General features: G+C 40.4%; 3 protein-coding genes across 3 annotated transcripts; 2 read left to right on the top strand and 1 right to left on the bottom strand.

The window, feature by feature from the left end:
• The first annotated feature begins 2,231 nt into the window (after positions 1-2,231).
• Positions 2,232-27,413, top strand: LOC118086512 (coiled-coil domain-containing protein 73-like). Its single transcript, XM_035118190.2, has 7 exons — positions 2,232-2,363; positions 13,242-13,313; positions 14,341-14,412; positions 14,706-14,741; positions 15,985-16,059; positions 22,104-22,142; positions 27,067-27,413. Exons 1-7 carry the CDS (start codon positions 2,232-2,234, stop codon positions 27,208-27,210), a joined length of 570 nt encoding a protein of 189 aa, XP_034974081.2. The 3' UTR covers positions 27,211-27,413.
• A 5,226-nt stretch (positions 27,414-32,639) lies between these two features.
• Positions 32,640-48,028, top strand: CCDC73 (coiled-coil domain containing 73). The gene is made up of 6 exons (XM_035118131.2): positions 32,640-32,691; positions 34,520-34,618; positions 37,824-37,934; positions 42,316-43,761; positions 45,050-45,183; positions 47,702-48,028. The coding sequence occupies exons 4-6, from the start codon at positions 42,339-42,341 to the stop codon at positions 47,948-47,950; spliced, it is 1,806 nt and encodes a 601-aa protein (XP_034974022.2). The 5' UTR covers positions 32,640-32,691; positions 34,520-34,618; positions 37,824-37,934; positions 42,316-42,338; the 3' UTR covers positions 47,951-48,028.
• A 176-nt stretch (positions 48,029-48,204) lies between these two features.
• EIF3M (eukaryotic translation initiation factor 3 subunit M) lies at positions 48,205-65,324 on the bottom strand. The gene is made up of 11 exons (XM_035118152.2): positions 65,195-65,324; positions 64,423-64,555; positions 62,577-62,715; positions 60,720-60,843; positions 59,841-59,935; positions 57,406-57,489; positions 55,075-55,174; positions 54,174-54,255; positions 49,787-49,930; positions 48,929-48,989; positions 48,205-48,483 (listed from the first exon to the last, which is right to left on the bottom strand). Exons 1-11 carry the CDS (start codon positions 65,234-65,236, stop codon positions 48,363-48,365), a joined length of 1,125 nt encoding a protein of 374 aa, XP_034974043.2. The 5' UTR covers positions 65,237-65,324; the 3' UTR covers positions 48,205-48,362.
• Between the last annotated feature and the right edge of the window lie 52,158 nt (positions 65,325-117,482).

Here is a 117,482-nt window from a genome sequence, read left to right as displayed (position 1 = left end):
CTTTCTTTAGCACCTCAGCCCAGGACTAATTGCAGCCATCAGCAGCCATTAACAGCCATCTACAGGTTTACCACTCCCATCAGCCCATCACCCATTCCCACCCACCCCCACCACCCTCTGTATATATATATATAGGGTCTGACACTTCTGTTTCTAGTGTATCTGAAGAAGTGTGCATGCACACGAAAGCTCATACCAAAATATAAACTTAGTTGGTCTTTAAGGTGCTACTGAAGGAATTTTTTTTATTTTCAGAATTAAGTCATGTATGCATGTGTGAGGATCCTAAACATTTGAAGCATATATGTGTTTCTGTTTGTGCTTTGGGAAGGTGGCCCAATGTTCTGCTATTTTGTCATAAGTGGGATGGTTCTGCTTGGCCCTAGAATTTGGGCCTCAGTTTCAATGCAGAATTTGTTATCTCATAAACACGTTTGTTTAAAGCATGTTTCCTCTTCCTTCCAATAAATATCAGTGATAGCCAATAGCACCACAACAATAATATCAGAGAGAGAGATGAAAGCTGCTGAAATCCAGAGTCAATCAAGTATCTACTAAAACATGTTTAAAAGATTAAATTAAAACACATACATGCTGATCCACATTAGGGGTGTTGTTTTTTGCACATATTATCACTTCTTGCCACCTTGTGATACATGTGACACTCACCCCTCACTTCTGTTGATACCACTACGTCTGGGCTGGATCCAGACACATCAAAGAAACATTTCAGTTCAACGCATTGCAAACTTTGTATGAGAAATCTGGTTAGCGAAAACAGAACTCCACAGCGCCATCTGGTGTCACAGTGTTAGGATACATAAACAACGCATATGAAGTGATTTTTCTTTGCCAATGTAGCTACGTCTCTGATCGTTTATTCTGTGGTTTCTCATGATATGCTGACTGAAAGGTACATGAGGCCACATAAAAGATGCATAGAAAAACCAACTTGGTTTATGGAGCATGCTGCTGCTTGTAATTTGGAGTAAAACTAAAAACACAGTGCCTGAGAGTTGGCTCAGGTAGTTCTTAGCATGGCAAGCCAGGTGGAGTGGGAAAGAAGTTTCATCTTCCATTTGAATTTCTCAGGATTCCACTACAGTTCTCAGGATTCTTTGGTGAAAGTCATGTATTTTAAATGTCACAGACCCAGAAAGCTGTATGTGGACGAACACCGGCTCCTTTGGCCTGAAAAGTGATATGAGCGCTGTACCCCATAGTTGTCTTTGACTGGACTTAACTGTCCAGAGGTCCTTTACCTTTATCATAAGGAAACAGTCCAAAGTTACATGATGGTTTTTTGTTTTTTAAGGAGCTATCATTCTTTTGTCTGGCATGAACTGTGTGCTCAAGAATGTGAATTCTTGTTTGTGACAACTTAAAATACACAGCAAGTCTGTTAATTGCCTTTTGGTAAGGCTATTATTGATGAGAGGTGTGTGTATGTGTTCTGAGCACATTTTTTGATTCCTTCAGTTCTGTTTTTATTTTTGTCTTGCTTTTGTTATACTATAGCTGCTCCAGACAGCAATAATATGGCAGCATTGGGGAAGTATCATGGTAGAAAGTAAAGCAGAATAAATCCACCACTCACAGTTACTGCATCCAGAATATATTGCAGAATGTACCCACAAGAGAACACTAGACTGATTGTTATTATGTCCTGATGTGTAAAACCACAGAATTCAAAGAGGGTGTGCTTTCTTTTTCCCATGACTGTATGTATGGTAGGGTGCCCATGCTACAAATTTGTATTGACTCCTTAAAATTTGTAACATGGGCACCATACTGGGGCATCCCCAAATAGTGCTGAAATACAAGCTTATTTTATGGTATATAAATTAGTGCTCGCAACTGCTCTTGCGAGATATAGTGAGTACAATATGCCAACTGATATACTGATATAGAGTACAACTGATATAGTGAGTACAATATGCCAGAGCCTGTTTAAATAGAAAGAGCCTGACTGATTTGGCGTGTGCAGGTGCCCTATGAGCTCAGCTCTGTCCTTGTGGGAAGTCTACCAGCATTATGAAGGGGTTGGTGGCAGTAAACTGCACATGCAACAGTGTGATTGGATTGTGACCTATATGTTTTAAAGTTTTAGCTAATATTTTAAATTGCAGTATCAATACTTGCCATTTTTCTGATGTAGCAATTTTCTGAATGATATTCTTTTCATTTCAAGTAAAACGCACGGTAAAAAAATTATAGATACAATTTCTAAAATGGATGAAGAATTCAATAAGGAAGCACCTGCCTATACCTTACAAAATTCCGCCGAAGCATTGATTTCTCTTCAGCTATCAGATTTTAAAACAAGTTTTCTGGAGGCAGTAGAAGAATTGCGTATGAGAAGGGTAGGCACATTTACTTATTTACCTATATTTCTATCTAATTCGGAAATGTAAAGCAATTAAAGACATTCTTATTCCTCTAAGCCTTTTAACTTTTTTTTAAAGCTTTTTAATGTTATTTTTATTTTTATATTTATAGTTTTTTATTTAGTCATGTCCAACTTTTCATGACTAAGATTAAGCAGAGATTAAGTCTCTGCTTAATCTAATGGTGATTATTTAACTTGCATTTGAGGTTTTAATTTCTATATGTTACTGCTGTTGATGCTTGTTCCCATCCCCTCTTGTTAACTTGCTGCGTTACTTCTTATTCTTTGTATTTTTCTGGATTTTTAAAATACGTTTTAATGTTTTAATTGTTTAAATATGTTTTAATGAATTATATATGTTTTATATTCTGTTGTACATTATCAAGAGGCTCTTTGTATGAGGCAATGGATCAGTGTAACAAACAAAACATGCAAAATGAAATATACAATAGAATGTATTAAAATTTATCCATGCTTGGTTAGCCTTTGCTGTTGGAAGCCAACCTAAACTGGGTTTTACACAGCTTTTAGAAAATGCTATACAGTATTGGTGGCTAGTAGAAAGGAGTTCCACAGTCATAAGAATGCATTTCTTATGCACAGCCTTGCTATTCAACATGAATGGTATAATCAAAAGGTGGAGAAAGATGGTTTTTTATGGATTTAAGTGTCTTTAACCCTTAGGGCTGGGGTTGAAAGTGTGGTTCCCATTGATGCAACGGCAACCTTGAGGTCATTCGCTGCTTCCCCCAAATCCTCTGAGCCCTCCCATGCACTTTTCCTCCCTTGAAAAGTACACAGAGCTGAAGGAAGAAGTTGGAAGAGTGACGCTATTTCCCACTGCACATTGCAGCTCTGTTTGCTTTCCTTCTGGATTTGACTTTTACTGAGATCCCTTGGAAAACCAGACTTCATGTGCATGCACTTCCTCTCTTTCTGTCACTTACTTTGCATGTCTATGTGTCCATGTATGTGATTGACTGCGGAATGGAAAAGTGATCAGAGGGCGTGGTGCCCACACATTAAACTCAAATGTGCCCATACGCCTAAAATGACTGGCAACTCTTCCCTTGAGGAATTTCACAGGTTAAAAGGAGTGGTGAAAGTGGCAAGAAATGAGGATCCTGGATACAGGCAAAACACCATGGAACATTGGAAAAAGGGCATTTCAGCACCATAATCTCTTAGCTTTGATACTGCTATAACATTGATAGGAGATGCCTGGTAAAACACATATATCACTTTAATCACTGGTCAAAGCCAGCTGAAGCTTTCTGGCAATCCTTAGCTCCAAATACTAGGCATTACAGTAGTCTATGCTTGATGTGAGTGAAGTTTCAGTGTTGGTTTAAAACAGGCATCCCCAAACTTCGGCCCTCCAGTTGTTTTGGACTACAATTCCCATCATCCCTGACCACTGGTCCTGTTAGCTAGGGATCATGGGAGTTGTAGGCCAAAAACATCTGGAGGGCCGTAGTTTGGGAGTGCCTGGTTTAAAAGGTCTGCATCAGTGCCCACCCCCACATCCACTTAAGTTCACTATTAGAGGGAACAAGTTGGACTTGCACAAAATGTTGTGGTGTATCTCCCATCCCAATATAATATTCTTTTCAAGCATAACATCCAGTATTTACAGACACATGTCTCATTTTTAATATTCTGTCACTCCAAATTCTGTGACTATTAATCCTATTAATCATTCTCAGACCACATTGGGCTGGCTTTGGCCTTTTGGGATTTTGAAAAAAGATTAATTCAAACCTTGTGGTTTCTCCTAGCATACTGATACCATCTTCTTGTTTCTCTGTTTGGAGGTATGTAAGAAGGCATTGCCCTGAAAAACATCAGAGGCAGAGTAAAAGAGATAAGTGTAGCTGCTAAAGGAATCAGCTGTCCAGACTGATCACAAGATTCAGGAAATATTTTAAAACTGAGACTGGCCATTCCCTGTGGCATGTCTCACAGTGAACTTGGTGCTGTGTTGTAGTAGCCTCAGCCGCTTTCCAAGTCCCTTCTGGCTGAGGACTTGAATCCTGTTTGCACATGCATGACCTGTGGCAACGGAATAGTGCTCTGGGTATCTTTGTTATAAACTGTACATAACAGTGAATTATTCCTTTGTATTGTTCTGCTCACTCCAGTTTTCTGAGCATTGGAAAACAGAAAAGAGGGAAGAAGAATATGTCCCTTTCTAGAAGAAAACTCTGGCCATTACCTTAGTTATACAAGAACCAGCATTTCACTCTCACCAATGCCAATCCGTTCAATGAAAGGGAATTTGCTAGGCTAAGTTTCAACCAGTTTGAGCCACTCTAGGGATGTTTCTGTATGGGTACTTATTGTGGGATTTGTGCTGCTGATGCATGCAAATTATTTGCAGCATCCTCATGGTAGTATTGGCATCAGAATGCCCCCTATTGAATCCAGATTTCTCTTTTCCAGGAAAAAGCCGATTAAGTTTTTAAACACTATGTTGCCAGTTACCTGCTTATAGTATTAAGCCTCTTCATGGAAGCATCCTAGTACAGTGGTACCTCAGGTTACGAACACAATCCGTTCCGGGACGCAGTCCGTAACCCGAAATGGTCGTAACCCGAAGTGCCATTTTGCGCATGCGCAAAGTGCAATTTCCGCACTTTGCACATGCGCAGAACGCACGCACGGCGAAAATACTTCCGGGTTTGCGGAGTTCATAACCCGAGGTGTTCGTAACCTGAGGTACAACTCTACAGTGGTACCTCGGGTTACAAATGCTTCAGGTTACAAACGCTTCTGGTTACAAACTCCACTAACCCAGAAATAGTACCTCAGGTTATAATAATAATAATAAATTTTTATTTATACCCCGCCCTCCCCAGTCAAAACCGGGCTCAGGGTGGCTAACACCAATAAAATTACAATAAAACATAACAAGCAATTAATTAAAATACAATATTAAAATTTAAAATGCAGCCTCATTTTAAGTAGTCCATAAATCCAAACCATGAGGGAGGAAAAACACAGGGGTCAGACTTAAGTCCAGCCCAAAGGCTAGGCGGAACAGCTCTGTCTTGCAGGCCCTGCGGAAAGATGACAAATCCCGCAGGGCCCTGGTCTCCTGTGAAAGAGCGTTCCACCAAGTTGGGGCCAATACTGAAAAGGCCCTGGCCCTAGTAGAGGCCCATCTAGCCACCTTATGGCTCGGGATCTCCAGTATATTGTTGTTTGTGGACCTTAAGGTCCTCCGCGGGGCATACCAGGAGAGGCGGTCCCGTAGGTTAAGAAATTTGCTTCAGGATGAGAACAGAAATTGTGCTCCGGTGGTGCAGCAGCAGCAGGAGGCCCCATTACCTAAAGTGGTGCTTCAGGTTAAGAACAGTTTCAGGTTAAGAACGGACCTCCAGAACGAATTAAGTTCTTAACCAGAGGTACCACTGTAGTCTCTTTTTACAATCCCAGTCATAAACTGGGAGGGGTGTGTCCTTCAGGCCACCCCCTCATCTAATTACACTTACATAAGCTGTTTTGTGTGCAAGGGCAGCTACTTTGCAGCATGGCCTGAAGAAATATCTCGGGCATTACCAATTCTTAAGTGTACTTATGTATCATGCATGGTTAGAGAAACAACTTATTCATGCATTAGCCATCTCCACTCTTTAAAATTTTGTTTCCTTGTTGCTGCCTATTATCTGTGTCTGGGGACCAGGGACAGAGCCCACTCCTTTTTTCTTAAAACGTGCTATAGCGGGCTTTGAACTTTAGAAATGTTCTTTAGGTACAGGTAACTCACAACTTATGCTCATTTAACTTGTGCACATTTAGCTTTACATGGTTGGCAAAATTAAAAATTAAAAGGGTGCAGAAAAGGGTTGGGCATCTGGGAAAAAAATACTTTTAAATCCTACCCGCTAGTGAACCACATGTGATTTGACTATACTTGATTTTTGTTTTATGTGCTGTCCCTGGAATGTAACCCCAAGTTGAGTTTTGCCTGTACAGTATTAACAAGTTTTGCTTCAACATCTAGTTTATGTAGGCCCATTGCAGGGTGTCCTAAAAAGGACTGTGAAGTAATTTGGAAGTCTGAGAACTGTTTGATTGAGCAGCATGAAAGAAATGGATTTTGCAATTTCGTAGGAGGTGGATTATGAGTTTGAAAAAGATGGTAAAAGTACCTAGTTTGGGTTGCTTGGATGTGAGCCAGCTGTACTCTGTTCCTAAATCTGTTCAGGGTCAAGAATCAGGGGGGCTTGACCAATGTACAGCCTATCTTGTAAAACTACAGCCTGAAGGAAGCACTTTACAAAGGCTTGACACTTTCTAAAGGTTATAACGAGTAAATAAACCATCAAATGACTCCTCTTTTATTGTTATGGTGGTGTTTTTGTAAAAACACTTAAATCCTTGTAGTCCTAAGGCAGCTAATAAAATATAAAGACTTCTAAAGGTTTTGTGTCTCTTGTTATCGTCTTAAAATTAAATACAGTTTCCCTCCTAAACATAAGAAAGTTTTCTTTTTAATGTGTTGCATGGATGTTTCAAGATAGAATGTATAAGTTTTTAAAACTTCCAGTTTAGAATGAAGGGGGAGGGGAGTAACAGTGGTTAACTGGAGACCAGCTAAATTTATTTGTTTAATAAAAAAACAACCTTAAATCTTTTGGGAGCAATCCTAACCCAAAATTTGTGCTCCTGGAGGGGATTAGTATTTAGCAGAGGTATCCCTCCACCTTCTTCCACCTGCCCGGAAACCTATGTCCCCACTGTGGAAGGATGTGTGGATCCAGAATTGCCCTCCACAGTCACTTACGGACTCACTGTTAAGACCATGTCCATGAAAGACAATCTTACTTGGCAATGAGTGATGATAGAGCAAGAAGGAGGAGGAGGAGGAGGAGGAGGAGGAGGAGGAAGACAGACAGACAGACAGACAGACAGACAGACAGACAGACAAAATAAAAAAATTCCTTCAGTAGCACCTTAAAGACCAACTAAGTTTTTATTTTGGTATGAGCTTTCGTGTGCATGCACACTTCTTCAGATTTTACTTCTTATTTTACTTCGATCCAGACCAACACGGCTACCTACCTGTAGACAGACAGACAGAAAGAAAGAAAGAGAGAAAGAAAGAAGAGCTGGTTAGGAGGGATCAGGTTTCCTGGAACACCCTGCTGTAGTTTCTAAAGGTGCAAGCTATTTGAGATATACTGCCGGGGCAGAGCCGGGCTGGCTAAGGATGTTGTGGATCCTAAGCCAGTCCATTCACAAGTAAGGACCTGATCTGCAGGCCAGTGGCGGACAACAGCGAAAATGGAAATAACAAAGCCCTTGGCTTTGAGTGGCATGAGGCAGCAGCATTTTGGAAGGAGCAGTGATTCTGCAACTCTGACTCCTTAGAATAATAGAATTGTAAAATTGGAAGGGACCCCAAGGCTCATCTAGTCCAATCCCCTGCAACGCAGGATTCTCAACAGGATCATAAATGACAGATGGCCATCCAACCTCTGCTTAAAAACCTCCAAGGAAGGAGAGTCCACCACCTCTCCTGGGACTCCGTTCCACTGTCAAACAGCTCTTACAGTAAGAAAGTTCTTCCTGATGTTTAGTCAGAATCTCCTTTCTTATAACTTAAATCTTTTTGTTTGGGTCCCAGCCTCTGGAGCAGGAGAAACCAAACTTGTTCCCTCTTCCATGTGACAGCCCTTTAGATATTTGAAGATGACTATGATATCTTCTATCGTTCTCTTTACCAGGCTAAACATACCCAATTCCCTCAACCATTCTTCATAAGGCTTGGTTTCCAGACCTTTTATCATATACATCACCCTCTTCAGAACATGTTCCAGCTATATTATATTTGTGCAGCTGGCTCTTCCACCCCTAGTGTAGAACCTTATATTTGTCCCTATTGATATTAATTTTGTTAATATTGACCCAGTTCTCTTATTGTATGCCACTAGATACATGAATTGTGTGGGAACAGATCAGTGGAGGTGATAATTTGTTGCTCCTTGTTCTGATGCATATTTAAGCAACTGTCAATGGGCAGTTCACCAGCAAAATAATTTGTATCACAGTGGAAACAAAGTTTCCTTTCATTTCCATTCTTCTCCTTCCTTTCCTACAAACTTAAGTGCTGATCTCCTAAAATGTCATTATTTCTAAACAATTCCTAAGCAATCTTATAACCCAATCCTAATGAACTTCCAAGTAAATTGCTTAGATCCAGAAATGCTAACAAAACATACTATTAGCTATAGTACGTAGGTCCCACTGTCAAATAGAAATGGAAGAGAATTTTGTTTGGTCTGCATTTTTAAGTGAAATGAACTAATTTGCACATCTCAAATTAATAAATGAACCTTCAGATCTGCACTTCAGTGAATTTTACAATACAGTTCTTGGGTCGAATAACACATCAAAGTGTATAAAATACATTAGAGTAAAATACATTTTGAAATGTGTGTATTGAGATAAAATATGTATTTAAACATGCATTGTGTTACAAATACTTATTTAAATATGGATTTAAATAATTGATTTTTGTATGGATTTTTTTAAAAATTACAGATCACTGCAGAATTGGGGCAGAATTGACATGTAGAATTGACATAGAAATAGGAAATTGACTGATTGGCCCATCCCTTCTGTCAAACAGCAGCCTACGGTACTTCTTAAATTTTCCACACTATAGAAAGTGGTTTTCTGCTGGAAGCTGTAGGCAATACCCCTGACTTATGTAGCTCTGTTAACCATTTAGCATCACCCTGTCCATTTGTGGCAATGCCAGAAATAATTCTGCATACCGGTAATATAGAAAAGCATCTATAAACAGGAACACAGTTGTCTTTACTAAGTTCTGAACTTGGCACTACCTGCACCCAGTTGCATGTAGCATTTTCATTTAAAATAATTAAATAAATAACAGCTGATGTCAAGAATAGAAAAGGGGAGGGAGGTAGGGAGGTAGGGAGGTAGGTTTTTTAACCCTTTCCCATCTGGCCATTTTTCTGCTGAAAATTGCCCTTTCCCAGTTGCTTCTCCTGGGGGGGCGGGAAACAGAATACACAAGTATACTTTACTGGCTGTTTTCTACAGGATTTTTACTAATAATGTATCATGTTTCTGCTTTTCATTAATGTGTGCTTTACTCATAAGCACATTTTAACAGCATTTGTAAATAAATTGTTTGAGAGCATACTCCCCCTTCTCTGAAAAGTCATAGGGTATTCAAAATAATTGGCTTTTGTCCCTGATGGGGGAGTACTGTAATAGAAGTTGCATCCGGATTCAGTGTTTATAGATAATTATAAGAAAACTATTTTGTTGTAGTTACAGAATATTACTCACTTAGGGAGTGCAGAAAGGTTTTTTTATGAGCTTTTATATTTTTGTGTTTATCTGCCTTACTTTTACGCCACATGACATTTGTAATACTCTGCAAACAATACTATAATCACAGAAGCAAAGGCTTTGCGGGTTTATGACAGTAGATAAGTATCAAGCAGTCAGAGGATTGGCAGAAACCCCTTTCTGAAACCCTGGAGAACTGTTGCTACGGTAGTCATTGTAGGGAGTCATTGACAGAGCTAGATAGACAGACGGTTTGACTACGTGCAAGATGGCTTTCTGTATTCATAACTTTAGTATTGGTTATAGTATAACACATAATAACAATCTGAACATGTTAAGATTAAAACATTTGGCTGCAACATCAGGTCAGTAACCAACACTCCTGGTTTTCAACCTATATTGAAAGACACTATTGCTATCAATTGTAGTAAACAGGCAAGTTGGAATTGATGGTAGTTGAAGGAGCACAGACCTGACCTCTAGACGAAAGAGAAGGCCTTGCATTGCTGATGATGTTTGTGCTCTTCTGGCTAGCCAGACTCACTGTTTGCAAGGGCTCGTGGACCAGGTTTTGCTTCTGAATTCTCAGGTGGCAACTTTGTCTAGGATTGACTTTTTCAGTTGCATCTACTGTGACCTTCTCTGGAAAATAGGTATCTTGCAGAAAATGATTCATACTTTTGTAGATTGGCTCTAATTGGAATATTCTTTGAATAGCATTTGGGAGCTTCGGGGAATACAAAACGAAGAAGCCTGTCTTCTGACAGAAGTGGGTCAGTGGGAACATAAAGCTTGTCCTGCAAAAATTGTGCAATTAACTATTAGCTTTCAGACGCAATTAGAGGGACTGGTTTTGACCTATAAATCTGTTGAGGCTTTGAAACTCACATATCTCAGGAAGCATTTCAGCCAATATGAACTCTCCCTCCTGTCATATTAATCCTCCTGTATAAAAAACATGTGAGGAAACTTTGTACTAATATATGCAGTGTTAAAAGAAGCCTTTATGGGGGAGTATTTTTTTCTCCTCCCATTTTCTTTTCTCCCTCTCTTTGAAACTTTCATTTTATTTCCACGGTCTTCTTTCTGCCTTCATTTCTCATTTGGGTTTTCCTGCTTAATTTGATTATCTTTGTCTTATGTGTACGGAGGTATTAATGGTGGTTGGATATGTAGGTGTCATTAAAAATCCATTGTTTTTAACTGGGAGGAACCTTTATATGGTGCTTGAAATCAGGAAGGCTATGTTGAAGGAAAGGGAGGGGAGAAATAATATGTTTTAAAAGTATTTGTGTACTAAACTGAATTAAATGTAAATGAAAGAAGATCTTATGCATAGGCTGTGGTTCATCGTTGTGGGCCCAATCTTGAGGAACCTCTTTTCTGAAAGTAGCTATGGCTGCAGGCCTGTAGGTACTTATCAGGAATTATGTCCCATCATATTCAATGAGGTTTACTTCTGAAGTTCTGAGTGCATCTTTATAGGATTCACTGTGAATCATTTTAATAAAGCTTATAATTATTTGTTTTATTGCTTGCTCAGATTACATCTCTCCAATACTGGCTTTTACAGTATTTTGATTGAAGTGTTTGATTGTTGCTCGCTGCTATAAGTCTGTTTTGAGGAAAAGCAACATACTGAATTTCAGATACTTATATACCCTGTTTCTCATATTTTAAGACATACCCATAAAATAAGCCATAGCAGGATTTTAAGCATTCAAGGAATATAAGCCATACCCCGAAAATAAGACATAGTGATAGGCGCAGCAGCAATGCCGGCCGCGGCAGGATGAGGAGGAAAAAAATAAGACATCCCTTGAAAATAAGCCATAGTGTGTTTTTTTGAGGAAAAAATAAATATAAGACGTGTCTTATAATATGAGAAACACGGTACTGGTATATAAATTCCGTTTTTTTGGGGGGGGGATATGTTTGTGGTCCGATGTATGAACTTAATGCAAACCCCTTGCTAGAGAAGAGGATGGAGTTGTGATGGGTAGAGAAGAACTTGCCCTTCCATTTCATTCTCTTTACTAGAGCAGCCATGTTTGCTGTAGATTTGTCTGCCCAGTCCACATATAAGAAGGTGGGACCTGATTTTAGCATCAAGAAAGCACAGTGCTAGAGGGAGCTAAACCCCTTCCTTTTCTTACCCTCCCATCATTCTGTGCACTTTTCCCCAGCTGAATGTCTATATCCGAAGTGAGCTGGACTGTGTAATAAATGGGGAAGAGATAAGGAAGGGGTGGTTTAGCTGTTCTTACCTGTCCACCCTTTCTGATGTCAAAATGAGCAACATATTGATCAAACAACTACCGGTATGAGTGTCCCATCATTTTTAGATTAGGTCTAAGATACTCACCTTAATTTGATCCCCCTTTTCACTGCCCCCTCCCCATTTGAGTCCCCCTTAAATGCATTTTTCCTTGTAGCTATCACTTTGCCCAGGATAATCTCAGAGTTGAGAGTCTTGCCAGTTAAGGAAGATTTACTTCTGTCATGATTGGGTCACCTTCTGGTTTTTTCTTCCTAAGTCAACTTTCTATTTCTTATTACATTTAGGCCCCACCTTTCCTCTAAGGAGCTCAAGGTGGCATATGTGGCTCCCCCCTTCCCATTTTATCCTTACAACAACCCTGTGAGGTAGGTTAGATTGAGAGACAGTGACTGGCCCAAGGTCACTCATTGAGCTTCATGGCTGAGGGGGTGTTTTTACCCAGGTCTCCCAGCTACGAGATGATGTGGGAAGGGATGTAGCTCAGTGGCTGAACACCTGCTTTTTGTGGTGAAGTCTCAGGTTCAAATCCTGATATCTCCAGCTATGGCTGAGAATTTCTCCTATCTAAAACCCTGAATAGCTGATACCAGTAAGTGTGGACAGTACTGAGCTAGGCATGGGTGTAGCCAAAGGGGGGTGGGGGTGGAGGGCAGCTGCCCACCTAAATCAAGTACAGTAATTAAATAGAAATACTTAACAAACAACTTGGTTCTGTGCCCCCCCTCCCATCATAAATTCTGGCTATGCCCATGGAGCTAGGTGAATCAATGGTCTGCTTCATTATAAGGCAATTTCCTGTATTCTTATGTCTGATGAAATTCCTCACAGCCTGAAGTTTGTGCACTGCCTGCCTCCAGTATGATTTTTTCTTTTTTTAGGATGAAGGAGCAGGAAAATATATATTGGTGAAATAATGGTTTGTTATTAATTATAAACAGTTATTGGTGAGATGGTTAGTTTCTGCCACTTAATATTTGTTGTTTCTTAGTCTACTGGCTAAGATCAAGTATAATATTTGTCCTTTGAAGCATTTTTTTTAAAAGGAAGCCATTACACAGTGATGTGTGTTTCTAATGTATACTTAAGACTAGATGGAATTTATTCTTCCTAATGAGTGAGACATATATTTAATTCTATTCAGAGCACAAATGACTATCCTAATCTTATTAACTAAAATTTCTTTGAAAATGTATTTTTTTTAAACAAACAGTGACCTTTTTTGTATGTTTTTGAAACTAGGAGACTGAAAGTCAATATGAGGAACAAATTAGCAAATTTGTTGTTGAAGTACAGGAGCTTGAGTGGCAAAAGGTTAGTGTTCTTCAAATAGTTAAAACTTGATAGCATCTGTTCTTAGAAACTTTACTGTTGGAATTAATATCAGTATTGAAGAATGGTGAGATAGGGTTTCTGATCTAATATACATGTTTCTGTAGTGTTCTGAGGTTTTGTGGAAGCAGTGTCAATAGAATTTATAAAATTTAGTGATTTGTTCTGTCAAAATTAAATGTGAAGAACCATTATATGAGGTACTTTAAGTACATTTGGTTCTAGCCAGTGTTATACTGCACCTTCACTCTTCTCTCTGAGTCCAGTGTCTTCAGTTATGCTTGGCTTTACAGGCAACCAAAACATTTTGTACGGGAATTTGAATGCAAATTTGTCTCCTCAGGCACCATATGCTCCCCTGTTGCACTGCTGTTGTGGATGAGGGTGGCAGTTTTTAAAAAGGCAATTCTAAATATGCTATAAATATTACTATATCATTTGTACATACCTTAAAGTAAATGAGCATTATAATAGCATTTTCATTCAGGTCCAAATTCATAGAGTTATATTTTAATAGAAATGAATTTCTTCTGACTACAATAATATACCTATGCTTTTTCTTCTTGGTTGGAATATTTGTTGCAAGTGTTGTTATTACTGTATATTCCGGTGTATAAGACGACTGGGCGTGTAAGACGACCCCCAACTTTTCCAGTTAAAATATAGAGTTTGGGATATACTCGCCATATAAGAAATATGACCCGGCATAAAAAACGACCCCCGACTTTTGAGAAGATTTTCCTGGGTTAAAAAGTAGTCTTATACGCAGGAATATACAGTATTCTTGTATGCCTTCTTTAATCATTATTTGATTATTTATCTTCATTTTTTTGAAATTTTTATTTATGATTTTCAGGTTTATACATCTCACTAATTTTCACTAATTTGATTATTTATTTTTAACCAAGAAAACTTAAAAATGAATTTTTTTCTTAATTTACTTTAAATATGTTTATATATGCCTTTTTAAATATCTTGTTCTTCTTTAATTTAAATTGTCAAATAATAGATAGCTCTTCAGGATCATAAAGAAGCATTAAACAAACAGCATACAGAAGCCATGGCAGCTTTTAAAAAACAGGTACTCATTGAGTCGATTTCTTCTCAGCAGTAATATACAAGTGGTATTGTCATTCATATTCTCAAGACCAGTTGAGTTGAACTGCTCAAAAACAACAAGTCTCAGCTATAATGAGAGCCTTGTTGTGGGGGATGAGTATGTACATGAAGTTCCTTGAAGTTGGGGAGGTGGATAAGAATGAATTGTATTGTATTGCAGCAAATCAATTTTTAAAAATGTACTAGCTTAAATAAAAGTTACACATGTTGGTTGATCATACTATTTAAATTTGTTTCCTTCTTGTGGCATTCTAGTTCCAATTAAGACTATTTGCTGCAGAAGAAGAAAAGGTAATGATATGACTCATTTGTCAAAAAAAAAAAAAAAGGATAGTCAGTTAGTGGTTGGGATTCAGCGTGCTTAGTGTGGGCTTCTATGTGTTCATGGGGAGTTTTCAGCTTTTCCCTTCCAGCGGCAGACCTTGCAACCACTGAAAAGTTCCCTCCAAAGGCCGAGGACTCTGTAGAACATCTCTGCATGAGAAGTATCAGGTGTTGCCTTGTGATCTAATGCTTTGATCATATTAGGGTTGCCATATGTCCGGGAAATTCCAGACATGTCCTCTTTTGGGGGCCCAACATGCTGATCTGGGTTTTGCTTTTTTCCATTTCAAAGGAAATGTCTGAATTTGTTTGTTTGTTTATGGGGTTTTTTTTGGCTCAGGCTCAGGTGCATGGGTTGTCTGGATGCTGCGATTTGTTTCCCTGCCTCAGGCTATCCTCTTTTTTGCACTTCAAGATATGGCAAGTTGGAAGTAGCCTAAATCTTTGAGCACATCTTTTACATTAGTAAATTGTTATAGCAGATTATTTGAAAAATGCAAAAAGAAAAATGAGTGTGTAAAACTTAACACAGAGTCTCATCAAATTCTCAAGCTGATGGCTGAAAAAGTGGAAACATATTTCATACCCAATCATGAGTGAATGTTCATCCAGTGCTACAAAGTAAACACACTATGGATTAGTATTTTTAACTGAAAAGAGTATAAAAAATGAAAATGTCAGATTTTGCAAAACGTTGTGTTAATACAGTTCCTCGCACCATTGAACAGAACATGTAGATCAAATTGTAACAATTGCATGATAGTGATTAGTTATATGATTCAACAGAGAGGGAGTAAGCAGAGCAACAACGCTGCAGAATAAAGGCAAGGAGCAGTGTATTTTTCAGCAAAAGAGTCATCTAAATAGTCTCTGAATAGAGAATGTAGCATATTTATTTTGAAAAAGTGATGTTGACTTCAACTGAATGATGACAGGATCCATATCTCCTACAAAGTCTTTAGCAGGCTTTTATCACTCTTTATTTGAACCCACTGTGCTTTAGTATAGTGTTTTGTTGAAGTGGATGGAGTTTTATATTGCAGTGTTTTGAAGAACAGAAGTAATTATCCTCAAGACTTTTGCATATAGAATAGATTACGATGTGCAAAGTTATTAATACATCTCAAGAGACCTGTTCTTATGTCCCTTAGCTGAGAAATTTGTCATTTTATATTTCCTTTTTCTAACAAAATATTATGCTTATTTGAAGGGAAAATGTTTACTTGCTATGAAATCAAAAGAAAGAGAAATGGAAGGACTGAAAGAAACATTAAAAATGTTACAGGTACGTTAGCTCCGTACTCATACAGCCTGATTTATTTGGGCCCTGTTCCAGTAGAGTGTCCATGAAGTAGCCAAGACTGTGCATGTTCTGCCAATTAACAATTAGTTGGTGGGGGAGCAGGGACACAATGCAGCCCCCTACTTTCTTTCCCAAACAAGAGGTTGTCTAATCCAGGACTTTTTGCATGGCTCCTACATTGGGCTGGGGAATCTATTCAAGTGATTGTTTTCTGCTGCTCCTCAAAAGAGCTTAAGGCACCATATAAACACAGAAAATAAAATAAATGACTCCCCTTTATTTTTACAACAAAACTATGAGGTAGGTTAGACTCAGTACAGTGGTACCTCGGGTTACAGACACTTCAGGTTACAGACTCTGCTAACCCAGAAATAGTACCTCGGGTTAAGAACTTTGCTTCAGGATGAGAACAGAAATTGTGTGGCAGCGGCGCGGCAGCAACAGGAGGCCCTATTAGCTAAAGTTGGTACCTCAGGTTAAGAACAGTTTCAGGTTAAGAACGGACCTCCAGAATGAATTAAGTTCTTAACCCGAGGTACCACTGTAATTGTCCCAATGTTTTGTGGCTGAGGAGGGGTATAAACTCTGTATTCTAAGTCTAACACTATTCCTACTAGTTATTTTGTCTTATTTTGTATATGCAATTCCTCATCTAGCTAGGGATGCACAGTTTTGGTTCTGTTTGCATCTCAACTGAACTACACATGCAGCAGACTCTCCAGAGTCCTGTGGAGCAAAATGGCCAAGGAGATGGCTATATACCTTTCCCACAATTCCTCAGAAAGCCAATAAAGAAAATCAGGCAAGATAAGGCAGCAGTTCTTCTTAGAGTTCCATACTTGCCTTGTCATCTGTGTTTCTCAGATTTAGTAAAACTATTCATTAGTCCAGAAAAAATGAGGGTTTTTTCTCCCGTTAGGAAATACTCCATGAGAAATCCACTCTTAAATCCACTCTATTTAAAGGAGTGACTTTTCCACAGAGTATAGTTGCTCACTTCTTTAAAGGAGCAGTAATTTTGCCAGCTTTTGAGATCAACGCTCATTTGGATGAGATTTGCAAAACTGTCGCTTGGTCCTCTATCAGCCCATTCAATCATTTTTATAAAATTGATGCAGTTTTACGGTACAGTAAAATGTTCACAAAACTTTCTTGAATGAACAGTTCTTGGAAGTCCCATAGCAATCTGTTGTCCCCCACCAACAAAAACAAGGGAAGAATTGGACTTACCATGAAATTTTTTTCACCTTGCTAAAATGAGAGCAAATTACCCTGCTACAGTTCTGGGATCTTAGAACAGTTATTCCCTTGACACTCATATGGATTCCTGTGGACGTCTTATTTTTCTTCTTCTTTGGGATTGACACAGCTATTCTTTCAGGTTGTTAACAATTGTACTTCTGAAGTTCAGTGTTAGGCTTATTTAGTTCTTCTGATGAAAATTCCAGCCTTGTCTACAGTAGTAGTAGGAGCTTCATCCTAAAGTAAACATTTCATCCCTCACTAGCAAGAACAAAACTTCATCGTAAGACACTTAATTAATTTCCCCTAAACATTAACTCTGAAGTAATTGATTAAATATAATTGGGCTGCTCAAATGAAAATGATTAAGTTAGATTTGTTTGATCTAAGTTGAATAAGTTTTATAAAATTAGACCGGTTTAGAAAGGGAATCAAATAAAATATTAGACCAGACCAGGAAAATTTAATTTATTAAAGTATATTCTGAAATCATACAAAAACCATACTAACTTCCTTTGTGCTATTAAACACTCAGACATATCTAAATTTAAATGTAAATGTAAAGTTAAAGTTAAATGTTAAAGTTAAATAACAATAGGGCATTTTCCCAAACTGTTCTTACTCAAAAGTGCCTTTTCACTATGCAACAGTGGACATTTTGCTTGTCATTAATATTATGCTGATTATACTAGTTTATCATTTACTTTTTATAGATAGCTTGATTATGTTGATGCCATACCTTGTTTTTTAACATAATCTGGTTAATGCTGATATTATTTTAAAAGCAATTCCTTCACATTGCTGACCTTCTGTGCAAAAGGCTGAAAGGATTTGTTATGTCCTGCTCAATTCATGACACAGCACAAGTGATATATCGTGTACTTCATGGTTGGCTGAACATGATACATGGACTGAAAGAGTAATAAATGCTCCCTTGCTTTTCTTAACTAAGATATAGTTGGGGGGGGGGACCATTCAGCAATGGAATCTGATGGAATCTGATTTAAATTCACCACAACAAAGGCATTCAGTAAGTCAGTTTTCAGCCAACTGGTATGTCAGTTGCACTAACAGCAGTTCATGCAAACATTTTAGTCATATATACAACAAGCAGACCTGCACTCTATAACACTGGAATTTGCACGAGATAGCCATTTTCCTTCTTTGAAGAGGCAAATCATAGGTTGAAATCCGATGAAGAAGAGCTGGGTGTCAGGGGCAGGCGTGGCGTGGGATTGTTCCCTCAGGTTCAGCCCTCCGCACCAGACTGCCATTGGCCAATTGGCTGACACGGAGCAGGATTTCAAGCCGGGAGTGCTCACGGTCTGGCAAGGAGAGATGTCCCACAAAGCCACCACACCCCTAAAAGGTGAATGGACTTCTGTTCACCGAGGAACAGCAGTCTCAGGTGCATTTGTTCTTCTGGTGGTACATTGCTCATATGAGTAGATTATTCTACTCATGAGCAATAATTTGTAGATGTGAGCTCATTCAGGTTTGCTCTACTACAGGGACGCAGGTGGCGCTGTGGGCTAAACCACTGAGCCTAGGGCTTGCTGATCAGAAGGTCGGCGGTTCGAATCCCTGTGACGGGGTGAGTTCCCGTTGCTTGGTCCCAGCTCCTGCCAACCTAGCAGTTCGAAAGCACATCAAAATGCAAGTAGATAAATAGGAACCGCTATAGCGGGAAGGTAAACGGCATTTCCATGTGCTGCTCTGGTTTGCCAGAAGCGGCTTTGTCATGCTGGCCACATGACCTGGAAGCTATATGCCGGCTCCCTCGGCCAATAATGCGAGATGAGCGTGCAACCCCAGAGTCGGTCACGACTGGACCTAATGGTCAGGGGTCCCTTTACCTTTACAGCGGGAAGGTAAACGGTGTTTCCGTATGCTACTCTGGTTCTCCAGAAGCGGCGTTGTCATGCTGGCCACATGACCTGGAAGCTGTACGCCGGCTCCCTCGGCCAATAACACGAGATGAGTGCCGCAACCCCAGAGTCGGTCACGACTGGACCTAATGGTCAGGGGTCCCTTTACCTTTACTACCGGTATGCACATTGGCAGCAAAGCACAGGATCAATATTTTTTCACCTTCGTCTGATGCTGGGAGTGGGCCCTAGTCTCTCTACTGGCACAATAGCAGTCATGCCCTAGTATTGTAGAGAAATCTAGAGATTCTTTTAGGTGGGTTGTAGTGAAAATGAGACAAGACCAGCATAAGAAGGAGAGCATTTTGTGCCACATTCTAAGGGGAACCAGGGTGACCTTGCTCCTTGCATGGGTGCAAGGTTGTACTGGCAAAATGGTACAAGAAACAGTATGTGAACAGACCTCTGAAGGTGGTTTCCCTTGCAGTGAATGAGAACTTACTTGTTTCAGCACAAGCCTCTGCTTGTACCACAAGGGTTGATCAGTGCTTAGGACTGGGCTATAATAATCAATCTTGCCTTAATCTTTGAGTTATACAATTGGAAATTTAGAAGCAGCTGGTTCTGCTCTGGCAAGAACTTCAGGGCATAGAAAAGTCATAGGATGATTGAATGCAACATTTATTATATACTGATCCATAAACCTGGCACAGTATTCATGCAGACATACAGGTGAAAAGGAAATACAACAGGGGAGTAGTGTGGCCTTTCAGAGCCATGTTATATTATACATGTAGCAGCAGTGAGAAAAATAATATGGCGTAATACTGGGAGTTGATGCCATGCTCAACATTCATCTCCAGTATTTTTTGCCTCGGTAGAGAAGCTTTCATTGGCACCAGTGAACTTCCCTCTGTAGCAAATAGCAGCTCAGGGCGAAAAGCAGTTTTCACTGGGAATGCAGTTCAGGAGGAAAGAATTAGACCCATTCCATGCATGCCATGATCCTACTCTAGGAAGCTGCATAGAGTTTTAAAAAGGAGCAGCAAATGACCTGTTTATTGAGCATTCGACCTGCTTGTTTTCAGTGAGAGTAGATGATGCTATTATTTAATGAGCATTCATTCTGATCTTTGTGTGGAGAAGTTAGAGAAAGTTGTGTCAAAACAAGTGCTATTCCAGAGCATTCCCCATCACTTTCCTAACTGCAAAAAAGTCTGGTCTTTTGGCAAAGAGGGTTTGTTGCACAAGACCTCCCCACCAATTATAATTGTGCAAATTGAATTACCGTAGTCAGTAAGTGATTGTATCCCATGTGGAACTAGTGTTAGTGTGGAGATGCGCAGAGATCCATCTTCCAGTGGTGCATTTTATCATTTGTGCCCCAGAAGGGTATTATAAACATAATGTGGGGAGAGGCTTTGAGGTGGAATAAATGGAATATGATCACTAGAGCCTCAGTGATAAGAAAGCTAAGCAAGGCATAAAAATAGAAGGAAAATAGTTTTAAGGAGAAAGATTGTAAAGAGAGCTTCTTCTTTTTCTGAACACCTTTATAAACATGCTTGTAAACAGGCACAAAGCTGGACTCTGGGGATGAGTAAAATCAGGCAGGAAAAGGTTACAAAAACAGACATGAATTTCATTGTAGTCCCAGCAGTATTCACTTTTTAAAGATTTGCGCAGGCTCAAAAGAACTATGTTTTCTCCCCTCTTCTCTCTAAATGAAGAAATAGATAAGATGTTTGTAGTCATAACATCCACTCCAGTCAGATATACATAGGCTGTGTATACACTATACTTTTAAAGCACATTTGAATCACATTATTTCCCTCAAAGAATTCTGCGCACTGTAGTTTACCCCTCTCAGAGTTACAATTCCCAGCAGCCCTTAACAAACTACATGGTCCAGAATTCTTTGAGGGGAAGATAGATTTCCAGAATGCTTGAAATATATAGTATTTATGCAGCCAGACTCAAAAGAACTGTGCTTTCCCCACTCTGTCTAAAGGCAAAAATAGATGGTATGTTAGGCATGTGGTTTTCCCTTGTGTAACTGGTGTGTGTGTGTGCTTAAAAAATCAAGCAGCCTTGGAATGGGGTGGGGCGCAGAAAATCCAATCAGGATCAGGACTGTGGTAGAGGGGTGGGTTTGCTTCCATCATAGTCCTGACTAATAATACCCACTACTGCCATTTGAAATGGGGAGAAAAGCTGCAATTGATATCAGTTGGTGCTTTCCTCCCATTGTGAATAGGTGTGCAGGAGGTCCAGTTCTGATTAGTACCATTACAGGGGCAAAGAGTTCAAGCTCCCCACCCACAAAGCAAGGTTCCAATATGGTTCAACCCACTGCCGCCTCCTCCTCCTCCTTTTAACAGCGGTGTAATGCTACATGGCAAACGTTATATCTGGTTTGGCTTTATGCTCATGATGACCATACATGTAGGCAGCATGGTAGGTTGTTAGAGGCTATGGGGCATCCTGTGTGCACACTGCTCACATACACAGCCAGCTTTCCCTCTTAATTTAATATAATTTATTTGTGCTCCAAGCATGAGTAGTCTGCACTAAGGAGAGGCAGAGAGGTGGATGGTAATATGGAGAACGAGTAAAGAGCCCCTTCTAACATACTGGTGTTGCACCCATGCCCATAACCAAGGTGGGAGGGGATCATGCCCTTTGTTCCCCCCACTTCCCTTTTTTAACACCATAAATAAATAACCTGAGTATGTGCAAGCTGGCAGCCTATTAGCAATGTGGGTTTATTTTCAAGGCTTTTCATATACATGCAGTCTTATTATTGGCATTACATTTCTGTTACAAGTTTTACAACTTTTCCACTTCCTTGAAACTAGAAGAATTACAATTAATTGCTAATGCATTTTAAATCATTAATGATTTTCATTATTACAGATTTCAAATTACTCTTTGCAAAAGAAGCTTAACGAAATGGTAAGAGCTACAATAGCTATAAAAATGTCAAAGGCTTGCATCCTAATTTTTTGCTTCTGTTCATGTAAGGATGGTTTCTCTCATGAAATGACCCTTTTCCATGAATGCAACAATCATTCTGTGAGTGGAAAAATTTTCATGTAGCAAAATGTTAGGGTTCTTTGCATTTTATGGTTACATGTTATAGAGGTGTTGGTATATATTCAAATATCCTTCTGAGTATTGCAGAGGTGCTTATCCAAACTTCCCTTAATCCTTGGATTTATTTGTTAACAAAATGGGACTTTATTTTGTGTAGCATTATTTTTCTAACTTTCCTTGCTAGTATAATAACTTAAGTGTTTGCGAGGAAAATTACAGTTAAACTTTATGGTTTGGTTAGACTTACTTCTTATTTTCAGGCTAATATTTGTAATTAAAATGCTATGAAAGACACAGGCAGTGTGTTACTCTTCTTCCAGTATAACATAGAAGAATTTTGTGTGCCAGTTCAGTTTAGTCACTCTGCTGAACCACTTTTGAAATTAAAGAGAGCTGTTGAAACATTGCTAAGCTTGATTGACTAAAAGCTGTGAAAATTCTGCTGCTGCTCAACTGGAAAGAATAAAGATAATATTGTCAGACCATTATAAACTGTGATTTTAATTAAGAAGCTCAAAAACTAGAGTCCGGTTTAGCCTTAAGTACCATGACATTTGTACTGAAAGTCATCGTCAACGCTACAGTGATTTTACACAAAATATGGTGAAATTGAATAATGTGTCCTTTGACCTGGGAGATAAGGCTACAAGTTAAAGATCAAAGGCAACATAAAATGTGTTTTGTTCTATTTCACTTTTAAGTTAGGCTTCTTGTTTAAGAAGTATGTGTAATCTATTTTATCTATACAAATATTAAATTAATGATCATGCAAAATTATTGCAAATAATCTATTCTAGTAAATCATGTCCAGCCTTGTAAATTGTTCCTGTGCTTGCAGAAAAATTGTTTGCACAAAATTTGTTGTACACATGCATATGCACAATTAAGAGGAAAGAGATAAACTATGTGACAAATTATGGCATTTACTCATGCATAGAACTGCACCAGGAGAGGCTTGTTAGCTTTTTACTTAACATGGCAGTCTAGGGTGCCTGCTTTTTGTGGATACTCAAGTTAGTCCACTGTCTGAAACAACAGGCTGGGTGACTATGCAAGAGAGGGTTTACTTACCATTACATACCTCAGCCTCTCCTTTCCAATGGGATAGGCTCCTCTCTTCAGCAGAAGTGCTCAGTTCATGAACAAGTGCCCCAGCCTGCCATTACAAATGACTGGCAACATCTACCTGCAAGCAGACCTCCTCTCCAAACAAATCTCCTCAATGGTAATAAAGAAGCTACCGTTAAAAAAATCATATTCATGTCAGCGTTGGTGTTGAGTTTCATTTCATATCCAGAATTTAGCCTTTGCCACATGGTAAGTTCAGTACATAATATTACAGCTTCTCACATAGCCAAGTGATTGCTTGGTTTCTCTGCTACTTAGGCAGATTGCTTTTTAACTCACAGTGAAGTAGGGGAAATGTTATTAACCTCATCATCAGTTGAAAATAATGTGGAAAACGATCAGACAAGCTGAAATGTGTATTAAACCTGCTGCATAATTTTAGTCAGTCTCATTGTGAGAACTGAGGCTTCACAATAAAGTTAAAAGAGAAAAAGTAGTTTCAGAACTGAAGCCTTTAATTTTGGAAGCACCAAGATGGATGGCATAAATTTTAACGTCCAAATTAAATGAACATAAGTTATTTTGCAATTAAATGTAGACCCTTTGAAAACAGTAAGCTAGAGTACACATAACAGGACATAGCATAACTGAGGACAGCATTTGCAGTTATACTTACTATGACATGAAATCACTGGGCAAGGCATACCCGCTTATTTTAGAGTACAGGAACTTCCAAGCAGAAGAACAGGAGATAAGCAGGGATAGAAGAGAGCCAATGCAATAATAGAACAATAAATGCAAGGAAATAGTTCTGAGGTCATTTTGACCAGAAGAGTGTTTGAATAATTAACCCAGTGACGTTAGAAAGACCCAAACTTAGAAGTCATACTTGACCTTCTGAGGTACTAAAATTTATGAGCTAGAATCTGTTCAGTGGCTTATGTTATGATAAATCAGCATATAATATTTGTCTTGACAACTGAATCCACATATATATTCACTGTTAGTCTCTTAAACTTCTATCTTTAGTTGTATGCCCCCCAAAGGAGTATGTCATTGAAATGGAATATAATTTGTTACTTACTAATTTATTTATTTTTTGAGGGGGAAGTGTCACCCTTCAATACAACAATATAATAACACCATATATATGCTGCCCTGTGCTGCTTTGGAAGGAAGGGCAAAATATAAATGTAATAATAAAGCAGTACAAAACAGCAGAATCAGCAGGTTTTTTTAAAAAAACCTTACACAATTCAACAGATTGGATAAAAACATACCAGTAGTTTATATTAAGTTACATGATATGTTAAAATGCCCTGGCAAGTACAACTTATGGCACCTAAATGTAATGTGTTACTAATGTTGTACACTGCCTTGAGATCAAAGGATGGTATATGTAGCAGGGGGAGAAATAGACAAGAACCACAGATGATGATTGCAGAGTTCTGGCAACTTGTGTGGTAAAAGGGGGTACTAATCCAGCTGTTATAGCTAGAATTGTGCTTTGACGGCTTGGTTACCTAACTTCAGGAGGCCATCAGTCTTGTCTGTTTATACCAGGGGTGGGGGACCTTTTTCTGCCAAGGACTGCATTCTCTAGGGGTAATTTATTGGGGGTCACTCATCACTTCCTAGCTGTGGTTGAAGCTGTGGTTTGTAGTGGGAAAGGTTGGAGCCAGCAGTTGGTAGGACTGAAGCCAAAAGTAGGTGGAGCATCTCACTTTCCTCTTTGTGCCATCCCTTTTCTCTGTCCCTGCTTTTCTTCCTTTATCCTTTCCATATTACATCTGCCATGTTACTCTAGCAGAGTACAAAGCATGCTTCGGTAGAACATGACTGCTAGGCTTTGTCATTGCTCTGTTTGAATGTTACCCAATCCTCTCGGGAAGCTGCACACTGCAGCAGGGGAAGAATGAGAGTGGTGAGCAAGCTGCTTTTGGGATAAACTTACCCGTCATTGCTGATCTTGGTGTTAAAGAACTTGGCTAAACTTCCAAGGAATGCCTTTAGAAGGGGTTGCGGACTCACATATTGTGACCACATCCTGCCCCCCCCCCTAGAGTTTCTTTATGGCAAGAGTGGAGAACATTTTTGGTCCATTGTGAAAAGCTTTATCACACCCTTCTCCTATGCTACTGCACTCTGTGCCTGCATTTCTGTTTTAAAAAACAGCCAGGAGATGGGTGGATCAAACATAGTTTGATCTTTGTTATAGGGGAGCAAGAGAAGTGCCTGCATGCAATTGTTTGGAGTTGTGGAAATAAAAATAATAACAAAATAAATAAATAAATAATAAAAATAATAAAATAATATCTACAGAAAGCTAAAAAAAGATTAAAGCACATGTTGACACATTTTGCCTGGGCTTCAAGACTGAAAGTGCTGGTTCTGACCAGGAAAGCCTCTACTGATTCTCTGTATCACTTGTTGCCTTTTCGATACCATTAGCAATGATATTCCTGACAGTGGGAGTGGGGTGGAAATAGGGGAGACACAGTAATAGTAATAGTAATAATAATAATAATTAATAATAATAATAATAATAATAATAATAATAATAATAATATATTTATACCGCGCCCATCTGGCTGGGTTTCCCCAGACACTCTGGGCGGCTTCCAACCGAATATTAAAAACAGTACAGCATCAAACATTAAAAACTTTTAAAAGTAAAATAGTTACTTATTGCCTTGACATCTGCTGGGAGGGCGTTCCACAGGGCGGGTGCCACTACCAAGAAGGCCCTCTATCTGGTTCCCTGCAACTTGGCTTCTCGCAACGAGGGAACCGCCAGAAGGCCCTCAGTGCTGGATCTCAGTGTCCGGGCTGAATGGTGGGGGTGGAGACGCTCCTTCAGGTATACAGGACTGAGGCCGTTTAGGGCTTTAAAGGTCAGTACCAACACTTTGAATTGTGCTCGGAAATGTACTGAGAGCCAGTGTGGATCTCTCAGGACTGGTGTTATGTGGTCCCGGTGGCCACTCCCAGTCACTAGTCTAGCTGCCGCATTCTGGATTAATTGCAGTTTCCAGGTCACCTTCAAAGGTAGCCCCACGTAGAGTGCATTGCAGTAGTCCAAGCGGGAGATAACCGGAGCATGCACCACTCTGGTGAGACAGTCTGTGGGCAGGTAGGATCTCAGCCTGCATACCAGATGGAGCTGGGAGACAGCCGCCCTGGATACAGAATTAACCTGTGCCTCCATGGACAGCTGTGAGTCCAAAATGACTCCCAGGCTGCGCACCTGGTCCTTCAGGAGCACAGTTACCCCATTCAGGACCAGGGAGTCCTCCACACCTGCCCGCCTCCTGTGCCCCCCAAACAGTACTTCTGTCTTGTCAGGATTCAACCTCAATCCATTAGCCACCATCCATCCTCGAACCGCCACCGGGCATTCACACAGGACCTTCACCGCCTTCACTGGTTCTGATTTAAAAGAAAGATAGAGCTGGGAGTCATCTGCAGTTCTACAGTGGCTTCTGTCTTACCTTATAGGGATCTTTAATAACTGTGCTGGAAGATTATTGCCCTTCCACGTGGGATGTCAGCACAATTTCTATGTATGATTATAAGTAAGCTCCACTGTGTTCAATGGGGCTTACCTCCCAATAAGTGTTTTTATCATTCCTGCATCATCTAATTTATAAAGACATCATTTAATATGAAAAGTTTGTCTTTAACTATTTTCTTTTCTTTCTTTTCTTTAACGCAGGAACAAAAGTTGCAATTACACGTATTAGCAAAGGAGGACCATCAGAAGAGTCTCAACGAGGTTGAAAAATGCCATACAGTTATCACATGTCAGCTGAGAAAAATAAAAGACGTTCACGCGAGATTAGAGCAGAATGGTAAATAAATATGTGATGAACCTAGGAGATGATCCAGCCCTTATGTGTGAAGGCTGAGAAATACAGCAAAACTCATGGGAGCAGGGGAGAATGACAGCTTACCCCTTATTGGTGGTCTTCCACAGGAAGTGACTAGATGGACAGATATGTAGTGGAATAACCTGTAACCAGATATGTAGTGGCACACCCACAGCCAGCAACTGGACACAAATACAAGATCAAGGGAGGCAGGGAGCAGGACATTTAATCAGTTCATATTTGCTCCTCCCCAATTCCTGAGATGTGGCATATTAAGACATCATCATCATTATCAATATTATACTCTATTTACAGCAGAAAACAAAACATAATGTCACTATCAATACAAAAGATTATAAATTCAAGATAAAATTAACCAACCATCCTCGACTAACACCTATGTTGTTCATAAATTGTACCTAATAGTGCATGCTGTAGTACATCTTCCTTCAGGTGGTTCAGTTGGTGGCCACACCAACTCTAGCTTGATGACAGGGTGATAGATGACCCAGACAAGCTGTTTCACAGAGGTAGGAAGGTGCTGCACAAACTGCTCTGCTAAGTGCCACCCCCCCACACACACAGCTGCATCAAAGTTTAACAGGGTAGGGGGGCAGTACTTCAGAAAGCCGCTTTCTATAGCACCTCCCCACTTTAAAACAGGGTGGGAGTTGTGGTTAGCTGTGAGCAGAGAGAGGGGGGTTTGGGTTGACCGAGAGGGTTGGTCAGATGTAACAGAAGAAGGAGTTGTCCTGGTGTAGGGGGAAAGGAGTGTTGGAGACATTTGTAAAGGGTTCGCCCTAACCGGGATGATTGCTATTTAACCAATCAGACAATTAAAGCACTCCTTCCCATCACAAGTACACAGTTACAAAACACTGTCATCATCTGTAAACCACTCAAAATCATTTTTACTCAGAATAGACCAATTAAACATTAATTTAATTTCAGAGGGTCTGCTCTGAGTAAAATATAGCTGAATACCACTCTATCTATCACATATTCTTAAAATTCTATTCTTAAAAATCGATTATCTTTTCAAAACAAAGATGTATGAGATTTTAATATATTTTCAATATTTTAATATAATTTCAGTATATGTGCAAAGTAAATGCTTAAAATTGTTAAATATATTATTATCATATATTAAAATATTCAATATATATTAGCTGGTTCTGTTCAACAAGAAAATAATGTATTTCCTGTACTAACTGCATTGCACTTTTACTGCAGAGGAAATTCATATGATAGTGCAGCAACATTGGTAATCAGCATGTATATTCTGAGCATGAAACTACTGTCTCTTGAAAAGTCCTATGGAAGGTCATGTATTGAACAAGAAATGTCTTCCGGTTTCCAAACTACTGATATTAATCTCTTTTTGCTTAATCACATGTAAAAACTTGCTAGATTTAGGTTTTATTTCAGTACAGTATGCACCAATTTTATGCTGCATAAATATTTTACAAATATATGGCAGGTGGGTGTCAAAAGCTGATTTCAAAAACAAAAAACAAAAAAACCTTCACCTATCTCCAATTTAAGAAGTTAAATATATGAACTATAGGACAAAAGTGGAATATAAAAAGACAAATGGAAATAATATATGAAACTGAGTAATCACATATACAGCTGATTACTCCTATTTCCCAGAGGGATTGTCAACATCTGCCTCTGGACATAATTTCTCCACAAGAAAACAAACACATAGAGATTCTGTAGGTTAAATTTATTCTGTAGAAAATAAAAGTATTTTAATATTAGTTCTTTACTTTTTTAATCTTATGCAAACCTATTCATAAGTTGTGGAAGCAATTCAACTCAATAAGAAATTGAGAGCAGTGAACGCAAGACAAAAGTCTGAAATAGATAACCTAAAAGAGGTAGGTGTATTGTATTTTATTTATTTAATTATATATCTATCCCACCTCTTCTCAGAGTGGTTGGCAAAAAGCTAAAAATGAAGGAAATATGAAAAGGCCACGACTTAGCCAACTAAATGTGTATGAAATATAGAAATAGAAAATTACCATATATCTGCTTAATCCTGCTTAAGAGCAGCCTAAACATGAAAGTTTTACAACACTTTCAGGAGCCATGCAGACTTAGGTTTTAACAGAGCCTAGGGGAGGTGTGTTCTAAAATGGAGGAGTAGTCACCAAAAACATCTCCCTCTGTATCCTTGCTGTTTGAACTTTGTGATTATAATCAAGAACGGATGCTTGTCTTGTCTTAAAAGTCGCAATGGATTTTATGTGAGAGATTAGTCTCTCAGGTCTGTTAGCCTTGAGCCAGCAAGAGATTTGGAAGTCAAAGCCAGCAAGTAGAATTGTGCCTTGAAAGTAACGGGAAGGCTCTGCAATTGTTTTATAGGCCCTTGGCAACATACCCTTGAGAGTAGGTGGGCTACACCAACTAGTATTTGTAAACAGACAGTGTAATGTATTAAGGGTGGATTGATATGACAGTGAATGATTGCATGGGCTTTTCCATGGATCCCATTAGCATCCAGTTTTTATGTATATTTACATACTTGTTCTGATTGTGGGCAGTTCAGGCTGTAGTCATAAGTCTTCAGAAACCAAAGAACCCATACACAAGTTGATGCCTGGAGCTGGTGTGGTGAAAAATTTGTAAAGAAACTGCCCTATTCCCATCTCTCCCGGGGATGCAGCAGTATTTCTGCAATGTCACTCCTTATCCCACTTCAAACTGCTAGGTACATTATATTACTCTACTAGAGTTATGCAACAAAATAGCTCAGACAACAGCTTGAGCAACACCCAACTTTATGCAAACAGACGTCTCCTTTCCTCTCCCATGCATCCACCTGTGCTTCCCGAATCTGCTCCAGAGGGTCCCAGGGTTCTGCCAACTGCTTCTGTTCTGCTGGCGGACGGGCATTGTTGGAACACTCCGTGAACAGATTGCCCTCTGCCAGAACCATAGCAGCTTAGCAACCTCTCTAAGCTCTTTAGAACCCTTCCCCATCATCAACAGGCAAATAGATGCCAATACAAAAAAGAAACAGAATTTCCACAATAATTTGAGTGTTTATTTTTATACCAACGGGTTTTGGGGGATGGGAGGGATGAGAATGAGATCAGTGTTTATGACAATAGTTTAGCATTCTTTTTGCATTTTAATAGGGTGAACAGCTTCTCATTGGCATACGGTCTACGGTGCCTTTTAAAATCCTTTCAAAAATTAGCTGCATTTTATTAATTTCATTAAATTGGTAGCTTGGGTATTTGGATAGCTTGGCATTCATAAAATTCAGCAGTTCAGATAATAACCATTTATACTTTCCACTGTTATATGATTTTGTCCAGAACAGTTAAACTATTGGATTGTGATAAGGGGAAATTCCACCTTTATGAAGAAAAGTTAAACAGACCAAACTTAGTTGCTGCTAGATAAAACTATTGCCATTCTGAATGCTTGGTTCAGTGCTGTGGCATCATGAAGAATTCTTGATATTATCTACAAACAGCATTCATAACCTTTGCTATTTGTCTGAGTAAACGTCAGAGCACTCAAGGAGAGAGAGATACTGAACAGGCTACCCCATACAAAAGAGGGAGGGTGGGGGGAAAGATGCAATATTTATGACTCTAGAGACTATACATTGTAATTTAATAAGATCAAAGCCTGTACTGTTTATTTGCTGTACGAGTTGCTTTAAACAAGCTAGGAAGGGCAGCAGACAAGAATTGTGAAATAAATATAGTTGCAAAATATTAACATTTTAAAGGTAAACACAGGTCAAATATATTAAACTAATGTTTTCTTAACTTTTCTGGGATGAAGCAGTGAGAGTACTTAGAATAATTAGTGATCTTCGTTTCTCCTTCTGTCAGTTGTTTAGAGTAGCAGCTCTTGTGGACCTTCTGGTATCATTACAACACACAGTATTAGCCACAAACTAATGCAATATTCATTTATTTCCAGTTATAAAAAAGGCAATACTGTAGTGAAAAACCATAAAACACCTATTTTTGTGAAAGCAGTGTAAATCTAAAATGTAAAAAACGTATGGGTAACCACACAAGAGACCTGTAACTGTGAAACATCATTTCAAAGATCAGCTATCACTGTCAATTTTATTTATATTTAATGCCATTAATATTCTTGTCTCTGTATTTTGCTTAGAAGGGCATTAGTTGGAGTTGGAAAGATGTTTTGTCTTGCTTAGCATTGCAAAAATAATCTTGGGTGAACTATTTATGGTTGTTTCCTTATTAAGGAGGTAAAGAAAGTTACAGCAGACTTGATAAGGTCCAATGTCACTTGTCAGCACAGAGTGGGAGATGAAAATCTCAATCTTACAGCAAAGGAATGGGAGTTGAAAGAGCTACAGCAAAAATATTCAATGGTATTTGATAATTTTTTGTCAGTTAAGATTTCATGTTATTAATTTATAAAAATAGATCTATACTGATATTTTAATAGGTGTTTTCAGTGTGGTAGCACTGTTTTAAATTCTATAGTACTAGGCAACTATAGTAAATATGCAGTGCAGTGCACTGTTAAGCAGTTTAATTTAATAGTTCCTATACTATATATAGTATAATTCCTATACTATATATAGTATAGTTCCTATACTATATAAAGTATAGTTCCTATACTATATGGGACGAGGGTGGCACTGTGGTCCAAACCACAGAGCCTAGGGCTTGCCGATCAGAAGGTCGGTGGTTCGAATCCCCGCTACGGGGTGAGCTCCTGTTGTTCGGTCCCAGCTCCTGCCCACCTAGCAGTTCGAAAACACATCAGAGTACAAGTAGGTAAATAGGTACTGCTCTGGCGGGAAGGTAAACAGCGTTTCTGTCTGCTGCTCCGGTTCTCCAGAAGCGGCTTAGTCACGCTGGTCACATGATCCTGAAACTGTCTGCAGACAAACGCCAGCTCCCTCAGTCTATAGAGCGAGATGAGCATGCAATCCCAGAGTCGTCCGCGACTGGACCTAATGGTCAGGGGTACCTTTACCTTTACACTATATATAGTATAAAACTGTGTTAAAACCGTGTTTATGGAAGACAATCTTACTCGGCTACGAGTGATCGCCAAAGAATGATGATGATGATGATAATAATAATAATAATAATAATAATAATAATTAATAATAATAAATATAGTATAGTATATGGTGATGCTGGATAATGTTAAAATCCTATTTTTTTCTGTGTAAAATCTGATATAATACCGTTGAATGGTAAACATAGCTATATAATATTGTTAGGGTACAATCCAATTGCACTTTGCATCCTCCCATTACCTCCTACACTAACTGCTCTGTATATAGTAGTTTCCTGTTATCTGACCCCACTTTTCTGCACTCTCTTTCATGGGGTGCTGTGCTTGCAGCACAAACCATAAGGGACCAACAACATGGTTTATTTCATTTATAGGAGAGAGAATTTAATATAAGACTCACTGAAGAAAATGCACAACTTAAAGAAGAAAAGCAGGTAACTTCTATATTAAGAATATATTATATATCAATTACATTTATTAAGAATATGTGCAATTAAAATTACAGCTTTGTATAGTAAACTTTGTAGTTTTCTGAGATATGTATAGTTTTAGGCCTTTTTTATTTGCTGTGTTAATGATGTGGTTGAACAGTTCCTTTTGTACCATAGCCCAGCCAGTATGAAGCTCCAAGATGTTAAATAACTGATGTCAGTCATTAAGCCATGGCAGTCATTAAGCCACGTTGTCAAAGGATGAATCCATATGAAGTTAATATAAGAGTGCTTAGAGCCCTATGGCCTGGGGGGAAATGTACAACCATTGTTGAGAAGGCCTTCCCTGGTTACTCAGATATGCAGTTGAATCAGGACTGACCCACCCGAGACAAGGTGAGGCGACCACTTCAGGTGGCAGGATCCACAGGGACAGCAGATCCTGTCTCCAAAGAATGCATTGCCTGCTGCTGCTGTGCGACAGCTGCAGCACACTCCTTGGAGGTTGTATCTGCCATGTTGGAAGCCGCACCTTGCCACCTCTATGGCGACCTCTAGGTGAATAGGAGGCACAGCTGGTCTCCTCCCACTCTCCCCTTGTTCCTAATGTAGGTCTTCACTCACTCATTCTTTCCTGTTGGTGGTGGTGGTGCCATTTTGTGGCTTGCCTCAGGTACCAAAATGTCTTCGCTGACTCAGTTGAATCCAAACATTTCTATTCAGAATTAAGCCCCATTAAGGGTGAGACATACTCTCTGGCAAGTGTATGCATTTGCAAGATTGCAGCCTTATAGTCAAAGGATGCTCCTTGACCTCATCATCACAACTGAAACTTTAGATTCTAACAGTGGGTTAGGAGCACTTTACTACCAAAATTTCAACTCCCAGATCCCAAAGACGTATGCATGAGATTGTAGCCTTAAATTGTGGATGTTGTGCTTTACCTAATCTGCTAAAGCATTTTAAGAAAACTAAGAAAACATTTTATTGCTATAGAAATGATAAACAAACACTCCACAAACACTTTATAATAGTAAGCCTACTCAAATACAAGTTAATTGATATTTATTTATTTATTTGGAAAAGGTATTCAGTCTGTAAAACATTTGTGTGAGTTGTACTACTGGCATTATAGCTGTTTGATTTCAGTGTTGTATTGAAACCTGAAGACCCAACAAACATATTAATTTGATGTGAAATAATACATCCTGAATTGGTAATGCTGTTTAGGTTTACCAATAGAACTTTACCAACATGACTGTTAAATTACTAGGGGCCAAATTATGAACCTGTAGTTAGTTATCTTTATATAATTTTTCCCTCTTCCCCCAATATTGTGCATGTGGCTTGGAAGCTCAGAATGGTCTAGCACAGGCATCCCCAAACTTCGGCCCTCCAGATGTTTTGGACTATAATTCCCATCTTCCCTGACCACTGGTCCTGTTAGCTAGGGATCATGGGAATTGTAGGCCAAAACATCTGGAGGGCCGCAGTTTGGGGATGCCTGGTCTAGCATCTTCATAATCATAAGAGCAATAAAACACTGAATTTCAGCTGCAGCAGTTTGAGACTTCAAGTTGTATGAAATTAACCACTACTTCATACCCCCCTGACCTTCAAGCCAACATGCCATTTATATTCTTCCAGTCTTTTACCTTTGACATTCAGGATAAGGAGGCCTCTGGTTATGATTGAACCATCTTCCTACACAAGTATAACAATACCAACATTTTAATAAAGAAATTACAAATATATATGCATATCCTGTTGTGCTCAGCTTTACAGAATAATCATGTCATTTAAAAGAGAATGCATTTCTTTTATTAAAAAGGAAATGATTGCATCTCTACAACATATGCAGCAACTGCTCTGCAGACAAACTGAAGCTAATGCCAGAATGTCATTGAATGAACTAGAAGAAGCATGTCAGGTCAGATATTTCTTGATTAGAAACTTGATGGCTATCTGCTAAATAATTTTATAAAAGTTGTTGTTGTTGTTGTTACCCCACCCCCTTCACCCTAAGATCCCAGGACAGGTTACATTTTATAATAAAACATTAATTTTTTTACAATTTTTTTTAGAAAGTATTTTAAACTTGTTAAAAAGATTGTCATATGCTCTTTAGAACTTAAGACTGTCACCCTATCAGGCAGAACCTTGAGGTGTATCCTGTGGCTTTCCATAGAGCTGGATGAGGCAACATGATAATTATACTACATTTCAATTTTAGTAATTTAGGATATGCACTATTCTCTCATGCATATTTCTCCAAAGCACAGTTTTTCGATCATGAAGGGTGTCCTTTCCCCACTGCTATTGACCAAGTGTGCTTATACTCTGCTGAATGCAATGGAATCTGCCTGGCTATTTCTGACAAAATGGGGGCCTCACATATTTCATATACTATATCTCCTAGCATAATATAACCAGGCTTTTTGCTGAGGCAGCATGTATGCCAGGGGTCTGAAAATGTGTAGGTTGCTATTTAGACAGCACCTATTTAGACAAGGTTACCATGTCAGCAGTTTATAAACTTATGAATGGGAGAAAGACAGAAGATAAAGGCAGTTCTCATAGTACTAGAATGCAGGGTCATAGTGAGTTAAAAGGCAGCTAGTTAAGAGCAACAGAACGAGGGTGTTTTTCAACAGAAGACATAGTAGGATTGCATCTAGTGTAAATGCTGCATGAATGAAAAGAGCTTCCATTCATGGAAGGAAAGTTGCACTCATGGAAGGATCCCATCCATATGTATAACTTTCTCTTCTGTTCCTGGAGGTTATTACAGTGGATGCAACCTCTAGTTAACAAGGTGTGATGATGGCCATGGCTGCTATATTGGCTTAAAAAACCCCAATTAGACAAATTAATGGAGGACAGGTCTACAAACAACTGTTAGACAGTTGAAAGTAATTAAATCTCCATGTTTACCAGATGCTTGAGACAAACAGGGATGGCCATCCATTATGCTCTGTTGGTGTGCTTCCAGAAGCCTTTGCCTGACCATAGTGGAGAAAGAATGATGGCTCTTTAATACAGCAGCACACATTGCACATCTTTTCTGGCAGATTTATAATTTGTTCTTATGCTGGTAGACAAAAGCATCTTCCTATAATATAACCTGCTTAGAGTAGTTCTATCAGCAATTTAACTAGCAGTGCATTCAGCAAAACTGCATAATGATGGCATCAGGAACCAGTATCAGACAATGCTCTGCTACCTACGGTATGTAGGTGTTGGTGGAGGGAATCATGCCTCCTCCCACTCAATGCATCAGTTCCCTTTCTGAGGCCAAAGGACATCCACATGTGAATATAATACTTAAATGAAGCATACACATTAAATGCAATGTATATAGGCTTGGATAGCATAGTTTATATGTTTTAGATAAAATCTAGAAATTGACCATGTGATCTGGGCCTGTGTATTTATGCCCTGTTGAAAATATAGCTGTGCAAGGACGCCTTGCAGCCATGTAGGTGGAAGAGCCATATTGTGTTTGCAGGGATGGAAGGAGTACAGGCGGTGACCATTCTAGGTGTGTCCAATTGATGCATGATTGCTGACACGTAGGTCTTTTTCGACCCGTAAAAGGGCGGAATGGGCTTATGCATGCGGGCCCAGGAATGGAACCCCCGCACAAACTGGTTCAAACGGGGGCAAAGAGCTTTAGAATCCTGTGTAACGAACCTTGAGCTCTGGTTCCATTAATTTTTAAAATGATTTTACATTCCACTTTTTAATAAAAATCTGTGAAAGATTTTTTTTTAATATCTCAAGCAGTAAATGGAACCATATAGAGGGATAATTGCATGGAAAGGAGACTTCAGGTCTCTTTTCTCCCTCAAGCATTCTATATATTTTGATTCATTTAAAAAGAAAGCAACAACAGCTAAATTTAAAACTGTGTGTGCAGTATCCCTACCACAGTTAGCGAAGGTTTCTAGCAATCTAGATGGACTCCACTGGCCATGCTGGCTGGAGCTGTTGAGTACAGCACCATCTGGAGGGCCACACATCCCCCACATTCTAGGTAAATTTTACACTTTTTTATTTCATTCTCCAAATAATCACCTTAGTGTGCATAGCCAACAGTGTTTCAGAAATGTTCAGTGCAGTATAGGTTCAGAAGTACTGTCTGTAGAAAAAGGCAATGCAGCAAATAATTAATTTTGAAAGAGAGCTTTTATGGACTCTTCCCAACCCCAGAAATGGTTTTAAAGAATCACAGAAACCGTACATAGTCACCATTTATCTAAATGCACTAACACTGTTTACATTGGCAAATTTGATCACATCATCTTATATGAGGTAGTGGATACACTGGGTTGTATCCCTTTTATTCATTTTTCAAAAATGTGAAGAGGACAAAATTGTATAGTACCTGAGAGATGTATGAGAATTTTTACTACTGATTTATGCAAGATTACTTTAATTTATCAATGTGACAGCAAAGCTGACAATGAGTTAATCCAGAAATGTTAAGACAAGTATGGCAGTTTAAAATCCTTCTTAGTGTACTGCCTTGCACACTGCTGGTGCTACGTAAATGTGAAGTAGCAGTAGGAATAGCATACCAGTATTCTTTTAACAGAGATTTAATTTCATTGAACCAACTTAAAAATGAAATAGGAAAATCAAACAAGAAAAACTACAGACTGGAATTTTTGCAATGGTGTTTCACAGTCCTTAAGTTAATCTTAACTCTATATTATATGGAATGTTAATAAAATTCAGGTTTGATTATTGTAATAAAAATATGTTCTAGGATGTGCTGTAGTGTTTATCTTCGCAAACAAAGCTTTAGAATGTGCTACATTTCATATTTCTTAGCTCTGCACTTTATATTACTTTTTCAGTACATTAAAACTTATGCAGTGAAACTGAATAATGGCAAGTATTTTTATACCCTTTTATAGCCATTTCTTTTTCATAACCTCCCCCTGTTTCCTGTTAGCTAAACTATAAGCACCTTTCTGTTAATTTATGAAAATTATTGTTGTGATAGCACATTATCACTGATCTGTATGGCACTTTCAGCATGTTAGAAGAAAAGGTCCAAGCAACATAAAACACATCAAAATTCATTAATGTGGTATTGATTATTTTTTGGATAATTAATTTTATTGCAGACCCTTGAAAGAGATAATGAGCTGCAAAGGGAGAAGGCAAAAGAAAATGAAGAAAAGTTCTTTAATCTTCAGAATGAATATGAGAAAACACAAGCAACTTGGAAAAATGAAGTAGGGTGTTCCCCCCCCCCCATTTAAATACTACTGAATTAACAAGGTTACCAGGAAGTTAGAAAAACATTTAAAATAATTCCAAAAGTTCAAGAAGCTATTATTAACTAAAACAAGAACAGGCATATTTTAGAAATCCATCTAGTTCATACATTGGAGACATTAGAATAATTGTGTGAGAGCTTTTAGGTATCTCAGTACGAGATACATTTTCCACAACTATGACAGGACCTCAGTGAATTGAAAGATTTATCCATAATTACTTCTTGTATATGTTTAAATTTCTAATCCAGAGGAGCAAATCCAAGTATCAAAACTGATTTCTATACATTTCTAGTATAAGGAAAGAATATTGCCTTAAGTGGAGGGTGCCAATGTTGGTGAGGTTCTTACTGAAGATTTCAGCCTTGCTGTCCTTTTCAATATGGCCTGGCATCTTGATTCAAGACACATCTATGTAGCCCAGGAAAATGTACAAAATGTAAAAGGAAGGCCACCAGTCAAGGACCTTCTCTTTCTTAAACTCAGGGATTCCATTTTAAGAATTTTAGTTCATTTTTTTCTTAGCAGTGTTCCTTTGTGTGTGAAAGCATTGTGATTGTGCTGGCGTACTTGCTTTCCCCAGTCTCACTTTTAATACAGATTCTGGAGCCCCTGAAGTTCAGAGCTGAGTGTAAATACAGTATAGACAAATATACTGTAAGAGGCCTTTACAAAGGACAGCCACCCTGACGGTTGGTTCCATTTCCATCCATTGAATGGTCATCTTGCTCCTTCCGTATTAATTGCTTAATGTTGAAAGAACTGCATTTGGAATAGTTTACAGTTGTTTTCACCTCCCCCCAAGAAGGGTATTGCACAGTTGAAGAAGGTCCAGAAAAGGGCTGGGCAGCTTAAGTGATCAGGGGGGAGGAGCAAAACTCCTAGGAGGAAAGATTGTAGAATTTGGGACTATTTGGACTATTTGGTTTAGAGAAAAGGTAAGCGAGAGGCAACATGATAGAAGTTTATAAAATTACACATGGCATGGAGAAAATGGATAAAAATTTTATTCCTCCCTCATAACACTAGAAATTGTGGACAGCCAATGTAGCAGAATGCTGGAAGAATCATGAGAGAGAAAAGAAAATACTTCTTCAGAGAGCACATAAAAGGAAATTGATCCCACAGGATGCAGGGTTGGCACCCAACTTGGATGGCTTTAAAAGAGGATTAGAAAATCGGAAGGCTTATCTTATGTTCTTTTGTGGAGGGGTGCCAACAGTTGCTGAAGAGGGGAGCAAATTTCATAGAGGTGTAAATGTCTGTGAAATACCCATTTCCCCATTTCAGCTCAATAGTAATAGAAACATGTGCTCTTTTTTTAATTGCAGGCTACCGAGACAGGTTATGAAAATCAAATGCATACAAGCCAAACAGGAAACAAATATACACAAAAATCAAAAGAAGTTTTTAATAATCTTGAACAAGGAGACATTGGATTAAAAACTACTCAGTCTTCGAATTTGGATGAAATAAAAGCAAAACACAGCAATACTGATATAAACACAGGGGAAGAGAAATCAATTAGTGTTGAAGGTACATATGTGTGTGTGTGTGTGTAATTATAAGAAAAACAGTCCAGAAGATGTTGATCTAAAGAAAAACTACACTAACATAATTATTTTTTAGCTATGGTAACTAAAATATAGATATAGGCTAAAATGTATTATCAGAATCTCACATTACTGAAATACCTATTCATTGTCAAATGCTCATATTAAAATTGCAGCCTAATACCCTCACCCTGATAGCCATGAGAGCATTAGCAGCCCAACACTACCCAACAAATAATTGTGGGTGGGGAATAGGATGTCTGCACTGTTTTACTTCCTTCAGCAGGACGGAACAAAGCCAGGCTGATAAAACTATGAGATGCCAAGTAAGGGCAATGAGATTATGGATTTCAAGGGTATGGAATGAGTGAAAAGCAGGGCTAGGAATGCATCTTGCAGTAAAACAAACAGGGCTTCTGGTGTTCTAGACAAAGTTCTGGGCCTTAGTGGTAAATTTTAAAACTGACGAATTACCACTTCTGAGTAGCATCCATTTGAGAGTTCTTAAAGAACTGAAATGTGTAATTTTTTGTCTTCTAATAAAAAGATGTAACTTGTCACTAAAATCACCTTCCATATATGCAATGACTAGTAAATAGTCAATGTAACACCAACTTCTAAAAAGAGATGAAAGATCCAGGCAATTACAGGCTGGTTATTTTAACATCTGTTCCAGGAAAACTGGTGGAACGATTATTAAAGATAGAATTATCAAGAATATAGAACAGTCTTCAGTCTTCCTGAAGCTGAACAAGAATACTTTTGCAAAGATCACTCACAAATAGAATCATAGAATTGTAGAGATGGAAGGGACCCTGAGGATCATCTAGTTCAATCCACTGCAATGCAGGAATATGCAGCTGTCTCCATACAGGGATCAAATCTGTAACCTTGGTGTTTTCAGCACCATGCTCTAACCAACTGAGCTATCTTTTAGATTTCTTTCAGAGTGAAAACAAGCACTCTTTACTTAGATTTTCAAAAGGATTTTGAAAAGTTCCCTCACCAAAAAATCCTGAATAAGCTTAGCAATAATGGAATTAGAGGTGAGGTCCCTTTGCAGATTAGTAACTGGTTATGGAATAGGAATTAGGAGTAAATGAACAGTTCTCCCAATGGAGTCTTCCTGGGATCAGTATTGGGACTTGTGCTGTTTAAGTTTTTCATAAATGAGAAAGAGTTAAGGGTGAGCACTGAAGTAACCAAATTTGTTCATGGTATCAAATTGTTCAGTGTGGTCAAAAAGGATGGCAAGGAGCTGCAAAAGGATGTCTCAGACTGGGTTTGTTGTTGTTGTTTAGTCGTGTCCGACTCTTCGTGACCCCATGGACCATAGCACGCCAGGCACTCCTGTCTTCCACTGCTTCCCGCAGTTTGGTCAAACTCATGTTCGTAGCTTCGAGAACACTGTCCAACCATCTCGTCCTCTGTCGTCCCCTTCTCCTAGTGCCCTCAATCTTTCCCAACATCAGGGTCTTTTCCAGGGAGTCTTCTCTTCTCATGAGGTGGCCAAAGTATTGGAGCCTCAGTTTCACGATCTGTCCTTCCAGTGAGCAATCAGGGCTGATTTCCTTCAGAATGGATAGGTTTGATCTTCTTGCAGTCCATGGGACTCTCAAGAGTCTCCTCCAGCACCATAATTCAAAAGCATCAATTCTTTGGCGATCAGCCTTCTTTATGGTCCAGCTCCCACTTCCATACATCACTACTGGGAAAACCATAGCTTTAACTATATGGACCTTTGTAGGCGAGGTGATGTCTCTGCTTTTTAAGATGCTGTCTAGGTTATTGCTTTTCTCCCAAGAAGCAGGCGTCTTTTAATTTTGTGACTGCTGTCACCATCTGGGTTAATGGGCAGTAAAATAGCAAATGTGATTCAATGTAAGTGTGAAATGATGCTTATTCGGGGGGGGGGGAAATCCTAATATTTACATATATACTAATGGGGTCTGAATTTGAGGCAACTGACCAGGAATGAGACCTTGTGGTCCTAGTGGACTGATGAAGATGTCAACCTATTGTGTGGCTGCTTTGAAAAAGGGATTGAAAATATAAGTGCCAATATCATAATGCCATTATACAAACCTATGGTGCAGCCACACTTGGAATACGGGTCACTTCAGCACAAAAAGGATATTGTAGAGCTGGAAAAAGTACAAAAAGGACAACCAAGATGATCAAGGAGTTGGAGTAACTCTTCTAATGGGGTCTTTTTTAATTTAGAAATTAAATTTCTAACACTAGAACTCTGAGCCATCGAATAAAGCTGAACATTGGAAGATTCGGGACAGATAAAATATAGTACTGTATTTTTCCATGTATTTTGTTTGTGTTTAGTCATGACCCCATGGACCAGAGCACACCAGACACTCCTGTCTTCCACTGCCTCCCGCAGTTTGGTCAGACTCATGTTGGTGGCTTCGAGAACACTGTCCTCCATGTATAAGACTAGGGTTTTTTTACACACAAAAAGGTTTAAAACTGGGGTTTGTCTTATACATGGGCAGTGCTGAGGGGTGTTTTCTTAATTTGGAGTCCCCAAAAATTTGCAGTCTTATACATGGGGGCATCTTATACATAGAAAAATACGGTACTTCTTCACAAAGTGCATAGTTAGGACTTGGCTCCCACAATACGTGATAGCCACCTACTTGGATGGCTTTAAAAGATGATTAAACAAATTCATGGAGGAACTAACTATGATTAAAGTGTCAATACTTATATGAACTATATTTGAAAGCATTCATCCTTCCAATTTTTATCATTAAAATCTTTTCACCCAACAGATTTGGATTGTCTTGAGAATATTATGAATGAAGACAATGCAGTTTGCCATTTCAATAAAAACCAAAAGGAGGCTTCTCCAGGCAAAGTTATCTGCACAGCCCATTTTATTACTCCAGAACTAACTTGTGGGTCAGGAGTTGGGTGTGCAGGAACAGCTGCCGAAGGAAAAGAAGACAGAAAGGAATTTGATAAAATACAGACAAGGATAGAAGTAAACTCAAACAGTTGCTATTCCTTGGTAGAAGAACCCAAGATGCTCTTAGACAGCACTGCAGCTTTGGATCGTTCTACTCCAGATACTGACCATTGGACTAAACTCAATGAGCATCTAGAGAGAAATGTAAGGAATAAATTTATTTATGAGACAGCTGAAAATATTAACAATGCATCCCATGAGGGAGCTTCTTCCACAAATAAGGCACTCACAAAAGAATCCAAAGTTCAAGATATTGCTACTAGTGAGGAAATTATAAATGGCCTCTCGAAGACTGAAATTAGTTCCATCTTGTCACAAAAGGTGGAGAATAATTACACAAACCTGAACAATGTGTGCTTTGATAAATATGATGACATTTGTAAAGAAACACCAAGTCAGAGCTCCAGTTCCACAATCTCCAATATTCTTTTATGTAAAGAGAGTAATACTAATCCTGAAGAAATACATAGTGATAATGCATGTGAAAACAACAAATGCTGTGAACAAAGTAGTACTTGCACCACGCGAGAGAAAATTCCACCTTCACCTGCTTCCTCAAATGACAATTTAGGTGTAAATACTCTGATTACCACTGATGGGAACATGAATCATCTGCCTCTAATTATGAATTTTAATTTAATTGCTGAAAACTCATCTAAATATAGAAATGAAATACCAAGCAGACAATCTGATAAAGATGATTCCATACTGACAGAAGTCACAGAAAAGACACCTGAAAGTACAAACGAGTCTTTGTCTCTTAACCCTGAAAATGTATGTGAATCTCCGATTGAAGGTTTGAAAGTTAATAAATTTGCAGAAGATGAACAAAAGGAATTGCATATATCCAAAACTACAGGTGAACATTCCATTGTGGTTTGTGAGAAACAGGGCATACAAATAAAAAGGGAAGAGCCATCAAGTAGTCCGGACACAAGGGAAATGGTTGTGAAAGGAAGCACAGAAGAATCATGTTCCTTATCCAAAAAGACAAGAGAAGATTTAGTAAACACAAGTGGATGCCCACCCTTTGACTCCCCAAATATGGATAAAAAAGCAGAAAAAACTTCAGCAGACTTAAATTTACCAAGGTTATGTGAAGGTGAAATTCAAACAGTTTGCAATTCAACTTCCAAAAAGGTTCCGTCTTTGAAAGAAAAGCTACTTTCACAAGAAGTTAAAAAACAAAGTTCATGGGAAGTAGAGGAGACTATGAATATGAATGCTGCTGTAAGAGAAGTTACGTTAGGTAAGACATTAAGTGTTTGGTTTGGTTTGGTTTATTATATTTCTATGCCACTTTTCATTTGAATGAATCCCAAAGCAGCTTACAAAAATTAGTAGTACAGTCATACCTCAGGTAACAGCCGCTTCAGGTTGTGTTTTTTCGGGTTGCGCTCCGTGCTGAACCCAGAAGTACTGGTTAAAGTTAAAGAATGCTAATAAATGAGCACAGGGGGCCTGAAACAGCCCATCAACAGTCAGCACTTGGAGAGTAGATTGAGCAGACACACACATCCATCATACCTGTTCATGGGTCTCTCTGTTATTGTGAGATGTACTGTGTTTCTTTACCTGCCCCAAATCTGAGATCACACACAACTAAAAACAAGCATAACCTAATAACAATAACCCTTACAAGCCACACACATATACAGACACCTTGATATGCCTTCTCCTTTCCTTATCTCTTCTCCATGTTTGTTATTTTGAGTTAGAGGAGGCAAGGAGAAGGGATCTAAATAAAGCTGATGTCAGGGAGAATTCGGAGCAAGAGGCGGAGCCGGGGCTCGGGGATGCTGTGGAGCCTTCCAACTGCCCAGAGCCAGAGGAAGCGGGAGGAGATTAGCCACGAGGAGGAAGGGCTCAGGGATGTTGCAGAGCCCTTCCACTGCCCAGAGGCCCGGGAAGGGAGCTCAGACTCTGGAAGGGAGGGGATTTCAAATCAGCAGACAAGGAGGGAAATGAAACATAAGGGTCAAAGATGTCTCATGCGATTGCCCCGCCTACTTTGTTGGCACGGGAATCGAAGAAAGCCACTCCCTGAATCTGACTCAACAGGTTGACGCATATTCCTGAACTGTAGCTGTTTCTTGTACATTTGTAATAAAGACTGCAAATATCAAGCTGGCTGTGCTAGGGTGTTAATACGAAGGAGAGACACCGCCTTTACAGCTAGAGAGGTCTCCTATAGGCTTCCAGAGCTCCATCCATGAGTTGAGCAGTGGGTGTTTTCCCATGTGTAGTCTGAGTCTTACCCATTCTGTTTATGTTAATAGGTTCTTTAAGCACAAAGGCAGTAAACAATGCTTTTGCACAAGTAGCTTTTTGATTTCTAAAATGGTTTGATATTCCTTTTCCAAAAAACAGAGTATTAAAAATTAATTACGTATAATGTTGTGTCAAAACCTATTTTCTGTACTTTAATATAATGGTGGGTTTTTTTTATGGATCAGAGATAAAATGGGATTTAGCACTATATAATTAGTACCTAGAGAATAAGAGGCAGTTGTTACCATTTCCTCTTTGTCAATCAGTTTCAACCCACAGTAATGGAATTGCTGACACTTTGAATACCGGAAGTATCAATCCAGGCCCCAAGAGAAATCCCAGTGACGAATGGAATGCAATAGTAAAGACTTTTTATGATCCCTCTTTTCCCACAGAACACGTAAGTCAATTAAAAATATTGCAGAGCAGACCTTGGTGAGCTAACTCCAGAGATATGTGTAGAACTGTATGCATCTGGATGCTTTAAGACCTTCTTGATCTCCAAAATAATATCAAGAGGGCAAATGTGGCAACATTTTTCACAATTAAAGTTGATGGAAAACAGCAGGAAAAAGTCACAGCATATAAATCAACTGGATCTTAGCCAGTCTGCTTGAATTGAAGACTATGTCTTAACAATAACTTACTAAGCAAAAATTCAAGCATATTATTTTACTTTTGTTTACTTTTCAGCCATTGTTTCAGATACCGAGAATCTGCAAGACTGAAGGCAGTACAATGTACTTCATAACATTTGCTTTAAAAAAGTATTTTTTGGAACACATGCATTCAATATTTTATTTTTGTAGTTTGTAGTTTCCTGTCACCCAATCTAAATCTGTTCTAAGACATGAAAGTATACCTAACATCTTATTTGGTTCCTTAGTCTCTTCTGTACTAACAATACTAAACACAACATGTTCAAATCAGTACCTGACATTTAACAAAGTGGATCTTCACTTTTAGAAACTACAAAATATTTACTATGTTAAACCCCAAACTACACTGAAAGAAAAAACCAAATGTACGTATAGGTTGATCCTGCAAGTTAATCAGTTGTGTACATGACAACAACTTGAAATAAAATAAGTCATGTTAGAGCACTGTACCATCATATGTGGCACACATCTAATAAGGCAAAAAAGGCAATTTGGCAAACAATTGGGTATGCATGAGGAGTGCTCCAGCCTATAAAAACAGGTTTTGTGTAGTGCTGTTTGGGGCTTATTGAGAAGAACGTTCTTTTCCCGCCCTCCTGAGACCAATGTTTGGTTAGGGTCTCAAGCAATCAAATTCACTCATTCTTCCTTTTTTATAACAGACACCTGAAACATTCAGTACCTCAATAATAGGCTTAACTACTAGACTGGGGGCAAGTTGTAAGCCCTCCTCGAACTGAGTTTGTGGCTCTGAAATTCTTCTACTTGGAACAAAACCTGAGTAGGAGAAGAACACCTGATTCCTCCCCCCACCCTGCTTGCTCCTATTCCCCAAAGCCATCCTAGCTACCTTACTTGCCTTACATTGTTAGTAATCACAATTGATAGTGGTGGCTTTATGAGCTTAAAGCTGCAATGAATTTGATTGATGATAGTGGTGGCAGCGGCATAGTGTGAGAGGCCATGACCCCAGGTGCAGAATATTGGGCATGAACCAGGCAACCCCCCCCCCCACATGTAAGCGCCCGCCTGTCAAGTGGGGACTGGATGAGCGTCTAGGGCAGGCATCCCCAAACTTCGGCCCTCCAGATGTTTTGGACTACAGGTCCCATCTTCCCCGACCACTGGTCCTGTTAGCTAGGGATCATGGGAGCTGTAGGCCAAAACATCTGGAGGGCTGCAGTTTGGGGATGCCTGGTCTAGGGCTCCCTCCATGTATTTACCCAGCCCCCGCAGGGCACGTGAGTACCCTCTGTGCTCTGGCTGCACCTGAGCACCAGCAGGGGTGGGGCAGGGTGTGAAAGGTGCTCTTCACCCGCCACGCACCGTCCCTCCCCCCAGTAATATTTGAAGAATTTTAAATTAGAAATTGGCAGGAAGTTTATAGAATCTTCTTTTACAAAACAATCTTCATGTACATGTGGAAAAGGATAGGAATTGTGCTTCCTTTTAAAGTGCAATTAATGCCCATTTGTAAATCATATCTGCAATCTGATAGGGAGGTTTCCCAGCACTTACTTGTCCTTTTGGCACCAAAAAACGTTCTGTAGTTCCAAGCTTTTAAGATACAATTTTAATCTTCTTTGCCTGCTTTTGTAATACGGTGGCACTTTATTTTGTTTAAATTTCATTTTTTTTTCTTTAAAAATGCACTGGGAATATGATTGAAAGGCAGTACAAAAATACCCGTTGTTGATTCTGCTTAGCTGAACAAAGTACTACTGGGTCAGTGCCACCAGAGCTATATGTGGCGCTGTGGGTTAAACCACAGAGCCTAGGGCTTGCTGATCAGAAGATAGGCAGTTCGAATCCCTGCGACGGGGTGAGCTCCCATTGCTCAGTCCTAGCTCCTGCCAACCTAGCAGTTCAAAAGCATGTCAAATTGCAAGTAGATAAATAGGTACCGCTCTGGTGAGAAGGTAAACGGCATTTCCGTGCGCTGCTCTGATTCGCCAGAAGCAGATTAGTCATGCTGGCCACATGACCCGGAAGCTGTATGCCGGCTCCCTCGGCCAATAACGCAAGATGAGCGCCACAACCCCAGAGTCAGTAACGACTGGACCTAATGGTCAGGGGTCTCTTTACCTTTACAAAAATACCCACAGATGCCAATTTGTTATATCTCCAATACGTAAACAGCAGAAATCAGTGAATAAACACCCAATGTTTATGTCTACATAATGTCTAGAAGAGTGTCTAGTGGAGTGTCGATCAGCCATGAGAAAACTAAATCTTTAATGTCATATGTGTGGATTTTAGGTCACAACAGAATGCCCATTAGGACAACAGAAGACTTCTCAACCACTCTCAGAAGTCAGTGCAGCTATTTCAAAGCAGAGCTCACAGAACACTGAAGAAAAAGACTGGGAATCACAAAATGTCTTCATAAAAACACAAATTGACAATATTGAAAGGTTTCTGCATTTAAAAAGTTTTGTCCACCCAAGAAAGAGAAAGTATGAGGAAGATACAGAAAAAACATTTACAGCAGATAAAGCAGAAGCATAATGTAATTGTTTTGATAAAGTCTTTGACTGGTGACATATATGAGCAAATGCCACGTATTAAGAAAACTGCTTTCATTTCTGCAGGTTTGTCTACCTTAGTGTTTTTTTTTTAAAGAATACTTTAGAATAGCTATTTCATTTGAAAGTTACCAATCAAAGGTAAAAAAATACCACATTTATAAAAATCATATGACTATTCTACTTCTTTATGCCAGAATATAAGATCATATTATAAAACAGAACAGGGGAACAAGATTCATTCTTGTTTAAAGTTTATTGTTTTATCAGCTTATAGTTCGTTATTTTGTGTATTCTAGCCAATTAGATATCTTCAATAAAAAGTTCACAAAATTAAGTTGAATGGTTTAATATAGCTGAGTTTCCATCCAATACAAACTAATTACATCAAATAATCAGGTATCCGACAAGCTAAGGAGACTGTTTTTCACTTGATTCAAATTTAGTTTCCAGAAGTTAAGTGTATCATACAGCTGTTGCCATTGCTGTTTTCCAAAGGTTCGATGTGTGCTGTGACTAAAAGAAATGTAAAAGGAATTGCATCAAAGTTCTATTTTCAAAAAAAGCACCATATTTTGGGTACATATGTATTCAGAAAAAAATAAAACATGAGATAAGGTGTGAAAACAAAACTGTTTTACTCTCTATATAACAAGGCTTTATAGACCAGCTAGTCTGGTATTCTGCAGCCTTCGTCAGTACTTAAAAACCTCAGACAAAACTCATTAGTATTCTTACCACTGTTTGGCCATTAAATGAAATGTGCTGGAAAATAGGACTCTTTCATTAAATAAGCTAATCACATTCAGTCTGGGCTTTAATAAAATTATGATAAATAGCAACTATTTAACTACAGGCAACTGATAGGAATATCTTGCGTCTAGTAAAAATATTAAACAGATGTTTAAGTGCTATAATTAGCACTGCACTAAGTTGCTTCACAAAAAGATTTAAGACTCACCTGACCACTACTTTTCTCTGTGTTTGATCAATTTTGCAATGCACCATCTTTGTCTTTACAGCTGCAAAGAACAAATAAATTATGAGGAATTTCTTTTAACATGTGTTGAAACCCTGACTGATAAGAGCTTCAGTAATCCCCTGGAACTGAAGTGAATGCAGGGATGTCCTTTCAACGGGTGTTCAATTTTTGTTGTTCTGCCATGGCATGCAGAAAAAAGTGTTACAGGGAAGTATTTCACAAAGCCTTGCATAGTGCTTTATATGTAAGAGAGTACAATGTGCACTTTCTACAAGGAGGTTCTCACTGGAAATCACATGCAATTTAACAAAGAGCAACAATTAAAAGGTGGATTTCTAATATACTGTATCACAAAACAGTACAAGAAACACTGCATAGTCAACTATTCCATTCATCCATTCAAATTGTGGTTGCAACAATAAAGCAATCCTTTGCCACTTCCAATGCCCTGTTTGCTGTCCACGCCAGGGTGGAATGCTCCCCTTCCCCATGCCAGCTCCATGCTGGCATACCTGAAGAACCCAAGAATTGGGTCTGGATAATCTACAAGGGACCCTACCCCAAAATGACCCAATTCAGGACTTTATACTGACTACTGGATTATAGCATGGGCACCGTTTGGGTCTTCACTGCAGTGAAGCAATTTCCACACCAGTGATGTTGCACTTTACCAAAAGAAGCAAAAATGTGACTGTGACACCCTAACCGCCTGCATCATCATCTACACATAGAGGCTTAGAATGACTCTGCTTCAAATCATTAACTGTTGTAAGGGTTTTCAGTATCAGTAAAGTTCTCATCAGCCTGCATATAATATGATCATATAACCTCACTTACCATCAATAACAAATGCTTCAACATCATCAGCTCCAACCTGAAGTTCCTGCTGCATGGTGTCAAATGATATTTCCTTGTTTTCCACAGCCATTCCCATAAAGGTGAGCAGTCGCATTTTTGCCATGCTCTGTTCATGCAATAAACCTGCATTAGAGATCACACTACAGTGTAAGTTTTTGCTAGGAAATTGTTGATCCACGACAGTCAGTTAGATACTTTTTGGGAAAACTGCATTGCAAAATTCACAGTACAAAAACTGAAGGATTAGTATGTTCAGATCTTTAATTTATTCCAAGAGGTGTGGATAAGGTCAGTTTGCATTAAGAACGGAATACAGGAGGTGAAGATAGAGAATGAGTTTGTTTCTTCTTGCAGAATAGTAGGCCTATTTGTTTAGGATTTAGGGTCATCCTCCATTGTCACCTGGTGCTGGCTTTGGTTCTGTGCTCAGCAGTGGCAGAGTGCTAGAAAGGCTGCATGTTGATATGAAGTAATATTGGGAAAACCAAAATGCTTCCAAGAAATCTTAACTATTGTATGAAAAACAGTTGTTGCTTCTGTGACTGGCTGCTTTTATGTAACTACATCTTATCTTTGAACACTCATCTAACAGATGTTGCACCAATGTCAGGACAGAGTTAGGTGTGATCCTATGCAGCGTGGAAGAGATACTAAGTACCTAACATACTATTCACCCCCCTACACACCCCAGTTAACAATCCCTTTCTATACTAGTACAAGTGAGACATACTGAGGCAACTGTGACCTGTCATCTCCACCACAAGAGGTTCACTTTCCAAGTGTCAACTCTTAATTCTTAGGGTAGTTACAGTACTGATTTCAAAATACATTGTAGGTTTATGGAAGATACATATTAAGTTTCTTGTTAATATTACTCATTCCATATTATAACCAATTTGCATTTTATGCATTTATTTACATGGAACAGGAGGAACACGAGAAAATATGTCATCTTGTTGAAATCTACAAATGCTATTGACTGTTAAGTTCTTGGGATACAAAAGTGTGATGTTACAGCAGTTCTCCCCATCTCCTGAGGCAGATGGGAATTCTAGTCCTAAAACATCTGGAGGGCACCAGGTTGGGGAAGGCTGTAATACAATATGCAGCAATACATGAAATGGCAAACAAAAAATAAGTTTGTGTAAATTTACTTTGTTATTTGTTTTTACAAAATAGTTGAATAACATTTCTGTAAAATAATCTATTTAAAGTTTCAGACATTGGAAAAGTATGGATGAGATAACCTGAACACTCAACAAATATTTATGTTTGGAATTAATAACACTGTTAGACTAATAGAAGTGCAGGGAAGCACATTACTACCAGACATAATGTTGTGTTAATTAGCAGTAATTATGATGAAGGCTATTTATCTGGCACCAATTCAACAAAAATGTGATCATCATAACTCAAGCAAATAGGGAGCTTCAGAAACTATAGCTTACTGGTTTTAATAGAAATCTACAAGCACAAAAAATCAATTAGTGCTCATAAACACTAATTAACAAATGCAAATGAGATGTTAATTACCCTGCTAAAGTAAAAAGGTTGCCCATACTACCAGATTTAAATGTGAACATGTTAGGGCGATTCACAGTTGACACATGATAATACAACTGTTGGCCTAACTTGTCAGCATTAATAAAACAACACATTGTAACAAACTGATGCCACCTGTGAGAGCTTTTGCTGAACAGATGATTTAGATTGGCAAGCCTTGTTATTAATTTTGAAGAAAATAAAATCAGCAGGGGAATAAAATAAGGGAAAACATTAATTTGTAAAAATAAATAAAAAAATATTACAGTATTAAAAGCATACTAGCCATTTAGAGGGCTGGCTTAATCGGTTGGCCCAAGAAGAATTAGATGTGTTCTGTGCTATTCTCCATATCTGAATGCATTTCAAATACCTAAAAAATACATTATTTTCACACACAGACAATGGATGACCAAGTCATACTCAAGAGTAGATCCAATGAAATCAAATAACCTAAGCTACTTAAATCCATTTATTTCAATGGGTTTACTAGAAGTATAACTAATGGTAGATTAGTTGGTTCAATCCATTGCACAAGAATTTGTTATGTTTATACTACACCCAAATGAAACAAGTTGCCTTTGAATGCACTTGATTGGCACAATCTAATCTATGGTAACATCCTAGGAGAGGCTTCATTACTCAATTTTTTTTTTTAATTACCTGATATTTAATGAGCGCTATAGTCATGTGCATGCTTTTATAACATTCAAGCAGTGGCTATATAAGGTAAAAAGCTTTCTTTGTTTTCACTAAGAAAAATAATACATTTTTCTTTCTAAAATTTCAACACTCTTAAATTGAGGAATGTTCTCCTTTGTTTTTAGGATTCTACCTATTCCTAAAAATGTTTGTTTTAAAGCCTATTACACTTTACTTTTCAAATAAAATTAACCTCCATTCTGGTCACTATTTTTTTAAACCCCAATTTTATGGAAACATTTATTCATTACCAGTATATCTAAACCTTAATGTCATAATATAAAAGCTTGCATCATTGAACAATTTTTGCATTGTCACTGACCCTTGTCCTAAAATGCTGCAATACAGAAAAAGTAATTTTCATGCATGCAATAGCTTATGAACCAGTGCTCCTTTGAAACAGTCAATTACCCATCAATGGGGGAGTGCCAAAGTGTTAATTACTACTCCTTTCTTTCCACAGTGTGTAAATAAAGAGGCTGCTGACATTAACATTCCATCACAAAGCTTCATCCTATGAAACATATTAACTGGGACAGAATGTGGTTTGCAAGGTTTAATGCATCTGCAAAAGATTCGGCTTGCATAAGAACACTTGCAAGTACTCAATCTGATTGTACTTCAGCCTCATTAGAGGGAGATTTGGTCCTCAAACAGCACCTCGTCCATGCAGTAGCCTGCATGTTTCTCTGCTGCACATCTGTTGCCAGCTTTGTGGAAATGGGGCTGCCCCCACAATGCTTGATAGGTCATTTATGCAGCACTCTCGCACTATGTCAGGTTTCCCCCTCAACACTCATGTAGCACTGTTGATAACTGCTGCTTGCTCAGTGCACAGGTGGAGTCTGTGACCAATGGAAGAAAAGCAAGGAGACAAGATGGAGGCTAACAACAGGGCTCTTAGTCATTTAGACAATAAACATTGAGAAACCTGCTTTCTCTACCTCCCATCTATGAATAACATAGTGGACATAACTTGGGAGTGCTGTCAGAATTCTCAATTTGGCTATTTTCAGTTTAGAAATGCAGATTCAATAATAATACCTGCTCCCACAGGATTTACTGTTCCTGTGTCTTTCCAAGTGGATGCTTGAAAACCACAGTTCAAACACAAAAGACAGCAAAAGAAAAGCATTCAATTCAGAATGAACAGTCGCTAAACTAAACAATTGTATTCTAATAAGAGTTTTTGATATTACAACCACACACAACTGAAAAGAAAGCCCTATTGTGGTAGAACATAAGCACCTTGGGACCAACTCTCTTGGGGTTGCCTGCAGATCAGTAAAGCAGTGTTTCTCAACCTTTTTTGGGCCACGGCACACTTGTTCCGTGAAAAAAATCACGAGGCACACCACCATTAAAAAGTTAAAAAATTTAACTCTGTGCCGCCATATATTATAATTATGACTGTAAGAAACACTTGCCAAATATTGCTTTCCGGCGGGTCAGTGTTGTGTATTGGCGGCCGCCAGGCACGTGACAATGCAAATCGCCCTTCTCGTCGCCGCACGTCGCGGCACACCAGCCAGCGTCTCGCGGCACACTAGTGTGCCACGGAACAGTGGTTGAGAAACGCTGCAGTAAAGCACCTGCGAGCCTTGGAGTGTGGCATCCATGCCAACTGGTGAAGGCATGAGTGGACAAAATCTCAAACAGCACTGGAGAACCCAAGGATGAACTTTAAATGCTGAGGCCAGGGGTGGCAAACCACAAGTTCAGGAGCCTGATCTGATCCCTGCTCCATGCAGCCAATTTTCCTGGCTCCTTCAGACCCCATACATTTTGGAGCTAGCAGGGGCTGGAGGAACAGGACTGGAGTGGGTGAAGCCCAGTGCCCTGATGGGGATGCAAATTGCTCCCTCCCTAGTCATGAGATCAACGATTTGGTAAGTGGATAGCAGCCATTACTCCCCTCCTCAGCTGATCTGTATGCAGACTCCACATGGCTGTAACTGTGCCCTCAGGGCAAAAAAGGGTACTCAATCTGGAACTAAACGCAGCAGAGCAAGTGGCCAGTCACAGCACCTCCTTCTGAGTAGCTGAGCTAGGTTTATATCATAGCCATATAAGGTGTTGGGTACACCAAATGTGCATTAAAAAAGAAAGGAAAAACACTTACCAAGAGAGTCAATAAAGTCCTTGTTGTTCTGATAAAACCGGACATAGGATGCTAACTTGGCACTAACAAAAATTGTCAAAAGCTACAAAGAAAGAAATTTTCAATTATGAGAACAGGAAAAGATACAAACATGTCTAATTTAACAGACATCTCCCAAACATTTCATTTCGAGAACAGAAGAGAAAATACCGGCTGAATTCAAGCCAAGGGGAAGACAGGAGGTGGCAGCCCCGGCAAGCAGCGCCCGCCACGCTTCAGCTCTGTCCCCCGAAGCTTGGCGGTGCGGGGGCTGCCCCCGCCTGTCTTCCCTGAGCTAAGGGGTAGAGCAGGAGAAAGCGCGTGCCGGCTGCGGCGCTGAGGGGGCCGATCCAGGCTGGCCAGAGGGTGAGCGCCACACACTTTCTCCTGCTCGCCCTGCGCTCGCCCTCGGGCCGGTCCGGGATCGGCCGCCTCAGCGCCGCCACCAAGACGAGCGGGAGAAAGCGTGCAGCGCTCGCCCTCGGGCCAGCCCAGATCGGGCCTCCCAGCGCCCTTGGGCCGGCCCGGGATCGGCCGCTTCAGCGCTGCCGCCGCTTGGCTTCCCCAAGCCAAGCGAGCAAGCTCCGCCATCGCCAGTCCCCCGGAGTGCCCATAGGAACGCATTAGTTAAATTTCAATGCGTTCCTATGGGAAACGGTGCTTCGCAAGACAAACTTTTCGTAAAGCGAATTGACCGGTGGAATGAATTAAATTCGTCTTATGAGGCACCACTGTACCAGCAAACTTGTGTGTTAGACACTATAAACAACACAATGCAAAATAACTTATGTGTGATTAAATCCCACTAAAATGGTCAAGCAATTTTATCTCACATGCAGCATGCCAAGTGTTTAATATTGTAAGTTTAGAAATTAATACTTACATCATGGATAAGTTCTCCTTCCAAAAATTTGACCGGTTTTAAGGTGAGTAGATGATCAAAGAGAAAGGTATTAGGATCCTTTAATGCACGGACAATACACCTATTTAGGAAAGTAAAATGTGTGTAAGGAAGAAAAATGCATTTCTAGTTAATTTAATAGCTTTTTAAAAACCATTCTGCAAAAGCAACCTCCAAATCAAAGTGTATTCCAAAAACACTTGAACAGTAATCAACATTTTACAAATACAATATAAATACATATAAACACATTGGGTTAAGAGATAACAAAGAAAAACAGCATAAAAACTAATCAAGGTTGAGTGTTCTCTTTAAGAAGCCTGGGAAAATAAAAAAAGGATTTGCCTAACACTGAAAATGTTATGGGATGTAAGTGGAAAGAAGTGGTGTGTATCTGTAACACCTATATATAAAAGCAAGCCTGCCCAATTGTCTTCTCCTTCCATGACACAATTAAATATGCATCTATATTTAGGGATGCCTACCAAACTTTTAGGTCTAAGTTTGCAAGAACATTCACTGAAAACAAAGGGCTACTCAGAACAAAATCTTTTCTCTGTGGTAATTGTCACAAAAAGGTGGAGAGTCTGGCTACCTAGCTGTGTGGCTGGCTATGAACCAGCCCCAGACAACAGTTATGTATATTTTATTGTAGTTTGCTTTCTGCTTCACAGATCAAGTAGACTTACAGTAAAGTATTAACTGCTTTTAATGCAAAATGGAGGGAACTGGAAACCAACAAAAAATTGCAGATTGATCTCCTTTCTATACCAAATATTAGTTATTCCACATTCCTACTGTACCCGCTCGAAGACGCTTTCCTCCTGTCTGTTACACTTGCATGAACTACAATTTAACCCTTCCCCCCACTACTTTCCTCCATAATAACATATGACACATTGCTGTTACTACCGTGTTTCTCCGAAAATAAGACACCGTCTTGTATTTATTTTTCCTCAAAAAACCACACTATGGCTTATTTTCAGGGGATGTCTTATTCCCCTCCTCCTGCCACGGTCGGCATTGCTGCTGCGCCTATCACTATGTCTTATTTTCAGGGTATGGCTTATATTCCTTGAATACTTTAAAATCCTGCTATGGCTTATTTTATGGCTACGTCTTATTTTTGGAGAAACAGGGTACCCAGAAGAACTACCAAAGCTGGTATTTCTCCCTACTTCCCTTATATAAAACTTTCCAAACTGCCCCATTCATAACAAACCCAAACCAATGGCAGCTACAACAGGAGTCCAAACTAGAGTATGTTTTCTTTAATATTATGGAACGTCTCCCTGCTTGAAGAAATCTATTCAGTGTATAACTTAAACAAGCAAGCAAGCAAGCAAGCAAACAAACAACCCTAACAGTAGAATGGTTTTGCAAAACAAACAAACAAAGCCTTTAAAAACACATCTACAGTACATGGTTTGCACTTTTCCTTGGGGTCCCAGTAAGTGGCAGAGCCAAGTGTCCTAACTCTGCATCACTGCAAGTGCAGATCAACTACAGAATGATATTGGAAAGGGATTTTACACAGTCTCAGATAATGTTTAAAAATGTCGATGATGCATTCCACTGGCATTTTCTACAAACACTAAGATCCAGACAGAAGTCAAAGAACTGCCGTTTCATACACACAGATTCTGCGTCCTGTGCAGAAGTTGTAAAGGAATTGGGCAGGAAATGAACTTAACTCTGTCTTAGACATGTACTTCAACCGAATTTTTATTCTACTCTAGACAAGAAGGATATTTTTCTACCAACAGGTCTTGGCCACTGCTAAAATACAAAAAAATAACGCTGTAAAAGTAAGAGGGTGAAATTTAGGCATTCTAATGTGGCAGATATTTTGTACAGTTGTACCTTGGATCTCAAACGCCTTGCAACTGGAATGTTTTGGCTCCCGAACGCTGCAAACCCAGTAGTGAGAGTTCCGGTTTGAGAATGTTTTATGGAAGCCAAACATCTGACATGGCTTCTGATTGAGTGCAGGAAGCTTGGTTGCCAAATGTTTTTGGAAGTTGAACTGACTTCCAGAATGGATTCCATTCAACAACCAAGGTACGACAGTATTCAATTAAGAATCCCTCCATATCCCACACATTACCGGTTGTGCTCACGCCACCAGCAAAATGTTTTAGCAAAACCCCTTGCCATTTATCTACAAATCTGAAGTGGCAAGCAAAGTATTTGGAGAGTGGGGAGAGGAATAAGAACTTAGCATGTTTGGGACTGTATTTCTTGTTACTGAAACTTTCACTGACCAGTATTACATGAAACAATCCTAAATGTAGTTTGTAATGTTTACATTACCTGTGAGCATCAACTCTGGCTTGAGAAGCATTGTCCTCTGTGTAACTTCCCAGCAGCTCTACCATTACTTTTGCTGCATTATCACTGTGGGCAAGAAACAAACAGTACTTGCTTTTAATATCATTTCAAAATGTAAAAGGGGAGAACCGATGGATCAGAACAAAGACCAAACTAATCCAGCATCCTGTTCTCACAACCAGATGCACATGGTAAGCCCGTAGGGAGGAACCAAGTGTGACAGCTCTCTGCCACCCACACTTCAACAACAGGCATTCAAAGGTATATAATCTCCAATTCTCAAGTAGTTCGTAGCTTATGAACTTGCTTCAACCCCTGTCCAAGTTAGCAATTATAACAGGCAAAAACTGTTTTGCATGGGGGGGGGGGGTTGCTTTCCTGAACGCCACACATCAGCGGAGCATGTGTAAGCCCACTCCGCCCCCACCCCACCCCCTTTTACAGCCACTTCTGGGGTCAGTGTGGTGGTTGCACATCAGTTGGATGCGCCTAAGATGGTTGCTGCTTGTACTACATGCAGTAGTTCTGTTATAGCAATTTCCATAGCTTATACACTGTGTGCGTAAATGCTTCTTATTGTTTTTCCTGAATGTTCCAACATTCAGATTCATTGGAGGACCCCAAAATTCTAACTGTATGAGAAAGGGAGTATCAAAAGAGATGGTCAGATAGTTACAAGGCACCGTGAAGTTATGATTCAAATGAAAAGTGCACTTGTTTTGATTGTCAGTGGTACCAAAGTGGTAAAACAGCTATGTAGTCATTCAGTCTCAAGGGTCTTTTTTTTTAAAAAAAATGTAGAACTTCACAGTTTATTTTATACTTTTAAACTGATAAATTACCTGCCAATTACAGATTTTTCTCTCTTAGGTCAAAACATCTTTACACTACTTACTAGAACACATCTGGATACAATTATTAAAAAGCAAAGTAATGCTGTAAATTGTATGAAAATCAAGGAGCAGATATTATCTGGAATGGGGAAGGCTTCACTTTTCTGTTACTGAAATCTGTATTCTCAATTACTACACTTATAGAGTACAATTTCTTACTTCCACTATCTTGCTCCTGAGAATGAATGTAATTGAAACAACACAATATTGATGGAAGGGCAGGCTATAAATCTCTTGGATAAAAGGATAATAAAAGTCAAAGAAAAAAAATGTTACTTTCAAAATTAGAGCATCTCATATTATGGGAATAGTGCATTTATAAAATGGTGGGCTTGTTTTGCTTTTAATTAGCTTTTGAAGGAGAACAATAACATTAGGTTACAAAAGCACAGCTTTTCATATAAAAATTGGCTTTATTTCCAACTATATTGTATTTGTTATTACCACCACTTCAACCTTGAGGGTTTTCTTAAGACTAATCCCAATGTCAAGTGCCATGTTTCTGCATTTAGCACCAGTGATTCTCAAGACCCAAATAGAACAGCTTAGAAAAATAACATAATTTCATATTATCATAATAAAAGACACATCTATTCTTTAATCAAAACAAAGGCATATCTCCATTTTTTAAAAGCCCCAAAGTCTATTTTCTTTACTAGCACAGATTTTTTAACAGCCCTAGTGAGACCTTTGCTATTTTAAGATTTTGTACTGACAGCTAATCACTATCACCATCAAGTTTGACCTGGAAAAAAAGTCTTATCAAGCAGTTCTGTAAAACTTCACTATAAAAAGAACAGAAGTAGGCTGGGGTGAGTTCTTGTGTTTTCTTTTCTTTTTTTTTAGTTTGCACTCAGAACGGAAAAACCATCCACATTACGTTTCCAGTAAAGTCTCCAGAAACATCAGGCTCCGATAACTGATTAATTGTGTGTGTCAATAAGAAAGTATAGTATATACCTGTCTCACTTTTTGAACTCAGTCCATATGGAGAACCTGGAGATCTGTTTCCTCTGTCTAAGATAACCCATCATTTTTGGAGTGGAGATCAGATGAATGCTCACCTGTTCTCCATCACTTGGACAATCATTTCAAGCAAGCCTAACAGAGGAGAGACCCTTACCAAAAAAACACTCTACCCATATTTCCCAATGTTCAGGTAGAGAGAAAAACCAATCTCCTTTTCACCCCACTTCCACCCCCATGAAACAAACATGGAGGTGGAGGAGGAGTGTGTTAAAAATTACTCCTTTCTACTCTATTATGGCTCAACAGTTTACAATCTAGCATTTAATTTAATACCAAAATAAAAAGATTATTAAACATAAATTGTCATATGCAGTCTAAGAATTAATATTTGTACCATTCAAATAAGAACAAGCAGCCCTTAATATTAAGCACACAATTTAACACAAGTCATACAAATTTAAAAACAATAATTGAAATGGTAAATATATCAGTAATCTTCCCCTGCCTCAATGAATTGTGCCAAAATTGTTTGGCACAGTATGTAGTCTCATTTACCTCTTTTTGCAATCCACTAAAACATCATAGAGCAGTCGAAGAAGGGTGTGCTTTTTCTCTGTGGTAAGATTCCAATCTGAAATCCATTTTCGAACCTATAAAAGATTTGACACAGAAGGCAATGATTTTTACTACTGAGAAAAGTTATTTCAAGTACAATTTTTGAATATGCAAATATTTTAAAAATCAGAAGAATGTGAAACTATGAAACTCTGTTCTGTGCCTTGCTCAGGAGCAGCAATCATTAATGGAAATTTCCCATCCATGCTTTACTTTTTTCTTAAGATAATGGATACTCTCTGTCTTGGGATGCTGGAGTACAGTGGTACCTCAGTTTAAGTACACAACTGGTTCTGGAAGTCTGTACTTAACCGGAAGTGAACTTAACCTGAAGCGAACTTTCCCATTGAAAGTAATGGAAAGTGGATTAATCCGTTCCAGACGGGTCCGCAGAGTACTCAACCTGAAGCGTACATAACCCGAGGTATGAGTGAAATTGGTTCCGGAACTCTGTAGGCTACTTAACCTGAAGCGTACTTAACCTGAAGCGAACTTTCCCATTGAAAGTAATGGAAAGTGGATTAATCCATTCCAGACGGGTCCGCAGAGTACTTAAACGGAAAGTACTCAGTTTAAGCGTACTTAAACCGAGGTATGACTGTACAAGGCAGCACTCCAGATAGGCTTGCATAAAGCAAAACAGCATCATGTTGGTTTTTTTTACAATCACAATTTGGGATTCCCTTAATCAAGAAGAGGTTCTTTATTTTATTTTGTATTTTATTATGTAATTCTTAGGATGTATTTTGGTTTGTTGCAAATCTTATTAATTTTTAAAGGGATTTTTTGTTAAGATGCAAATACTATTCAACTGCTTACCTGCTCCAGTTCAGTTGGAATGTACCGTATAGCTCCACAGCTGGAGGCTACTTTAAGGAGGCTGCAGTAGACTGTATACCTTGAAGGGGTATTCTTCTCCATGCCATGGAAGAGATTGCTCAGTCTAAAGAATAATGACAAATCAATTAATTTCCAACATTTGTAATGTATTAATGGACACACACTGCACATCTAATGTACACAGAAATAAATACAAGCATTTAAAATGTTTAAAGTCATCACTATTGCCACTATTAAGTTCAACCAAGTTTCACACAGGCTTTTAACAGTCTCATAACAACAGCTAGCAGGCCGGAGGTTGGGGATGATGGGAGTTGTAGTCCAACAACAGCTGGGGAACAAAGTTTGAGAAACACTGGTATATGCAATGCAGCCCTGCTGAATTCCTCCTGATTTTGCTGTCCCACCCCCACCCCCACGCTACAACACAAAATATACATCATTGCTTAGAAGCTGACGGGGCAGTAGAGGGAAAAGTCAGGAAAGCCCAACTGAGCAAGTGGAACCCTGCTTGATTTTCTCTGTAATTCATTGACATATTTTATTATTCCTGTTTAACTAATACATGCAGAAATATGAAAGTTGCATTATCAGATTCTAAATCATTGCCAATACTTGCCTCCAACAAGGACATTTGCCTGATCACAGCAAACAATTTAACAGGCGAGTTAGAATTCCCTTGGGCTACATAATGACAACAGTTCAGGCATGCCTAATTATCCATAGGATTTCTGAAGCTGTGTGCAATTTTTGCAATGTATCACAAGGGATAAGTTGTGCCTTATGTTTGCGTAAGCAGCAGAAGAAAAGTTTTTGCCTTAAGTAGGCAAAGGGGTTGTGCTCACCGCTTCATTGAGCAACGGCAGCAGGAAGAGGTGTGTGAATCTCAAGAGTGATTTTGTTGTACTCAAACAGGGCTGGGACGACAATATGGCATAGAGAGGTCAGCATGGATGGAAGGAGTCCTCAAGCCTGGAGTATGTTGCTAATATCTATGAAACATGAGGAGTTGGGCTGAAAGGGAAGCTGTGCTGCTTAACCCAAGCACTGGAAGGAGAGGGATTTCAAACTAGACATATCCAGTGTAGCATATATCCACATTTGCCTAACATTCCCTTTTAAAATGTGCCATACCTGAATTTGCCAGCACGTGGTGCAAAAAAACTGGTGGCTTTCAGAGCTTCTATTTAAGTCTTGTTTTTAATAAATTTGCATATGTAATCTGGTATGTACGGTAAATAAAATACTGAATAAAATCTATGTCTAACAAGTGTTTATTTGCTTCGGTTCCACCTCTCTCTTCTCTTTTTCAGCAGTACAAAATTATTCCTAGGCATGCTTACTCAAGAGGCGAGTTCCACAAATTCAGGAAAACTTTATTCCAAGTTAATGCACATGGGACTGCAGCCAAAATCTCAGTAGGTATGTTTTATGTTTTGTACCAGTGTACAATCTGCATTGCATCTGCAACTGGTTAAACTTGTAGTTCTTATTTAAGAATGCACAGCGTTATGGCAAGTGGCTGCCCTTAACTAGGCCTAGTCCCAGAATGATAGAGGCACCCTATGAATCCCACACTGTTCCCAGACCGCTGTTTCAAGTGCATCTAACTCAAAGCATTATTGTGGTGAGATCAGACTTAAATGTCCAGGGGTCCTTTACAACCTTACAACTGACTGGAAGACACTAATGATTGGCCATCAAGCCCAGACATAATTTGCTGACCCACTCAAAGATACTCTTAATGTATTCTGCCAAAGATCCTGCTTTTCATGGAATAAAAAGAATTGTGGTACAAGAGGTATTTATTCTATTCAATCACATTAAGTCACTTACAGCTGCAGTCTGAGTGATGGTCGTTCACCTTCCCGAAATTTGACCAATTTCTCACATAGACTTTCAATCAAAGCTTCTTGTTTGTCAGGTTCCAGAATAAGAAGAAGAGATACTACACTGTTCATCACACTTTCAACATCTATATTGAAAAACAAAAACATATTTCTGTAATGAAAAATGTGACACTGAATTGTTCTTTGGTAAGACTGTCTCAGCTTTACATTGTTAATACAACATACAGAAAACTTTCTAGACTAATGGACCAATTATTATTTTTTTGCAAACACCAACAGTAACTGTGGCATGTTTACTTGACTTCCAGTTTGTTTATTTATTGAATTTCTATACCGCCCTTCATGCAATGATCACAGGGCAGCTTAGAGTATAAGGAAACAAAAATACATAACACAATATACGTAATAAAAACCGAAATACACACTCCCAGTTTAAAAAGCCATAGATACATCCATACAACTCTTTTGTTTTTGTCTGAAGGGTGTTGAATTGAAATATTAAAAAATTACAATGGCTACTTTGATAACTGGCATTAGACAAAAATCTGTTACACACCTTTCCTCTGCAGTTGTGCAAATCAGGACACCATTGCTAATTATACATTGTATGAATAAGCACTTGATTTTTTCTGTTTGAAATTGACTGCTAAACAAATTCATTGGGAAATGTCAAGTTCTACCCAATTACTCCACACTATTAATAACAGTAGGGACCCAGGTGGCGCTGTGGGTTAAACCATAGAGTCTAGGGCTTGCTGATCAGAAGGTCGGCGGTTCGAATCCCTGCAACGGGGTGAGCTCCCGTTGCTCGGTCCCAGCTCCTGCCCACCTAGCAGTTCGAAAGCACCTCAAAGTGCAAGTAAATAAATAGGGACCGCTCCAGCGGGAAGGTAAACGGCATTTCCGTGTGCTGCTCTGGTTCGCCAGAAGCAGCTTTGTCATGCTGGCCACATGACCCAGAAGCTGTCTGCGGACAAACGCCGGCTCCCTCGGCCTATAGAGCGAGATGAGCACCGCAACCCCAGAGTCGGACACGACTGGACCTGATGGTGAGGACCCCCTTTACCTTTACCTATTAATAACAGTATGTTTATCATGTTCCACTTCAGTGTTCTTATTTTTCTAAATAAAAGCCACACTCTAGCCTTTGACTTAGATTTCAGGTAACTGACAGGTAGGCAGCTGTGCCCACTTGTAAAACTTGGCCCCTTATATACAATTATGCCCTAAAGGAGGACATCTCACTTTTCTATTTTTTTGAATGATTTTTTTTTTTGAATGATATTTATTTTTTCCCATCACCAAACCTGAACATTGTTCTTCATGCTTGTATACATATACATATACATACACATATACATTTATGTTTGTTTGTTACAATTTTTCGTATTGTATTTCTAATCCTCCTTTCCCAGAGAAAAAAAGGGAAAGGAGAAAAAAAGAAGAAAAGCAAGTAAATTTTATCTTTGGACTTCCTGTTATCTCCATCAGCATACTCTCCTCTTTTTGTCGCAGAGTGTATATTCAATCCATGCTATCTCTGTTTTTACATATCGTTTGACACTCCTATTTCTTAAGGAAACTGATTTATGCAAATCCAAACAGATTTTTTCCCTTTTTTACTCAAACGCTATCATAGAAATTTTGTTCTCAGTATATTTTCTAACATATTTCTTGTACCTGTCCCATTTTTTTTAGAAATTCTTCTTTAACCTTTCCTCTCAAACTGTTTGTTAACTCACTTTTCTAGAAGGCAGATAATTTTTTAAAAATAGATCACAACCTTAGGTCAGATGCTTATCAATAGCTTCCTAAATTATGCAAACACCAACCTTTATCATCATCCCTCAGGCACACATCACATGCTTCAATGATCTGAGCCAAGTCAATGTGAAGTCCACCTTCAGAATTTTCTTCTGATATCTCAGCTCCCTTAGATTTCAGGTAAGCCCTTAGTTCCGCAGCCTAAATATTCAAAGGAAAAAAGCATCTATAAAAATAACATCCTTTAATCATGTTCCTCCTAGTAATGTCATAAACATACGTATGACCATCCTGTTCACTCTTTGTGACTCTACGCTGATGCTGTGTTAAATAGCTTAACTCCAAAGCTCCCACTACCTGATCACATTCCTCCTAGCCACGTAATAAATATACATTTAAGAATACGCTCTTGACACGCAGAAATACTCATTTCCCTCTTAAACACAATCCCTGGGCGGTTAAGCGCCACTAGAGACAGCGGTGCTGATTCGGCGAGAAAGGCGCTCAGGCAACCAACCTCGCAGGACGGGCGTTTGCTAGCGAAGACACGGGGAGGGGGGAGGGGCGAGCAGGCGCAGAAAGGATCCAAGTCTAAAGACCGGACGAGGCCCCAGCTGGGCCTACGAAGCTGCCAAAAAGCACTTAGCTTCTAAGCGGTGCTTCGTAGAGCGCGCGTGGAACCAGTGTATGTGTACGTGTGAATGAGGTTCCACGAGTGATTCCCCCCTCCTCCGCCCTCCCTAGCGGTGGCCTCCGGCACCTGAGGAAACAACAGCTGCCCTCCTGCATTCGGGGAGGGGCAGGGACGGAGGGAAGCAAACAGCCGCTTCCCATCCTGACCTGGTCTTCCTCGGTTATATCGATAAAAGCCGGGACGCTCATGGCTACAGACGGCCTCTCTCGCTGCACCGAGCACGCTCCCCGGCCGGAAAAGAAAGCGACCGCTCCCAGTCACGCCGCTTCCGCTTCCGGGACACAGCTGTCCTCGTCCTGCTCCCGGAACGGCAGCTGCCGAGCGCGCACGCGCACTCCCTTCGGCTGAGGCTGCCGCTAAACTCGCCTTAACTGGAAGCGTGCCCGCTCCTCCCAGGTGCGCATGCGCCCTTCGTGTCCCTCTCCTCGGATTGCAAGGCAGCAGTTGTATCGGTTGCGATTCCTTGTGAATCGAAGGCTGGAGGATGACGCGTCTTTCGCACCTGCTAACGAGCGCTGTAATCTCGAGTTGTTTACGTGCAGTCCGTGCAAGATAATAACACGGAAAAGAGCTTTTCGGAACTCAGGGTAGCAGCAGCTATTAAGAACCCTAAAATTTTCTCTGTGCGTGGTGCAAATGTGTTTGGTTTTTTAAAGAACAGTCACTGCCCTCCGGTGCACAGTCTGATAGACCCGATTCTTAAAGCGAAACAGGAAAAAGGCAAATCGAGACGTTCACGGCTCGCTCTTACATGTTAGCATCGGGGAGGATAAGGTAAAACCCCTTTTGCCAGTTCGCTAGGCAGCCCTGGAGTGCAATGGAACCTCCAACACGTCATCGGAGACCACAAGGATGAATGGATCAGGAAGGTTTTTGTGGTGGAATGTGGCTGCTGGAAAAGGTCCTCTCCCAGTTCTCGAGGACTATAAACTGGAGAAGAAACTGAGCACATCAAGGGCTCAAACGGAATCCATTCCCCAACTATCACGTTGGAGATTATGATAACATTTTCATGAGGGCTACGTGTTCAGTCTCTGCCTGGCAGGGGCTTCACTCACTCCTCTTTATGATGTGAACTGCCTGCACGTACAGATTTAGAACTGATACAATATTGTCGTTTCTGTGCTCTCTGTTATCCATGGGTGTTCCAGAATCTCTTCAGTGGATTAGCTGATGAAAGGCTTTTATGAGAAAATGCTTAAAGCCGTATTCACTTTGCCTTGCCTCCTGTGCCATCTGTTTTATTATTTACTTCATATACACTCAGCCGTTTAACTTAACACTTTACAAGATCACTTACAAAAATCTGAAACAATAAAACTTCATGTTAAAAAAAGGGATAAAATCAGAATATGGACTATCTCAATGGGTTCTCCACCCTAGCAGCATGAAGGAGATGAAGTCCCCAACTTACATGGGGGTTACATTCTGTGGACTGCACTTAAAGCTAAAATCGCGTACAGGCAAAACATATTCGGCGCAATGGCGGGTAGGATCGCCAAAGTCTTTTTCCCTGGATACCTGTGCGCTTTCCACCCCCTTTTTATTTGCTGCCATTAGCACTGATTTTAGGTAAGATTTCACCCCAAAATAGTGAGAGTACAAAAGATCTCACAATTTGGTACCCTGTTTCTCATATTTTAAGACATACCCATAAAATAAGCCATAGCAGGATTTTTAAGCATTCAAGGAATATAAGCCATACTCCGAAAATAAGACATAGTGATAGGCGCAGCAGCAATGTCGGCCGCGGCAGGAGGAGGAGGAAAAAAAATAAGATCCCTTGAAAATAAGCCATAGTGTGTTTTTTTGAGGAAAAAATAAATATAAGACGTGTCTTATAATATGAGAAACACGGTATCTGGCAGGGGAAGAAACCAAGAATTAAATATAAGTTACTGACAGACTCTAAAGAAAGAGATGACTTCTCCTTGACAGATTTGAAGTTATATTATGAGGCGTCCTGCCTCTGCTGGTTGCAGGATTGGATTTTATTAAAAATACAGATTTACTAGATTTGGAAGGTCATGATAATAGGTTTGGGTGGCACGCATATTTATGATAAAACAAAAACACATAAAGGATTCCTGAACCACTTGGTAAGAAAATCAATATACGAGGTATGGGACAGATATAAAGACTTACTAGAGAGGAGAAACACCTTGGTGGCTCTCTCCGTTAGAAGCAATATCGGTTAAAAAATTAAATATATGAGGGGATTGGGCCACCTATAAAGACCTCTTAATAGAGGCAGAAGACCAATTAAAACAGAATATTTAAAGATATAAGAGAAATACTAAGAGATTGGTTACAGTATCATCAATTAAGTGATGTTTTTTAAAGTAGATAAAAAAAGAGGTTTTGATACTGTGAGATCGATGTTTGAAATAGATCTGGTGGAAAACAATGTGAAAGTGTTATAAAAATGTACAAATTACTTTTGGAGTGGTATACCAAAGATGAAGAAGTTAAAGCAGTGATAATTTACTGGGCTAGAGATTTTGGAAATAATATTCAACTCTCATCTTGGGAAAAGTTATGGAAAGAGGAATTAAAATATAATGAATTAAAGAAAATGTTTTAAAATACATTTACTAAAAAACGAGAAGCTTTTCTGTTAGGTATAATAGGTCAAAAGATACCAGAATAAGACAAAAGACTTTTCATGTACAGTATGTAATGATGGCAGGGAGAATGCTACTAGCCCAGGGATGGAAGGAAGGAGAAGTACCAACAAAAGAAGAATGGCAGACAAAGCTGATGGACTATGCTAAGATGGCAAAACTGACGGGGAAAATCAGAAACCAGGAAGATCAAGTATTCTTAAAAGACTGGAGTAAATTCCTAATTTACTTAAAAGACCACTGTAACACTTAAAATCATTTGCAGGGTGGACATGCGATAGAGTTAAAGGATTTTGGGAAATGATATATAATGAACTGAAAAAGATTTTTAAATATACCTTTCCCAAAAAACCAGAGGCATTTCTGTTAGGAATTATGGGAGGGGAGATTGTGAAAGAAGATCAAGTACTGTTCATGTATGCGACAACCGCGGCCAGGACTTTGTTGGCCCAAAAATGGAAAACCCAGGAAATACCAACGATTGAGGAGTGGCAGATGAAATTGATAGACTATGCAGACTTAGCAAAACTGACTTGCAAGATCCGAAACCAGTGAGAGTTCCGAAAAGACTGGAGTAAATTTGTGGACTATATGGAGAAGAACTGTAGAAGTTTAAAAACACTTGCAGGACTGAAATAAATCCTACGAACTGACTAAAGTAAGGGTAATAACACACTGCGAGATAGGAGTAAATAAGAAAACCATGTGAAGGGAGGGAGGGAAGTCACAGCTCAGCAGAGCAAAATGAGATGGGTGAATTTAAGATGAATTGTACAAAAATTGTTGTTTTGTTTGTTGATTTGGCAAAATTGAATAAAAATTATTATTAAAAAATAAAATAAAATCATTGGCAGGGATGTAATGACACTTGTAATGTGGAACTATGGTAACTATGGATATACTGTATAACAAAAATGGGTAATGGTAAAAGATGCAGAAAACTTTATATTAAATACGGAACCGATGGAGGGGGGGAGGGGGTGGTCCGAAGGTTCAAAAGAATCTTTTATTTTAATCTTTAAAATGGTTAAAGTTAAAATGCATAAAATTATGTAAAACCAATTAAAAAGTTATAACTGCAAAAGAGCACACACCAAATTGGCACAATCTTGCCCAAAAATGGCAACGATGGCAGTGCAACTTTTCTGCCAGTGGTGGATGGGGCAGGGCATGCAGGCGGCAGAGCAGCCTGACTACATGGGTCAGACCAGCTAACGTACTGAGAAAGTCCTATGGATGTCATGGAGACCATGAATTCCTGATCTGGCCCATTTGGAAGCAGGCTTGGTATGGATATTGAAGTCCCCCCAACACTACCATGAAGGGGTTCTCCAGCACAACATCCAAGACTACTTCGCAGCAGGGTGTATAGTATACTCCCTGTTCTGACTCCAGCTAAACATGGCAAACTGTGGGAGACAGTGCAAGACAGGAGTGCCTGGCGTGCTATGGTCCATGGGGTCACGAAGAGTCGGACACGACTAAACGACTAAACAACAACAACAAACATGGCAAAGAATCCCTTGAACCCAGACACACTGTGGATCAGTCTCCTTGTGAGGGAGATAGAATTTTGATGGATGATAGCAACTCCCTCTCTGACCTGGACCGGTGTTGCACCAAATACATATCAGGTGGACATTGCTGTGTTAGCATATGGCCACTCAGCTCATCTGCCCAGGTCTAAGTTATAAATACCGTACCAATAAAAAATGTAGAACATCAAATTCTGAAATAAAATGGGGGGGGGGAGAGACTCCCCTCCTCCTCCATCCTTGACACATAATTCCCTTAACCAATCTCTGCTTCACAGTAACAGAAGGCAAACAAACAAAAAATAGATCCAATAACCCCAGGCAGAAACAACCTCTCACCTGCAATACTGCAAACACTTCGCCCTGTCTCTCTTCCAGGGAGATTCTGTCCAACTTCCCACTACAGAATCTCATTTCTGTGGGGGTTGCTTTGTTTTGTACTCTACCCACTCTCTACAAATAACCGTTCTCTCATACCAGTACAAACCCATTCCCACAAAGGGGGCTTTTCCTAGAGGGGAAAAGTAACAATTAATGATGGCACCCTCACACCTACGCAAGAGGGACCACTCCCTTTTGTATAGCCCTGTTGGGGCCAGCCCACCACTTGGCAGAAGCACAGCCTTATCTAGCTTCCAGGAGCATTTATGAAAGCCAGGTGTTACAGACTTGCCTCCAGTGCTGCTGCTGAATTTTGGACTGGGTTTTGCTGCAATGGAAGTCCAATTCTGCTGCCAGTGGGGGCTGCTAGGAGATAAAGTGGGGCAGAAGTCAATCAAAATTCACACACCAGCAGATAGTAACCTGGCCGGCATTCCAGAGCTGTGCTCCAATGAGCCATCCTTGGAGGCACCAAGAAATGAACTTGGGGTCTTTTTTCCAGGTGATGGGGCATGTCTGGAAAGCCTTCTGTTGCACTGTAATCTTCTGCTTTTTGAATCTCTCAGCTGAGTTTTTAAAACTCCTTAATGTGGAGAGTCTTCTGTTGGCAGAGGGAGTGCTTGCTGCTACTTATACATAGGAGCCAACTCTGGGGGGGGGCAAGGTCCCTTCGCCCCCCCCATAAAATATTTGAGGTGGCCGGCCCCCAGAGTTGATGGACATTACAATTCAAAGGGTGTGTGCATGTGCATGCATTCACACACCATGTCATGTGATCAATTATGCAGGGTGGGGCTTCCCCCCATTGTTTTATTCAAGTTGGCATTCCTGTTACTCTGTCCTTGGAGTGTGGCCTCTGTATTCTCTATGGTTTGAAATGTGCCACCTAACAGTCAGACTCCCTCCAATCCTGCTAAAATAAGTTTACTTGCAATCAAATTGTTAGATTTGTCATCATTGGTCATATGCTATGTCTGCACAATTTCCCAGTCTAGTATTTGTCTGATGTTATAGGATTGGGGAATTTCTCTTTCTCTCTTTCATACTTTAGTCCAGTCTGTCACTTGAACAAAAATGGTTAGCAAGCACGCACACACGTGTGCACACACACACACAGCCTCTTCCCAGGCCACATAAAATTAATAGGTAACTTCTGCTATTAAATGTTAGTAGTAATACTAATATCATGATGATTTGACATCCCCAGAGCTTTGTGTCCTCAGACTTTTTAAATAAATTTTATTTGGATTGTGAATAAGCTTGTTTTGTGGCTTTATGTAGCAGGTGTTTTCCTTAACTTTTGTGTGTGTGTGTGTGGAAGTTAGAGGAAATGAACCCTCTTTTATTTAAATTTCCTGAGATTAGAAGAAGAACACTTGCCAAACAATGCCTTTTCACTTCAAAACCTCTCCTCATAAATTATGTTCGGAGATCTTATTAAAAGTCTGTAAAAATTTCCTATTAAAAATAGTTGATTGCAGCCCAGATCATCGCAGCTTTTGTGCTTGCACTGAAATACCACAGCTGTCCTGAAGAAATATATTGTGAGACAAAAGGTTTTGTTTCCTTAGTAATAAATTATTTCTGTGGTATCCAAAGTAAGATAAAACTTTCACTTATGTTTGAGTGAAAGAAGATTCTAGTGATAACTTCAAATAATCTATAAAAAGAATATGAGAATGTAGATGTAGATAGCAAATTAAAATCAGACTTCCTTTATGTTTAGGAAAGCAATTATTTTTGAAGCCAGCCAAGATTTTAACCATGGATAATGGAATAGCTTACAAAAAAATAAACCATACAACTCTCCAAAAACTATGAAACAAAAAACAAGAAATTGGCATTTGCTTCACACAAGCTACATGCCCTCCACAGTTATGACTTCCATGTAATATGTAATGAATACAATTCATTATGTTGATAGTCCTGTTGGTGCAAGAATGCAGGACAGAAATATATTGAATACACATGTGACTCTTTCATTGCATAGATGTAACGCTGGCAGGGCCGGCCCTATGGCAAGCCTGGGTGGTGCAGGGCGCTGGGCTGCCAGGGGGGCACCGCGTGGCGGGTGCTGGGAAACGGGGGGGGGGGGAGCCGCCGGAGGGATCTTCACACCACAGATATGCTTAAGATGGCCCTGAACACTGGAAACCCTGATTAGCAATAGTTCCCATAGAGTGTATTTTTGTGGTGTAATTTACATATATGATTTTGACATGACAGTTTTAAAGCAGAATGAATAGTTTCCTATGCGTAAGGGTGAGGGGAATTAGTCATTTGCAAAGCAGTTCAATGTTAAATTGATTAATAGACCTGGGACTTCATGATTATTGTAATAGGATATGTGAAGAACAGTATATAAATATGTGAAATGAATATTCTACCAGGCACCATTCTGAATCAAGATAGTGGACTGAAATGTGACTTGAGCATGTCTGTGCCCATTTTGGGGGGCATAGGTCCGGCTACCTCTTCAGACATTAATACAAAACACCTGATTTTGGCACGACTGGTCCAAACTCACAAATTACATTATCCAAAATTGCTGTTAACCATTTAAAAACCACAAACTATTTTTGGTTTTTGAAAATTCCATTGCAGTACTGGACACGCTCTGCTGGTATTAAACAAAGAGAACACTGTGGGGTTTTTTTTAATGAGTTAAGTTTAATATAATCCCTTAAAGCCAGCAAGAAATAAAATAGGTATGCCACAATATTTCTACAAAATATACTAATTGTTTGCATTTCCTTTCTTCTGTGGTATTATGCACTGTGCATGCATGTGTCTGTGTGTACACAATAAGAATCGGAAATGCTTATCTCTAAATGGATTGTGCCCCTTTTTGATGTGTGCTTCTGTATAGTGAAGTAGGAGAGGTGACAAAAACTTCACATCTGGCAACCAATGCCTTCTAGAGCAAAATATACATCAGCAGGCTTTGTTTAATCAGAATCGAATATACAATTCCAGTATTAACACTAAATACATTACTTCTGGTAAATGAGCCACCATAGCTGCTGGAAGGCCATGAAAATTTGCGTCCTGGAATTTTTAGACTCATCTACCCATGCACTATCTGAAACCAAAGGGGTGCATTTGTTGCCAGATGTGAAATATACAGTATTGGCATTACTGTATGTTCAGCTCTCCTACCTCACTAGTAAGAGGGCTAAGATGTACCAAATATTATATGATTTGGAAATGCTCTCTCTCTCTCTCTCTCTCTCTCTCTCTCTCTCTCTCTCTCTCTCTCTCTCTCTCTCTCTCTCTCTCGTGCTTTTTTCCTTAAAAATGTTTAGGGGTACTCTCATTTTCCTATTCATATTGAAATACTGCCCCTCAATGAGGCCAAACCTAGATTCACAAAATGTTTAGGAGTTTGCGTACCCCTGCGTACCCCCAGAAAAAAGCACAGTACTTCTTCTTCTTTGGCGATCACTCGTAGCCGAGTAAGGTTGTCTTCCATAAACACGGTTTTAACAATGGGTCCGTAAGTGACTGTGGAGGCCAATTCTGGATCCACACGTCCTTCCACAGTTTCCAGGTGGGAGTTGATCACGGTGTGGATTTGCCAAGCGTGCCTTCCTCTTAGCACGTTTCTCCCTTGCGTCCTTACTGAGATTGAATGTCTTCAAAGTCCATGACACCTTTGGTAAAGGCTGTTCTCCAACTGGAGCACTCGCAGGCCAGTGTTTCCCAGTTGTCAGTGTTTATACTACATTTTTTAAGATTTGCCTTGAGACAGGCTTTAAACCACTTTTGTTGACCACCAGCATTACGCTTTCCATTTTAAAGTTTGGAATAGAGTAGTTGCTTTCGAAGACGATCATCAGGCATCCACACAACATGACCAGTCCAACGAAGTTGATGTTGAAGAATCATTGCTTCAACACTGGTGATCTTTGCTTCTTCCAGTACAGTGATATTAGTTCGCCTGTACACTGTACACTGTACACTGCACACACACACACACACACACACACACTCCTTGGCTCTCGAACTTAATCCGTTCTGGAAGCCTGTTCGACTCCCGAAACTGTTCAAAAACCAAGGCACGGCTTCCGATTGGCTGCAGGAGCTTCCACTCAAACAGGAGCCGCGTCGGACGTTCGGCTTCCAAAAAACGTTTGCAAACCAGAACATTTACTTCTGGGTTTGCGGCATTCAGGAACTGATTTGTTTGGCAACTAAGCCGTTCAGGAACCAAGGAACCACTATATATATTCCCAAATCAAATATTGGCTGCAAAGGAAGGATGCTCCATCTCTGTAGAGCATTTCTAACATCATCCACCCTTGTTTAAATATTTTAGAATTAAAGATCTACTACACTGCATAGTCTACCTCCTGCAAACTTCAGTTCTTAAAGGTAAATAAATCACTTAAACAGGGTCACAAGAAATAAAGGCCAAGCTGGGTTCAGAGTTTACAGGTCTCTGCATTTATCAGGTAGAAATATGCTCCATTTCACTATTTCATAAGCTATCCTTTTATGAATAAAACATTAATCTTTGTTTGTCATTCTAAAACTCCTGATTTTTTCAAATGAAAGAATGAATGATGACACAGAATCAAGAAATTGTCTAAGCCCCCACCCCTTTTCAGGACCACCAAGACTTTCACATACGTTTTCAATTTCTGTAAGGATGTGATTATCTTGTGGGCATGTTTTACTCCTACAGCCTATACTGAGTATCAGTCAGCACAGTGTGCCCTTTTCTTTGAGAGATCAAGATAAGTTCAGGTTTACACTAAATCTGCTGTGTTAACTACTATTTGGTTCATGGCTGTCCACTTACTGTTTGAGTTTCAGGATTATAAGAACTTCTGTTGTCCAAAAAAATTGGAGCCTCGGTTACCCAAATTAAAAATTAAGTTGTTCCAGTGGGAGAATATGCACATGGCATTAACTTTTCCAACATTCTTATTCTCTAAACTTTTTGCATGTCTCCGGCATTTCCTTTGGTAGATGAATCTACAAATACATGTGTAGTACACAGCCAGATGGGTGGGCTATAAATAATAAAATTATTATTAATTATTACGTCATCTGCTTCTCAATCCAACTCCAATACCTGGAGAGTTTTGCATGTTGTAGTAAATAAATATATGTATAGAGACATGGCTGTAAGTTGCATGAGGATATAGCACCAGTGCTCTGAGGAATTCCAATAGGACTCAATAGAGACCTGTGTTTCTGGACTGGATGAGGATGTGGGAAACACACAAATACCTCATTCTTTTTTGACCTCCCACTCCTGGACACAGGACTTGGAACGCTTGATTGTTCTTGAAAGCTTTATTCCAAAAATTCCTGCACGGCTGAAACACAGGTCAAGTCACATAGTCCAGGAAGTCAAAGGAGAGCTCTCAAGATACACATCTAGGCACAGTCTAAAATGTCTCAACATATCAACATGCCCCTTATGCCCTCCTTTCGAAGAGCACAGTCATGTGCACATTTTGGTTCCTGAACTAGCTGCTGAGCAAGCAAGCGGTCACTCCTGTAGGTAGGCTGATACAGTCATTGGCACATCCTTAGATACATGTTTACATGAATTATTTGAAAATTGGCCAATATTCTTTATTAGTACCAACTTCAGTTTCAGTGCCTTGACTCTTAGTAGAACTTATTTGGTTACAATTCATTTTTTCCTTCAGCACACCAGGAAGTAATCTCCTGTTCTGCTCAATTGAGATGTCCGTTCTAATGGTAGTGTATTCTTCTCAGGTTGTAATACTCCCCACATTAATGATGCACTCTACTTCCTTGGGGTTGGGAACAGTTGGCAAAACTTATAGCCAAACCACATCTAATCTAAACGTTATAGACTTTTGCTTTGGCTCTGTGTTTTCTCTTGCAAGAGAAAAACTTTTTTTTGAAATGAGAGAAGACCAACAGGGACATTTGTTGAGAGCTAAGCCAAGTACAACGTACTAGAATTTAATCTGAATGCAGCACAAGTCACCCTGCGTTAAACCAGTATATCGTGTCCTTGTAGTTTTATGTAGTGGCATAGACTTGGACAGTAATTTAAGCGGTTTGCTTGTCCATGAACATGCTGTGAAATACATCTTGTGACACAAGCAAAGCCTCTGGAAAACTTTACATACAGGAGACATAAACAGTTTTCAAATGGGCACCATACATTACAAACTAAACATCTTTCAAAAACAAAAATCTTGTCCATGTGGAATGGAAGGCAAATAAAACTGAACATTTTGCTGGCAATGACCTTGCATTAAATGTTACCAACGTGAAAGGATCTAAGAAGTTCTGCATTTTAGTTTTCCTTTGGGCTAGCAGCCTGAAGTATTTCAAATCTTGGTAAAATGTATAAGTTTGCTATTCTAGGTTCTGAGTGTTCCATAAAAACCTAATGTGATTCTGAAGAAATCATAAAAATTCCAACAAATTGCAAGATGCAGCCATAAACAATATATATTTATTAACCATTTGGTTTATTGTAACAATAGGGTCTATGGTTGGCTGGCTGAATAGACTACATAATAGATAATCATTAGGGTGGCCAGACCTCTAGGGCTGACCCGGAATCTCCAGATTTGCCTGGCCCTCTCCAGGTGCCTTAAAGTGTACCTTTGTTTTATTTATTCATTAAGAAGACTGTGTATGCAGCGTGAAAGCTTTAGTCATTAGGAGTGAACTGCAAATTATTGCATAGACTAAGGATCATAGGACCATCCCCTTTAACAAAGGTTTCTATCTTAACTTCCAACCATTGACATATTTGCTTTGTTGTTGTTTTTTAATTTGATTGGCATCCTTTCAGTAACTGTGGTTCATGCTTAATGTGTCATACTTCATGACATCACTGAGTACCCCCTCCCCCTCATCATTTGGGCCCTGAAATCTCAGGGTTTGGGATGCTCCCGCAGTAGCAATCCTAATCATCACAGCAATCAAAAATAATAAAATATATTTTTAAGACTTGTTTGGTTTGTTAATAGAAGGCTAGTCTGTATTCTGTTCGCTATCTGCTATAATTTTTTGTTAAATAATTTTTTTATAGATGGATAATCACTTGCCATAATCTCCAATCTCCATTTTTTAAAAAAAGAAAGTTGTCAAACCAAACTATGTCTCCTGTGTTGTGTTGAATGGCTAATACCAAATGAGTTAGAGTTAGATCCAAGGATAATTACTTATGGAATATATTGCTCATCTCAGCCTTTCTATTTAATGATCAGTTTAGTAGGTCATGTCACTTGGGGATTCGTGCTCCCTCAAAATAATGTACGCTTTTGAATAAATAAGTTTGTGTTCTTAATCTTCATATAGCAGTTGTAATCCTTCATGCACTCTTCTAAAACCATGAGTTAACAGATTAAAGTTATTTGGGTAAATATGGTGTTCCTTTTTATCATTTTAAGGCTTTTAGGTTGTTAGTTTTTTTTAAAAAGATACACAGTTATTACAGTAAAGCACCTATACTTTCCCAGTGGTGGTAACCAATATACTATTATTATACATGCTTCTGTCAATCTTCTCTCAAAAGTTCCAACTTCTTCAAGTCTTCTTGGATGGAAATATCTATTTTCCTCTATCTGTTTATGTGAAAATGGTTCTCAGGCTGATTCAGCATATATTACAGGCAGGTGGTGGTTTAGCATCCTGTGTGGTTCTCACTGTTCCATTATCATTGCTTGGGATACTTTTGGATGAAACCCGGTATATTAATATTCTAAATAAATGAACCATATATTTTATTGGTCAGTACCGTATTGCATTTAATTTATGTACCATCTCACTGAAAGAAAAAAATGCAAGCCAACTTGTAACACCTGACATTAAAATATCAAATAATACAAAAAACCCAAAACAAAATAAAACAACTAGCAGACCTTGTACAAGAGATTGTACACTGCTGGGTTTCACTTTTCTTTTCACAACAGGAATCTATATATTTCACATATACATAGAAACAGCCCAAGAGATATCAGTAAAATATACATGTTTGGGCCATATTAATATTTTTTTTCGTGCATCCCACTATTCAAGCACTGTCTCAAGAAGTCTTATCATTACTGTCTTGTTTGACCACCAGTACACCCCTGTGAAATTCCCCTTTTCTTTATTTGAAATCAGTAAACAGGGTAGTCTTGTGCATTGTCCACTTTTTCGACCTGTAATCAGGTGGCATGCTGAAGCAATTTAACTTTAAAAGCAGTTGTGGATTGGAAAACAAAATGACCGGATTTACAACGCTAGGGAGGGAAGTTCACTAAATAAAATGTCCCCGACTTTAAAGAGAGTTTTAATGGAAGTAGCCATTTTTATTGTCTTCAGTCCACTGAGCTTCTAGCTAGATTTTTGTTGTGGTGATCCCAGTGGTATAGTTGAAGTTTTTATGTCTGCTTGCTCCCACCTTCCCATATCACAGAGAAAGGACTCTAATTAAAGTGTAATTAAATAGCTATGCATGCTCAGTGAACTGGTAGCTCTTGAAGAAACGCATTTGATTGCACAGAACTGTACCTTAGTTTGGGAAGCATCAGGAAAAGCCTGACAGACCTCATGTTTCTGGTCATTGCTGAATTCAGGCTGACATAATAAGCTTCTCAAGAGCAGTCTTTATCAAAAGGATTTCAAGAGCTCAGCTGTCTTGCTTTTATTACGACTAACAGCAGTAACGATGAGGATGGCCATTTGAGGGATAATATAAATCAATGGATGTGAAGGTTAATACTGTACTGTTGAATTTAAAATGACTTCCCTTCTTAAACTGGTTTCTTGCTACCAATAAGAGCTGAAGACACACACACACACACACACACACACACACGTTTAGGGGTACTCTCATTTTGACTCAAGAAAACCACCATTTTATAGTTCAAATCTGGAAAAATAAATACAGTAAATGGACAAAAGTACAAAGAACATGCATTACACCGGGAAAGGAAATGAAGCTGCCATCAGAGGTGGTAACAACGAAACTGACCAATCACCATGCTAGATTCCAACTCCTACTTCACACATTAAACACTCCCTTCCGTCTGAGACTCAGGAAACACTGTGACAGGAAATGAGGCCACCAATGGAACTGACAATTCACTGTGTTAGAGAAAAAACTTAAAAATGTAAAATTTTTAGTCTCTTCTCCCGCTAGATTCACAAAATGTTTAAGGGTATGCATACCCCAGCGTCCCACCAGAAAGAAAAGTACTGGTGGCACCTATCCTTTGGAACTCTCTTTCATTGCACAGCAGACAGGAACCGCCTCTCTTGTCTTTTCAGTACCTGCTGAACACCTTCATTTTTTAAGCAAGCCTTTTGAGTGGAGATACCTATTCCAGTCTGTATCTGTGTTAGATCTGAAATTCTTTTTCTACATACATTTTAAAAATATATATGGAATTGTTTTTATGAATGGCAATGTTTTTAATTGTTTGTATTGCTGATTTTTTTTTGCTGTGAAATCCCTTTGCGGTACAATTTTATGGGAACTGTTTATTTTATTTTATTAAATTTGTATATCACCCTCCATCCCGTAGATCTCAGCATGGATCACAACACAACAATGCAAGATTTAAAAACAAACACACACACACACACACAAAATTAATAAAAACAAAAACAAAAAGTCCTCACCCCCTCCCACAAACACATTTATAAAAGCCATTTATAAAACGAATGAAATAATGTAAGTACAATCAATCCGTAAACCTTCTTTGTGCCTCCTTTGGTTGCCACCTCAATAATTTACCTGTGAAAAGGAGACATAACTGTCAGGAAGTTTGTGGGGCTGTTTATCCTCACTCTCTGGCCTGAGAGGTGCCCTTAAGTGCTCAAATTACAGTGGGGTTGGGGGTAGGCAGAGGGGCTATAGACTAGGGATGGGAGAGAAATGCAATGCAATTCACATTGAAAGGCGACCCTACCTAATTCACACTTTCTCAAACAGTAAGTGAACTGAAACCCAGCCATTCTGTGAAATAGGAACTTCTCTGCATTTGGAAATGCAGTTCTCCAACCAAGTAATGAGTGCACAGAAATGTGTATATTCACGAATACCACATTCAAAAATACATTGCATTAGGGGAAATTGCTTTGCAGAAATGTGCAATGGCAAAATTGTGTATAAAAATGTGTATATTAGCAGAAATTTGAGGTAAAACGCTGATGAATTTTCATGAGGACTTTTTTTTTAAAAAAACAACCCACTAACTGATGGGAAAATGAGGAATTGAGAGGAACCAAAATTTACAGAGTTGCCCATCCCTAGCTATGGCCCCTTACCTTTCGTGCTGGATCCTTACCTGCTGTTTTTAGAATGCTAATGTTAGTCAACGATTGAACTAAAATCGAGGGAAGTCAGGAGATGGGGCTTCTGGGCTTAATGAAGGGTTCTTCTACCCTTTCCCTCTCAGCATCCTTGTCCTCTGAGCACCAAGCAGTCTGGTACACCCATACCTCCTGAAAACAAAATGTCTCCTCAGTCTCAGCCTTACACTTACCGGTACTGGCTGAAACTTGTGTGCAGTGCTAATGGCTAATGGCATCTGGTTGGCCACTGTGAGAAAAGGATGCTGAACTAGATGTTTTGATCCAGCAGGGCTCCTCTTTGGAGTGTTGGAACTGTGACTTGTGGTGTGCTGTCTCGCAAGCTACACTGCTCTGGGAGAAAAAGAGCCGTTTGAGATATTCTTAATCGAAAAGTACAGTATATTTAAAGAAAAGTGGCCTAGCCATGTCATGTCAACAGGGTCAGAGAAACCCTCTCTATTTCCAGGGGCAGAAAAAAGAAAGAAAAAAGGGGTGTGACAAGATGTGGTCCCAAACATAATCATTAAGAGGGTTTAACTTCCAAGCAAATGTATCTATAATTTGAGTGGGTTGTGGGTTTTTTTAAAAGTGTGTTTTTGAGCAGACCGCCTATCGAAGTAACTTAGCTGCAACAGCCCATAGCATGGTGTGGCTGTGCTGCTCACCTGACCTCTATCTGGCTGAGTTGCTGCAGCATACCAGTATGGAGGAGCAATGGCAAGGCTGGCAACCCAGCCCTCCTGCTGGTGCATTTGCACTGTGCCAGCCTTGGTGCCAAGCTCCTCCCCATCCCAGGATACTGCAGCAAATCAGCCAGATGGAGGTCAGGCGTTTGGTAGATCCCTACCCCACTGGCTGCTGCTGCTTAGCTGGATATGAGCAAATTTAAATCCAGATGCCTATCTGGCTGCATAATCTGATGTCCTCTAGGGTCTACAAAGCTAGATTTTGCCAATTGGATTTACATTTGTTCACTGAGCACTTTAATTATTCCTGGATTCTCGTTCCTGCTCTTTAGAAAACAAGACACATGGGGCTCCTTAAAAATGGTTGTTTGTCTGCTCTCCACCTTCATTAATCTTATTTAGTTTCTGCATGATCACCACCGATGGGTTATGTTTTCTTTTCCAGAGTTCACAATTCTCCTGTTCAAATCTTTAATTTCCACTGCTACAACTCAATGTTTTAATGCCTTCTTGGACTTCAGGAATGAGCATCATGAACCATGTTGAATACATTCTGAAATCTTATTCATTTTTCTTGTCCCCTGAATGATCTAGAACAAAGCATGAAAATGCTATAGCTGACATTCCTTTGTATTTACTTGTATGAAAAGAAAACTGAAATTTCATGCATGAATGTTGTGTTTGGCTAACAATGGATGGTTTCTAGGAAGCCTATTTCCAGAGGTTATCATGAAGGCCAACATATTGGGTACGTTAATTGAATATATAGGACTTCCGGCAGCTGTTAAGGAGATGGGCAAGATAAGATCAAAAGTGTGTACAGGACCTGGAATACTTGGTAGGATTGCCACCATTTTTTGAACCTGATCTTTAGTATGCGATGCTTTTCCAGGATGCAGAACAGAGAAAGAAAAAGTTTTGCCTGCTGAATTTCTGTGAGTCAGGCTTCTGTTTTCAAGGGCACAGGGGAGGGTGGGAGAAACAGAAGTGAGAGGGGAAATGGTTAAACTGGAGACCTGGACTGACAATCCAGCAGAACACCATTGCATGCTCATGCAGCTGTAGATGACTAGTAATTATAGTAATTATTGGTATATTAAGAGCCAGATCTTGCTTAGGGTTAAGGGCTGGTAGTAATAACAAGAGAAGGAGGAGAAGGTTCAGGAAGGATCTGGATGTGACCTTCTGGCATCAGGACTCAGCAGAGATAAGGGAGATATCCTATTCAGTTCACATTTAGATTTGAACATCTAAATCTGCACTTTCCAAAGCAGTATATAAACTGAAACCCGGCCACCCTCTGAAATTCACACTTCTCTGAATTTTGCAGCACAGTTCCCCTTCCGAGAAACATGTGCAGAATGCATAGACTACAATAAAACCATCCAACCATTTCTCCCCCCAAGGCGCATTCCTCCATTGTCTCCTGAGACAGACAGATGCCAGCTACAGCAGCATAAAAATGAACATATAAGAGCAAGTAGCATACAAAACCACATTCTATTTGGGGAAATCACTCTGTGAAAGATATGGGAATGTTGCGGACAAAAAATGTGTATACTGGGGAGAATTCACACTAATTTTAAAATGGGTTTTCACGAGGGCTTTAAAACAAATATATAAATCGCAAACTGATGTGGAAATCTAGAGAACTAAACTTAAATTTGGAAGTGTAAGAAACAGGAAAATTGACCCCTAGGAGTCAGTAGGAGTTTTCAGGGGCCACTTGGCCAGCTGCAAACCTAGTGGTTTCAGTGTAGCACCAACTAGGAGCTGCAGCTAAGGGAGCATCTTCCCTTCCTCAGAGCCAAGTGGGCACAGATGTCCTTGTTTGCACAGAATATTACAGTACTACCTTTAGGTACTGTTGCACAAGCAGAAGTTTCCAGCTGCAGTTTTGGAACTGCTGCAACACTGTAATAATAATAATAATAAAAGATTGTGATAATAAAAAACACACACAATTAGGGTAATCTTTAAACCAGAAGTGGCATAGACTCGCTCTGCTCTTTAACAATATTAGATCTGTTCAACAAGTGGAACACACCACAACAGACAGTGGCCCAGTTCACTCGTAATGCTAAGCGAAACTGCGATGAAGCATGAATGCACCACAGTGTGGATAATCCCAGGTAATATGGTGCTGGTGGTTTGACTGGGGGAGCCAGATCATGCAGGGCTGGCAGCAGTCTCAGACTGTGTTTCTATAGACCCATATGAGGCATCCCAAGTTGCTTCTGATTCAGCCCTGTCCAGCCATGAAGACAGAAGAGTTCTGGCTGATAAGCACCTATGTTTTTCTAAGGGGAGAAAGCTTATTTCTAGACTACCGTGTTTCTCATATTATAAGACATGTCTTATATTTATTTTTTCCTCAAAAAAACGCACTAAGGCTTATTTTCAAGGGATGTGTTATTTTTTTCCTCCTCCTCCTGCCGCGGCCGGCATTGCTGCTGCGCCTATCACTATGTCTTATTTTCGGGGTATGGCTTATATTCCTTGAATGCTTAAAAATCCTGCTATGGCTTATTTTATGGGTATGTCTTAAAATATGAGAAACAGGGTAACTCTACCAATCGTTGGCATACACAAAAAACAAGATTCATCCCTTATGCTACCCATAGTCAAGCACCTTGCAGCATCTAATAACAGGGCTTCAACAAAGTAACATGATGCAATTTCTTCACAGAATAGCTCTTGTGGCTGCCTCATATGGTAAGACAAGATGTGGATGTTTTCATTCTAAAGTGTTTTTTCTCTCCAATTGTACATGATTAAATGCTTCTCTACTAAATAAATAAACAAATCACTCTACAGAGCAAACAGATGCAAGAGCAAAACATTTCTCCCTGACACGCTAGCTTTCTGCATTTGGGAATTTTTTTTCCCATGGAGGGTCTTTTATCACAAAAGTTCCCACTGAGGCTGTACTGCCTGAAGATAGGTTTGCTTTGTTATCTGTTAATTGTGAGAGCTATGGCTAACTTTAGGGTTGCCATATTTCAAAAGTAAAAACCAGGACACTGCTAAATTGTTGAGCTTCTTAAAAGGAAAGCCCAAGCTTTTATTGGCAGCCTTCGCTAACTTGCCCAATGTTCTTGGGGGGCAGCTGCATTCTTGCCATACATGTCTCTCCAGGTACGATGGTTGTACTTAGCCCTCCCATAGGAAACTAGGAAGCTGCTTTATACTGACTCAGGCCATTGGTACATCTAGCTCAATACTGTCTACACTAACTGGCAGCAACTACCCAAAGATTCCAGGCAGGGAATAGCCCCAGCCTTACCTGGAGATGCTGGGAAATGAAACTGGGACCTTCTGCATCCAGACCAGACGCTCTCACTGAGCTACAGCTGTTCCCCATGTCCACAGGTTGTTTTTTGCTTTTATTTTTGCAAATGTTGCTGCTCCGGATGTCCCCTCCATAGCTAGCCTACTGACACAACTGGATGGCATGCGTAAGAAGGTTTAAGCACCACTTTCTAATGCCAAATAATTCAGTGCCAATTCTTCTCTGCAAATGCCCTCACTGCTTTAGTGTTACAGGTCAGACATATGTCTAGGAAAACCCTGTGTGCTTCATAATGTGTAGTTCCATTCTTACACATTGCTGTTACCTACCCAGTGCTTTTTGTCTAGAGAAATGGGTGCCAGTACTTAACATGAAGTTGTTACTGTGTCACACTTTTTAATAACGAAAAGAGAGAGGTGGCAGTACTGTACCCCCTTGAGTACCCCCTGAAAGAAAGCACTGTTGATACCCATACGGAAACATAGTGAAAATTTGACTTGTCTAAAATATGGAACTAAGCCAGAAATTATTAAACACAAAATCTCCTGCCTTTTAATCTCATGCTTAAACCAGAGCCAGACTTCCTTTTCTTTAATATATATGGCCTAAAATACAATAATATACTCTCCTATTTTTAAGCATGAATAAATTGAGCCTTGGTATGGGCAAATTTCTCAGTTTCCTGTTGTTGTCCAGCTAGGATATATCACTGATGTCATTTTAATATAGCTTTAAAATTAATTTTGTATTTATTGCAGTTGGTACTAAAATAATTATTTAGAATGAATACAACAGATGTCACAAATATTTTGACTGCCAGTTAATACTCTGACATGCGACTATTTTTCTTTTCCATTTAAAAAAGTGGGTGCGTTTTATTTTAAGTAACTATAAAGAGCTGAAGAACAGTACTGACAATTGAGCTTTGGGACAAACATAATTTTTCAAAACAAAAAACCTTCAGTGCTGGTTTCCAACTGTCTTGCTCAAGACAATAATAAGGCAATAATAAAATATGTGAATTAATATCAAACCAATAACATGCCATATGCAAAATGTGAAGGTAAATTAACCAAGCAACAAACAAAAAGCCCAGAAATCTGTGTTTAGGAGCCGGTGTTATAAGCTTTCCCACAGGGTAGGTAGACTATGGCTTAGATCTAGATTGAGATCTAGATTGAGACTGGAGTCACAAATCTCCAATCAATGATGCTAGAGGAACATCTGTGCTTCTTGCTGGTATCTGCTGGTCTCCTCTGGCAGGCAGCCACCATCACTACAGACAGAGGGCCCCACTATGACCATGGAAGGGAAGACATAAGGAATGCTACTGCCACTGGTGTTCTTGCAGCTGATAGTCAACACAGCACACTGAAACCAGTCAAGAACAGAACAGAGTCAGCCATGGATCCTGAGCCATTCCATTCCAATCTGGGCATCTCAGCCACATCAAAAAACACAGAACAAACTGCACCTTCCATTTTTTTTGAAAGGTACTTTGGTTATTGCTTTAATAGAGCATCAGGATACAAATGATAAATGAAATAATTAAATTTAAACTAGGCCTGAATGGGGGCGGGGAGGAGAAGAGAGATGATGAACAATTTGTGACGCCAACGAAAGGTACATTTTGAGTCAAATCACCAACTCATTTCATTGAAAGTAGATTATACATAACATCTGTGTAAAATGAAAGATTATATAACAATTTTTAAAAATATATTACAAGGGAACCATATACAGGGCTGGAAGTTACCACGTAATGTTATGAATTTTAGTAAAACTAGGAAGGGACTTTCATATTTCACTGACACAGAAATGAAAGTCTTCTCAATGGGTTTGATAACATTGTCTGTGAGCGTGGCCTATGCATCTAAACAAATAAACAAATGAATGCATAAATATGTTTCGCATTGACCTATGGAGAATGTTTTGTGTCAGCTGTATTTTGGATGGGCAGTGCTTTCATTTTCTTTGCATAGCTTACATAGTCCTCTTGTTTCCCTTGGCTCTTAGGGAATGCTTTCCAGGGGTGGGCAGTAATAAATAAACTTCCTAGTGACTATTGCATTGGCCTCCTTCCAGATGTGAAGATTCTTGTTGTCCTTGTGGGTGCTAGGCAGCATCCAAAGGTTTATGGTCACTGTCACAACCATCTGGCTATGATGCATTGCTTCCCTGTGCTATTATCCTGTCCTGTTAAGCCGATTCTCTTTATTGATGTCTTTATGTTGGGGCTGATCATGCATTGATAGCAAGCAGTGCAGGGCATCAATAAGTCTTTATACTCACATTTGTATCTGACATATGGACAGGTTCCTCCTAACCTTAGGCCTTTACGTCAACGAACATAATTATGACTGCTGCTAAAGTGAAAGAAGAGGAGCTGATGAAAGGAGCTTCAAGAAATGTTGGAATGTGCACATGCTGCCATAAATTTTCAGAGAAGTACAGGGTTTGACCTGCAAATGCCCATTGCCCTTATCTGAAGGGTGAACGCTGCCCTTCTATACTGCCAATGGAAGGGCACCATTCAACCCAACCAGACTGGGAGGCAGCAACTTTGCCGTAAGTTTCCTCAGTGAACAGGACTGAGAGTCAATGCAAACTAGGCTACGGAATGGATTCTGCCTGTCACTGTCACTTGCTGGACGCAGGTGGCGCTGTGGTCTAAACTACTGAGCCTCTTGGGCTTGCCAATCAGAAGGTCCGTGGTTCGAATCCCTGTGATGGGGTGAGCTCCCAGCTCCTGCCAGCCTAGCATTCAAAAGCATGCCAGTGCAAGTAGATAAATAAGTACCGCTGCAGAGGGAAGGTAAACAGCGTTTCCATACGCTCTGGTTTCTGTCACCATGTTACGTTGTGCCAGAAGTGGTTTAGTCATGCTGGCCACATGACCCGGAAAGCGGTCTGTGGACAAACATCGGCTCCCTTGGCCTGAAAGTGAGGTGAGTGCCACACCCCATAGTCGCCTTTGACTGCACTTAACTGTCCAGAGGTCCTTTACCTTACCTTACTTGCTGGATCACACCAGTTGGTGTCTTTAAAGGTTAAATTACAAACTCCCGTAATTTAACTATCCCAGTCCCACCAACTCTAGACAGAGTTGAGTGCTTCAGGCTGTGTTTCCCAAACTGAATGCTCTGAGAAAAGCTGACGTGTGCCTTCATCAAACTAAGTCACCATGTTGAATCAACTCTATACCCCTTGTAACAGAGAGGCCCTTTCCTCTTTGAGAATAGATGAGCAGTGAAGGAGTCAAGAAGGACACATCGCACCAGAAGCCCAAGATGTAGCCCGCGAAGAACACAAGAAAAACCCAAATAAATTGTATATAACTAGGAAAATATAGGACCTGTTGAATGTGATTGAATTATCTATCAACTAGGCTGCAGAATAGGGATCTATTGACACACTGAATAAATGCTTCACCAAAGCATTATTGCCTCCTGAAGGGGCACTCTTGTGCTATAGTGCAAATGAAAGCAGGACAAAACACACACACACCCCAAGAACCCCAGGACATTGGTGGTATGAAAAGTTACAGGATTTCAGCTTTGCACCGACTGGAAAATGAATGTGCACTCAAAAGACACAAACAGTACTGAAAGTGGGATTGTGTATAATCACACCAATACCATTGTGAAATAAATGCACAATAAAAAAGACACGGGAAGGGTCCTAGGTCAGTGATGGCGAACCTATGACACGCGTGTCAGACGTGACACGCAGAGCCCTCACTGCTGGCACACACCCCATCGGCCCATTCACGCTGTTGTTCCTCCCCATTTGTTTCCCCGCTCCTCTTCACGCTACAGCTTGTCTCCGCTGTTAAAACCTGGATCCTTTGTTGTTGTTGTTGGTAGCCAGAGATTGGTTTTTTAACCCTTTCTGTGCTGTTTTTTCTGGCGCTTTGGCAGACTATGATTGGGTGTAACAGCGTTCATTTTTTAACCCGTTCTGTGCTGGTTTTTTGGCGCTTTGGCAGACTATGTCAGTGCTGCATGTTAGTTCCAGCGAAGGCATTATTCGTCATTTATTTCTGTTCTCCCCCCCCAAAAAAAGCGCAGTAGCTTTGGGGCACCCCCCCAAAAAGCAAAGCAACTTTTGAACCCCCCCAAAAAACCTCCAAAACTTTGGTCAGTAGCTCCCCCCAAAAAGCTCAACAACTCTGGGTACTTTAGTATGGGGTTTTTGGTTTGGTTAGGTTAAATAATTAGTTTTTGGTTTATTAAATACAGTTATATATTACAATTATACATTTTTGTTATTTAAACTATAAATATCATGGAATTATGGGGTTTTTTCTCGAAGTGACACACCACCCGAGTTATTCTCGGTTTTTTGGCAAATTTTGACACACCAAGCTCAAAAGGTTGCCCATCACTGTCCTAGGTCCTAGTTTAAAAATGTGTTTGGCCCTGGGAGACAGCAGTTTGGAAGCTGAAATGGGCAGAGGGAGAGAAAGCTGAAGGACAAACTAGGCATTACTTTAGTAGCATGCTTAGCAACCATGTATGAGTTTTTAAAATAAAATAAATGCTAGGTGTGCATTATAGTGTATGGGAAGGAAATGCTCTCCAGCTGCAATTAGCTTTTTGGCGGGAGAAGCTCCCATTTTCTAAGTCAAACTTTTGTGTAGGGTAGTGTTTTATCAGGAACAGCTGAGAAGGGGAGGCTTAAATCCCCCCCCAGTGGAAAAAAACAAAACCCTCCCAGGACTGATATTTAATCATTTAAAAAACTCCAGACATGATTGCTAATCACACCACTAAATTAATGTCTGATTCAGCCTTGAGACTTCCTAGCTGGAGTTAGTGGGAAGTGGGGAGCGCAGACTTGGAAGCGACTGCAAAAGTATCTCTCTGTGAATCCATCGCAAGATGTGCTGCCTGCCTATAGTAGTGTGCTTGCCTTCTCCATGCTCTCTTGCATACTGGTTAATAAAACAGATATTACGAATATGTTATAAATCTCCATTCCTCTTTCACCCAAAGAAAACCCTGCAGTGTTGCTGCTGGAAAGTCTCATGTTACATCAGTATCTTTGGGGTGTGGGTGTGTGTTGTATGTGTGAAGTGTCCTTCCAATTTGAATTCAAGGCAAAGAAAAATAAAGAGGCCCAAGTGTCAAAACTTTGGGAAATATCACTTTGGGGATATTGCCATTTCAATGCATGAAAAAATGTGGCATTGGATGTTTGTGAAACCTATCTCAAAGCTTTAGATTCTCTTCAAATGAAAAAACCAAAGAAGCGAGTTTTCGGACAGCTTGGGCTGGATAGCAGAACAGGTCTAGTCCAGTAAATATATTTTGCATCTCACTGTTTGTATAGTAGCCTTGGAGAATACCTAATAATTTTGACTTCAGCTTATATACAAAGCTCTGAAATAAATAACAGCGGGGAGCAGAGCAGTTTGGTTAATAATAGCACTTTTTTTAGTGCATCTTTACTTCCTTGCAATCTGCTTAGAAATTTGTTACCTGGGATTTGAAAAGTGACAGAAAATTGCTTCATAAGAGCAACAGGAATTTAAATAACCAAAAGAAGTCCCGATCTGTCTTGTAGCCCCTTCCAGGCAAAAAAGTCCCATTAACTACATGAGGACTTTTGCCTGCTGGAAGACTCTAGTCCTGGGCTTTTAACTGGCAGTAGGTCTTGTGAAGTTAAGCAGTAGGAGGATCTGCTCTTCATCAGCTCTGACATCCAGTAGATGTCATTGCAACCGACAGGGATTATCCATCAAAGAATTTGGGGGATATTTGTCAGAATGGGGGGCAGGGAGAGGAAGCCCAAGTTGAAGTGCATTATTTTAAAGGAAGAAATCTGTGTGTACTGTTGTCATGGATATAAAGGATGACTTTGTTAACACTGTAACTTTTCCCAAAGTGATGGCTTCTCATCATTTGATCCATCCTGCTAAAGATGTGCATATTCACTCTAGGGAGGACAAGAAGAACAGTAAGATGAGCACATTTTAAAATCCCACCGTGCAGCAGAGAAAGTGCAAACAGGAAGTGCTGATCTATAAAAAGACTGGTGGAAAATATGGATTCAGATTGTTGATCTGTAGCGCATTGGACATGATTGGCCTGTTCTGAAAGCACAGAGTATAAAAGTACCTGGCTGCTCAGTTGGCATTGACCTTTGATAGAGTTTTCTCAGTGGTGGTTGCCCATTTGTGGAATGCCCTCTCTGGTGAGCTGCACCTGTCTCCCTCCTTGACTTTTAGGAGGAATTTTTAAACATTCCTGTTTACTCAGGCATTTAGTAGCAGGCACTGTTCTTGGCAACCATGAAATCATTGGCTAAGAGAATGTTATTGTTTTAACTGCTTTTAGAACATAAATACACATATAAAATTTATTTGTTTGCTGCCCTGGGCTCTTTTGGGAGAAAGAGTAGAATATAAATTGAAATCATCATCAATATTTGGAAGTTTAACTGCTTTCCAGTTAAGAAGACTCTCATATGGATACGTATATTTAATCTCCAACATCTTGGACACAGGTCCCAAACTACGGTACTTCCAGGTTGGAAGAGGAAGTGATGAGGGAACAACACCCTATGATTTCCTAAAGACCCCCTTGCCATTTTCCATTCATGCTCTGGAGCTAGGAAATGTCTACCCTGGTATTTTACTAGGAAAGGAAAGAAATGTGGATATAGGCTGTGTGGGGAATAGTGTTGATAGATCCTGGCCCACAGGCAGCAAGTGTTGTGTTAAAACATTATTTAGGAATGGTGACCGACCGACTCCCACACTGAAGCTGCCTTAGTCCATTCTTCAGCTTCCATCCCCTGCATTCTGTAGTAAGTAGGTCTCCAGTTTTGTTTTACAGCACATTTCGGAGGAGTAATATGGAATAGTTACTTAACAATAATGATGCATTCAATAAAAATCTGGAATAATTTGTTCTGAAGCTAATTTAGGAACAACACTCTGCACCTAGCTATACATTGAAAGAATGACAAAATTCCGTCCTTTTGCAGCTCTTTAACATCCTGAACTTGCAGAATGAGGAACAGCTGAACAGATTAATGGGCATTTCTTACTTGCTTGAAAGGATACATTCCACTGGCTCCACATTAAAACCATGTTAACTTTGTGTATGCATTCCCTAAACTAAAACAGTTCACGTCAGATTCCTTACTTTCTAACCAAGCTAAGCAAGGCTTTGTCTTATGAAATATAGGGTGGATGGCATTTATCCCACTGAAACCATGTATGTTCCATAGATTGCATAGGTCTTTCCCCCATTCCTATCTAACTGATAATGAGAATTTGTATTCTAGAAAAGCTTTTAACTAACTAAAATAGCAGTCAGTTTAATTTAGAAAGGGTGGACTGGAAATCTTTCATGTGCTGCTTGTCCAAGCCAGTGTTCTGCCTATAATGATCAATAGTCTAACTCCTAAAACTTAAGGCAATGGCCTGATAACTCTAATCCTGACTTTTAACTAAGATAACTGCCCTAAGCACAGGAGATAAGCACACTGGAGGATCTCCCTTCTACGTTGCAAAGATTATTTGTAAGATTAAGTTGACCTCATGACCCTGTCTTACACCCTTGGCTTAAAGAATTAAGTTTCTTCCTATAGAAGATGAGAGGAATTGGTAGCAGATCTGCCCTAGCACATGATTATCAAATGACATATGATAGCAGACAGAGACAATATGAAATAATCTAAGTAACCAGTAAATCTGCCTTTGCAATAAGATGCATTAAAAAAGTTAAACAACAATAACACTGTATAATCTATGTTGCTAATTGAGCATGTTATAAATATGTTTTTCATATTAGAACTTAGCCCCATGCATAAAAAAAGAAATAAATTACCACCTATTAGCAGGTAGTTAGCTGATTTTCAGTTTGCTACTGAACCTATCGAATACTTTCTTTCTTCACATGTGCTTTTATAATTGTCAACGCATACATACAGTTGCACAAGTTCCCATGAGCATGTTTTGTTTTGTAAGTATGCCCAAATCCCAGTACAGGATAGCATCAATGCCATCTTTATCCCTGTTTCTGAAAATTCATTCATGAATTAGGACACATTATGGGTGCGTGTCAAATATCGTTTCTTGTTTGTTTGTTTGTTTGTTTGTTTGTTTGTTTGTTTGTTTCCCTCATACTTATATCCTGCCCTTCCTTTCAATGGTGGCACAGGGCAGCTAACAAATACATTTTAGATAGATAGATAGATATTTTATTGTCATTGTACATAGTACAACTAAATTGAATGTCATCCATTAAAAACAAAAACACAATTACAGCCACACATACACACACACATCGCAACTCCCCATGATCATATTATTTAGTTACAGCATTTAAGATGGTTAATGATAGCAAATGATAACAAATACATTTTAATGATAGCAAATAGATGGGTGCCTTGCCACTCCCAAACAATACTATTACGGGGTCACACACACACACACACGGGTTGCCATATTTCAAAAAGTGAAAATCTGGACACAAATGTTTTGCCCAAAGTCACAAAGAAAATTAAGTTTTTGAGCTATTTTTCAGGGAAATCGGCAAAAACAACACTCCCAACATGCAGCTTTTCCCAGACATTTCGCCGATTTCTGCCCGGACACTACTTCAGTATTTAGGGTTTGCCTGGGAAATTCCGGACTTATGGCAACCCTAATTTATATACAGTTGTACCTTGGTTCTTGAACATAATCCATTCCGGAAGTCTGTTCGACTTCTGAAAAACGTTCGAAAACCAGAACACTTACTTCCAGGTTTTCGGCATTCAGGAGCCAAAGTGTACAAGTACCAAAGCGTTCGAGGACCAAAGTACGACTGTGTGTGTGTGTGTGTGTGTGTTTGGATAAATAAACCATAAATAAACACCACACACACACACACAAATACCATATATTATAAAGACACCACAGTCTCCACTGTCCCTTATTCCAAGGAGACAGGATCCTAGACAAGCACCTGGAACCCCTGGAATCTTGCAGCAGTCGGAGATTCGGGTAGCTTGCAATACTACTTTAGAAGCAAATACAGTATGTGCAGTAGTAGCTTGACAGCAATTTTTAAAGTGAAGAGGGGTGTATGTGCATGACTAGATGTTCAGGAGAGGAATGTTTAGCCCTTTCTTTTTCTGCCATTTCCTTACTTGAAATTGTTCCCCAAGCAACTTTCTCCCCATGGGGTTCTAAACTCTCTGAAGCATGCATCTGAAATTCCACAATGGAAAGGCCAGGCAGGGTATATGTGATTTTGAAACCAGGAAACAGAAGACAGAAAAGTGTTGAGTGTTTTTCCGCTCCAAATTTTCCCATCTGGAAATGGCTTTTCCAGTTTAAAAAGCAACATCAGGCTAACAATACATGCCTTTACATGCAACATGCAGCTTTGCCCTTCATATGCTTTTGAAGTACATTTCTATAAGAATTCTAACATCTGATGGCCTGGAATGTACTTACACAGTCTTTGTTCCTGAGATTGTGATCCATAGACCAAACACTTTTGTTGTACAATCAATATAGAGCAGGTGTTGGTTAAAAGAAAACACCAACCCATACATACAGAGAAGACTATCAAAGGAGAAGCTATTTTTTCCAGTAAGTATTTAGTCTGACCTTGATCGTTTTAATGCTAGCATCAGAAGCAAAATATTTCTTTCTTGGAATCCTTTGTACTTTGCCTCCGATATTTAATGTCCCTATGCAGTCAATTAGTTCATATAAGATTCCATTACTGCCCCCACCATCCCTCTGTTGCTAATTTGAATGGTGACAGACTAATCTGGCAGGAGAGAGGCTAATGCAACTTGTTTAAATTTAAAAGAGAATTTCTAGCTGTGGTGGGAGAATGTTGCCAACACTATCCCAGGCCACCGCATTTGAATGTTTCTAAGGAAAGGCCCCCTTTCTAATAGCAAGACAGATACAATGGGAAGGCGGAAAGAGAGAGCCTGCTTTTGTGGTGGCAAAATACTTTAAAAGGTAGGGAATAAGAATGAGGGAGAGGGGGGGTGAGGTCAGGGGGAAAGGAGGCAAGAGAAGCAGAGATGGTTGAACCAACCCATTTGGGCAGCACAATGTCTGACGCCAGCCTTGTATCTGAAGCAAAACCAAAATGGTCTCCCTTTTGCTAGGACAAACACTTTGACAAGGCTTGATACACCATTCAGACACTAATTCATGAATTCTCCCCCCTGCCTGCTGCTCAGGATGCTACCTGAAATAGGTTGCTTTATTCTGTCACATGGCAGGGCCAGTCCTGTAGGGTGGAGCTATGCAAATGAGGATGTAGGTCTGTACCTGTGGTGGGAAACCTGCTTTTGGACTCCAACTTATACCAGCCCCAGCCAGCATGGACCAATGACCCAGGATGGGTCCATCAACCTCTGAAGGGCCCCAGGTGACCCACTGTTGGTCTCCACAGAGATGAGCAGGCTAGTCAGCCTGCAAACCCTTCATTCAAATGCTGCATTCAAACCTTGCACCCTCCCTCTCATAATGTCGATGAACAGATGGTGAATGAGGTTTGCTGAGGAGTGATAAAGTCCACTCCAGATTATTTCATTTCAATTTTTTCCCCACATTCATCACTGAGCTTAAAGTTCCAGTATAACGTTACAGGAGTGCAGAAAACATGTAATCGACTTTCATCACTCCTCAACTCCCACCAAGGTCATGGAGGAGTTTCACAATTAGATTCAGTGGGAGCAGTGTAGACAACACTGATTTCCCCTCCTTGAAGGATGATTTTATAAATCCTTGCTATAACACCAGCGGACACATTCTGGTGGAAATAGCAAAGATTAGTAGAAAGAATTTCATTGAATTTGAAGGAGTTTGCAAAAATCCAGTTACATTTTTAGATGGAGTCCTATTTAGATGGCCAATACTTTGTCATTTAGTACATGCTATACAATAAGATAAACAAGTTAGAAGAAAATGAAACAGATGGCAACAGGTAGTTAATGCTAGTATCAAGATTTGGTTTAAAATATGCAACATACAGCAAAAGCAAAAGAAGTTGGAGCAAAGTTTCAGAATTATTATTTTTTGTCAACAGTAAAGAAAATACAAAAATAAATTCTTGCCTGAAAGCTTAAAAGGATAGGTTTGGAATGTTATCTGAAAGTACATTACAATCTCTGAGTTTGTAGGCAATGCTCAGATAAAGCACTTTGTTTATATATTACCCACAGCCATGTAAAATGCCTTGCCTAATTGATGTGCTAGCAATATTTATCTTGGGTTCTGAGGACTGATATATCAGTTTAATTAGTCAGTTGCTTTCTCGTCATCCAGTCTGCTAACTTGCAGAATTTACACACAAGCATAATTGTCTGGGTGTTAAGAATTCACAACTGGATTTCCCAACTATCTTGCTGAGACACAGGGAGAAGTAGTACTGAGGCTACCACAAAATATTTCCTCCAGATGTACTGTTTATTGAGCATCTACCCTGATTTGCTTGCACAGAGCTTAGGCAGAGGTTAAGTGAGGTCTGGCCCTTACTGAACATTCATCCTGATCCATTTGCGGAGAAGTTATACGACAATAAGCATTCATCCTGATTTGTGGCTGTATACGTCTTCCCATTAATTGTTTATCCCACACTTTTTAGTGCATTTTCCATTCAGCTTATTAACCACAAATAGTCCTTTAAAGGGGAGAATTTGTTGTACCAGAGGTCTTTCAGCTAATTTAATTGTGTAAACCTAATTTCCCAGCATGTGATTGAATCCCTCCTGCAAAATACTGACAGCCTGCGGGTGACCCTGCTTTAGTCTGAGGTTGCCACACTCATATGATAGCCAAGTAGCCATGTTGCTTCCACTTTTTGAGGCGCAAGGTATCATAAGTGGACAGCCTGAGATATCCTGGTGCCTGAGGCAAAGAACAAGATAGCACCCCCATTTCAGACAAATAAGCTGAAGATTAGCAGCTGAATTTTATTTAGACTCTGTGGGTGGGGCAGTGTCCTCCTGAGAGCAGCAAGCTAGTTTAGGGGGCACAGGCAGGCTGTCTCCCAACACCTTACCACTATTCCCTGTTCTCCAGCATCTGCTCCCCTCTGCACTTTGCCTAATGTTAGGGCTGGCCCTGTCAATGAGCCAACTCCTTGCTGCTCTCAGCACTGCCCATTCACTTTCCCTCTCCCTTTGGCCCCATGCACACTGCTGCCTAGATGTATAGATAGCGGCGGCAGCTCCTCCTCCTCCTCCTTGCTGTTGTCACTACTTGATCACTCAATGAACACAGACAGAGAGGCAGCAACAAGTAAGAGAGGGAATGTGATCAGTTTGCTCCAGAGGTTGGCAGCAGGAGCAGACTGCAGTAATCTTTTGTAATGTGGCGCCTTGTGCAAGACCAAAATTTGGTGCCCCCAAATGGATCTTTTCAATTTTGCCCCCCCTCCTTCCAATGGGGTCATTGGAGTGACCCAAGCTTCCTTCATGGATTTAAGTGCTATCAAGTACTAACATATACAGATAAGCATGCCTCAGTTAAAAATGAAGACCAGGCACTGATTCTGAAGGGTAAAGAGAATTTAGGAAGCAGTTGGTGCTCTTACCTCCCCTTATACACAGTTGCTACACTAGTTTTTGCTATTGGCTTGACTGCACATTGCTGAACCAGTATACACTAGTATGTTCCAGAAGGAGTGGTCTAATTTTTATGACCTTTTCTGTGGGGCTCTGTCTCACTCTGTACACTTTATTTCTGGCAATAAAAGAGGCTTGTGCTGACAGTGGAAGGAATTGCTGTTTGCAGGCATACACTGCAGCCTTGTTTTCTCACTCTTTCCCTAAAAATAAGCAGATTCTTGGAGATCAGAGAAGAGATGCAAAGTAACATTCCAAAACTGTGCAGTGGAAAAAAATGTTTTATATGCTTTTCTGGTGCTAAAACGTGTGGAAGACAGATGTGCCGCTAAAGGTAAAAAGATTAGGGCAATAACTGGAAGCAATAAATTTTCATTTTATATCCTAATCTCTCACATTGTGCTTGTTATTCCCAACTGGAGTTGTGGAGCTCCACCAGTCAGTTATGGGATCATTGTGGGTGGGCAAGTACCCAACTTCCACAACACTGTTGGGGAACAATGACATGCTAAAAGGGGCTAAATTCTGCTTGGAAGATTAAAGGTGTGCAACACTCTATTGCAGTATCCCTTTATGGAACATTTTGGGGAGTGTTATTCATAGAATCATAGAGTTGGAAGAGACCACAAGGGCCATCCAGTCCAACCCCCTGCCAATTAATTAATTAAATATACACATTGCCTTTTCCCAAAGACTTCCAGGTCAGAGTACATACTCCAAGCTCTTTGCTCTTCTCTGTCCCACTCCACCCTCATTTTATCCTGAGAATACCCCTTTTCAGGCATTATGGAGGTAAAAGGGAACATTCGTACAGTAGGGCTATGGGGCCATTGCTGCACAAATTCCCTGTGCCTTTTCCATGATGAACGTTCCCTGAACTATTGAGAATCATTAAAACCCTACTACACTGTGGGCCAGAATAATGGAAAATGGTGTTGATGTTGGAAGGGTGTGTCCTAAATGAGGGCATGGCTGGCTGGCGCTCTCAAAACAGAAGCACTTCTGCTAGGAGGTGAGGAATCGCTGCAACATTTTGTTGCCAGTCCCATTTTGTTCCATAAACAAATTGTGGCTGCTGCACATACAGTCATTCCATGGGTCTTTTCTTATAACGAAAAATTCATCTAGCGAATCCCATAGGAATGCATTGAATTTTTTTTGAATTTTTTTTGCCCATAGGAACGCATTAATTGAATTTCAATGCATTCCTATGGGAAACCGCGATTCGCTAGACAAATTTTTCATAAAACGAATTCGTCTAGCGAGGCAACCTCCGCTCGAAAAATCCTTTCGTTAAGCGGAAATTTCGTTAAGCAGGGCATTCGTTAAGCGAGGCACCACTGTAGTTTTATCTCAGATAATACTAAACAGGTTACCAATAGGCTAATTTTTGTGTGACACATAGGAGCCAACTCCTAGCGGCCAAGGGGACTTCAGCCCCAACCCCAATAAAATATTTGAGGGGGTCGGTTCCCTAAATTTGATGGGCACTGCTATTCAAATGGTGTGCATGCACCATGTCATGTGATCAATTATGTGGGGCAGGGCTTACCTGGGGCCCCTCAATATTTTATGCAAGTTGGCACCCCTTGTGTGACATACTGAGATTTTGGGTTCCACTGGGTGGAGTTCAACACCATACTAATTTGATCATTCCGTCCTCCCCCACCCCCACCCCTGTGCCCTGTCTTGGAGGTTTTCCTGATCCCCCAGAACTGACTAGGGAGAGGAAAGCAGAGGCAAAGCCCCATTGCACTTGTACTGTTGTTTCCTCAAGTGTAACTATTTACCGTGGTTGTATCCAGCCCATGGCCTCTATACCTGAAGGAGCACCTCCACCCCCATCGTTCTGCCCAGACACTGAGGTCCAGTATCAAGGGCCTTCTGGCAGTTCCCTCGTTGCGAGAAACCAAGTTGCAGGGAACTAGGCAGAGGGCCTTCTCGGTAGTAGCGCCCGCCCTGTGGAATGCCCTCCCATCAGATGTCAAAGAGAAAAACAGCTACCAGATTTTTAGAAGACTCCTGAAGGCAGCCCTGTTTAGGGAGGCTTTTAATGTTTAATAGATTATTCTATTTTATTTTTCTGTTGAAAGCCACCCAGAGTGGCTGGGGAAACCCAGCCAGATGGGGTGGAGTATAAATAATAAATTATTATTATTATTATTATTATTATTATTATTATTATTATTAACTGGTTCATTCATTCCTTCATGTTTTGTTTTGTTTTGTTTTTGCTTAGCTAAAACAAAGTGTGTGTGGGGGGGGCAAATCTAAAGAGTTCACATGGAACCCTTGAATTCAACAGCAATTGAATTAAAGGAATTTGGCTTTGTATCCAGTGTGAAGCATTACTAGTGAGCTCACTGTTTTAATAGAAATCCTGGGCTAACACAGATTTCCTGTGTCCTTCCAGGTGCCCACATTTTCCTTTTCCAAGAGATAATGATAACGCTCATTATGTCTGCTTTCAGAGAGGCCCCCTGCTTGTGAGGGAAATATGTAATGTAAAAGCATACAGTGCATTGCACTGCCTGCCACAATCCCATAGCCTCTGCTTATCCTGTTTAAGTTGCACTGGAACATACATTTATCTGAAGCTGAGTAATTTTATAGATCCATAAAACCTACATTTCCCCTTGTGTTCTCCACCCCCTCCCTTTTAAGTTGGACACTCAAAGCAAAGCAAAAACCCTAAAATAAATCTTCAAATGTTGCAGAAGGCCGAGCACAGCTTTATTACATATCTCTGCAATTAGAACTAATTTACTGCCTCGAGAGCAGTAAAATGTGCAAGCTACTTCTTGGATAAATATACCTGTGTAGGACAAGCAGAGCTTCTCTGTAAATGTTATCTCCTTGCATTCAACAAGTACCAAGGTCATTCTTACTGCTACATACCGGAGAACATTTAATTAATGGCCCTGCAGCTGGCGGTACCACCTTGGCTCCTTCATCTAGGCTGTTTTTCTATGTTTTTCTGGTTCATATGAACGGACTTGGATAACGTCCCATCACTTATTTCCCCCACAAATGTCTCTCCCCGCCCCTTCCTGCTGCCCGAAAGTACAAAACATACTTTAGTAACCTCTTTGCTGGAAGAATGTCAGCAGTTCACAGAAATAGGAGGAAAAGTTGTGTCTGTTTCTATTAATATCCGTTTATTAAAAAAGCAACACGTTGTGTATATGGAAGTGCAAGTATACCCATTAGCTCAGCTTGGTCTTCAAGTTTGTACTGTAGTTGTATATACGCACAGTAAGGATAGGGAAACTTTTTCTGCCTGGGAGCCGCATTCCCTTCTTTGTAACCTTCCAGAGGCAGCATCCTATGGGTAGGTAGGGTCAGAGGTAAAAGTGGGTGGAGCAACAAAATGGGTGGAAAGCCAGTGTGGAATAATGGTTAAGATGTTGGACAATGACCCAAGAGACCAGGGTTTGAATCTCCACTCAGCCATGAAGCTCACTGGGTGACATTGGGCCAGTCACCATCTCATACCCTGCCTCACAGGGTTGTTGTAAGGATGAGGAGAAGAACCATGTGCAGCGCCTTGAGCATGTTGGAAGATAAAGGTGGTATATAAATGAAATAAATAAATAAATATGAATGTTATCGCACAGTTGGGCAATTTCTACACCCACTCACTCCCCTCAGTAGCACCCTTCCAGTCAACTAAGCGGCGTTACCAGAGTTCAAGGACACATTCCAGCCAGGCAGAAACATTCATGGAGGGTGCAAAGCCAGGCTGATAAGTAACAATGGTCAGATAAAGAGGCCTGAATTCCAGGAGAGATTAATTTGACCCTAGGGCTTGGTGTTCCCTATCCCTGAAGTACAGGGTCCAAGTTACTGAATTGTATTGTCCTGAGAGAAGAGAAGAACCCAGGGGTCACTGTATGGAGAGCAACTAGACCACTGAATGACCACCGTGGTACAAAAGACTGGAGCAAGTGAGCCCGGGCACAGCCAGCTGTGATCATGAATCTTGTTTCCCCCCCCCCCCGGCATAAATGCTTCCATCTTCAGACTTTGGGGAGGGGACCCAAGAAGTCTAAAGTTGGGGGCTCCTTGCCTGAATGGTTGGTCTCCTCTCTTCCTCGTTGTGGTCACCACTGCCAATTATCTTACCCTCTCCATCTGGGTAGCTGTGCAGATTGGGCTCAGATGGCATGGTGACCAGGGGCAGACTCTCCTTATCCTTACTCCACCTGTCTACTGCTGAACTGTCTTAAAAGGTTAGAAGCAAAAAGGCAGTGACTGCACAGAGAAAAAGAAAGCAGGGCCACGAGGTGTCAGGGGGCCCATGGCTATGATGGCAGCTGCCCAACAGTGCTAAGCCCAAGCAGTAGGTTTCAGTCTCTTTGGCTGAACTTGCTTCTGTTAGAATCAGTGGTAATCATTTCGCATTTTGATATTTGAGTAGCAAGTGATTTCAGTTCAGCTATGGAGTCCATAAACGCTCTGTTTTGAGGCTAAAGGCACCTTGGACAAAGAGTGATTTGTATCAGGTCTGTAGCACTAAGGTAAGGAATGAGCTCCAAACTTCTGAGCTGCTTTTTGTGACAGAAAAATACACGAGGATTTCTGTTCATTCATGTTATTCAATACCTTTTAAAATCAACTGCATCCTGCCATTCCAAAAGGTTCAAGGCAGCTAACGAATAAAATACAGAGACTATCTATTGATAAAAAAATATGATGAAATACAATCAGGGTACTTCTTCCTGATTTGCTTGCACAAATCTCTCCCGCAAAATACTGACAGCCTGGAGGCCTAAAACACAGAAAGAAGAATCAAAGCAGCCAGTGCTTTTTTCTGAATAAATGTTTAAGGGTACTCTCAATTTGATTCAGTAAAATCACCATTTTATCCTTCAAATCGGGGAAAATAAATACAGTAAGTGGACAGGAGTACAAAGATTCACAAAATGTTTAGGGGTATCCGTACCCCTGCGTCCCCCCCAGAAAAAAGCACTGAGAGCAACAAAAAACAAAAAATGGCAAAGGAAGACTTTCAGGGAAGGAATCTTCCATGTCACATGGAATTTGACCTGGGAACATGGGGTAGAGGTAGAGACTTGCTTCACTAAATGGTGCCTCTGCTTAAAATCATACCCTGACCCCTTTCAGTTTTAGTGAGATGGATGTGCACATAATTAAATTCAATGATTAAAATAAAAACCTGCTCATTTAAGGGCAGAGTTAAGGTTATCTCCCAGTGGTTCAAGTTCCAGAAGCTAGGGAACTGGCAGCCTAGGCTGATGTGTCCTGCGATCAGCAGTGATCTTGTGCAATGCCACAATTTGCACTTGATTAGAATTAACCTTCCATGCACCCTGAAGTGCCTTCTGATATGACTCCATCATTTAATGGGATGCATAGTTTTTGGCTATGTATGTCATTTCCCACACAGTTCTTGACATGACATGAAGAGCTCCCTGATACTCAAACTAGAGTCTAAAGAAATCTTTGTCATTGGCCCCTGTCATATAAAAGCTACAATTTGAGTCACATAATCACTATTTCCACTGCCCCCCAGTCCAACGGTGTTCCTCTATCAACTTTTTTTTGTTTTGCCTTTAGATAACAGTATGGTAGATCTCATTCATATATTTTCCTGGGGAGGGATCACTATTAAATCCAAAAGTATATTTTGTGCAGCTTATGTTACTGTGAAAGATTTTAGCAGCTAACCCCTATTCTATCTGCTAGTGTCTGTATTTTAAGGTGGGGAGTTGTATTGAAATCCATATCCATTGTTCTTGCTTCTTAAAAATTACTTGGAAGTACTTTTGTTTGAGAGACCTTTCAAGCAAAGCCAAGGCAGTAGATTAGAGATTTTTTTCCTGTTTGTAGACAAAAATACATTAAAACAACCAAGGGAGCTATTACTCTTCCACATAATTATTTTTAATGTCTCCTTAGACATGTAGAAAATGCCTTTTTGCTCCTTGGGGAGAAGAGCTAAAAGGGGGGAAAGTCCTTTTTTTGTTTTTACATTTTGCAGTGGGGCTTTTGTTAAATGTTGGTATGTATTCCCATTGTGCAACACTCACCCTAAAAGACTTTAAAAAAACATTTTAGGGTTCTAATGTCTAATAAAATAAATGGCAGAAATCCACAGCCACTGTTAGGTTATGATTTATTTATATACCACTTTTTGGCCCAAAGATTCCCAAAGCAGCGAGTAACACATTAATGCTAACGAGAGAGAGAATGAAAATACAATAAACACAAAAAATCAACCAAAGCAGGATAAAATAGCACCATCACCAAATATCCACCAATCACATTTGTGAGATGCATTCATGCTGTCACCACAGATGCATCTTTTTCTATGAGAGAGGGCCCTGGCCCTCATCACACCCTGAAGGAGTGACACAAAGGGGAGAAAGCCCCTTGGTGTCACCCTCTTGCCCACTAAGGCCAGCCTACCAGCAGCAACCCACCAGCAGCAGCCTCCAAATAAATAAGCTTTGCCCCTGGGAACCACTTGAAGCTGTGCCAGGGTTCTTACTCTTCATGAGCGGGGCTAGCTGGCCAAACCCTCTGACTCCCTGCCAACAGGCTAACATTCTGCAAGTGTGTGAAGCCTTTAAGACCTATTATGCAATGCTTTGGGGTCCTAAGTGGCTTACCAAAAAAATGGGGGGGGATTCATTAAAACTAGTATTATATACAGTACGGATGTTAAAAACAGTAGCCATCCTAGAATTATCAAAATGCAGATCAAATCAACAGGGTTGTTTTTTAAAAAACAAACAAACAAACACACAGTTTTGTTCAAGTATTAAGACCTGCCTGATTTTATTGATCTATCTCTGCCGCAATGTATTTTTACTGTTTATGTTTTAAGAATGTATGTGTAAGCTGCCCAGAGATCTTCAGGTACTGGGGCAGAACAGGGATCACCATTAATAAACAGCTAGGATTGGATTGGAGGGGAGCTCAATAAAAGATATCCTTTGAAATCAAGGATGAGCAAATGAACAGCGCTATCAAGGAAGTTCAGAAAGAATGAAGCAGTCCTTCAGGTTCTTTGTTCAATATAGAATGTTAATGTTCAGGGGAGATGCAGTGTATGCAAAGATGAATCTGCCCAGGTATACACATTTTGATGACAGAATGAGAACATTTGCCCATAACCCAACATAGAGTTAGGTGAATTTTAGCTCATTGATCTCAATGTGCAGTATGTTAAGTTGTTTCTTGCTGCACATAATAGGATGACCTCTCTTCAGACCAGTGCTGAAAAGCGATGACACAGATCAGACACAATTTCCAATGGTGTAGCTGCGCTTGTTTTTTGTTTGTTTGTTTGTACCTCACATTTCCCCCTAACAGGACTCAAAGCAGCTTATGCTAAAAATAAGAAATCCTAAAAACATAGAAAAAACAAAACAATTAAAGATTGATAGAATTAAAACTATGTGCATATATAACTATGTACAAATATAACGCGGGTGGTGCTGTGAGTTAAACCACTGAGCCTAGGGCTTGCCGATCAGAAGGTCGGTGGTTCAAATCCCTGCGATGGGGTGAGCTCCCATTGCTCGGTCCCAGCTCCTGCCAACCTAGCAGTTCGGAAGCACATCAAAGTACAAGTGGATAAATAGGTACCGCTACAGCGGGAAGGTAAACGGAGTTTCCGTGTGCTGCTCTGGTTCGCCAGAAGCGGCTTAGTCATGAAGGCCACATGACCTGGAAGCTGTACGCCGGCTCCCTCAGCCAATAACACGAGATGAGCACTGCAACCTCAGAGTCAGTCACGTCTGGACCTAATGGTCAGGGGTCCCTTTACCTTACATATATAAAATCTATTAAAACCATACAAATAATTACAATAAAAACAGCATAGCATCAGCCTTTTCATTAAAAACAATCCCAAAAGCCTGTTGAAACAGGAAAGTCTTCAGCTGCCGGAGGAAGGACAAGAAGGAGGGAGCCAGTCTAGCTTCTCTAGGCAGGGAGTTCCAAAGTCTGGGAGCAGCCACCGAGAAGGCTCTTGGTGTTAGTCTATTGCAGCAAACATGTCCTTAAAGATGAACCAACTTATTATAGCAGAAATGTTCCTGGACAATAGTCCACTTCATGAAGGACCTTTGCATCCTAAATCTTCACTTGGGGAAGGGCCTTGATTTCGGCATCTCTAGTGCTCATCTCCTTATCTTCCTGCAACTTATTTCTCATGGCCCAGCTGTCCTTCCCTTGACCCCTTTCTTGACCTCTTGCAACTCCTACTTCTCATGGTGAAAGTTGACCAGGAGGTGATAAGAGGGAGTGTTTCCCAGCATTTGTTTAAGAACTGCAATTTGTTCAACACCTATCTTTCCTTCCATCCCTGTACAATGGATGCAAAAGGGCAGGAACAGGAACTTCTGAGATCAGTAATAGTGGAGGCACTGAGGTGCTTATAATTCACAAGTTCTTCCTCTGGTCCTGTCTGTTTTCCCCAGGCCAGGAAGGCTAAAATTTGGGAAAGAGCTGTTAGTTCAGCAAGGAAGCTGATACAGAAGCTGGAGAATCCACCTCTTCCTGGCTCTCAGCATGGCCCATGCACTTCTCTATCCTCCTAAGATAGCCTCAGATGCAGCTTTTGTAGCAGTTCTGAAACACGGCCAGGCTCACCATGTCCCCTGTTCCTATGGCCATGGGGGAGATTGGGATGAGGGTTGCCTGAGAGTATGAGGAAGAAATACAACTGTATGAACTAGGATCATGCTTTGGGTACTCCACTACCTTGGTCTTGCTGATCAGAGTTAAATGCCTTAAGTGCTGGGGCCAATGTTGCATGATGGAGACTTAAAAAAAACCCCACAATGTAGAGTTATTGCATGAAGGCATAATGAATAATGGAGGTAATTAAGGAACGGAAGGAGATTGAGTAAGGAGAAGATCTGTTAGATTATGAATTCATTTCTTCAGGAACATGATGGAAGTCCCACAGTGTGGGAAACATAACATTCAATTTGACAAAGAGTTGAAATGTGTGCCACAGGGAACAATCCTGCATTGCCATGTGGGGCTTGACCTGCATGGCCTGGTCGCTCTATTCCACTTTTTAATGATTGTGGATCCAGGATCACAGGGAATTAGCCCACTTGCTGTAGGAGACTGGCATTAAGACCCCTTGACTGAATTTCCATGACTGATGCATTCTGGATGACAGATACAAATATGCTCTTCAAGGTCTGTATTTCCCTGTATACTAGAGCACTTTAAACTCTTTAAAGTGCTCAGATTTAATGAAGAGTCGGCTGTTTAACCACTGAGTTAATTTGCACAGACAGAATATTACATTTATTGCATATGCAAAGTAGGTAACAGAGTAGTAGTGGTAGCAGCGGCAGCAGCAGCAGCAGCAGCAGTAGTATTTTTTTTTTTTTTGCAGTGTATTATTCTCCCTTCAAAAAGGCATGGTCCTGTTCAGGCTTATAGACAGCCATTCGCTCTGAGCACGGTGAATTCTCCCAGATTCATCTTTGCTTTGTGTTCATTACTACCAACTTTCTGTTTGTTGATGAAGAACAATGAGAGAGAGAGAGAGAGAGAGAGAGAGAGAGAGAGAGAGAGAGAGAGAGAGAGAGAGAGAGAGAGGAGAGAGAGAGAGAGAGAGAGAGAGAGAGAGAGATATGATAGAATAAAATAGAATAAAAAAATTCCTTCAGTAGCACCTTAAAGACCAACTAAGTTTATATTTTGGTATGAGCTTTCGTGTGCATGCACACTTCTTCAGATGTGCATGCACACGAAAGCTCATACCAAAATATAAACTTAGTTGGTCTTTAAGGTGCTACTGAAGGAATTTTTTTATTTTGCTTCGACTCAGACCAACACGGCTACCTACCTGTAACTAGAATAAAATAGAAATAGGGTTTGCTTGTTTTTATTCTACTGCTACATAAAGATAAATTAGAAATATGTTATGTTTCATATTCTTTGTCCAGAAAATTATAAGTAACTAGTTATGTTGTCCACATATTCACATAACAGCAGTAAGAAGCAATTTGATTGCTGGGGCAAGGGATGGAATAAGGTCTGTAAATGTGGACTGGGAAAGGTTTACTATAGCAAAAGGCAGCTTACCGTAGAGAGCTCAAGTTTTGATAGGTGCGTAGGTATATGAGATATCATGTGTGTAGAAGGGAAAGTGCTTTTACAGTTTGGAAACACACACACACACACACACACACTTCTGCCCAAATAGAATTTCACTACAAGCTGGCAAATAAGGTATGATTGGAGTTGGAATTTATCCAAGGTCTGTTTTTCTTAATTATCGTTATGAAGGAGCTACGGTCACAGGAATTAAATTGTAAAATATTAGATGTGTAAAACCGTCTCCCTAGGACAGTCCTGTGAACAAAGAAACTCACTGTTTTACAAAGTCTTGGTTGCAATTTAAGATGGAACTTGTAATCTGCTACTTCAGTGGTTGCCTAATGGAAGGACTTTTCTTGCCATAAATTGGGGAGAGGACTTCAAGAACTGTGGTACATGATGGAGGGTGCTAATCTGCTAATCTGTTTAGGAGATTAATGTGAGGTTTAGTACATATCAAAAGAGAACACTATTTCCTCATATAGAGCATCTTGTAAATTCTTAGCAAATGTGAGTTATGGAATCAGCCTAAGGGCTATTGTCATGCTTTCCCGGTGCATAGGACCAATTTGCAAACACGACCCCATTCATGTCAACTTGTGTTCAATGTGGCAAACTTCCAGGTAAATGGGTATAGGATTGCAGCATTAATTGTTAAAAACAACCACCACTCAGAGCAAAGAAACTGTGAGCTAGTCACAGATTTGGCTGCTTCTGAGAAGGAATAACATGAGATCTGAAATAGGCATTTTAATTATTTGTCATGCTTTGACAGTGAATTACAGTCTTTTACAACTTGAGCAGTAAAATATGTACTGCTATCCTGACATTTGAAATATGATCCTAGTTTATGTTGAAATGAATTTTGGGACAAGTGGCCACAAAAGGAGCAAGCCAATGGGAATATAGCTGTATATCATCAGCTCCTGGGATACTCATGGGTCAAGTGACCAAAAGAATCTCCTTGTATTGCTGACAACCATTGTTTCTTTTGGCGATTTAAAAAGTAGAAACATGAAGTCATAGTCTGTCCTCAGCATTGGTACTTAATTGGGGTGGGTGCCAGAAATGTAGAACATTTCATCCTTCTTAACTGTTTGCACTATATCTTTGCTACAATATGGCCTTGACTTCTCTTCTGTCTCAGAGATGTTACAAATGACTTACATTGACTCATCAAATTGTCTCTCTGTGTCTTACCACTGACTGACACTGACGCATCAAAACATCTCACATACTGTCTTCTTCTTTGGCGATCACTCGTATCCGAGTAAGATTGTCTTCCATAAAAACGGTTTTAACAATGGGTCCGTAAGTGACTGTGGAGGCCAATTCTGGATCCACACGTCCTTCCCCAGAAACATTGGTTTCCAGACAGGAGTTGATCATGGTGTGGATTTGCCAAGCATGCCTTCCTTCTAGCACGTTTCTCCCTTGCGTCCTGTGTTCGAGTGTCTTCAAAGTCCACAACACCTTTGGTAAAGGCTGTTCTCCAACTGGAGCGCTCGCAGGCCAGTGTTTCCCAGTTGTCAGTGTTTATACTACATTTTTAAAGGTTTGCCTTGAGACATTCTTTAAACCTCTTTTGTTTCTAAACACACTTATTGATTCACTAGAGACGTGTGCTCCCCCCTCCCCTTTCCAATGGGAACCCTTTCTTGTTAGTTTTGGGACTTTAAATTGCATTTCTGAATACACAGGCTTGAATCCTGATGATATAACCTAACATTCCTTATAATTAAACATTTCATAATATTTTTCAGTATGTATTGCTTTATCTGAGCCTGGATAGCTCAGTTGGTTAGAGCATGGTGCTGCATTGCAGGGGGTTGGACTAGATGATCCTCAGGGTCCCTTCCAGCTCTACAGTTCTATGATTCTATGCTGAAAGCAAATTGAATACAGTGGTACTTCAGGTTACAAACTTAATTCGTTCTGGAGGTCCGTTCTTAACCTGAAACCGTTCTTAACCTGAGGTACCACTTTAGCTAATGGGGCCTCCTGCTGCCGCCACCATGCAATTTCGGTTCTCATCCTGAGGTAAAGTTCTTAACCCAAGGTATTATTTCCAAGTTAGTTGAGTCTGCAACCCGAAGTGTTTGTAACCTGAGGTGTTTGTAACCCGAGGTGCCACTGTAAAAGATAAACCTCTGTAAACTGGGCATAATCCAGTTAACTGACCTGGGAGCAAATCCCATTGAACTAAAGGAGGCTTATTTCTGCATAGACAGAGATAATTGTTACTAAGCCCTGCTGGTGTAGCAAAGTCCCTGTGTGAGTCCACCGTGGCAAAAAAACAGCCATCTCTGGCAACAAAGGCAAGGATTTATTTCAGCAGAATAAACTCTCAGCCACAATAAACCTTTGCCTTTTCTCGGCCTTCATAGCAATTAACATTCACTGTGTTCGTTTCCTTGGAAGGAAAGTTTGTTGATTTCAGTGGTATGTTCCATATCTAAATGCCAAATAAGAGAGTGGTGCAGAGGGCCAATTAATGTGCATCTTGATGTATATGGGATCAGCATAACAACCTCAGAGGACCTTTTCTGTTTCCATCTCTGAAAATGACTTAGAAACATTTTGTTTTTTAAAAAGACAGCAGCTGGTTGACCTAATAATCCTTCCTCCTTGAAATCAACAGGACTTTTATTTTTTAAATAATGCATTTAGGATTCAAGATTAGGGTTACCTTAAAAAGTGAAAATCTGGACAGAAATGTTGTTGAGCTTTTCATGGCAAGAAGCATTTTTGGCAAAATCACAAACAAAATTGACTTTATGAGCTATTTTTCAGGAAAACTGGCAAAAACGACACTGCTAACATGCGTTGCCATATGTCCAGATTTTTCTGGACATTTCACCGTTTTCAGCCCCGACACTGCTTCGGACTGCAGTATTCCAGGTATGTCCAGGAAGTTCTGGACATATTGGAACCCTATTCAAGACCCTTGCAGTAGCAAATGTGGAGAGTCATGAGGTGTGCCATGAGGTTTCCATCAATCTACAGAGAAAAGGGTTGATATAAATTTTGAAATTGAACAGGAAAGGTTTTAGACTCACTTTTATTTTTCTTGTATATTTGAGAAGAGCTAACCACGGCTACACTTTCTGAGCAGCCCCAGCTAATCTTTCCATAGATCCTATTGTGTGTCTGAGATGTTTAAAACGTCACATAGATCTGAAAGATGTTACCGATACCTACTCCTATATGAACTCTTATTCACCAGAATCTTGGCTGGAACTAGCTGTAGAGGGATATTTTATGGCCTTATGCAGCCTGGTGATTTATGTTCAGTTTTGCCCTAGCAATATGCTAATAAATTTAACAAGACCCCTGTAGTACCCTCGTACTTCATTTAAAATGAAGCTTGGTGCAAGGTGAGACATCACGGGGGGGGGGGGGCAGGGAGGCAGAGAAAGGGGGGAGATGCTCTAGAAAACGGGAAGAAAGAGTGCAATTCACAAATGCAGGAAGTAGTAACGTGTGGACCTAAACCGGTTAACAGACCAATATGTGAAAACAGCTTGAGCAATTTCAGACAGCTGAGATGCTGAACCCACCAGCTAGAAATAGAGCTGGAAATCATTATGGGACTTAAAGAACATTGTGATTTTAAGCATATTTTCAAGTTAGTTGAGTCTAGCCTCCATTCTGAACCTAACCGCAGCCCCATCCTATGCATGTTTACTTGGAACCAAGGTTGCAATCAAAACATAGTCTGCATTGAAACACAGGTTACCTCCCAAGCAGACATGGATATAGGATTGTGTTGCACCATACCCACCCCCCAGTTCAATGGGTTTTACTTTTCTATTAGGTAGGATTAGTGCTTTTTTTTTCTTTTTTTTTAAAAAAAGTTCAGGGGTACTCTCATTTTGACTCAAGAAAATCACCATTTTATAGTTCAGATTGGGGAAAATAAATACAGTAAATGGACAAAAGTACAAAGATTCACAAAATGTTTAGAGGTATGTGTCCCCCTGTGTCCCCCCAGAAAAACAGCACTGATGCATAGGATTGCAGTTGATGCCATCCTGTGCACATTCATTCTGATGGAGCAAAGGTTCAGATCAGAGCTTTCATTTGGTACAGAGCTTGCTTCCAGACAGGGGAGTGAGAAGGATCCACTCCAGATCAATGAAACCCCAGTAGTGAGTCTTAAACCCAGGTACAGGCTTAATTGTTTTATGAAACTGGGATAGCCCCAGATGCAGCAGGCTGCTCAAATGGAAGTGGACCAGCTTGAGGTGTGGATCCCAGTCACATGGCCTAACGAAGACTGCCCCCACTCCACACCCACACACATATCCTGCCGCTATAAGATCAGTGCAAGGTTCCTAATCCAGAACACTCTGAGGCAATCTGTTGACGTCAAGGGCTCAGAATTTGCAGTCAAAATCTTTCTTATGGTTGGGAAAGATATGACAGTATTAAATACCCTCCACCCGGCAGACAAGTGTTCATAGGATCATTTCAAAATAGTTTGGAGAGGAATAATGTTCTGGGAAAAGAGATTAGAAGCACTGTGTTTCCTACAGGTGCAGAAAAGGCAACTTGGTCCCCCCCTCCCCTGTTTATCTCTCTCGAGACCCCTCTCCCCTTGTCTTTCTTTCTTTCTTTCTCTCCCCTCCTCTTGTTCTTCCCCAAAGTTGAATCTGGGGTCAGAACTTCTAATTGTAACCTCAGACTGGAATTCCAGATGGTGTGTTCAGGACTCGGAGCAAGTCTCAGTTCATCAATTTCATGTGCTCGAGTGTCTGCTCTGGCTGCGGCCCCGACTCCATTCCCAACGTGGCATTAATGCAGAACAAATTGAGACATATCCTCTCGATAATTAGTTCCAGGATTGCCCAAGATTTACGGTAAAATAATAGAGCAAACTCCACAAAAGCTGGAGGGGGGGGGTTGCTTCCTACCACCAAACAAGGAGGAGGAGAGTGATTTGGCTGAGATGCTGCTGCTGCTTCGCTAAGTTGGCACCTGAGAGGGTGAAGAGGGAGCCAGGACTCCAGATTAGTTGCTGGTATGGGATTGAAACCATTAGCAGTAAATGAAGCTAGGAAGAAACCCAGAACAAGAGAGTGCCATATATTTATAAACTGGGTGAGGATGCATAGCACAGCGCAACCTATGCAAGCCTGCTTGGGAAGGAGACCCATTTAAGTGACTGGGGCTGACTTCCGAGTAAACGTGCATAATAATCTTGGGTCTTGGAACTAAATAAATTCCACTGGTTTTATGGAATTTGCTTTCTGTGCGGGTTTTTTTTTTTTTAAAAGTAAAGGATCCATGCTCTGTCTACTAGAGGGAGGTCCACACACTCCCAACAGCCTAATCAGCCCCCTACTTTTTTCACCCCCACCCTCGCAAAAGAGCACAATCATCTTATGGCATTTATAACTGCCAGGAGGTGCAGTGCTAGCAGGGAGGCTTAAAATAGCTTGAAAAAGTTCTCCAGCGGAAGCCTCCATATGCTTACTCAGAAGTAAGTTGCACTGCGTGTGGTTTGCTCTCAACCAAGTGGGAATATGATTGCAGCCTGAAAGTCTCATCTATCCACCAGGCCCCAAAAGGCCCCCTCTAGTTTGAGCTGTGGTGCACCTGGGATCAAGACACAGAAAACAGCTACCCCTCCATTGCCTGGCCCCATTTCCTAGCAGGAACGGCGCCATGACCCCTGATGGAAATGGGAGGGCCTTTGGTCTGATCCGGCAAAGGAACTCAGACAGACCAAGCGTCTGCACGTGCAGCCCTACTGCGCTCCCAGGGAAGGATACAGGCTTAGTCCCAGGGAAGGATACATAAAGTCTTTTTATATTTTTAAAATTAATAATCCAGCACAATAAATTTACAACACAAGCTATGAGTTGGACACCCAAAAGCAATAGCGGTCGTATCCATTGACTACAAAGCGACAGATCAAAAGTCTTCTTCGCTGTTGGCTGGGATGCAGGAAGGAAAATAAGTTTTCTTTTCTTTTCTTTTCTTTTCGAATTAGGCAGATTCCCATAAGCAACCCAAAACAAAGGGCATTACGCCCTCATTGTGTTTGCAAGAGATTTAAGATAGACTAGGCCCAGGGACGCGGGTGGCGCTTCCGGCTCCCTCGGCCAATAATGCGAGATGAGCGCCGCAACCCCGGGGTCGGTCACGACTGGACCTAATGGTCAGGGCGGGGTCCCTTTACCTTAGGCCCTGGTGAACTTCCCAGCCGAGATTTTTTTTGGGGGGGGGATCCAGTGGGTCCGACTATTTGCCTTCTTCCTTAGGCACACACTCATTCTCATAATCGGGTAGTTTTTTTCTCTCCGAAAGAACAGCTAGAACGCATTTGCTCGAGTCGAGACTACTCGAGACTAAGAAGTCTGAGGACAGGAAAGACTGCTCTTAAAATTTCAGAAAGAAGCCTCTGATTTAAAATATATATTGTTGACAAATGCTTTACTTATCTATGTTAGTTCCTGATTCACAATCTGGTTAAGTGGAAGTTTGTTTGTTTGTTTGTTTGTTTGTTAATATCATGTATAGCCCTGCTTTCCATTAATCGTGCCCTTTGGCGGTTAAGAACATTACTACATATTTTACAAAGGGGGGCATTGATTCTCATTTGTCTTAGTTGGATGGGCTCCCCCATTTTTAAATACATTTCCTTTGTAAGAAGAGCCATTGTTTTCAATCGATTCACGCAACTGTCGGCTTTAAATCAGCTGGAATATGATGCTGTGCATTTCTCTTTCAATGAATTTGGCCCGTTCCTCTCTTCCCCTATGTTCTACATTAGTTTCAGACATTTGCTCCTGACATAATGATTGATCGTTATCTTACTGCCCTATCCTAATCATCTTTATTCAATGGCACTTACTCCCAAATAAGTATACTGTACTAAGTTAGAATTGCCGCCGTACACAACACAGTTCTATTCGCGTCTACACAAAAGCAAACTTAAATTTGCTCGGTTCCCTACACTCCAGATATTGATTTCTATGGGTCTTTCTTTCAAATATGTGCGTGGGTTTAGGGCTGCAGCCAAAGGCCCCTTTCTCTTAAGTCCTTAAGCGCCTTCCCACCGAGCAGATCTGGCTGTGAATGCGAGCGTGCCCCCTTTCGCTCTCGCTGCCCCCGCCGCGCTGAACTCCCGGAGCAAGACCCGCATTAATTAAAGTCTCTCCCGGCTCCCTTTCATTTTTCATTGGTCCACATCTTGGGATTGTCAAGGCGCGGCAGCCCAATGGCAGGCCTGCCCTGGGATCTCATAATGCATACTTCGGCACTGGCTGAGGCCAAAGGGAGGTCAGCGGCGCTATTTATTACTTGCCTAAGTTCCTTCGCTCGAAGGAGTCCATGAATCTTGACAGATAACTCGTCTCTTGTCTGTTTTTACAGTTGCACGTTGCTGGTGAGGTTACAGAGGAAGCGGGAAGAGACGGGCTCGAAGCGCCGAGAATTCCCTGGCGAGGATGAGCTAACAGAGACCCGGCTCGTTTCTCTCTCGCTCTCCCTCTCTGCTCACAGCCCCCCTTCAAAGTTGTGGATGACAACACGCCGAAGTTGAAAGGAAGGAGTCTGAGGGCAGAGGGAATCCCTCTCCCTTTTGCAGCGCGCCTCTTTTGATCTCCGAATAATATACTGTATGTCTACACGCCGATCAGCGCGAGTGGTGACTCGTATTATTATTTTTTTTACGCAGTTTGGTTTCCTGTGCCGGCGAAATCGCTCCTTGTCACCCCCACAGCGCCCCGCCCCATTTCTTGAGCTGAACTTTTCAATGGCTGCACATCGCTCCTATAGCTCTGGTTTATGCTGCTTAGATCACCCCCCCCCCAACGCTCCGATGAGCCCGGAAATCAGAATGCAAAACAGAGACAAATATGCCCATTTCCCTTCTCCAGTAGAGCGCGATTCTCGTTTCGGTGTGTGTTTGTGTGCATGTGCATTTTTCTGGAATGCTTGTTCCACCAAAGGAGCTTCTTTTGCACCAGCCCTGCTTTAAACACAGGTCCGTCCCCACCTCCCCACTTTTCACAAGCTGGGTGGAAACATCTCCTTTTAAACTTTTTTTTTCTCCAGAGGGGCCACCTGGAAAGAGCTGAAGCTGACAGATTTAGGCCGGTTTGGTATGGGGGGGGGAAAGGGGGTGGAGAACGCAACCTATAGCTCTAGCGGAGGCGGGATAGATTTCATGGCCGAAGCTCCGCCAACGTTCACAGCAATTGGGGAGTTTTTTGCTGAAGGCCATGGTTTGTGCGGGAGGTGTGACCTAGCAAGGGAGAGGTGGAGGAAGAGAGAGAGAGAGAACTAACGCCTGGACTTCCTGGGAAGAGGTTTGCGTACATCTTCACACCCGTTGCAGACGACCAAGACTTATCGTCGCGTCTCTCGTGCCCCCCCCCCCCGGCAGCTGAAGAACTCAAAATAGTCACAATCGTCTCCAGTTACACAAATTACGTTAACTTTCTCCTCTGCCTTTCAAACTGCACCATGTGCTGTCGAAACCCAGCTTCTCGTGTTTGTAGGGTTGCCGCGCGCGACAAAGGCTTCTGTGGAGCCGGAAAGCCTCCACACTTTGCTCGTCTCTTGGCCCAAAGGTCCAATGGACGATCCCAACAGGTCTCTTTCAGATTTTTTTCCGGGGTGGGAGGGGCCAGAAGCCAGAACAGCCCCTCTCTTCTCCATTCGGCTGCTGAAGCTTCCTTCTCGAACCCTCGACACGTTTGAGCTCCGGATATTTGGAATAGCGGAGCTTCAGCTGATTCACAATGCAAAATGGTTCATGCACACACGCACCCCGCCCCAGTTCAGACGAACTCTGTGCTGCTCTCCCAGAAGCCTCTGCCTGCCCCATTGACTGCCCTCTCAGCCTAACCTACCCCGCAAGGTGGTTGTGAAGATAAGAAAGGGGAGGGGGGAACAGTGTATAGCACCTTGAGCTGCTTGGAGGAAAGGTGGTCTGTCCACATAAAAGTAGCCGCGCCCAGTTTGGGAGAACAAGAAGGCCGCTCGGGCCCGGCACAGCGCTCTCAGAGCTGCAGCTCCATCCTGGCGCGCTGGGTGACAGGTTCGCTCCTGGGAATGGGGGACTGGCGGCCGGTGATTGATTCTCTGTCTCTCCGCAGCTCTCGCTGCTCCCTTCACCCTCCGCGGCTCCTGCCTGGAGATGGTTCACAGCTTTGTTTTTCCCGGTGTTGGCACTTTAAATAATCAAACCCTTGGAGTGAGCGAGAAGAAAGATATTTCCCCTCTGCTTCTCTGCTGAGACTCTCACCAGCGAGGAGAAAGGGCAGAAATGCGCTTGGATCTCCCTCCCTCCTCTCCACTGCTTTGAAGGCTGCAGACCCTGAGCGCATTTACTTTAACGATTCAGGCCGCGTTCCTTCCAATCTCCTTTACCAGGGAATAAGCCCCACTTGATTTCAGTGGGCTTTGCTCCCGAATAGACACGACGAAGGAGGGTTGCAGTCTGAATCCTGGATCATACATCACCCGCCCATCCTAAACGAGATCAACTCGCTTCCGAAGCAGAGGGAGGGAGGAGGCTGTGTGTGCAAGCGGGAAAGTGAGAGTGCCAGAAGGACACTTTCGTTCCCACTTTCGTTGGGCGCTTTCCACGGGCGTGGGTTTGGAATGCTGCTCCTGCGACATCCCGCGTGTCTGCTCTTCCCCAAAGTGGTGGGGTTAAACCACTGGTTAAGCGAGTCGTGAGACTGAATGCCAGAGCAATAGCGAAGTAAAGATTCCCAACATCTAGAAATCTCCCCACCACCACCACCACCGGAGGCGTCGGTAGACCCTGTTTCTACGGCTGTCCCCCTCCCAAATATTTTTGGAATTTGCTGGTTTCCATAAAATGGGGAGGGGGGGCGTCATTTGTCAATTATTGTTGCTATTGTTGTTTAGAGAACGGAGCACTTGTTGTCTTATCTTTCTCCTGGCCTTCAAGCTCAAAGGAGAAAAGCAATCAACCCACGCTGAGCTCCAGCCACACCATACTGATCTGAATGAATTTCGTTCAGTTAGACAGAAATCAGATTAAACACCAGTGGTTGTGTGATTCATTCTTCCCCACTCCTTCCAGAGGTCTGAGGGCGGGTTATTCTTCTTTGAAAGCCAAAAGCTCAATAACAACTCTGAACTGTACTATGTAAATAGACAAAAGCTAACCTAGAAAAGGTCGACCAATTTATAATCCAGACCCAAAAAAAGAGAGCTAACACAGGGTTAAGACAACAACGGCCCTCGCAAAGAGCTCTGGTCCATCTAGGGCCGCAGGGGTCGTTCATTAGTGCGGATGGCGAACCTGGGATACGGGTCGTTGACAGATTATATTATTATCTCGGTTGTTCAACGGAATTTATAAAGAGCCTTTGCCAGTTTAGAGGGAAGAGCAAATGGGAATTGCTAAAGAATTCGCAATAGTTTAGGGTGGGGAGATTTAAAGAACAACCACAACCATTAAGTGGTTTAAAAAGGGCGATGCCTCTCCGCCTGTAGTCAAAAAAAGATAAGCTCTGACTCAGTATCTTTCATTCCGTGCTGAGCAAAATGCTACCTGGATTTCTTTGAGACGGAGCAGTTCGGTAAGAAAAAGATGACGGTGTCCGTGTTTAAAAGGAACTTTTCAATTGTCAGAACGGATCGGACTTCTCAGTTTAAACCATTGCAGTTTTACGTGCTATATTACGGCAGATCGGAATGAAATGGCAGAAACAAGGGGAAACCCAGAAAGCGATGGCTAGCGGTTAAATAGGCACCTACCTGTTACCGCTTGTGTAGGAGCAAAAGGAGGCTTGGGCGTTTTTGAACTGTAGCGTTTACCACTCTGCGAAGGCAAAGGTGATTTGTCACTCTGCAATTGAGTTCAGTCTAAGAAGGAAAAGGTATAAAATTACCAAAGTCATTCAAAGTTGAATTCTGGCATTATGTGTCGGAAACAC

The sequence above is a fragment of the Zootoca vivipara genome, chromosome 1, assembly GCF_963506605.1.
Source record: "Zootoca vivipara chromosome 1, rZooViv1.1, whole genome shotgun sequence".
NCBI classification, from domain to species: Eukaryota; Metazoa; Chordata; class Lepidosauria; order Squamata; family Lacertidae; genus Zootoca; species Zootoca vivipara.
Note: the sequence above shows the minus strand (reverse complement) of the source record. Positions and strands in the feature narration are given on the sequence as shown.

Excerpts from the sequence above, each read along its gene's own strand:
- LOC118086512 (XM_035118190.2), top strand. The coding sequence starts at position 2,232 with ATGGATGAAGAATTCAATAAGGAAGCACCTGCCTATACCTTACAAAAT. Across the intron at positions 2,364-13,241 it reads AAGAATTGCGTATGAGAAGG|GAGACTGAAAGTCAATATGA; the intron begins GTAGGCACATTT and ends TTTTGAAACTAG. Across the intron at positions 14,413-14,705 it reads TGGCAGCTTTTAAAAAACAG|TTCCAATTAAGACTATTTGC; the intron begins GTACTCATTGAG and ends GTGGCATTCTAG.
- CCDC73 (XM_035118131.2), top strand. The coding sequence starts at position 42,339 with ATGAATGAAGACAATGCAGTTTGCCATTTCAATAAAAACCAAAAGGAG. Across the intron at positions 43,762-45,049 it reads TGTAAGAGAAGTTACGTTAG|TTTCAACCCACAGTAATGGA; the intron begins GTAAGACATTAA and ends TTTGTCAATCAG. Across the intron at positions 45,184-47,701 it reads CCTCTTTTCCCACAGAACAC|GTCACAACAGAATGCCCATT; the intron begins GTAAGTCAATTA and ends TGTGGATTTTAG.
- EIF3M (XM_035118152.2), bottom strand. The coding sequence starts at position 65,236 with ATGAGCGTCCCGGCTTTTATCGATATAACCGAGGAAGACCAG. Across the intron at positions 60,844-62,576 it reads CCATCACTCAGACTGCAGCT|ACTGAGCAATCTCTTCCATG; the intron begins GTAAGTGACTTA and ends ATTATTCTTTAG. Across the intron at positions 48,990-49,786 it reads TGAAGCATTTGTTATTGATG|CTGTAAAGACAAAGATGGTG; the intron begins GTAAGTGAGGTT and ends TGTTCTTTGCAG.